General features: G+C 33.2%; 1 protein-coding gene across 1 annotated transcript; it reads left to right on the top strand.

The window, feature by feature from the left end:
• Window positions 1-42,022: 42,022 nt before the first annotated feature.
• Window positions 42,023-141,221, top strand: hh (hedgehog signaling protein). The gene is made up of 3 exons (XM_074129375.1): window positions 42,023-43,068; window positions 128,104-128,365; window positions 138,425-141,221. Exons 1-3 carry the CDS (start codon window positions 42,733-42,735, stop codon window positions 139,108-139,110), a joined length of 1,284 nt encoding a protein of 427 aa, XP_073985476.1. The 5' UTR covers window positions 42,023-42,732; the 3' UTR covers window positions 139,111-141,221.
• The last annotated feature ends 2,958 nt before the right edge of the window (window positions 141,222-144,179 follow it).

Below are 144,179 nucleotides of genomic sequence, written 5' to 3'. Positions count from 1 at the left end.
TTAACTCTAAATATCTCGTTTCCTAGGCGCCAGATTTTTACGTAATTTTATACAATTATAGAATAAAGTTGCCTCCATATATAGGTAAAATATAAACAAAATCTACCGAGTAGTTTTCCTGATATTTGAAGTTTAAGATTTCACTGTTTTAAACGAAACCAAAATTTAACTCTAAATATCTCGTTTCCTAGGCGCCAGATTTTTACGAAATATTATACATTTATAGAATAATGTTGTCTACATATAGAGGTAAAATATAAACAAAATCTATCGAGTAGATATTTGAAGTTTAAGATTACACTGTTTTAAACGAAACCAAAATTTAACTCTAAATATCTCGTTTTCTACTCAACAGATTTTTACGTAATTTTATACAATTATAGAATAAAGTTGCCTCCATATAGAGGTAAAATATGAACAAAATCTAACGAGTAGTTTTCCAAATATTTGAAGTTTAAGATTTCACTGTTTTAAACGAAACCAAAATTTAACTATTAATATCTCGTTTCCTAGTCGCCAGATGTTTACGAAATTTAATACATTTATAGAATAAAGTTGACTACATATAGAGGTATAATATACACAAAATCTATCGAGTAGTTTTCCAGATATTTGAAGTTTAAGATTTCACTGTTTTAAACGAAACCAAAATTTAACTCTAAATATCTCGTTTCCTACTCTACAGATTTTTACGTAATTTTATACAATTATAGAATAAAGTTGCCTCCATATATAGGTAAAATATAAACAAAATCTACCGAGTAGTTTTCCTGATATTTGAAGTTTAAGATTTCACTGTTTTAAACGAAACCAAAATTTAACTCTAAATATCTCGTTTCCTAGGCGCCAGATTTTTACGAAATATTATACATTTATAGAATAATGTTGTCTACATATAGAGGTAAAATATAAACAAAATCTATCGAGTAGATATTTGAAGTTTAAGATTACACTGTTTTAAACGAAACCAAAATTTAACTCTAAATATCTCGTTTTCTACTCAACAGATTTTTACGTAATTTTATACAATTATAGAATAAAGTTGCCTCCATATAGAGGTAAAATATGAACAAAATCTAACGAGTAGTTTTCCAAATATTTGAAGTTTAAGATTTCACTGTTTTAAACGAAACCAAAATTTAACTATTAATATCTCGTTTCCTAGTCGCCAGATGTTTACGAAATTTAATACATTTATAGAATAAAGTTGACTACATATAGAGGTATAATATACACAAAATCTATCGAGTAGTTTTCCAGATATTTGAAGTTTAAGATTTCACTGTTTTAAACGAAACCAAAATTTAACTCTATATATCTCGTTTCCTAGTCGCCAGATTTTTACGAAATTTTATACATTTATAGAATAAAGTTGTCTACATATAGAGGTAAAATATAAACAAAATCTATCGAGTAGTTTTCCAGATATTTGAAGTTTAAGATTACACTGTTTTAAACGAAACCAAAATTTAACTCTAAATATCTCGTTTCCTACTCTACAGATTTTTACGTAATTTTATACAATTATAGAATAAAGTTGCCTCCATATATAGGTAAAATATAAACAAAATCTATCGAGTAGTTTTCCAGATATTTGAAGTTTAAGATTTCACTGTTTTAAACGAAACCAAAATTTAACTCTATATATCTCGTTTCCTAGTCACCAGATTTTTACGAAATTTTATACATTTATAGAATAAAGTAGTTTACATATAGAGGTAAAATATAAACAAAATCTATAGAGTAGTTTTCCAGATATTTGAAGTTTAAGATTACACTGTTTTAAACGAAACCAAAATTTAACTCTATATATCTCGTATCCTAGTCACCAGATTTTTACGAAATTTTATACATTTATAGAATAAAGTAGTTTACATATAGGGGTAAAATATAAACAAAATCTATAGAGTAGTTTTCCAGATATTTGAAGTTTAAGATTTCACTGTTTTAAACGAAACCAAAATTTAACTCTATATATCTCGTATCCTAGTCACCAGATTTTTACGAAATTTTATACATTTATAGAATAAAGTAGTTTACATATAGAGGTAAAATATAAACAAAATCTATAGAGTAGTTTTCCAGATATTTGATGTTTAAGATTTCACTGTTTTAAACGAAACCAAAATTTAACTCTAAATATCTCGTTTCTTACTCTACAGATTTTTACGAAATTTTGTACAATTATAGAATAATGTTGTCTCCATATAGAGGTAAAATATAAACAAAATCTATTGAGTAGTTTTCCAGATATTCGAAGTTTAAGATTTCACTGTTTTAAACGAAACCAAAATTTAACTCTATATATCTCGTTTCTTACTCAACAGATTTTTACGAAATTTTGTACAATTATAGAATAATGTTGTCTCCATATAGAGGTAAAATATAAACAAAATCTATCGAGTAGTTTTCCAGATATTTGAAGTTTAAGATTACACTGTTTTAAACGAAACCAAAATTTAACTCTAAATATCTCGTTTCCTACTCTACAGATTTTTACGTAATTTTATACAATTATAGAATAAAGTTGCCTCCATATATAGGTAAAATATAAACAAAATCTACCGAGTAGTTTTCCTGATATTTGAAGTTTAAGATTTCACTGTTTTAAACGAAACCAAAATTTAACTCTAAATATCTCGTTTCCTAGGCGCCAGATTTTTGCGAAATATTATACATTTATAGAATAATGTTGTCTACATATAGAGGTAAAATATAAACAAAATCTATCGAGTAGTTTTCCAGATATTTGAAGTTTAAGATTTCACTGTTTTAAACGAAACCAAAATTTAACTCTATATATCTCGTTTCCTAGTCACCAGATTTTTACGAAATTTTATACATTTATAAAATAAAGTAGTTTACATATAGAGGTAAAATATAAACAAAATCTATAGAGTAGTTTTCCAGATATTTGTAGTTTAAGATTACACTGTTTTAAACGAAACCAAAATTTAACTCTATATATCTCGTATCCTAGTCACCAGATTTTTACGAAATTTTATACATTTATAGAATAAAGTAGTTTACATATAGGGGTAAAATATAAACAAAATCTATAGAGTAGTTTTCCAGATATTTGAAGTTTAAGATTTCACTGTTTTAAACGAAACCAAAATTTAACTCTATATATCTCGTATCCTAGTCACCAGATTTTTACGAAATTTTATACATTTATAGAATAAAGTAGTTTACATATAGAGGTAAAATATAAACAAAATCTATAGAGTAGTTTTCCAGATATTTGAAGTTTAAGATTACACTGTTTTAAACGAAACCAAAATTTAACTCTATATATCTCGTATCATAGTCACCAGATTTTTACGAAATTTTATACATTTATAGAATAAAGTAGTTTACATATAGGGGTAAAATATAAACAAAATCTATAGAGTAGTTTTCCAGATATTTGAAGTTTAAGATTTCACTGTTTTAAACGAAACCAAAATTTAACTCTATATATCTCGTATCCTAGTCACCAGATTTTTACGAAATTTTATACATTTATAGAATAAAGTAGTTTACATATAGAGGTAAAATATAAACAAAATCTATAGAGTAGTTTTCCAGATATTTGAAGTTTAAGATTACACTGTTTTAAACGAAACCAAAATTTAACTCTAAATATCTCGTTTCCTAGTCGCCAGATGTTTACGAAATTTAATACATTTATAGAATAAAGTTGACTACATATGGAGGTATAATATACACAAAATCTATCGAGTAGTTTTCCAGATATTTGAAGTTTAAGATTTCACTGTTTTAAACGAAACCAAAATTTAACTCTATATATCTCGTTTCCTAGTCGCCAGATTTTTACGTAATTTTATACAATTATAGAATAAAGTTGCCTCCATATATAGGTAAAATATAAACAAAATCTACCGAGTAGTTTTCCTGATATTTGAAGTTTAAGATTTCACTGTTTTAAACGAAACCAAAATTTAACTCTAAATATCTCGTTTCCTAGGCGCCAGATTTTTGCGAAATATTATACATTTATAGAATAATGTTGTCTACATATAGAGGTAAAATATAAACAAAATCTATCGAGTAGTTTTCCAGATATTTGAAGTTTAAGATTTCACTGTTTTAAACGAAACCAAAATTTAACTCTATATATCTCGTTTCCTAGTCACCAGATTTTTACGAAATTTTATACATTTATAAAATAAAGTAGTTTACATATAGAGGTAAAATATAAACAAAATCTATAGAGTAGTTTTCCAGATATTTGTAGTTTAAGATTACACTGTTTTAAACGAAACCAAAATTTAACTCTATATATCTCGTATCCTACTCTACAGATTTTTACGTAATTTTATACAATTATAGAATAAAGTTGCCTCCATATATAGGTAAAATATAAACAAAATCTATCGAGTAGTTTTCCAGATATTTGAAGTTTAAGATTTCACTGTTTTAAACGAAACCAAAATTTAACTCTATATATCTCGTTTCCTAGTCACCAGATTTTTACGAAATTTTATACATTTATAGAATAAAGTAGTTTACATATAGAGGTAAAATATAAACAAAATCTATAGAGTAGTTTTCCAGATATTTGAAGTTTAAGATTACACTGTTTTAAACGAAACCAAAATTTAACTCTATATATCTCGTATCCTAGTCACCAGATTTTTACGAAATTTTATACATTTATAGAATAAAGTAGTTTACATATAGGGGTAAAATATAAACAAAATCTATAGAGTAGTTTTCCAGATATTTGAAGTTTAAGATTTCACTGTTTTAAACGAAACCAAAATTTAACTCTATATATCTCGTATCCTAGTCACCAGATTTTTACGAAATTTTATACATTTATAGAATAAAGTAGTTTACATATAGGGGTAAAATATAAACAAAATCTATAGAGTAGTTTTCCAGATATTTGAAGTTTAAGATTTCACTGTTTTAAACGAAACCAAAATTTAACTCTATATATCTCGTATCCTAGTCACCAGATTTTTACGAAATTTTATACATTTATAGAATAAAGTAGTTTACATATAGAGGTAAAATATAAACAAAATCTATAGAGTAGTTTTCCAGATATTTGAAGTTTAAGATTTCACTGTTTTAAACGAAACCAAAATTTAACTCTATATATCTCGTTTCCTAGTCGCCAGATTTTTACGTAATTTTATACAATTATAGAATAAAGTTGCCTCCATATAGAGGTAAGATATAAACAAAATCTATCGAGTACTTTTCCAGATATTTGATGTTTAAGATTTCACTGTTTTAAACGAAACCAAAATTTAACTCTAAATATCTCGTTTCTTACTCTACAGATTTTTACGAAATTTTGTACAATTATAGAATAATGTTGTCTCCATATAGAGGTAAAATATAAACAAAATCTATTGAGTAGTTTTCCAGATATTCGAAGTTTAAGATTTCACTGTTTTAAACGAATCCAAAATTTAACTCTAAATATCTTGTTTCTTACTCTACAGATTTTTACGAAATTTTGTACAATTATAGAATAATGTTGTCTCCATATATAGGTAAAATATAAACAAAATCTATCGAGTAGTTTTCCAGATATTTGAAGTTTAAGATTTCACTGTTTTAAACGAAACCAAAATTTAACTCTATATATCTCGTTTCCTAGTCGCCAGATTTTTACGTAATTTTATACAATTATAGAATAAAGTTGCCTCCATATAGAGGTAAGATATAAACAAAATCTATCGAGTACTTTTCCAGATATTTGATGTTTAAGATTTCACTGTTTTAAACGAAACCAAAATTTAACTCTATATATCTCGTTTCCTAGTCGCCAGATTTTTACGTAATTTTATACAATTATAGAATAAAGTTGCCTCCATATAGAGGTAAAATATAAACAAAATCTATTGAGTAGTTTTCCAGATATTCGAAGTTTAAGATTTCACTGTTTTAAACGAAACCAAAATTGAACTCTAAATTTTCGTTTTCTACTCGACAGATTTTTATGAAATGTAATACTATTATTATAGACTGAAGTTTTCTCCATATAGTGGTAAAATATAAACAAAATCTATCGAGTAGTTTTCCAGATATTTGAAGTTTAAGATTTCACTGTTTTAAAAGTAACCAAATTAACTTTAAGGTCAAAGATAACGGATGAGATCGCTTATTGGTTATACGTCATGCCAAGAACATCCATATTTCGTATGTATGGCTAATAAAAAGGCTACAGTCTATCCAGGTAGTGAATTTGGAGCTTGATCATGCTACTGCCAAGCATGGTTTCCATGTTCTTTTTTACACGCAAAGTCAAGATTCTAATTATCATTTTGTTGGTTAAGGTTTCATTTACTACAGAACCCAGGTTACCCACTTAAGTGGTTATTAATTCACAAGAATGTGAAGTAATCAATAAACTGAAAGCTCTTTCTATATTTCCCACAGTTTGACAGCAGAAAGATCTTGTTGGTGCACTACTGATGCACAGTACCGAGTTTACTCAGACTTATTTTTGATTTGGTGTTCTTCAGTCTAAGTTAAATTATTTTTTGGCACTCAGCCTGACATTTCTTAATGTATGCGGTCACACCATTGAACAAAATCATCCTACTTTGAGGAGGTGCTGCCGGAGTTTACATTGGTGTATTTATTGGTGTACAATTGCCCAGTTTTCAACCTAAACAGAATCATCACGCTGTCTAATCGGTGGGCTTTATCTGTTTCTGTCGGTTGTATCTTTATATTGTTCTTCAGTTTAGTTTTTTAAATTTTTCTCGCTTTCTTGAGATGAAGGGTCTAATCCATAGAAGTAGCCTCTTTGGACAATAAGTCCATCTCCCTTTTATACTGTATAGGTACATTTGCTATATAGTGAATCTAATAAAGTTACTTCTACTTTTCTCTTTTATCAGAACCTCTGCATTCAAAAGTAGCCGACCTAAGGGGTACAATGTATGCCTAGCTTAATAATACAATGATAGAAACACAAAATAAGGAAATTCTAGTAAAATTAATCAAAATAACTCTATTTTTCTCTTTATTTCAGAACCTCTACATCATAAACTGGCCGACCTAAGAAGTACAATGTATTAAGCCTGGCGTGGCTTAATAATACTATGCTAGAACCAGAAATTAAAGAAATTCTAGAAAAACCAATGAATATATTTCTATTTTTCTCTTTTTCTCAGAACCTTTACATCCAAAACTATCAGACCTAAGTGTACAATTTACACCTGTCTGAATTATACAATGTTAGAATCAAAAATAATGAAATTCATATAAAACTTCTTCTTTTTTCAATTTACTTGCTATTCACAATCTACAAAAAGAATAAAATGTAATAAGTGAATATGATAAAAGAAGGCTTTATGACTGGATCAACTTGAAGAGAGAAGCTGCCCACCGGCAACACTCTCGCTGGAGTTTCTTGTACTATTGAAGCTGGTCACGAGGCCAACAGCGTTTCAATCGTCGTGGAGGACGATCAGGAATCGTTTTGGTGGCAAGATTTTTTACAAGAGGATTTGTACAGAATGGAAGAGAGTCGAAGAATTTTCTATATTTAGATTTATATTCTTCAGTTACGTATGAGATTTTGAGATCGTTATGGAGGGTAGAGTTAGAGACATAAAATGGAGAATTCGTAATCTGTCGGAGTATTTTGGATTGGAAGGACTGGATCTTTTGTGAATTGGAAAGTTTGGCTGAACCCCACAGTTCGAGTCCGTAAGGCCAGATCGGTTTAAGTACGCTGTTGTATATTAGTCGTTTATGTTTCAGTGGCAGCTTTGATTGTCTGCCAATTAGTCGTAACAGTAATTTGTTTCGTCGGTTGAGTTCAAGTCTTTTTAGTTTAGTGTGCGGATTCCACGTTAATCATGTAAAACTAATGAAGATTATTCTATTTTACACTTTTTTAAGAACCTGTACATCCAAAAAATAGCTGACCTATGGTGTACAATGTATGGCTGGGTATAGAAATAAAATGTTCTGAATCTTGACGGAGAGATGCTCAATAACGCACGTATTGTTGCAATTACGGTCGAATTTTAACATACTATGACTGTTAGGAGTCTGCACTTTTGTTTGTGTTCTTTACCTTTTCCAATTTATTCTTTATTGAGGTTGGCTTTACACAGTGACTTTACAGCCTCAGGTGTTGGCTAACCTAACAAGTAACTGGTTGATCGAAACCAGTTTAGACCAAACTCTGTGGTTGAACCGTGAATGGGCGATTGCAACACTGCTTTCTGGTCTCTTCGTAAACCTCTTTACATTAAAATGACTATGGCAAACTATTATTTGTGGGGGGCAATAAATGTTAATGATATTTCTGAATCACACGCGGCCTATAAGCGGATACCCATTCGACTGACAGCAGTTTATTAGAAAAATTAAAATAAATAATATTTTTGGATATAAAATAAACTCCACCTACCTTTTTTTATTATTATAAATTTTGGGATTTAATTAATTTATTTTATCTATGGTAGGGTTATTGAATTTAATTGGCATCGCCTGCATTGTGTAGATAGTACGATAGTGGCAACAGGTTCTCCAGGTTGTCTGGCAACTACATTAAAAACAATATTAGACCGTTTGCCCTTTCCTAACCTGGAGGCAGAAACATCTTTTGGTAGAACAGAGTTTTAATATAATGCACGCCCATACAAGAGAACCACTGCAGATCTCCTCTCATTCTTTCTCTCTCTCTAGCTTAAGACAAATGCAACCAATCACGCTCAAACTAACCAACATCCAAGGCGTGGTAGGTTCGTGAAATATTGCAAAGTCAATTTTTTTTTTTTTTTCACCCAATGAAGTCTCAAGAATTGCCATTTATTTAATATAAAGGTGAATAAGTTTTTTTGCCTAAAGGCTATTAACATTGTAACCCTGGACCTGTGTAAATGTTACTACAACAACTATCAACGTTGGAGTGGCAATAATACTCGTATGTTCATACTCGTCTCAAAACCCACATGCTGCCATCAAACTTTCGAAGCAATAAAGAGAGTTAAATATATTCTTGCATAGCAAATCAAAACTAACTCAAAACAGATTTTTGTTTTTGTATTGTTAAACGGAATAGATGAATCACTGTCTTTTAAACTGTGATTCCCATTTTATAATAACTGGACAGAATGTATATGTTTCAAATCTGCTATTCTGTATATTTATGTGATAATCTATTTAAAAACATAAGTACAATTGAGATTAATTTCTATTATAGAATCTACAACAATACAAGTCAGGATCTTAGAGGAATTGTCTGCAAACAGAACCACAGATAAATAAATGTATCTGTCAAAAATAACAAATATAATGTTTCAAAAGATGAAAAATATCACCCAATCCATCCTACGATAGTAAACAACATAACGTATGATTATGTTTACGGCATTTTTAATTTTTGTATGTTTCTCTCGAAAAAACAGACGCGGATTTAAAGGTGGGCGTACGGCGGAGGTTTCATTTTCCAAAAGGATTTGTTACGAGTTACTTTTTCTGGGACAGGGTCGCCTGCCCTGCGTCCTCAACCACCGAGGACCGAGAACCTTCAATTAGGAGTGCTCTACTCCTAGAAGAGTTGCCATCAACCTTGGCTGTTTGAGACTCTTCCACTCATTCGCTGTAAGTCTTTGGACTGACTAGACTTTTGGACGTTGCCAACCCAAATGAGTGTGTTCTTTCGCCATCATTCACACTACGTGACCTGCAGCCGTCAGCGTAGGTTGTAAACCTACCGCCTCACATTGCTTTTCCAAAACCAGTTGAGGTAATCACAGCTTCCCAATGTGCAGCGATTTTAAAATATCTAGTGTCACTCGTTTCACATAACAACGATATAAACGCAGAAATCAAGGCGAGAATAGCGGCAGAAAATAGATGCCTCTTTGCTGTTAAAAAAAAGTTTGGCAGTTCAAGGCTTTGTCTCGCAAGGCTAAGATAGTAGCCAAAAAAATCAATAACAGAACCATTGCCACCATATTCCAGCAACACGTGGGTACTTAGCAACAAAGAAAGTGAAAAGATCCTCCAAAAGTGCGTGAATGGCGACTGAAAAATAAGAAAGAATCAAGAAATCATAGAACTGTTTGGAGAACCAGACATAGTTGCCCAAATAAAGAGGGGCGATTGAGATGGTTGGAGCATGCGGAGAGGATACCTGTGGAGAGGATACCCCGAAAAATATTAAATGAAAACTTAAGAGGCAGGAGAATTCTCAGCATAGATGATTGGATGATGTGGAGACCTCCGTCGAGTTGAAGTGAGAAGATGGCGCCTTCAGGCTGCAGACTTGAAAACTTATGAGTCCATTTTAACAGGCAATAATTATGTCTTTTTTTTAAGCATATGTTCGCATTATCAGCACAAATGTGAGATGCTGGAAAAATTGCTGAACTTAAAATCTTTGACGACAGGTAAAAAGAGGCTATTTACTTTTTCAGGCAGAAAGTGAATTTTTTTATCTCAATGGGATATTTCTTAGGCTCCCAGAAAATAAAGGCCCATTAAGATCATCACTTTGATGTGAGTGGTAAAACTTGTTGAAGAGCTCCAAGATCCTACTCTAAGGACTGTTATAAGGACTGCAGTAAGTAAGTAATTGTTTAAAGAGAATCGTTGAATCCAATTCTAAAGAGAATCGATTTTTTTTGAAAAATATATTCTGTAAAATTAAAGGACTATCATATACCATTTAGTAGAATTTCATGAACACGGGTTATGTTAAAACGGATATTTCTAAAGATTATTCGAAATAGAAAATTTAATCGATTAAAATATTTGCGTTACCTAATAGGGATAAGTATAAGGGCTTGCCTTATCTTTATATTACTATTTATTTTATTTTTTTAAGCGTTGCATCCTTTGTTTTGAAATATTATTCAAATGATCGCAGCGTTTAGCGATTTCTACGAGTAATCTAATGAAATATCGATGTTGAACTTCCATTAGAGCTCGGAGCCTCTATTTTCTCAAACCAAAATTCTTGAATACTTTAATCAGTGATGAAATAGTAAAGCCTATGGCACGGATTAATATTAGATTTTGTTATTAAAACAGGACAATTAATGCATTTTCAAGGATAATTAAATAATCAATCTTTTATATTACAGGATGATCGTACTTAACTAATAAGACAAGTGTAATTTAATAATGCATCTATGTACGATAATTTTTATTTACGTTTAATGACTAATAAAGCGAATAAAGTGGCTGCGATAAAAATAACGTTTTATTGATGTTTGGTAACAGTATGATAAAAACATTAATAAATCACTTAAGGTGAAGGTCATGGAAGAAGAAGGATGATTGTCTGTAATAAAATATTCAAATTGATTGTAGATGCAAAATAGATTTATAAAGATACGGATGACATCTAAATTATGCGTAAAATTTAAGTGTAAACTTTGGCATTTGTTGTTACGTTTTTTTTCTTGACTGCATGGGTGATTGCATTGTGAAGTTGGTGGATTGATGATTCAAAGCTTTCGGAAAATTGATTTTTTTAAATTGGTTTTCAGGGAAATTCAATCAAGTATCTCTCAACTTTTTATTGAACTTTTTGCCATTTTGCTCCTTGCAGACCAATAAACGTTTATCTGCCTCAATTCTTCCAAACGCTGTGCATTTAATACCATAGATTTTCAACCAATACTATTCGGTGAATAATTATGGCATACCATTAGCCGAAAACAAGTTAACAGCAGCGTTAGTCCGGAATTTGGAGTCCTAAAGCTTTGATCAGACTTTTACTGGACTCAAGACCACCTCAACTTCCTAACATGTCCTTTAAATAGCAGTCTTCATCATTTTCTTGGAGATAGTCAATTATATTCACTCTAGCGTTCAGTCAAATTAAAAGAAAACTAGATAAGGTGGGATCCAGATGGATTTTGAATCAGGATATCCAGACAATATTAAGGGAAACCTCGAACGTAATTGAACGGTATGTGAACCACCATAAGTCGTTAGATACTGAAGCGGTTATAAATTCAAATTATAATATTTATTATAGAAATCTAACAACTTTTGGTTTTGGGAGTACGATATTTACATTTTGTTCAAAATATAGTCAAAAGGAGATTGATTAGTCAATTAAGGGTAAATAATTATAAATATTTTAAACTATATTGGAATGGGCTACTACATAAATTTGAAGGGTCAGAGAACTGTTCTCTAGAAATAAATAATAAAAAATTATTATTATTATTATTTATGTATATAATTATTAAACCAAATTCTTTTGTATGAGATATGTATCTTAAAACAAATAAATTATGTCTAATCACTCTAGCAGGTTAGTGCTAAACTAGACTTTTTGCCTCCTTATTGCCAGAACTTTCACAGAATGGTGGTTATCCACTATAATACAACCAGCTGGCTCGCCTTTGCAAGGAGTTCAAGTTTATCTCTAGATTTAAGGGCGCTATAATCAGTCGTAGGTCGGTGAGTAGTGACGACTTCGAGGACAGCGTTAGATTCAGAAAAAGGTATTATCTTGTCTTCTGTTTTTTTTTTTTTTTGTGGCAATGGTTGAACCAGCGCCAGTTTTCGGCACGAATAGGCAGCTATTTTCTCATTGAAATTGCTGGTCTACCTTAGAGCTCTGCCTGATTATGTCCGTATTTTCCACTGATGATAGCGGCAAGATCCCAGACTTTTTGTTGTTCCAGTAACCAGAGTAATAATATATTCTCTGAATTAATTTAAGTATGACAACCTTAAAGCTATATCCACTTGGTACCAATGGGCAAATCAGCATGTACTATCAGTGCAAGCAAGCAAGTATGTACAAAATTATAATACAAAGCAATCCTGAGGGACGATCGGCTATTTGGAAGTTTTACCACTCACATCCTTTATTTTCTGGGAGCCTAAGAAATTTTCCATTGAGATAAATAATTCAGTTACTGCCTGAAAAAGTAAATAGCCTCTTTTTACCTTTTGTCAAAGTTTTTAAGTTCAGCAATTTTTTCCAGCATTTCAAAACATTTGTGCTGATAAAGCGAACGAACGCTAAAAAGTCATAATTCATTGCATCTCAAAGTAAACTCATCAGTTTTTCGTAGCGAATTCTGTAGAGGAAGTGGTGGATATATGGAAGTCTTCTTCGTTTTTGACTTACCTAAGCTAGAAATTCCAAAAAATTGTATTGCTTTCTCTGGTAATTATTAGCTTTATATCTTAATCTTTCTATATTGTTTTCAAATTTACTCTCTTCCAACCACCAGATGAGCAACCTTCAATTTTATGGAAAAAGTGAAAGTGGTGCCTCTGACTTGAGGTGCGGGTAATATGGAACACCTTAGTATTTTTGTTGCAAGTCGCCGTAGAGTGGTTTTTGGTACAATGAATATTTTTGCAGCTTCCTTTTTTATCCCCATTTTAGATTCTTCTCCTTTTTACCCCTGAAAAATAAGTGATTTGCTTGTAATGCTTGTAATATGAAACCCCATGCAATTTTTCTTCTGCGAGTGTAGAACAGGTACCATATTACCAGCACCCATGGGGTTCCATATTGCAAGCATCGCTATCTTGGATTTGATATGTCACCACCAAAAATTGGGAGACATAAGAACTGATTCACAAACGAAAATCGCTGCAATACATCCCTTTGAACCAATATATAGTGCGGATAACTACCACTATTTTGATAACAAGACAAAAATAACAGTTTGAACTTGCCTTCTTAAAGTTTTCAAGAATCGATACAAAATAAAATTGAAAATTTCAGAATGAACATACAGTAGCAACTGAACCAACCACCCGCTTTGCACAGTACCGCTATCTAGCTACAGTTTGGAGCCAGATACTGTTAACACACGATCACTTGCTGCCAAAATATGTATTATAGGGTTCCATAATACCAGCAGGGATCCAGTTACCATCATTTCCTCTACCTCCAAACATGTTTCTGCAACCATCACTTAAGTTCTCTTAGCAACATTAATATCGTCTTAAGCATTGTATCTTGAATCATTTTTAGTTCCCGTATATCAAGAAACTTCTCAGCATTATGAATTTTTATTTGCCTATCTTGATGAGATTGAAGAGACCTTTTAAAAGTAAATAAATCACTTGCCCTTATCAAAAAAGCTTTTGTTACTCAGGTTACCTGAAAGACAGCGTATTCTTTATTTAAAGAAAAACTTCGTACATTATCGTTTTCTTGACCATCATTGAGTGAAACATTGTAATTCCTAATTAAAAAGCGTAAACAGAAAATTTTAAAACCACAATGTTATTCACTGTATTAAAAGTTATATTTTTTTTCTCACAACGAATATTTCTCTAGCGTCCCTCCTCTTCCCAAAAAGGAAAAACGCAATCACCTAAAATGAAAAATTACCGGCTTAAACGAAGTGATAAAAGGGCTATGACTCTGAATGCAAATTATTCTGCGTTTGGAAGCAGATAAAACCACCGGCTACTTTGCGTATAAGCAAACAAAATTTTTGTATCCAAATGAAACTTTAGTTTGGTAAGAAACTAAGGGAAATTAAAAAAGATTAGCCGACTTTTATTTGAGAAAAAGTTACCCACTCTGTCTAAGTTACTGCGAACTCTCAAAAAAATAACCTAACCTCTCTAACTGACACGAGCTTAAATCTCGTCACCGAAAAATATAAAAAATAGTCACTTAAATTAAAAGTTAATAAAATAGAAATAAGCTCCTTTCACTTAAAAAATATTAGTATAAAATATTTTCTGTCAGTACCTAATTAACTAATTAGCATTTTTTAATAATAAAACGCTGTCATCAAATCTAACTGTTGAGTTTTAATTTTAGGAAGTGATTAAACGTTGTAGACATTTCTCTTCAATTACTCCTTAATTACTAAGTGATTATTAAAAGGTTTTATGAATGGGAAACTATTTTTAATAACAGCTACACCATTTTATAGTTGGCAAACGTTTAACCAAAGCACATTTAAGTTAGATATGAACCATTCACTCCACTTTTTGAAATAACTTAAATTTAACTGTCAAAGCACTTGGCTCATATCTTTCTATACTCCTTAACAAAAACTTGACAGTTTTAATAGTTAAGTAAGTATAAGGGTTGGATTAAACGCCAAAAGGTACACAAATCAGCATGTACCCATGTACCTAACATTTCATTCATACTTCTAGTATCATATTTTTGAGACATAAGAATTATATTTTACAAAAAATTAAATAACTATTTAACCCTCCATCGGGCGCATTTAATCTGTGAGATGAAGAGGTCATTTTCTTATTGATAGCAACTCAGGTATTTCTTAGAATGGAGCCATGGCCCTCAGTAGCTTCCTCTTTTACCTTCTTCTAACCAAACGGCCTGTCGGTGTTTTACTCTGAGTTATGTGGTGTGTTACTTAGCGTCCGCGTGATCTGTCAGATTAGCCAATGGTCTTATTCTTTGGGTATTGAAATTTTTCAAGTTTTTCTTATCAAAAACTCTTACAAAGTACATATTATTTAAAAGACAGTTTTCTACTTATTGACTATTTTTGCAACGAGTGTCTTTTGTTGAATAATATTGATTAGAAGAAAGAGAAGGGGATTCGGGCACTAAACTAGCTTTTTTTAAATTAATTTTTAGAAGATCTTGATGCGGATGATTTTGGGTGCGTATGTACAGGATAAAGTAACCAAATTGTCGGATAAAAAAACCTACTTCTAGTGTTAGGACGAGGGAGCCATAACCATTTTATGGCGTTTGCCTGGAATAGTTGGGTGACAACGTCGACTGAAACGTTCGGAGATGGTTCATGGTCATTCTTTCGCTCTTCTGAACACATAATAAACCATCTCACACATTCATTCATAAATGTGCACCTCAAAATTAGGGATGACTGGATTTTTCTATTCACATTAATGTTCTGTTCCACTTTACGAGTTTTTTTTTTTTAAGAAAAACTTAAACTGAAATTTTTCATAAGTTTCCAAAACATTTTTGATGACATTAACAGCTATTGGGTCATTAATCTCACAGATTAGTTGCGCCCTTTGGTGTTACAAAACATATTGCACCCGATGGAGGGTTCATTAGTTTTGGCGATGGAAAAGAAATGAATTCAAAACGCTGAAGCATAGGCAATATGTTATCCACAAAATAAGATTTACTGTTCAGATTAAACTTTCAAACAAAACATTTTTCTGCAAATCAATTACAAAGGCGTTAGGTTATTGCTTAATGCAACATTTACAACATGAAAATGAAGAATTAAACCATTTTCTTTCTGTAGCCGCCCTCATATAAGTAAGAAAGAAATACGGAATTTTGAAGTACGAGGGTCGTTTAAAAAGTCCGTGCAAAAATAAAAACTACGTAATTTTTTGGGGTAAACCTTTTTTATTTTTCAACATAGTCTCCTTTTAGGCTTATACACTTCGTCCAACGCTGCTCTAGTTTGTTGATCCCTTCCGAATAATAGGATTTGTCCAAGTCTGAAAAATAGCCATTCGTTTCTGCAATCGCCTCCTCGTTTGAATAAAATCTTTTTCCTGCCAGCCATTTCTTCATATTGGGGAACAAATAGTAGTCCGAGGGAGCCAAGTCTGGTGAATAGGGGGGATGTGAAACGAGTTGGAACCCTATTTCCATTAATTTTGCGACCACAACTGCTGAGGTGTGAGCTGGTGCGTTGTCGTGATGGAAAAGGACTTTTTTGTGGGCCAATCGTGGGCGTTTTTCTTGCAGCTCGGTTTTCAAACGGTCCAATAACGATGAATAATATGCACCTGTAATAGTTTTACCCTTTTCCAGATAGTCGATGAGGATTATTCCTTGCGAATCCCAAAAGACAGTCGCCATAATCTTTCCGGCCGAAGGAACGGTCTTCGCCTTTTTTTTTTGGCGCAGATTCCCCCTTGGTAACCCATTGTTTAGATTGTTCTTTGGTCTCAGGAGTGTAGTGATGTATCCATGTTTCATCCACAGTGACGAAACGACGCTTTAAAGTCCTGCGGATTCTTCTGGAACAGCTGCAAACCGTCCTTGCAACACTTCACACGAATTCGTTTTTGGTCAAGCGTGAGCAATCGCGGCACCCATCTTACGGATAGCTTTGTCATGTCCAAATGTTGATGCAAAATATTATGTACCCGTTCATTCGAGATGCCCACAGCACTAGCAATCTCACGCACCTTCACTCTTCTGTCATCCATCACCATATCATGGATTTTATCAATGATTTCTGGAGTAGTAACCTCAATAGGGCGTCCAGAACGTTCAGCGTCACTTGTACCCATATGGCCACTCCGAAAATTTTGAAACCACTTATAAACTGTTCTAATCGAAGGTGCAGAGTAACCATAATGTTTATCAAGCTTCTCTTTAGTCTTCTGAGGCGTTTTGCCTTTCATAAAGTAGTGTTTAATCAACACACGAAATTCTTTTTTGTCCATTTTTTGAAAATCACTCGACTTCCTCGATTCAAACGAATGCCAAACACAAAGAAATAGACGGATCTGGCTGAAACTTGGTGTGTGTTCTTCCAAGAGATGCTACTAACTAAACATAACCTCGATACGCGCCAGTGGTGCTATCTCTCTGACTTTGCACGGACTTTTCAAACGACCCTCGTATCAAACTTGAAAAAGTCCTTCTATAAAATAGCATTTTAATTCAAATTTTAGTGAAATTGGGGGAAGACGTACCGAGATTGAGGAAAATACTTTGAAAATCTAAAGCATGTTTCAGAAGTTGAAATTAAACTTTGAACATTTTAGCCTGTTATGTAAATAATAGCAAAATTATTTAAGAGTAAGTTAACAAATCCACAAACTTTGTTTCTCATTTTGCTTATTTATTGTTAACAAATATAACAAAAACATTTTTGGTTCAAACATAATAGGAAAATAAAGCTGACAGACACATTCCAAGTGGCCAGAGCCATTTGAACAATGTTAAGTCAACTGAGCAGGCTTTAGGATCAGCCAAAGCTTTGTTAAAGTTACCAATGGAAACATTAACTTTTCGTATAAACCTTTTTATTGAATAGGTAGATAATCCCTGGTTTTAACCATGGATTTCAACGTTAACCACAAAACTAGCGCGCATGGTGGTTATTAATGTTTTCAAAGAATTGAAACCGCTTTTTTGTTGCAACCTTCCTCTCCCAAAAAAGATTGACCATCAAAAGTATTTATGTTTGTGCATGACTTTGATTCCAAGTATTTAAGGCTGGTATTGCACTCAAATGACTAAATAATGCATCTGTCCGGATGTGCGTGGTGATAATGTGGTCTTCTGCATAATATGGTTCACACGAACAAACATAATTTAGCACCTACACTAAAACAAATCATATAACATAATGTTACGCATATAAATATTATAACTGCAAGTAAGAACTCCATTGGCCACCACCGTAGTGCACCATAAAGAATGCAATTGTTTACCCACACGTTTCCCTCTTTATTATTCCAGATAATGCAGAATATCATTGTTTACAAATTTGGTTTCCACAATTTATTCTCGGTAAGTTTATTTACAAACTGGGAGACCGGAAATGTAGTGAAGGTTTGGCTGCTCTCATGAAAGCATTCAACTTGAAAGGTTTCATTCATACTAACTTTCTCTAAACCGATGTAGAGCGGAGTCATTCCCGCATTACATTCTTGCTTCTCTTCCAATATTATACTATAGTATATTATCTAATGTCATCTGCCCCGACGTATGACGTGCGTCCATCTTATTCCACTCAATCTGCACTCTTGAAAATTATTCATGTTCTACAGACGGTTATTGACGATCAAAAACTTACAATCCTTATGCTCCTCGACTTCTCCAAAGCCTTTGATACCGTTGACCACTATATCCTGCTATCTAAACTGTCTAATCGTTCCCAATTCGTTGTCACTCCTGTTAGTAATTCTTCTTCACTCCTTCCTTGGAGTCACTTGGTGTACCTCAAGGTTCTTCCCTATCTCCCACCCTCTTCTCCACTTACATTAATGACCTACTTCTCTTTCACATTTCTCATTCCCAGTACCACCTCTACGAGGGGGTACCCAAAAATAACCGGAATTGCGTTGCCGCGCATGGAGCTTATGTAGTACGCATTTCTGCCGCTAGGCGTGTATAGCGCAATTCCTTGCCAGTTCAGTCCTGCCTGTGTTGTCTGCCTGGCTTGTTCTGTTCATCTGCAGTGATTGTTTTTACCAGCGCTGTTTTGTTCTTTTTTCGTTTTTTATGATGGCAAGTTTAAGTGAACAACGTGCAGCTCTGAAATTTTGTTTTCTACTCGGCAAAAATGCTGCTGAAAGTGTTTTAATGTTGAAAACAGCTTACAAAGATGACGCTATGGGAAAAACTCAAATATACGAGTGGTTTACTCGGTTTAAAAATGGCGACATGTCGATTGATGACAAACCTCGTTCTGGACGTCCATCAACTGCCCGAATCGACGAAAATGTTGAAAAAAATTCGAGAGCTGGTGTTCACAGACCGTCGACAGACAATTGATCAACTGTCAGAGAGTAGTGGGTTATCTTGGAGCTCGGTTCAGCGAATTTTAACGGAAGATTTGGGGATGAAAAGGGTTGCTGCCAAGTTTGTTCCTCGAGTTCTGACTGACAATCAAAAAGAACATCGAGTTGAAACATGTCGTGCTTTGAAACAACAGTTTGAAACTGATCCAGACTTTCTGTCAAAGGTCATTACTGGTTATGACCCAGAAACAAAGCAACAGTCGAGCCAATGGAAGACGTCATCTTCACCCCGACCAAAAAAATGTCGTCAAGTCAAGTCAAACATCAAAACAATGCTGATTTGCTTTTTTGATGCCAAAGGCGTAGTCCATTCAGAGTTTGTCCCCCCAGGTCAGACCGTCAATCAAACCTTGTATTTGGAAATTTTGAAAAGATTGCGCAATAGTGTTCGCCAAAAAAGACCCGATTTGTGGCAAACAGGAGACTGGTTCTACCACCACGACAATGCACCTGCACACTCAGCCATCTCTGTTACACAGTTTTTTGCTAAAAATGGCATGGTTCCGCTGCCCCATGCACCTTACTCGCCTGACCTGGCTCCGTGCGACTTTTTCTTATTTCCACGCATGAAAAATGACATGAAAGGTCACCGATTTGACAATATTGAAGAGGTCAAGAAAAAAACGAAGAAGGAGCTGTCAGCCATTTCTAAAGATGACTACAAAAAATGTTTCGAACAGTGGAAGCACCGGTGGGACAAATGTATTAGTTGTAATGGAGAGTATTTTGAAGGGGATAAGGTTGTTCTGTAAAAAATTTGTAAATAAATAGCTTTTAAAAAATAATTCCGGTTTTTTTTGGGTACCCCCTCGTATGCTGATGATTTCCAGATTTACCTATCCTTTTCCCCGTCGGATCTGTTTGAAGCTGTGTTTAAACTTCAAGAAGACATCAATAATATCTCAGCATGGGTCACGAACAATAATCTTACACTGAATGTCACCAATTAAGACCCGGCAACTCCTAGTTTCCTCTCTTATTTTCCCCCAATTAGGACTATGATTGTTCAGGCCACATTATGAGTTTTGGAGTGGACTGTACCCAAAGTTAAATTATAACTTAAAATGTTAAAATAAATTCTAGAAGGGTTACAGTCAATGCTGTTTGCTGCCTAACAGCAAACAATAAAAGTTAAACTTTGCACCTTGTTGCTGGGCCCAGCAACAAGAGTCAGTACTCAGCTAGTAGTAGTACAGTACTAGTCAGATGCGAGCAGACATCAGGGCTTAGTCGGCGTATTATTCACCTCGCCTATCCCTTGCTCAATTTCTCTACATTGTTTTATAATTACGTTTGTACAATTAAAACGTTTATAATTATATTTGTACAATTACAACGTTTATAATTACATTTACTGCAAGTACAACGTTTTGTTAATAATTTGCAAATCAAGAATAAAAATAGTGAGTATAAGTGCGGTAGTGAAAATCTCGAACGTTTCCGCCTACGATAACGCTTCGTACATGTACGGGAGCAGTTCCGGTGTCCAGCAGGCGCATACGTACGGTTATCATCAGTCGAGAAGCACAACTACATAGCCAGCGGCTTAGCTCAGTGGTAGCGTGAGCGACTGCTGACACTAACAGTACGCACCGCAGGTTGGATTCTCACCAGCAGCAAATCGGCATATAGCCTTTTTATTTTACTTTTTTATTCTATAAAATAATTATTTTTACATATTATAGTTGGGCATCCATTCCAATTTCATGATTTAATTTTAATTATAATTATACATGTTAAGTGGCAATTGTGGTTATTTTCTCCGCGTTTAAGGACCCTCCAATCCCCATTGGGCATACCTTCTCTACACAGGGTGCGGAAATAGTAAGGTTCAGCACGGAACCCTATCACGCCCCGACAATGATTGCTTAGTGCATGGCGGCCTTTCCGGTGATCTCGAAACTAAGCTCAAGCGCCTCCATGAACTGCTTCAAAAGATTTATTTTCAGCATTTCCAGAGACTCTTGCATTTTGCACTACTACGATGAGTTGAAATGGCTTTTTTCTGTCTACCGCCGACAGTATTTTTTGGCTTCATTCCTTTTCCAAGTCATCCAATTTCAAAGGCCATCTTATATTTTCCAACTCCTCAAGTTGAAATCCTCGATCCATTCCCGTAATACTAGATCTCGTTCCTCCGATCTCTATATTCCTTCACACCGTTCTTCATCCTTTGACAAATCCTTCCTAATACGCGCTACCTCTTACTGGAACTCCTCACCTTCATCTGTCAGTCATGCTCCTACCCTTACCATCTTTAAGTCCCTTGTGTTCAACTATCTCCTTTCTAACCAGCTATCTCCTAAACTATAATTGTATCCCTTAATTTTATTAATTTTCATTTTTCATTTTTGTAAATACTTATTTTATTTATAAATATTTAAAAGTTAGGCCTCAAACTAATAGGGCCTCCAACTGCACATGTATTTATTCTCAGAGGACAACAGTCCCAGGATAATAAATTTATATTCTTCTTCTTCTTCTATGCCTGCCCGGGTCTAATGTACTTCGTCCCCAGAGCCATTGCCATCAGCTTTTCTTGATGGCAATCCTCAACTCCCATCATTTCTCATCACACCTTCATTTCTCACGCTTCATCTTTTTAACCTTTTGAACTTTTAAATTGTTCAACCTTTACATGTTTGAGCCTTACTTACTTTTAACTTTCTACACTTGGCGATGGTTTGTATGGGGTACATTTGGTTTTGCCATAACTCATTTCCAAATTCACTATGCCATACTGTAAAATTTATTATTTAAATCTGGAAAGAGATTAGTTTTCATTTTGCAATTTTATTAGTTTCATTAATTTCATCAGAAGCGCACGTTTGAGTTTTTATCAATACTTATAAAACTTAGGATTGAAGACTGGCGAGGAATCGGTCAAATAAAACAACTCGTCTTTTTGCCAACGTTTCGACAAATATATTGTCCTCTTCAGGGCCTGGATATTATAAATACAAAACAATTTACAGAGTCAGTAACATAGAAAAAACAGTAAAATCAGTAATACAAAAATAAACAGTAAAATACAATAAATTCTTAATAATTATTGAAACTTACGTGGCTATGCGGGTTGGTTGAGTTTCAATAATTATAAAGAATTTATTGTATTTTACTGTTTATTTTTGTATTACTGATTTTCTATGTTACTAACTCTGTAAATTTGTCGAAACGTTGGCAAAAAAGATGAGTTGTTTTATTTGACCGATTCCTCGCCAGTCTTCAATCCTTTTTTTTTTTTTTTTAAATTTATTTACTTTCACAACTGCAGAATAATTCTGCATCAAGTGAAGCTGATACAACATGATAATGGAATAGATACATGAATACATGAGGGGAGAATTCACCCATTGGTGAAACTCCCAAAGTGGTACAGTTCACTATTGTACATTGGCTCTTACTTCATTTAGAAGATCGCGTGGCCACCTGCGCTTCAACCGCCTGGGAGGATTTCCTGGTAGAGTGGTAAGTTGAGCTACTAGAGGATTGGGTTGTGAGGTGATTGATGTGTGGAATTTAAAGTAACGGGATCTTACAGCTTCTGAAACATAAGGAACAAGTAAATCTCGGAGCAAGGTATGATTCGAAACAAAGTAAGGAGCATTAGCGATTCGACGGTGAGTTTTTGACTGGAAGGATTGGATTCTGTAGATATTGGAAGCTTTGGCTGAGCCCCAAAGTTCCATTCCGTAAGTCCAGGCAGGTTTCAGTATCATAGTGTAGATAAGTCGTTTATTCTGTAGAGAGAGTTTAGATCGCTTGTCGAGAAGTCTAGAGAGAAGTTTGTATCGTCTGTTCAGTTTTTTCCGTTTGAGTCTAGTATGTGGATTCCAGGTTAGGCGTTTGTCCATGAAGAGTCCTAGGTACTTAACACAATCTGTTGTGGGAAGAGGAGTAAGGTTTAGGTAACGGGTGGAAGGATAGTTCGCCTTAGGGAGAATGTAATGTAATTACATTTATTTTCATTAATTTTAATTCTCCATTTCTTTAGCCAAGGCTCAAGAGATTCTATATGGAATTGGAGGAAGCGGTAGGCAAGGACCGGGTCTTTATGAGGAGAGAGGATGGCCGTATCATCGGCATAAGTAAAAAGGAAGGTACGAGGATTGGTGGGAAATCTTGAATCCTAAGTTTAACAATTTACGGTCACGAAACCTATATATTCAATACTTATAAAGAAAAACTTTTACTAAATTTAGGTCAGAATGTATAGTTTAGTGGCAAAATTGAAGTTTGACAATAGTAATGGTAACTTTTAGTTCAAAATTCATAAATACCAAGAGCGACTTTATCATTATTTTTACTTTTTTGTTTGGTTATTCGTATTTTCCTCGAAATTAGTACCCAATATACTTGCATCAAGGTCTAAAAATTCTATTTAACCGGAAACTGTGATTATGATATATTTATAATAAAACAAAAACTAGTTTTTCTTTTACAATGAACTTAGAAACAAGAATTTCCTGTCAAAATCTATTAGAAAACTATTGACTGGATCGCATCTTTTCCCCAGAAAAGTAACTAGAAATAGTGAAAACTATATTTCCCAGTTTCTCAGTTCTGCTAGTGAGATTTTTTTTTTGACTCCGCCCTATAACCAATCCTTGGCATGATATACTTTAAAGATAAAAATAAAATAAAAAATAGAAAAACGACGGCTATTATAAACATACCGTACTACAAATTACAGGGATAGTAGTGCCAAGGGGGCGTAACACTTACCTGTATCCTTGCCAAGGACTCCTTTACCTGCACACCACAAACTAGATAATAATTTCTACGCTATCTGGTCCTATCTTATTCCATTTCTACACTACCAAACAATGGCAGGAATCTGTTGACGTGAACTATAGACGGCAAATGGCCGACATTGATTACACAAACATTGTTGTCATTTTAAATATCTTCTTTTAAATTAAAAAATTAATATATTCAAAGGAGAAAAACTTTTAAGACCTAAATTTTAGGATAATATTTTATTTTTAATTAACAATTAATTTAATTTATTGAATTAATAGGGAGTAAACAATAAAGCACGCAGTTTGGGAGGCTGTGGCAGGAACTATGACTCATTTAGTAAAAACAGGGACACCTTTCGTAGTTGACTAATGTTAGAGCCTAGAGTAAAGGAAACTGTTAAACGGCTTGGTAACTTGATGCTTCTTACATGTATCTGTACAAATATTTGAACAAATAATGGGTAAATATATTGTTTACGATAATGATCGATCTTGGTGTAATATAATACTGAACTTTCTGATTCTGTAAACAGTGGTGAGAGGAATCCTGTAAGAGCAATTACAGCTGCTGGGCATTTTTAGTTTTATTATTGTCTATTCTAAAAACCTCTGCTGAAACCATTGTATAAATAATATTTCCAACTGGATTAAAACCTAGTAACCTAGTTAAATTAAAATTCAAGTTTAAGTTATCAATTGACTCAAACGAACTGACCTCAATCTGAGGTGTAAAATGTTGAAAATGCTACTCGACAAACGATCAAAACTAACCCTGACGAACTAACGAACACTATGTACCGCTCTACTTGCCCCAATATGGACGTACGGAATACAGCTCCACGGAAGTGCCAAAAAATCGAACATCAACCGACTTCAAACCTTACAGTCTAAAATTCTAAGAACAATAGTTAAGGCACCCTTCTACGTCTCCAATCACACAATACACTTTGATCTAAATATTCCTCTCGTCTCTGAAATAGCCCAATCTCGTTACACAAAACTCCACTCAAATCTACACAGTCATTACAACCCTCTGATCCACAACATGTCTACCACAACACTTCCTTCTAATCCTCAACGCAGACTAAAGCGGCAGTGGCCACGCGACCATCTCAACACAACGCCGACCTCCTAGGATGGTTGCTGTGTAAGCTTGCCAATCTGGCGAACTATCGGCTTCCAACACTGGATGGTCGTCGTTCACTCATCTCACGCGAGTATGTATGGATATATAAATAAGCATATACAAGCGTGCATGTGTATTTGTGCCATCCCTTATCACTCATCTCTTTTGCTCGTTGTACTGCATACAGTTGTAAAATAAATTAACAAATAAAAAAAAAGTTATCAATTAGCTAATCCAAACCAATCAGCCCAAAATCCTTTGCATCAATGTTAGCGTTCCATAATCTGTAACTAACCTCACTATCCACAGCTTCTTCATTTCCAACATTGTTTCAATTGCTTTGTGGTCTTCTTTTAACCAGAACCAGAGAATGTGTAAGAGATATACTTTTGCCCACTAGACGTTGTTAATTTTAAAATACATTTAAGATGTATTTAAAGTATGGAATTAAGAGAAGTTCCTTTACAAAACAATAAATCTTTTAGATTCAAATAAACATTATCAAATGCTTATTTAGTTTGCATTGAACGGTTAACTAGATCTATTCTAATGTATATTTAGATTTAAAATTAAGTTCAAATTGAAAGAAAACAGAAAGACGTAGTAATTTCCCGTTTATAAATAGACGATGTAAAAGTGAAGTTGGTGACCCGCAGTATTATTGTATACAAGCTCGTGGGAGGAGAGTGTATGGTGCGCATGGTGTATCGAAGCGGCACACTGGCTGGTGATAATTCTCCAAATGTTAGTAAACATATGTAGTTTGGTGCCTTGCTATCACCAGCAGTCTCTGGGAGTGAGGCAGTGATGTGGACTTTACTTGTTTATTAGTTTTGGGTCTCTAAACGTTAATGAGTATATAAATTATTAGGGTGGTTTGTTGGCGACCAGGTCCCTTCCGGTAACTTATACAGAACTATTTAATAGTAATATTACAAACTACTTTAACCTACTATAACGAAATGGTTACAAATTCTTTAGTTATCGCGGCGATATCTCAAAATGAGCATCGCAAATCAGAATCTGAAAATGCAACAATTTCATCAATCAGTGCTTTTTGAAAATTTTTTTTAAGCACTTTGAAGTTTTAAATTTAGTATATAGATCTTAACATAGATAGATTATACATTTCTTTTATCAACCAAAGTCGCCAAAACCCAGTACAGAAAACTCCACTTTCACCTCAATTCATTCGCAAAACTTATACCTCAAACTCTTTCTTATAGAACTCTTCCTGACAACCCATCTAGTTTTATTACAAGACAGTGGGTCTTATGATCTTTCCTCGACTGAAAAAATTGTGTTGAGTGTTCAATGTTTTTTTGAGTAGATATTACCCATAATACCCTGTCCATTCTTCTCCACTCTAAAAGAAGATATAAGACCGTTAGATAGGAATCCATATATTCAGGAGAAGTTGGAGGATTTTAATATGATCGATTAATACATGAAGATTCTATTTACCATTGCTTAGATTTAATTTAACAGAAAGAAGATCTTCAACTTCTTGAAGGCATGGAATCTGGTTCTGGTATAATGGATGACAATCCTCTACCAAGTTACGCGTAGTTCATTAGACTCACCACGAATTGGTGACTGGATAAGTCCAAAGTTAGTATTAAGCAGCGTGTCCATTCAACACTTAGATTAGTTGGCAGATCCGAATCCTGTTGAAATTCAGAAGAGCTTTGCAAGGCAGCCAGCCCAAGGACCATCCTGATGATAATCGGCATGGAGCTTCCACTTTTTCCTGTTTTTAAACTCCGTTTAACAGACGCTGGTAAGATACAGTGGTTTGATGAGTCAATATAGCCAACAAAACCCCTTTCTTTGCTACCTCTTCAGCATAACCAGGGTGCTTGGAAAACCAGGAAACCTAGGTAGTATTCATTGCTCCCATTAGGTAGGTAACTTCTTCTGTTTATCTATTTCTATTTAAAATTAATTCTTATCATTGTCAGCTCTACCGTGCTGATAGATGCACAAATAAACGAGAAAAAAAACTGCATAATTCGTGTCCAAAACTACATTATGTTGCAGCAATTATTTTTCTTGTTATCCCAAGAATTAAGATCTTCGTAAAAATAACAGTCAATTTTTTTATTTTGATTTCTTCTTAATCTAAAAAAGTATGTTTTCTTAACGTGGCATTATAATGCTTATTTACATAATATAATTTCCAAATAATTTTTACGATCAATAAATATAAAGATTAGGATGATGTATGACTAAAATTATTTCTCCATCTGTTTACTACCTCTCAAAACATTTACGTACAATACAAACCAATACACAGATACAAACTTTAGAAATGTTGGTTTCACTCACGTTTCTTGTTGTGTTCCCATGTCGTGCCTACATCCTAACAACAATCACCTCCGCCATAATACATCGTCTTCATCTCCTTATGCAAGCAACCATGGACATACCATTAGAGCTTACAAATTATGTATCAGTGCTCTTTGAAGTTACACTGTCCATTTTTACCTACTGCTGCACACCTCACTTCGCTGAAGTGTATTCCTATCTTGCAACTCTTGTTGACCTTTTGGGTATATCCACTTATTTTGCACCATAACCGCATCCCTAAACACATGAATGCTTAGTTTTTGTATGTAAATATAATTTCTACAACGTTAAATTAAAAAGGAAATAACATGAATCTATTTTTAAGATAGAAGCAGCATTTTTAGAGATTCAAGTGTGGTTACTATTTATTCTTATGCTTAGTAATTCAGATATTGCTTACAGCATATGGAGACTAGATTTAGAATCTTTAATAGAAATAAATTGAAGATGTAGGAGTTTAGGCAGTTGTTCCACAAAGTTTTTGTTCGATTGATTCGGACAGAGAAGCTAATATATTGGCTTTACGACTAGCTTAATATGGATGGCTTCCCGTAAACTTTGTGTACCCATTCGTAACCTACCCATTCGAAGACCTCAAGATTCCATTTGTGTCTAAACACCAAACAAATTCCACCAAAACTTGCCAATCAGCTTATGTTCTATGACACACTAGAGTAGTTGAAAATGTTCAATTAAAGAAAATATAAAATATTTTACACGGATTAACAGAAATATTATAGATTTTTATAAAATTTGTTAATAGCTTAACAATTTATTTGACTCATATCATTACAATTCTTCAAATTAATTTGAAGAGATAGTTTCTTAAAATTCCGAAAATTAATCAAATTATAAAAAAAAAAGTGTGGGCAAACTCAGTTTTTTATATAATTTACCTGAAACACAGTATTGATTTAATGATTACATCAACACTACAACAAAGTAATTTATTAGATAATTAAAAAAATATATCGCTCATTTTATCATACATTACGAGTATAAACTATCGAACATATTACAGACGGAAATAATCTGTAATAAAAAAAAAATCATGATTGGCTCGTTGCGCGCCTTGTAATATCGAGAGATAAGTTAAACATTTGATTAACAGTAACCGATAAAAATTGTTATCTTGCCAATTGTTTTAACAATATTTAAATGTTCTTTAGTATGCCATTTAGACAAGTGAAAAACTTAAGTGTGAAAAAAAACGTTGATATGGAACGTAATAAAAAACAAAGGTATTTTTCATTATCTATCATTTTTTTTTTATAATTGATCTTAATTTCATTTTTTATCCTTTCCAGGAAATAAATTAATGCAATATGTGTAAACAAATACAATTACTGAATGTAGGTTAAAGATATTAAAGAAAGGATAGTTTGTTAAAGACCTAAGGCGCAACTAGGTTTCAATCCTACTGCGGACATAGAGGGTCGTTTGAAAAGTCCGTGCAAAGTCAGAGAGATAGCACCACTGGCGCGTATCGAGGTTATGTTTAGTTAGTAGCATCTCTTGGAAGAACACACACCAAGTTTCAGCCAGATCGGTCTATTTCTTTGTGTTTGGCATTCGTTTGAATCGAGGAAGTCGAGTGATTTTCAAAAAATGGACGAAAAAGAATTTCGTGTGTTGATTAAACACTACTTTATGAAAGGCAAAACGCCTGAGGAGACTAAAGAGAAGCTTGATAAACATTATGGTGACTCAGCACCTTCGATTAGAACAGTTTATAAGTGGTTTCAAAATTTTCGGAGTGGCCATATGGGCACAAGTGACGCTGAATGTTCTGGACGCCCTGTTGCGGTTACTACTCCAGAAATCATTGATAAAATCCATATGGTGATGGATGACAGAAGAGTGAAGGTGCGTGAGATTGCTAGTGCTGTGGGCATCTCGAATGAACGGGTACATAATATTTTGCATCAACATTTGGACATGACAAAGCTATCCGCAATATGGGTGCCGCGATTGCTCACGCTTGACCAAAAACGAAATCGTGTGAAGTGTTGCAAGGACGGTATGCAGCTGTTCCAGAAGAATCCGCAGGACGTTAAGCGTCGTTTCGTCACTGTGGATGAAACATGGATACATCACTACACTCCTGAGACCAAAGAACAATCTAAACAATGGGTTACCAAGGGGGAATCTGCGCCAAAAAAGGCGAAGACCGTTCCTTCGTCCGGAAAGATTATGGCGACTGTCTTTTCGGATTCGCAAGGAATAATCCTCATCGACTATCTGGAAAAGGGTAAAACTATTACAGGTGCATATTATTCATCGTTATTGGACCGTTTGAAAACCGAGCTGCAAGATAAACGCCCACGATTGGCCCACAAAAAAGTCCTTTTCCATCACGACAACGCACCAGCTCACACCTCAGCAGTTGTGGTCGCAAAATTAATGGAAATAGGGTTCCAACTCGTTTCACATCCCCCCTATTCTCCAGACTTGGCTCCCTCGGACTACTATTTGTTCCCCAATATGAAGAAATGGCTGGCGGGATAAAGATTTTATTCAAACGAGGAGGTGATTGCAGAAACGAATGGCTATTTTTCAGACTTGGACAAATCCTATTATTCGGAAGGGATCAACAAACTAGAGCAGCGTTGGACGAAGTGTATAAGCCTAAAAGGAGACTATGTTGAAAAATAAAAAAGGTTTACCCCAAAAAATTTTTGTGACGAGATACACACATGTCGGTGACTTGTTCAAACATGCAATACGGACGTTTCGTAAATTATTAATAAGAGTTAATCTATGTGCGGCCCGCCAAAAAAAATTTAAATTTAAATTGGCCCATTGATTAAAAAGGTTGCTCACCCCTGCTGTAGACAGACATATAGTAAGATATAATGTTATATTATTTCCAAAATCGCCCAGAAACTTACGAATAACTGGTAGAATCAGGTGATAATCCGTGGAAGCAAGATGATAAATAATGTTGACTTGATGAGTTTTATGAACATTTTTGTCTGCTCTGCTTACAAACAATTATATCTTTAGGCCATTATGGTAATTTTAGTGTAAAGGAACTAAAACATTAGAATATTTTGCTCATCTAACCAAATTAAAGCATGGGAACGCAGGGCAAAACAACCAAAAGTTTACAACGTCCGTAATAGTCACTGCAAGCGACTTTTTCTGCAATCTCTGGGGCTTGAGATTACAGAACATTCTGTGCTCATTCAAAATCTTGCACCGCTTAACGTAACTAGGGACGCAAGAGCTTTTACAAGGAAGAAAAAAGAGCTTTGAATTCTGTGCTCGTACTGAGGTCTGTACCTCTATCTAAGGTAAAAATGGCATTGCACAAGGGTTGAGAGCTTCTATTTGTGTGCGTAATTCCCAATCTCTAATGCGGAGACCGAACATGTACCAACCACTTATCATTTGGCTGACTCCCTCCACTCCCCTTCGTACAAAATACTTGGCAGTTCTGTTGGTAAGATAAAGGAAACATCCCACCAAATAATATTCTTATTGTATTTTATTAAAATTTCGAGTTTTTATAGTCAATAGCAATTTTATATTTATCACAACGAGTAAATAGGTCAAACGCATCGTAATAGAGATTTGGTTTGAGGTGTATACACGTCTTAACACACTTAACAGGTCCCAAAAAGTTGCGTGGGTTAATTGAACCCAGATATATATGAAATATGTCCTCTTTGTTCCCAAAGTGTCCAAGAAGACCTTTTTCACTCTTTTGATTGATTGTCCTATATTAACGGAGCTTCGATCTCAGTGTTCAGCAAAATCTAGTATTATTATTTATTATTATTATTATTATTTATTTGCTTGAGACCGTGGTCTATACAAAGAGGTTTGTACATTATTATTATTAAATACTTAAATCAGACAGAGAGACAATTAAAAAACAACACACATAAAAAGAAGTACAAAATAAATAAAGCACTTAATAGCAAATAATTAAGAAAGAAATTATAATGAGCCTAGTAATTTGAACTGGAAAAAAATTCTTAACGGAAATATAATATATTCTAGGTTCTAAATATAACTAAACAAAAATTATTATTTTTCTTTTATATATATATTAATAAATGTGTGTGAATATTAACAGATGTGCTCCTTGTTAATCTAAAACTAAATTTCTCACTTTAAATGCCCCATCCACGAAATAATAAATATCGTTTAATTGCTTTAAACTCGATACTTGTAGCAAATCCACAAGGGGTTCGCTACAATTTTGAATATAATCTCGCAGAAATCTTTCTCTCAGGTTTGCCAACAAGGGACAACCTATAAAGAAGTGATTTAAGTCATCACTTTCACCTGAATTACATATCGGGCAACTTTTTGAGCTATCCAGCACATAACTAAACCCTTTGTGAAATAATCTTATTAATTTAATACAGGAAATTCGCAACTGACATATAATTCTTGTTTTGATGATAGAGCATTTAAAGTTGCTATAGGGCTCAACAAAGTCCAGAGAAGATATTTTCCTGTAAAAAGGGTTATAGTTGGAATTCAATATCCGGACAACATCCTGTGAGAAAGAGTGGTTGGTTAACTTAGAAACCAAATCCGTTTTCAGTTTCTTGAATTCATAGTTATTTTGGTTTTCCCATATATTCTGTTCCCCTATCACTATAAAAAGCTGTTTTACCTGAGAGGCCCAATTAAGTTCTACGGAATTATGAGGAGAACAATCTAATTCCAGCAATTTTTCAAAGCAAATTTTGGGAAGACGATCTGGTGACATTTTCTGTATCTTGTCTAACCAATTAATTATTCTGGAAAATATTTTAATTTTTAACTCTCTTATACTCAACTCAGTTCGGAGTAGATAATTTGGGGTATTTCGAGGGAGTAGAAAGATGGATTTCAAAAATTTGGATTGACATTGCTCAACCACATCAAAATATCTGAGAGCCCAAACCTCCGATAAATATAATAAGGTAGCTTCGGCTATTGCTGAGAACAGTTTTAAGCGGCCCTCATTGGATTCCACTCTGCCCTTTCTAAGTATTCCCTTAATCTTACTGAAAGCCATTAAGCCCTTATTTTTGAAGTGATTGGCAGCTATTAAAAACCTACCAGACGTAGAAAGGGGGACACCCAAGTATGTATAGTTTTGAACTATTTCAATCTTTTGTTCTTCATAATATAAATCCCTCATTACCTTTCGTTTTCCTCTTTTTTGGAAGCACATCATCTTAGTCTTAGATATGTTCAACTGAAGACAATGACATTTACAGTATTCTGCCAAAAGTCTAATTTTCTTTTGCATATCTGACCAACAATCTCCTAGTATTACAAGATCGTCTGCGTATAATAACATTAACAGATCAATGTTATTATTAATTTTAATACCAGAAACTCCATGATCTCTGAAATATTCCTCTACATTAGAAATAAATAGATTGAAGAGGAGAGGACTCAAGGATTCACCCTGCAATACTCCCTTGTTAATCGCTATTTCCTCACTTACAGCTCCATTTAAATCCAGTTTTATTTTGGCTTCATTGTAAAAATTGATCATTATGCGTAAAAATTTGGCGCTCACCCCCAAGGTCCTTAGCTTGTCCCACAATTTAACATGACTCAAAGAGTCAAAAGCTTTTTGAAAATCAATAAAAAGACCCAACACAGGAGTTTTTTTCATGATAAAATTGGAATTAATTGTGGAAATCAACACAAACACATTATCTAAACAACTGCGCGTCTTTCTAAACCCATTTTGTATTTCGGGGATTTTACTATATGTTTCTGCCCAATTTGAAAGTCTTAACCTTAATATATTAGTAAATAATTTAGAGATTGTATTGAAGAGTGCTATGCCCCTATAATTTCCGGGATCAGTATCATTTCCTTTTTTAAATAATAATTTAATGATAGCTAAAGACCAAATTTTAGGAGGCTCTTCACTATCTAAAATTTTGTTCAGCAGCCGAAGCAAATATTCCATCAAACAGGGGGTTAAATTTTTATACATCTCATAAGGAATATTGTCCGTCCCCGTAGCTTTATTACGCTTGGACAACAAAATTACTTGTTTAAGTTCATTTAGCGTTATTTTGTCATCAAGGATTGGGATTGTTGTTTCGAAAACTATGGATGAAGGACTAATATACGAGGTACCATCGTGTAATTTATTATAATATTCAGTCCATCTTTCAATACTAATAGGGTTTATCTTACGCGTTGCATATCCTATCGCTTTAACTGTTTTCCAAAAGTCACCAGAATTAGTTACATTGGACAATATTTCAGTTATTTGATTCAAATATTCTTTTTTACTCTTTTTAATAAGCCTTCTATAATCGGTCCTTTCAGACAAAAACAGCCGTACAATTTGATCATCAGAATAATTTCCCTTAATTTTCATCTTTAGTTTCCTTAACTCTTTTTTCTTAGCAAAATCTAGTATTACAGGTTATCTCAGTTAATCTTCTTTCTTCTTCAGATTGTAGATTCCATCTTTACCTTTGCTAAACTGACCTGGAACTGTAGATTAAAGCATCTCAAGAATTCATTTTATTTAGTATGTATATTTAGTTTATTTTGTTTGTCAGAGAAGAATTGAAAATCTTTTAGTATAACTTACTTTTTATTTTTACTTTCAAGTACCTTTTATTTTTCCATTGTATAATTGTGTATTATCTCTTTTTTTCCTATCTTTTCGTTCTCAATGGTGTATTAATAACATCCTTATAAATATCTTATTAATTCATTTATCTGAATGTATTTATCTTTTATTTTCTATAAGCAGCTACTCCAGCAGACGGCATTGGCCATCCAGTATACCTTTTGCACTTGTCACTTTTTTATTATTGTATTTATTTAAATAAAGTTATAATAATAATACTCGTACTTACGAAATAGAAGTTGGATGATGTGGATAAACGAATGACAGATGACTTAGGGATGTTAAAACTTCAATCTTACAAAGTTTTAGAAATGATGAAAGTAACAACCAATTTCTAAACAAAATATTATAAAAATGAATATAAATATGACATAAATGTTGAAAGAAAGAAACAAAAAAACCTTATAATAAAAGTAAATAAGTGGAATAAATGTTTAGAAAATAAAGACATGTCCTAGCAAGCAGGTAGTATCTGGTTAAACTTATATGATGTTTGTAAAATAATAAACCTCGGAAATACCATTATCAGGTTTGGTTTAAGGGGTTGAACATACAGGACGGCTATCTCCTCAGTACCATTGTTTGCAGAGGACCTTTTACCAAAAGAGAAAACAAAAAGCAGAGAAAAGGAAATATTGTGTGACGTCTAAAGAAAGACCTTCAGGAAATGCCTAGTTTGTACACTTGATTATAAGCTAAAAGTTACCAAAAAAATATTTACTCTAAAGTATATATATATATTCATTAAATTAGGCATATTTAAACAATGTAACCTTCTTTTTGAAATTTACAGGAAATAATAAATGACAATTATTTCTAAATGTTGAACATGCCAAACACTAAATGTTTTTCTAGTAGCAACATCAAGAAACTCCAGGGCTACACAGAACAAATTTCTCAGACTTAGCGGCAGACTCTCCACGATGCACTAAAATTGACTGACTCTTCGAGACTGCATCTATTATTCCCGTGCACTCCTTTATCCAAATTCGTCTACTGAAACTCCTTTCCATCCTAGACTGACAGCCTAATCCACTCTGCCGCGATATTACCTCCTACAGATCCTTCTATACCCTACAGACACAAAACAATAAAAGAGATCCTTCTCTAACTTTCTAGACAAGCTGCAGGTTTTTCCTCTTTTTCCTAGCATTCTATATCCTTCTCAAGCTTTGTTATGAAGGTTATAATGTATTTTACATTGCCACTTCATGTCTGTATTTATAGTACATAAATAATCAATACATAATAATCAAGATTTATTTATCTATTTATCTACACTAAATGTTCCCAGTTTAAACTGCACCAGCAATATGTTTTAAAATGTACGCAGCTAATCAAAATAGTTGAGGAAATTAATCCAGTAAGAGGAATTAAAAACGTCTTGGTAATTGTAAAAAATCTTGCTTAGAGCCAATAACTTAGGTAGGACGAATAGAGAGGTGTGTCAGAGGACCAAAAGGGAATACTGTTATTATACTCTTAGATAGGAGCCACAATGGAAATTATATTTTATAAAATAGATCAAGCAATCTCCCTAATCGTATAAAACTAAATAAAATTCTTACTTGCTTACACTATAAATTTATTGCATATATCCAACAAATAGAATTTAAATAATAAAAATAATAATAATCAAATTCTACTTCTTTCTAAACTAAATTGTTTTCTATCACATTTTTTAAAAACATAATTACAAAATTATGAAAGTATACAAAACAGCTAAAAAGTGTTCTCTCACTTGTGATGTCAGTAAATAAATTATTGCACTATTTACGAGTACTAGCGGTAACGAATAAAGAACAACTTGGTAAGTTGCAAGTTTTTTGAGCTTGTAAGTAGAGTCTGGAGTTCAATAAAGCTTGCAGTTTGTAAGTCTAGTGTGGCTTCTACCGGTAGTAGATATGTTGATCTGATAATTCGCAGATTTAGGTTTAAACATGTGATAAGTAATGTTTTTTAGCAAAGTAAGTTCTTCGTTGATCAACTAGTTTGAACTCTATTATATGGTGAAATGATGTGTTCGTTATTTTCTGATGATTAAAGATGTACCTGGATGATACAGGAATTAAATGATTTTTGTAATTTTACCCTTTGTAATTTAGGTTAGATAAGCATCACAAGTTTCAGGGAGTTATTAGGGTAACATTTTGTGAATAATATTCAAGATATTGCTGCCATTAACTTGCCAAAATAAAGGTATTAATGATTGTCTGCAGAGGTGAGATATATTTAACATTATAAAAGGGATTTAATGTAAATAAATTTTAATAAAAGTGAATCTCCATTTTGTTATTAAATAAATGAAAAAATAGTTTCTGGTTTTTTAAATTATTAAAAAACATATTCAGCAGTTACTATTGCGATGAGATGTTAAGTTGACTTTTCAGGTTGTCGTTTGTTGACACCTTAAAATTGCAGAGTATAATGAATGGTAATAAGATTGGAAATTAAAGAAACATTCTATCATGGAGATACCAGAAAGAAGCTCAGTGATTCGATCTACCCAACTAGGAATCGCAGAACGATTAGAAAGGGAATTTAAAGATCAGTTAGCTTAGATTCAACTTCTCATTAAGAGTTTTAGCTACTTATCAAATTACTGCAGAATTAATCCAAGCACGATATCGCGCGATGAATTTAGGCAAGCTTGGACTTGAAAATTGAGCGTTTTAGGCAAATCTGGAAGTCTCAGCGTCTTTCAAAAGTTGAAATCTATCATTATTTTTCCCCTAGTTATTTCTGTACTTTTTATTTCTATTATTACCATCTAGGTTTTAACCCTAAATATTCTTTTCACTTCGCATGTTTGAATCATATCGGATCCTTTAGTGGAGCCTATTCCAGCCCCTACATGACATTCTGATTTGAATTTTTCTGAAAAAGGTTGAAGTATACGACAGGATCAAACATTACTTATGTAACTTATTAAGAAGAGTTTAAATTTGTTTTTTAAATTCAAAATTTCCAAAATAATAATGATTCCTAAACCTAAAAAGCCAGTAAACAGCGTTTCGTCCTATCGTCCTATAAGTCTTCTTCCAATCTTAGGAAAACTCCTTGAGAAACTGCTCCTAAAACGAATTTATCCTCTCCTAGAATCACAGGAAATACTTCCGTCCCATCAATTTGGTTTCCGCGTTCATCACTCTACAGTCCAACAATGTCATCGTGTTGTGGATGTAATCTCAACCTCTCTTGAGAATGGACAGTATTGTCCGGGAGTTTTTCTCGACGTTGCTCAAGCTTTCGATCGCGTCTGGCACCGGGGATTGCTTGCCAAACTCAAGAGCATCCTACCAACTACATATTTTCTCATCCTTCAATCTTACCTTACTGGACGCTTATTTAGTGTCGTCTGTGGAAATTCCTACTCTCCTTGTTACCCAGTTCGAGCAGGTGTTCCCCAGGGAAGTGTCCTTGGGCCTGTACTCTACACCATATACACTGCTGATATTCCTACCAATCCTCGACCCTTCCTTTTTACTTATGCCGATGATACGGCCATCCTCTCTCCTCATAAAGACCCGGTCCTTGCCTACCGCTTCCTCTAATCCCATATAGAATCTCTTGAGCCTTGGCTAAAGAAATGGAGAATTAAAATTAATGAAAATAAATGTAATTACATTACATTCTCCCTAAGGCGAACTATCCTTCCACCCGTTTACCTAAACCTCACTCCTCTTCCCACAACAGATTGTGTTAAGTACCTAGGACTCTTCATGGACAAACGCCTAACCTGGAATCCACATACTAGACTCAAACGGAAAGAACTGAACAGACGATACAAACTTCTCTCTAGACTTCTTGACAAGCGATCTAAACTCTCTCTACAGAATAAACGACTTATCTATACTATGATACTAAAACCTGCCTGGACTTACGGAATGGAACTTTGGGGCTCAGCCAAAGCTTCCAATATCTACAGAATCCAATCCTTCCAGTCAAAAACTCTCCGTAGAATCGCTAATGCTCCTTACTTTGTTTCCAATCATACCTTGCACCGAGATTTTCTTGTTCCCTATGTTTCTGAAGCTGTAAGATCCCGTTACTTTAAATTCCACCCATCAATCACCTCACATCCCAATCCTCTAGTAGCTCAACTTACCACTCTACCAGGAAATCCTCCCAGGCGGTTGAAGCGCAGGTGGCCACGCGATCTTCTAAATGAAGTAAGAGCCAATGTACAATAGTGAACTGTACCACTTTGGGAGTTTCACCAATGGGTGAATTCTCCCCTCATGTATTCATGTATCTATTCCATTATCATGTTGTATCAGCTTCACTTGATGCAGAATTATTCTGCAGTTGTGAAAATAAATAAATTAAAAAAAAAAAAAAATCAAAATTTGATAAAAAGTCCTTAACATGAAGTATTACTTTCCTTTCAGAGAATTTAACACATTTCTGAGATATTTTTTTTTAAAAAAATTGGCACCCCTGATTTTTCTCCAATCTGTGAGTGTACATTATTTACACTTTATCATCCCTGTTTTTTTGTGAAAAGTGTGGAGAAAATAATATTTCCTACTTTTCATAATAATTTTAATTCTAACTTAAACAGGTGAAAATTACACGCAGTAATCATACGTGTTGAATGTGAATTTCGCCGTAGTAAAAGCAAATTATTTGCACTGCGGGAACCGGAAACAGTTCACACATTTAGTTATTTTCGCCCACCTTTTTTCACGCTTTCTCTTCGTTTAACTTCGACCACTTAGAGGAATGCAAACTGAAATTGCATAGTTTTTATAAGCATATAATCACTCGTAAATGTGTCGTGTATTTTGTTATACTTTTGAGAACTGTTTTTGATTTTTTACATCCATTTAAAGTTTATTATGTTTTGATAAATGACTAAATGTGAATAAAGTGATTACTTATAGATACAAAAATATTTTAATTATCGCATTTATTTATTTCTATTGTCACTACTACTATTAAATATCACATAATCACGACTGTGTACTAGTGATCTCCTCTCAAGTAAACAGAGAGTGACTAACAGTCTAATGTTTTGGAAGGTTATCTATCACTGGGTAACTTCTCCACTCGTTTGCTTCATTTGTTACTCGGTTATCACCGTTACTTATAGCGCTAACGCGCTGATTGTAGCATAAATAAACGCTAATACAAAAATTTTAAATTTTTTTTTTTTCTCTTTGTTATTTGTCTCTTATGCTAGCAAATCAGCCATTTACATTCTTCTTTCGAAGCTTCTTTAGTAGGTATATTGAATATTTACAGAGTTATCTTGTTGTTTGTTATGAACTCAAAGAGCTCTGCGTAAATGCTGCCATCATCAGCTGCTAGAAGATTTAAATTGGCAAGTAACGGACGTCCAGTCGCTAACACAGCCCTCCACAATCATTCTCTTCCTTTAGTGTTGTTAACATATTCCAGGATTAAATGGTTGGCGTCTGCTATTATTCCAGAAGTACTCGAACATTTTTGAATTGTTTCATTACACCAATCCTGGCTTGATGGTGCGGCGAATAATAATTGTGATTAAACCTCATTCTAATGATTGTGCTAACAAACTTCCTATTGTAGTTCTTATATCTGAAAAACCAAGGACTTTTGGAGACAATGGCTGTGTAAAATTAGCCTTTTCTCGCCTTTGATAATTCGTATATCCGCTGCCATTCCGGTATAACACTCCGCTTTTGCCTAATTTTTAATATCGGAGACTAACATTGAGTATGGAGATGTATGCTGTAAGGAGATCGCTTCCTTGGCTTTACCATCCACAATTTCATTTCCTCTCAGACCTGTATGGCTCTCAATCCAGATTAAATGTAACCGATTTGCCTTTTCTTAGAATATTATTTAATAATTGGGAAGTTTCTAAGATTAAAGTGGGTGCATTATTTCCAGAATTTTATAGTTTTTGGAGAACACTTTTGCTGTCAGTGAGAATTAAAACAAGGGATTGGATCTATTGAATCTACATACTTTAAACAATGATTATACTGCGAATAATTCGGCTGTGAATATGGAAGCGAACTTATTTAATTTGAATTGTAAGGTGACGTCAACGGACAGATTATTACAGACAAAATTATCACATTAAAATTACACTTAAACAAAATAAAAATCTTTTTAAAGAATGATTATAGTTGCGTTCCCATCCATCCTCAATAAAAATCTTTTTGAAAAAGCGTTTTGAATAACATAGGAAGGTATTTGTACGTAAATAGCAAAATTAAACTGCGATTTCAGTACTTCCTTTTAAGAGGAGTAAGAAAAATAAACTACGATTGCAGTACTTCTCCCTAAAAGGCAAAGAGGCAAAGATTTTTTAATCGAACGTCAATTCATTGATTTAAATCGGTTCACTCATTGATAATTTAAACGATTGCAGTACTTCATCTTAGTAGGTACAAGAGCATCAGCAACGTAGAGGAGCCTTAACCACTTATTCTAGCTGAATTTTATCAAAATCGGACTAAGCGTTATAGAAATATTGGTAATAATAGTTTTAGAAAGGGCCTTATTTGGGTGGGGCAAACTCCCCTCCTTATGAGGCACGGCATCGAGACTTTTAAAGTGCAAATCTGTACAAAATTTCGATTCGAATGACACTTCATTCATGAAAATCGGTTCACGTGTCGATAATTTGCAACGATCGCTATACTTCCCCTTAACAAGTGTAAGAGCTGATCGCCGCTTTAATGTTACGTAGGGGAGCCCTAACCCTATCATCCTACCAAATTTTATCAAAATCGGGCCAAGATTTACAGAGTAATTAGTAATAATAATTTTGGAGGAGGCCTTACATAAAGGGGGCTATCTCCTCTCCCATTTGATTTACAGGGTCGAGACCCCCAAAAGGCACATCTACATAAAATTCTGAATCGGACGATACCTCATTCATGAAAATCGGTTCGCGCGTTTAGGCGCTACGTTGTTTACAAAAAAGGTAACAAGAACAACAAGAACAAGAACAAGAACAAGAACATTTTTTGAAAAAGTCGTTTTTGCTCATTTTTAGCAACTTTTTTCTCGAAACCGATTAGATCTGGGTTGTTGCAAAAAAAATTACAGTTATAAAGGAGGGTTTGCCCTTTATTTTAAAGAAAATTTGGGAATTTATATCTTTTATAGAAAAAGAGAAAAAAATTGTCAAAGTTGGGTGTTTTTCAACGTTATGCTTTTTCGTGCAGTTTTTGACGATCAACCCTTATACAACTGTCCTACCGGACAGTTTTAATGTAAGAAATGTTTCACGCCAAAACATTTAGTTTTTAAAAAAATTTGGTTAATTGCCTAATTGTAGAACTCCAAAATTGGAGATCTCTTAGCACTGAAGTATGCTCTTCTCACCAATAACTTGAAGGATTGATTTTTCTCTTAATCAGCCCATTTATTCTGCTTTTTTGATCACATCAATGGCTTTTTTGGACTTAGTCAGACAGTCCACTGTTGGATCTGATCTTCATCACAAGTTTGTTGTCTCGTTTTTGTTAACAGCAATACTCAACTTTATTTTTGCATAACTTGACCACAATGAAAAGTTTATTGCAACTAATCTCTGGTATACTTGCACCATTCTTATAAAAAACTCATTTTTTGCTATTAAAAACAAAACACAATAGACTTACAAGTTCAAAGTTCCCTAAATTAAGCGCCTCTTTATCATTTAAGAACATAATTTCTAGCTAATCTTGCATTTTGGTTGCAAAATAAAATATTATAGTATATTTTTTTGTTATTTCTGTTGTTGGGTCAAATTATTCTGAAATTACGGCAGTTAATGTGGCCGTGAAGTTGTAGGTGCATTGTGAATGAATTTTTTACTTGAAGGGAAATGAATTTAGGGTCTTGCAATTATTATAAAGGTTCTTTTTTATCCTTTTTTTATTTATAGAAAAACTCCTGAACGAAAAACAAAAGCAAAAAAAAATTGATGATTGAAATAGGGGAGGTGTCATTTAGGGGTGAGAATTTGGCTAACAAGGGGTTGGAGGGGGTGTAAGGAAAAAAAAAATAGTTGGAGGGGTAGAGTGAAGAGGTGGTAGGAGTAGATTTGATACAGTGTAGAGTGGGGATGTTCTCGAGTGGTGTGTCGGTCTGTAGAAGAGTAAGCAGTGAGAACTGTTGACGTTAAGGTCGCTGAACATTGGTCCCGTGTTCTTCTTCCGGTGTGTGCACAATCTCGTCCTGCTCTCGGAGAATTTAGTATCATACTCGGAGAAGTAGTGTCATACTCGGAGAAGTAGTGTACGTGCGGTGGGTTGTGCGTGTGTGACATCGCCGTTTATTTTTTTAAAAAAAAAAATAAAAATAAATAAATAAATAAAAAAATATAAAACAAAAAAAAAAATGTCATGATATAATCTAGAAATTACATGTTCTTGAGAAGAGGTTATAGTTTATATTTTTTCTTTAAAAATCCAATGTTATGTTAGGGCGACTATTTAGCGGGCACTATAGCGCCATCAACGGCCGTTATGAGGAAAAGAATAAATGGCCGCAGGAGATCGTGGCTATACGTAGCTACAATATTCCTAATATTAATTGATTGTTTTACTAGAACAATTATTGTTGAAGCTTGCGGCCCTGGCAGAGGCGCCTCAAGACGTAGAGGCTCACATGCAAAACTAACACCTCTAGTATTTAAACAACATGTGCCGAATGTATCTGAAAATACGCTAGGTGCTAGTGGACTAACTGAAGGACGTATTAAAAGGGATGATCCAAGATTTAAAGATCTTGTACCAAATTATAATCAGGACATCACTTTTAAAGATGAAGAAGGCACTGGCGCTGATAGACTTATGACGCAGGTATTTATTTTATTTTTAATTTTTTTTTTTTGATAGTCAATAAACTTTTTATTGCATGCCATATATCGGGGTCCTTTTACTATTATTAATTCTTGTGCTATATCCATTTAAACCGAAGAAGATACACAATCATTCCCTTCTCTACCTGAAAGAGTGCGTATTTCCTCAATTTAAGTAAACATTAGCTGACTAAAATTACTTGCCAACAATTTAGACACGAACACACATTATCAATATTTTGCTAAGTAAACAATTGTCATTACTTATCAGATTTTACGATATAATAAATTCTCGGGAATTCCCGATGAATTAAAAATTTAAAATAATACATTTTTTATGATTAATAAAATATAAACTGATTCTGCGTGACAAAGGTTTTTTTTATCATTTGCCGATTTGTCAAAATTGTTATTTTTCTTTGTCAAGTCCTTAATATTACTACATTTTCTTTGAATTTGGGGGAAAAAAACTGTTATAAGTATTTGTAATTTTGAATTCTACACCCTTAGCCGGTTCACTTCTGCTAAAATATTCTCTCATCGAAACCTAATATCAAAGTACGTTCTACGACAGAAGTGCAGACTATTTTAAAATGCACTTCTTCCTTCTTTTTTTTTTGTAGTCAAAAACTGGATTTCGGTTTAAAACAAATCCCGAAATTTAAGCTGCAATAATCGCACTTAAGCTCAATGAACGAGTTAATCAAATGAAATAATAAATTTTAATAGTTTTAAATAGTTTTTATAATTATTATTCGAAATTCAGAAACTAAACACTGAAAACTTCACAGCCAGACTTCTTAAATCCACCTCTGCGAAATCTTCTAAAAATAAAGATCCTCCCTTGACTAATTTTTCAATTTTATTAGAATCCACCAACTAGTTTTAGGTCAATGAAACTCTCATTCGTAGAATATACAATTTTACGAGTTAACTCTCCGAACCCACCCAAAAAAAGTTTCAAAGTGTTAAAAATAAGTTGAATGAATATCTTAAAATTTGAAAGTCAAATTTTGTATACAGTTTTTGATCTATCGTTGATGTTTACAATAAGTAAAGTTTATAACACAACATGCGTCAAATAGTTTTGAGAATTCACTTATGCGTTTTTATCAATTTTTTAACGATTTTTTTAACGATTTATCTTTAAAAACATTATTTAATTTATTTCTATGCATTTAAGTGCAGCTTTTAAATGCCATTTCATAGTGTGAAATGTTTTGCCGTTTAAACTTGTGTTTAGGTACGTTAAAAGTATAGTTAAAAGTTTTAATTACAAAAAATAAATTAGTTAAGCGAAATTTAACTTAACAGAAAAAGTTTCTCTGGTTTTGGATATATTATATGTAAGGTCTTAATGACTCCAATAAAACTTGGCTAGTAATTTGTGCAATACGAGTAAAAATTCATTTTTACGCGAAGTAGTTTTTTTTTTAATTTGAGATTTTTAGATGTATTTTCTCAGCGGTAGAACTAATAACAGACTTCAGAAGTTTTTTCGAGGTATCTTTACACTTTTAGCTAAATACGAAGGTCGTTTGAAAAGTCCGTGCAAAGTCAGAGAGATAGCACCACTGGCGCGTATCGAGGTTATGTTTAGTTAGTAGCATCTCTTGGAAGAACACACACCAAGTTTCAGCCAGATCGGTCTATTTCTTTGTGTTTGGCATTCGTTTGAATCGAGGAAGTCGAGTGATTTTCAAAAAATGGACGAAAAAGAATTTCGCGTGTTGATTAAACACTATTTATGAAAGGCAAAACGCCTCAGGAGACTAAAGAGAAGCTTGATAAACATTATGGTTACTCTGCACCTTCGATTAGAACAGTTTATAAGTGGTTTCAAAATTTTCGTAGTGGCCATATGGGTACAAGTGACGCTGAACGTTCTGGACGCCCTATTGAGGTTACTACTCCAGAAATCATTGATAAAATCCATGATATGGTGATGGATGACAGAAGAGTGAAGGTGCGTGAGATTGCTAGTGCTGTGGGCATCTCGAATGAACGGGTACATAATATTTTGCATCAACATTTGGACATGACAAAGCTATCCGAAAGATGGGTGCCGCGATTGCTCACGCTTGACCAAAAACGAAATCGTGTGAAGTGTTGCAAGGACGGTTTGCAGCTGTTCCAGAAGAATCCGCAGGACTTTAAAGCGTCGTTTCGTCACTGTGGATGAAACATGGATACATCACTACACTCCTGAGACCAAAGAACAATCTAAACAATGGGTTACCAAGGGGGAATCTGCGCCAAAAAAAGGAGAAGACCGTTCCTTCGGCCGGAAAGATTATGGCGACTGTCTTTTGGGATTCGCAAGGAATAATCCTCATCGACTATCTGGAAAAGGGTAAAACTATTACAGGTGCATATTATTCATCGTTATTGGACCGTTTGAAAACCGAGCTGCAAGAAAAACGCCCACGATTGGCCCACAAAAAAGTCCTTTTCCATCACGACAACGCACCAGCTCACACCTCAGCAGTTGTGGTCGCAAAATTAATGGAAATAGGGTTCCAACTCGTTTCACATCCCCCCTATTCTCCAGACTTGGCTCCCTCGGACTACTATTTGTTCCCCAATATGAAGAAATGGCTGGCGGGATAAAGATTTTATTCAAACGAGGAGGTGATTGCAGAAACGAATGGCTATTTTTCAGACTTGGACAAATCCTATTATTCGGAAGGGATCAACAAACTAGAGCAGCGTTGGACGAAGTGTATAAGCCTAAAAGGAGACTATGTTGAAAAATAAAAAAGGTTTACCCCAAAAAATTAAGTAGTTTTTATTTTTGCACGCACTTTTCAAACGACCCTTGTAAATTGTAAATTTTTTGCAGGCTTAACAAAAAACATTATCAATAAAAGTAAAATTGTAAGAGTATCCACTTTTTGCAAATTATTGAGATTATTTCGGCACCATTTTTACGCTATAGTACATTGAAGTTCGTTTATCAGTTCCTACTGCAACTATTATAACGTGCCTCAAGTGATCAGCTGTCCAAAATTGCTCACTATAAATTGCAAAGAAACTATAAAACTTAATTAAATTCTAAGTTACGTTCAATTCACAAAGGAATTCATGGTAGAATTTTAAGCTCAAAATTATTCCATTTATCTATTTCTAAGACCACTTCATCCTCTAAAGTTTCTTTCATCATTATGATTGTCAGAGTGATGTTTCATTCTTCAACTGTTTATGTGTGTACATTATAAGCGCCATCAGATAATAAATTACTAATCATTCATAAAAAGCTATAAAACTTTAAAACAAGCTGTAAAAATTAATTAAGAAAACAAAAGACATTTTAAAGAGTCATTTCAATTCATTTTTTTTGTTTTTCTTACTTTAACCATTATCTTATTAAATAACGATTAATTTATAAGTAAAGAGAAACATTTAATTATAATTACATTAAACAGATTCACAATCCGCCAATAAAATAACACAAGTGTTAAATATTTTTATAGTTTTCTTTGCAATTAAACAAGAAATAAATACTAATAAAGGAATATATAATAAATCAATCAGTTAATAAAGGTAAGAAAAACAAAAAATCTCTTTATTTCTAAAACTTCTCAATTTATTCGTAATATTAGAATCATGCAGTTTCATTTTATTATTATTAACATTTTTTTACTCCCAGAATAATTTTATTAACTTCCTAGTAATGAAATATTTTAATAGATAAAAATAATGACTATAATTTTATTTTTTATTGGCATTCTGTTTGTTTCATTCTACAGATATTTATTATCCTCTTTGGAAGTTAAAGACTGCGGACAAACAATTTTTAAAGACAAAAAAAATCACCAAAATCAATTCGATAATGTACAGAATTGCTCGCTTTGTATTTCGTTATCTGTTCGATATTGATAAGCATTTTAATTGAGATCTTATTATAATCATTTTTTTGTTTGTAGTTGAAAACTTATAATAAAATATTTTATTTATTTACATATTTTTACGCTTAGGCCTTGGGGAATTCACAATTTCTGTTTAACTAGTAAAGACTGCGTATTTCTCACCGTTTTCTACGACTCTGACGATGAACTGGCGCCACGTTAAGCACTTGGGACTTTATATAAATTCTTATGAATAAACTCTAATATTTCTTCTTATTTAATAAATTATTACTACAAATTTTTTTGTTTTTGCTATTTTACAACTTTGAATATTGCCATTCTATGCTCCATTTTTACTCCAGGCATCCTTACAATACCCTAATACAGCGGTTCCCAATCTTTTTTCATTAGTGTACCCCTAACATACAGGGTGACCAAAGTTATATGCTCCACCCACTTTTTTTTTTAACGGCGGGAAATTTCGAAAAAATAAAAAACACGTATTTAATCATTTTTAGTCTAGTTTATTTTCAGTGATTGACCCATTGTTTTAAACCCCTGTATCTCGAGATACAGCATCCAACTTTTGTTTTTCAAATGGAACGTTATATTTTTTGTTGCATATTTTTAGAGTATTTGAGCTTCTAAAAAAAACAAAGCAAAAATTTTTTGAAATCAGTTAGGTTTTTCAAAAGTTATGGTAATTTAAAATATGAAAAACAAATTTCAGTTTATTGTCAAAATTACGTTATTTTTTTTAAAGAATCTGTTCAAACTGGGCACAATCAACGGATAGGCAAGCCAAAACTCTGGGCTCCAATGGGCTATTTTTTTGTGGGGATACCTAAAAAATAAAGTGTAAAGTATCCTTATTCCCGTGGCTTCAATCGATGATCTGAAACTTCATTGGGGTTAAGTCCAGAGATCGAGGTGGCCATTGGATGGGACAATGAGTCCTTAAGCACTTTTCATGGAAATTTCGGTCCCGGAAACCTCGAACCACTCTCGCATTATGTGCCGGGCAACCATCTTGGTGAAAATACATATCTAGCCGACGTTGTAGATGAACATCTTCAAGCAGAACTGGCAAAATGTCTCTTAAAAAAAAGTTGGATACCTTTCACCAGTTAAGTTCTCTCTGTAGAAGTATGGGCCGATTAGTTGATTTCCTAAAACTCCACACTAAACGTTTTGTAGAAAAAACAACCTGAACGTCGAATAACTCTAGCCTGCCCAGATCATGACTTCGCCACCATAAGTGCTACTACAAGCAAAGCGTGGGAGCCCAGAGTTTTGGCTTGCCTATCCGTTGATGGTGCCCATTTTGAACGGATTTTTTTTTAAAAAAATGACGTAATTTTGACAGTAAACTGAAATTTGTTTTTCATATTTTAAACCACCATAACTTTTGAAAAACTTAACCGATTTCAATATTTTTTTTTGTTTTTTTTAGAAGCTCAAATACTATAAAAATATGCAACAAAAAATATAACGTTCCATTTGAAAAACAAAAGTTGGATGCTGTATCTCGAGATACAGGGGTTTAAAAAAATGGGTCAATAACTGAAAATAAACTAGACTAAAAATGATTAAATACGTGTTTTTTATTTTTTCGAAATTTCCCGCCGTTAAAAAAAAAGTGGGTGGAGCATATAACTCTGGTCACCCTGTATATATATATATATATATATATTATATATATGTATATAATAAATAATCGTATTCTTGATTTTACGTATTGTAACTTTAAATTAACAGCAAAACAATCTGAATATAATGTGTCTTGTAAAGAACATATACATACGATATGTTCCTATTAAAAAAAATCATCTATGAATAGGTAAACATTTCAAACCAATAACTATTGCAGGGGTCGTAAATTGAAACAGCAAAGCGTTAATAAAGGAGAAGTAAATTATATGCGGGCCATGTGTAATATTAGTCAAAACTAAAGCAGCATTTTTTCGCAATTTTTACATTTTCAAGAAATCATTTAATAATTTTTGATATACAAATATATTTACTTTTAAAAAAAATACTGCAGTATCGAATGAGTACTTAAATTCTTGTCAATTTATATGTTATTCAGTTTTATTATAATAATTTTGTAATTAAGTTGTAGGAATCATTTATTATATAATTTCTTTCTCATTAATAATATATCTGTATAATTTTTATATCTTCCGCCATAATAACTTTTTTTTGCGCACCCCAGGTTGAGAACCTCTGCCCTAATACTAAGTTCACATTTATTTAAGCTATACTTTCCTCGTAAATGCCTAAAAGTCTTATGAAAAGCAGCAGCATCTTTTGATTGGTGCTCGTAATGGCGAATTAAAGTTAAATGTCAACAAAATACTAGACGATAAACCTGCCCTACCGTACCCTACCAATAAGATGTGTTTACAGTGTGGATTACAGTACAAGTAGCGTATCAATTGTATAAGTATAAGTATGTAAAAAATACTTCAATTTATTATTAGATCTAATCTGCGACTGCATTTAGTTTATTCTTATCAGGAATTAAAATAAAAAAACTGACGAAAAGACGAGACTACTGATAACCTACTTCATTGTGATAATTTTAATTAAATATTAAAAATTACGTACTGCTATGGCAATTATCTGCAGTATGTAAGAATACCGTAAACCCAAAACAAAGATCAGCCATCTCCTTTTAACTACTCATTAGTCTTCTTTACTGTCCTACTCCTCCTTCTTCTACGGGTGAGGTACTACACTATCAAAACTGTTCTTGATATCAGTTCGAATTTTGGAGTTCGTAGTCGGATATCCTGCAGACTTAACGCACAGTAGAGACCATAGCAATAGCTCTCGAGCTCATAAAAAATGTTGCTCCGGCTGATTCTTGTGAATGTTGAAAGCTTTAGTGCTGAATATGGCACGAAGAGTATATTTAGAAATAGAAAACTCTTCTACCCAGCATAGACCATCCTCATTCAGAAATCTTAACAAATTGATTCTAAATATTCTTAGTTACTTGTGAATGTTCTATTCATCTCATAGATATAGGAGTAACGCTAGCGAATCTTTAAGTTCCACTTCTCTACACTGCCAACTTACCACCATTTTTGCCTTCGCTGACGACACTGCTATTCTCTCCAAACAAACTGTTCCTGAAGTCGCTGACCGCTCTCTCCAGTCTCATCTTTACTCTTCAGTTCCTTGGCTACAACAAATTACGTATTACGATTAATATTTTAAAAACTAAATACACATCATCTTTACCCTCAAACGAAATATATTTACCCTTCTTCTTGCTAAATAGTGGTAATTTACAACACCTGACCTTTTGCGCGGAATTTTGGACTCTATCTAATCAAGGAACTCCAAAATTCATTGAACTCAATTTATATGGGATAGCTAAAAGATCTTGGAACCAAGTAACCAAACGACCATTTTGCTATAATAATCTCTCAACTCGGAGTACTGCTTTATTGCAATAATAGATAAATTTCCACTTTTATTGAGTGTTACTCTTAGCTCTAGCAACTTTGCTTAACACTGCATAGCCAATCCGAAGTCAATTTGACTCCCCCCCCCCCCAAAAAAAGAAATGGTCTCTGTTTCCCAACATCACATAGCTATCCCAAAATGCTCTTAGATATGCTATCCCCACTCTCTCACTATTTGATAGACACGAGCTGAAGACCGTGGAATTCTTAGTTTCTTTTTGCGGATTAGTTTACTTGAATCATAGGAGTCATTTTGACTCCAGATTGGCATTACACGTAAATATATCGGGGTCATTTCGACTTCCGATTGGTAATATAAGTAGATTTTCTGTTATTAACTTGACTCCAGATTATTGCCTAAATGCTTATTTGATAAATTTACATAATTTTCATAGAAAGTATCAAGGCACAAAAAAAGCGCCTCTTTCTAGAATTGATTTTCTGTCCGAATTGCAGCAAAAACTTGTAGCGAATTGGGTAATTTCCGATCCGTGTCAACAGCGTACTGTAATTGAAAAAATAGTGAATGTAATTAAAAAAAATGAAAAAGTCCCTAATCAGAAGGCAGTCAATCAGGATTCTAGAAATTACTGCGATCCTAAGTTGAAGTTAATTTCTTCTGCGTGAAATGTTAAAGCCGATTTGTGGACAAAATTTGTTTTTTTAGTTCTTAATTCCTATTCTTTATCATCCTTTAATGCAAATTTTATTATTAAAATTGAAATCAAGATAAAAATAAATTATGGAGTCAATATGACTCCACAATGGCAATAACTGTCTAAGTTCGAGCACTGGCAATGCGGTGTTAAACGATGTTCACTCATAACACTCAATTTCGTTTATAACTTTCGTTTTAGATTAATGTCGGTCGTAAGATTCGCCAACAAAATTAACATTTTCATACGCAAAATAAGTTTGATATTTTAAAAATAAGTTTTATTATGCATTACGGAGTAATTCTATTAAAAGAAAACGTATTCAGTCATGATAGTTAACAATTTTATTTCATTAGACATTTTATTTAAAAGTTTCATTAAATATTACGTAATGATTCTTTTTGACATAAATATGGAAATTTTGAATAATTCTTGAATGGTAATTGAAAATAAAACGTCATCTTTTTATAACTTATACCTTTAACATTTTTTAACATTCTTTAGCATGTTGACTTGTTTTTCAGTGTACAGTTAATCTTTCCAAAAAATGAATGAGACATTCAATGCATCAATTATTTATTTTATTCGTCAATACTGATAAGGTGACTATTAATAATGTACAATAAGGAAAATATCTTGTTTTTCCTGGCAATAATTTACAAAATGTGTCACAAAGTATACTTTTAACAAATTAAGGGCATTTTTATGAGAATGTTTAGCTTCTTTCTACACTAATGTATCAATTCAATATAGTGTTTGGTTCCGTCTCTAGAATAATACTGATTGAAGTTAGTGCTAAATAGATTCCGAGTATGAAGAAAACGTCACCACTAGAGCTACCATTATGCAGAATAGATTTGTTCAATTTTCTAGTGCTTTTTTTTAAGAATTCGGCTCCTACCATAACATTTATTATTTTAAAATTAGAGCATTTTGAGATGGGATGAATTAGATATTTTTTTTTAAATTCCGAGTTTGGTAATTTTGTATTATTATTATTATTATTATTCACCAGTTTGAAAGTCATGTAAACACGCTGCAACCGTTTTTAGTTTTGCATATTTTAAATTTTAATATCAAATAAAATTAATGGCTCTTCTTTTGTATGTGTGTGTGTTTAATGACTATCTGCATTATTTTGTGAATCATTGTGAGTAATAATTAATGATTACGACTCACAATTTATGATAATAAGGTTTACCAAAAAAAATTTTGAACAAACCTTGCATTACGCTGCAGAATCTGTTTACCTATAATGAATCACTTTGTAGAATGATTTCATAAATAAGTATACAGTTTTACTGCATTTTTTCTTATTTTTATTTTGTTTTATTTCCTTTAAAACTGGAATGATCGAGAAGAAAGACGCAGAGATATTAAAGTCTCTAACGATTTTAATACTTTAATTAATTTTTAATTAACGAATTTAATACAAAAGCGAGTAACCGTACAATAAATTAGTTACAGTTAATGATTCTAATAATTACTTTAATACCTAATTAACACTTGTACACATTTCGTCCATGTAACATAGTTGTCCAACCGAAAATAATTTTAATTCAAATTTCCTGTTTATATATAATATCTGTTGATATTATTAATATTATATCTGTTGATATTATTAATATTATATCTGTTGATATTATTAATATTATATCTGTTGATATTATTAATATTATATCTGTTGATATTATTAATATTATATCTGTTGATATTATTAATGTTATATCTGTTGATATTATTAATATTATATCTGTTGATATTATTAATATTATATCTGTTGATATTATTAATATTATATCTGTTGATATTATTAATATTATATCTGTTGATATTATTAATATTATATCTGTTGATATTATTAATATTATATCTGAGTAGCTCTGCATTAAACTACACAAACTTTTTTTTATAATACCCTGAAGGAGGTAATAAAAAATTACCGAAACGTTGGTATAAAGCAAAAAAGTTGTTTTTATTTAAGACCGCACCTCGATATTCCCCAAAAATCATTAATTTTTTTTTTTTTGTGATTTAAGGCGCGTCAACATCTAAGGTTATTGGCGCCCGGAGCTTTTTCCAGTGCACTGCCGGCCTCCGGACAGTGTTCTCTCGTTACAGACAACACTGTCCATCACCGGACAGTGAGCTGTAAGAAGCTCCTAGGAAGAAAAAATCTAAGGGTCAGCAGCTGGATTCAAACCCGGGACCTCCGCGTGGGAGTCCAGTATGCTAACCTCATAGCTAATCCCCTCCCTATCATTGTTAATATTGCTTTTTTTTTGTTTTTTCATGCAAACCTCATAGTAATTACATTATGTGTAAACATTTTCTCAAAAAAGTGATTCAGGCATAAATAATAAAAAAAGCAAATGAAATAAAACTACGCATGCGCTTATTAATTAGTAAATCTAGTCACAATTTACCACTCAGTAAACCCATTATGTAGTTAGCCATGAATATAAAGGAATGTATTTAACTGCTCCAGAATAATTAAAAATAATAATAATAAATCCTGTTTATCTCCATTTGTTAAATATGTACAACAAGTGTTAATTAGGTATTAAAGTAATTATTAGAATCATTAACTGTAACTAATTTATTGTACGGTTACTCGTTTTTGTATTAAATAGTGCTGGTTAGAGACTTTAATATTTCCCCGTCTTTCTTCAGTTTTAAAGAAAATAAAATTATTTTTGAGTTGGTCTTTTCAGGTTATTATTTTTAAAGCAGTCAGTTATTTGAGGTTATATACGCCAGTAGCTTCTCGTTAAAGACAAAAAAACTGTCCATTTCCGGACATTGAGCTGTAAAAAGCTTCTCAAAAGAGCAAAATTCTACAATTCGAAAGAATAAATGACTAGCTAAAAGTTGTGATTTAAAAATTTAGCAAAGAATGGTTGTTAAATGTAGATAACGTGGTACATATAAGTGGCGAAAAAAGATTTATGCGATGTTTACATGGGCTCTTTAATTAGCATAAAACGGAGCATTATATCTTGCGGAAACACTGTGCAGTATAAACGTAAGTAGTATAAAAGAAAGAAAGAAAAAAAAAAAGCAAGGAAAAGCCTGGACAAGCGACTACAGACAGACACACAAGTGTTGGTAGACAATACGGACAGGTTTAGATGGGGTCCACCAGATCGTTAGTCACAGGATTCATTAGTGTTTAGAGAAACTTGGACAGCTAACATTGATTAACTTCCAATTAGCGTGTTGTGTGCCTTTAAACTGTTATTTTTATTTTTTATTTTATTATACTTAACATTCCCGGCGCACAGGATGGGACTGTAAGAAAGATAGAGGGAATGAGGAGCTAAACTCTACACAAATTAGACATTCCAGGATACCGGGGCACATTGCCATCCCAGCTCCGTTCATCTGGGATCTTAGCTCTTTGAAGGTAACAGGTGGTTTCATCGCCTTGCTTCACTTATCGCACTAGTTATCTGTTCTCCTCACTTGTATCACTCGTTCTTTTATCGGCTGGATTTTGTTACAAGTATTAAACCTACACCTTAGATTAGGGAACAAAGAATGAGTTCCAATCTTTTCTGTTTTTAACTAAAAACAAGAGAAGTTTGGAAATTCTTGAGCTAGTGTGGAGGATAGAGTGTTAAATCAAGCGGGTTTATCATAAATGCTTGGGTTTTGAGAGTTTTACGAGCCAGATAACCCAGCCAACTGGCCTACCCATAAACAGTGTGGTTCTTTTGTCACAATGTGTGGTTTGATAAACGATTTCTATGCAGGAAGTATAGACTCTAAAGAGAATCGCAGAATCTAGCGATCCAATATTTTAGTTAACAGGAGTAAAATACCTCATTACTTTTGTATTAAATCAAGTTTTTAACAAAAAGATTTCGCCCATATTTTATAACCTTATTTTTATTAGATCTAATCCATTTTATTAACATAATTGGTTAAAAATTTAAGGATACCCTTAATAATTCTTGGCCCTTGCAGCCCTTTTAACATTTTCCTGCGGCCCGCGACATAAAACGGGCAAATAATAAAAATTTAAATCATTATATATTTCAAATTTGATGTTAATAAAGTTAAGTAATTACCACACACACCGATATCAAGTGTACAATTGCAAAAGCAGCACTACAAAAATGGCAGATCAGTTACCAAGACAACCGTGGTTTAAGGGAACTGTCATTAATAAATGGTTTGTTACCGACAATAAGCAGGCTGAGAGCGAACCACGCGGTATGCGGATCGTATCTTCACAGGATCAACAAAAAGGTCCTCTCTCCTCTTTGCGTAGATTGCAATGAGGAGGAGGATTTCAAACATATAATAATGATATGTCCACGTTATGTGGTAGAAAGGAAACGAATGTTTGACGACTTATACAGGTATTTAGATGCACCATTTCGCTACGAAGACATAATATTCTCCACCAACATCTATGTGCTTAAATCTATAGCAGAGCTAGCAATGAAATATGAAAGTATTTAAAAGTTATAGAATGAATGCAAGAAAATGATTAGAGAAGGATTACGTGATTTTAATTTCGGTTAAGCTATAGGGATGGCAGAAGCACAGAGTACTGATCCATCCATTAGTTGTAAGGTTTATGTAAATAGTTGTATATAGTAGAGGGATGAATGAGTGAAGCGAATGGATTTATAAGTAAGAATGGAGAGTGAGTGATATTCTAGTGATAAGCACCTAGACGATGATACTGGCTGTATGGCGAAAGCCAATGCCAAATAAAAGGCAAAAAAAAAAGTAATTTTCGCTTGTACAATTATTGTCTCAGCGTTCAAATCTCAAAATTTGTAATCCGGGCTCTATGTACGTATGATCACTGGACTTTTAGTACGCCACTTTGACACCAAGCAGAGCGTCGAAGCTACGGATTTTTGCTTCTTCTCTAGTTATTTATTTTGTGGTGCAACAGTTGATGTGTAAATATGAATGCAATAGCATTATTTTTATTTCATCTGGCTTTTTAATTTTTAATATAAAAAAATGATGAAAGGAGATATGAAGCAATTTCATTAAAGTCACTAATGCCGTTTTTATGTTGATTTGGTAATAAATTTCATTTTAATTAATAATATATATTATAAATAAACATTTAATAAATAAGAACCCAAAATAAATATAAATTATTTCATAAAAAAAATATATATATACCGCGGTCCTCGGTAATAAACCTTTTGTGGCCCTTTACAGAAAAAGTTTGCCCACCTCCGATATAAATAATTATATTTCATTTAAAGAATCTATTTTAAGAATGTTCAACTTTCGGTAAATTGACCGAATTCGGAACGCAATTAATTCTGTAAAAAAAACAAGTGTATGAGCTAAATATAACGAACCGACGGCCATTTTTTAATGTTTTTAACACTCCCGCCCATCGGCCATAGGTTCTGGTTCTTCCTTGGCTGGTGTATGGCAGAATCCATGGGTTCTTCATGGGTATTTTTTATACTCAAGCCTAAGTCCGAGTTGCCACTTAATCTCTTTATGGTTCCAGTAGGTTCTAGCATAGGCACCATTTTTAACCTGCTTCTTCTTTCTCAACAATTATTTGGATTTTGTCTTCATCATGGTTACATTGACTCCTTCTTCCATTGACTTTTCATTTTCAGTATTATTTTGCCATGATTTTGGTCATTCTTTCTTTGCACTCGATGGTACAGCCATCTTCTTTGCGTACTCTGTTTCTGCATCTCTACTGTTTGTATTCTGAAGATTTATTCTTCCCGTTTCTTGGTTGTTTTCATGCAAAGAGGTGGGGGGGGGGGTTAAATTGATGATACCCATAAATATTTGGAACACACATATTACAAATTTGTAATTTACATCGTTTACAAAGCAACAAAAACAGCAAGACATGTTTTAGAAATTCCCATACAAAAGTTCAGTAAACTAAATTTAAACTCCAATGTTAATGATTGACGTCAACCTTATTAAAAAAAAGAGGATTTTTAAAGAACTACAGACGTGGCAAATGGAAAATTTCACTGGTAATGAAACAATAATAGAAAACCTGCAGTCTGTAAACCTACACATGAGATCAGTTGGTTAGCAATTCAAAGTTTGATATCAGAAACCCTCTGTGTAATTAAACATTGTAATTTTAGGTGAGCTGTATTATTTTTTAATTGTTCCCCTAACGTTTAATAAATCACTATTAATTTATGGCCGAAGTCTTCTCTACTAAATCTTTGTATCCAATCAAAAAAAAAAGAAAGAAAAAGTCCTACGCTCTCAACTCGTTCACTTGTGTAAACCTACGCTACTTAAAATACCACCAACAATATTATCCAAACTCAGTTTCAATCTCAGCCAGACTATTAGTGCCAACAAACTTGACAACCTGAAATTTTGCTTTTATTTATTATATTAGAGTGGTCCTCCCTCTATAGGTAGTCACTACCTACCCAAACTAAGATCAGCCCATCCTACTGAATACTCTAAAATTTATCCATCAAATAATATGACATTTTTCTTTTATCTTTATTATTAACTATTAATATATTAAAATCACTGTTTGTTCGAAGAATTCAATTTAAATAGTAGTCAATCTTAGTGTGTTACAAAGAGGTAGGTTAAAATTGATGATACCCGTAAATATTTGGAAGTGAATGTCCTAAGGGTGCATCTTATTAACACAAACCAGCTCACACGTTACACATAGTCGTAATTTACGACGTTTTATACAAAGCAACAAATTGCCTTTAAACTATGATTGCTTTGTTGGTAAAAACTGAACAAAAAATAATAATTTGTTATTAAAATCTGCTATTTAAACTCCTCTATTAGCTTCAATTAATACACATTTAGAATTCAATTAAAATGTAATTTATCTTGTGCAAATAATTAAACCCTTTGTACAGAATATAAATCAGCCCTTAAATTTCTGACGCCCGGAAATTCCTTACATTTTTCTGGTAAAAAAAGACGTACTTACAACAATGAGTTAGTAGCTATTGCTGAATTAGAGATATTCCTGATTACAATGCAAATTATCTGGGCCTCCTTTATTGAAAAATTGGATTCAAATTCACTCAGATGAGTTGGCAAGACTCTTTATAGATGTAATGTTAAGATCAAGTTTTCAGCTGTGCAGAAAGTGTACAGATTTAGAAGTGATTTGATTCATTTGTGGATGGATTAGAGAGTGATATTCAAAAGAAAATACTACCATTAAAGAAGATATTTTGCAACTCGGTGAAAACTGCATCAGTGAGGTAACAGAGATGGCTGAATACAAAGAATAAGTAAATAGCAAAAAGATTTTTGATATTTTAATAAATAAATAATCTAAATTTATATTTTAGATAGTAAATCCGCTACCTTGGACTGCACCTAGACAAACGGTTGGCATGGAATCCCCATATTAGACTGAAAAGACAAGAAACTAACCAACGCTACAAACTTCTCGCCAGACTACTTGACAAACGATCGAAACTTAACCTACAAAACAAAAGACTCTTATATCTACTGTTACTGCGACCTATTTGGTCATACGGCATCGAAGTATGGGGATCGACTAAACGTTCCAACATACTACGCCTCCAGACATTACAGTCAAAAATACTTCGAAAACTTCTTAACGCTCCCGTTCTATGTATCTAACCTCACTATCCATAATGACCTCAAAATTCCTTTTATTACAGATCTTGCTAACACTCGTTTCTTCAAATTTCATTCCTCTACAGCAGCTCATTCTAACCCTCTCATAGAACACCTATCTTCCTCCACATTACCGGGTAATCCTCTAAGGAGATTGAAGAGGAGATGGCCTTGTGATCTTCTCTTATCGTGAGAGCAAAGCACGTTACTGGAGTGGCACCACTGGATGATGATTTTCTTTTATTTTAATTTTTTTAACCATATTTGCTTTTTGCAACTGTTGCAGTGGTAAATTCCAAAAGATTTTAAAAAAAAGATAGTAAATTCGTTTTGGGAAGGAGTACATTTAAACAATTTGTTTATTTAAAGATCATAATTTTAACAAATACAATTTTAGTATATCAGTAATGTAGCCGAGAGGTTAGAGGCGAGAAACGCAAAGCTAATATGTCCGTTGTGGTACTGGGGTTCGATTCCCCGAACTAAGCATTGGATTTTATTTAATGGAAACTCAACAGGAGCGTAAAAGAATAGAAAGGATGGTATCAGCATGTCAGCAATTCTCTTCCTTCCGTCGAATGGAATCGATGGCCAAAGGGCTGATGAGGGGCGATATACTCCAAGCATTCTTCGGCTTCATTTAACTTCCTAGTGAAAGGTGTAAAGGAAGTAGCGTGGGGAAGAGGTGGTGCCTGCCTAGCGGAGAGGTTTTAGATTACGGAGAAGGCGCTAATGACCAAGTTGTCGATGCGCTAAAAAGAAAGAAAAATGAAAAAAGTACGATAAATTAAGTTTGTAGTTAGCTAGACGTAAAACCAACCGAAAAACTAGCCATAACCTTACTTTTTCTATCAAATTCTACTAGTTTTCTTAAACATCTACAGCTTAGAAGTTTTTTAAGCTTTACTTATCTTCTATTTAGTTTTCAGAAGTTTTATAAATCAATACTTAAAAAGAAAAGAACTTTGAAGTAAGTTGAAGAAAAATATTTAAATGGAAATTCCTTCACAGAAGAATATTTGCCAGTTAGAACCTTGAGCATTGTTATAAGATAAAATTCGTTTCAATAAATCCCATTTTTATTGTTATTATTAATATAGCAAATAATCTAAAACCAATTTTTAATTTTGAGAAAACATAAAATAACCACAATATTCGAACTTTGAACCTAGGTATATATACATCATTAACTTTACAGAATGAAACTAATATGGCGTATCGTTTCTCTGGCCATACTAACCGGTTTCGTTCACCATTCATAGCGGCTTATTTGCAAAAAAAAAACTAAAAATAAAAAGTAAAAAGTGTTTCCCAGCCGTGGCGAACATTACTTACAGGTTAAAGCGTGGTCAATAGGAGGTCGTAAATAAATAGAGGTTTGGATCAGTGGTCTGTAACTTTACAGTCGCCTCTCTGCTATTACATTACCTGTTTAATACGTATCTTCTTATATAAATAAGTAAATGATAAGTTGTTCACTAAAACGGTGTGGTAAAGGTTATGCAGTTAGCAAAATCATTTTAATGAATACAAAGGTTCAATAGAAAAGATTTCCCCATCTGTATTTACTTTACTAAGAATTAAAACAATCTGAATTGCTATTTCGAACATGAAGACTCTTAATTCTGATCATCAGTAGGTCTGTGAGGGACTTAATGGGAATAGTTGCTGGTTGATTTTCAGGAATCCAAGTCCTCTCCTTTGGCTCTTGTAATACTCGAAAATCACTTTATTTTACAAATTACCCATAAAAATAAAAACGCTTCTTACCGATTCTCAAATTTTTGATAAATTCCTAGATTTTGGAGAGGAAGGGACTAACCTATCTTCTTTTTTACCCCTTGTTAGGGGCAGTGCTTCAATTGTGCAAGTTCTCGATTTTGAGTCACGATTGAAAAGACAAGTTTCAATGACTAAGCTACATATTCCAGTTAAGTGGTCTTAGTCTTACAATCCAGTTTCTAGAGTCGGACTCTTATTGTCAACATAATTCCCAAACTAAAATTGGCAGAGTGCTCAAATTTGATAATTTTTCATTTTGACACCCTCTAGGGTAGTGATGGCGAACCTATGACCCGCGCAAGCTTTTTTACTGACCCACAATTGTTAGGCAACCATTTGTTTGTTTACGCGGGTTGATTTAGATTTTCTAAATTTGATTTGTGTGGATAATTTATATTCTATCTGTATTTTTTTCAATCACGCATTGACACAAAAGCAATTTAAATGTGCTATCTATAACCTTTAGTTTGATCATTACAGTTTTAAAATGCAAATGACGACAAATGCTTTTGTAGTATTTGAAATAAAGCAAAAGTGTTTACAAAATATCAAATAAAATGTATAATTTTACTCATATTTTGTTTGTTAAAAAAAAAATCGAAAACCCAAAGCAAATAACCATATTTAGATTTTTCTTCAGATAAAACACTCTTTTTTAAGGTTTTGTTCAGTTATGTTTGTAAAAAGAGACTTCCATAGCCACTTGTTTCGTCCCGTTTTACCCGTTAAGCCAACTGAATTTTAAAGATGTTTAGTTTTGAAATATATTCAGTTTAAAATTTTTAAACTTAACTCTTGTGCAAATGGGCATTAGTGACCCAAGTGCTAGTACTAAAAAAAAAATTTAACAAAATTTGACCCACGTCTCAAAAAGGTTCGCCATCACTGCTCTAGGGTATATTGCAAGGAAATTAGTATCTCTCCAGTGCCACTTTAGCGCATTGTACAGTTCTACCACTTCACATACATTAACAATCTTTAAATGTTTTCCGAAATTCTAACTTCATTGGAATGGCTTCACCCTTGTTGGACGAATTTACCGAAATAGTTTTTCTAGTTTTCTACGCATTTCTCGAAAAACAATTGTGGCAGATTTCTTTAAAAGAGTTCATACAGGAGGCACTTTCATAAAATATAATTGTTTTGTTCAAACACTTTTTAACATGAAATAAATTGGAAACCTTAAGACTTGAAACGACTGGCCCGAAGTAGAACTAAAACGTTCACTGATAACTTTCACTTCAGCCGAAATAACTTCCACCCAGATAATTAAGATTAATATAATCACTATTAGCGTTTTGGAGGTCATCACCTAAAGAATTAGCCAGGACCTTGTAACAAACCTGTAATTATGATGGGTACGTAATCTGTAACTAAACAGCTGGGCTTGAAAGAATTAGCTTTTCAAACCCACTAGACAAAGATAGATGTAAATTAATTCAATAAATAGTAGATCACAAGATACGATAAATATTAAAATGAATCTAGGAACCTTCCGCAGTAAAAATTAAAAATGGAAAAATTTGAAGGTCTTCCTGTTGCTCAGCAAAACCAAAAAAATAAACAAGAAGAACAATCTATTGTGTCCCAACTTTAGGAGAGTAACCCCGTGAACAATGAAGGGTGGCATAGTTTAAGGATTATTTCCTAATGATTCGAAGCTTTTGTTCTGCCTCGTTTTATCCTTTATTCTCTAACATAATTTCATCGAAAGAAAGATGATTAATGAATTTAAATCAATTAATGACCGCTGAATTCTGAATCAGGAGGAAAAAAAGGCAGCCATCTTCATTTTTTCCCATAATTCCTTTTACCTAATTGCTGAGGTTGTTTAACTATATATTCCACACGCAAAATCAAGCCAGGAATCATTTTCAATTTAGATTTCAAACTTTTTTTTTGGACTAGCACTTGCTCAAGGCCGTTGTTCCATCAAGGTCATTCTTTACCTCGAATAAGCGAGAAAAGTTGCACGTTACGTACTTCCGCTCGCATAACTTAACTTGCTCTCTGGGTTATTAGGTTCTAACTAAAGTACAGAGCACGAACTCCTCCACAAAAAAACTATAAATTTACGTTTAAAGTTACAAAATTTGTTTTTACCTAACTTTTAAGTTAGTATTTTGCAAATATCACGGTTCGCCTAAAACGATTTTAATTGAAAAGTTCACCAACATGAAAATTTTTTCTTTCTCTTTATTATTTGGGTCAAAACTAACCAAAATCCACTGAAAACCAAATCGGTTTACGTTGCGTTTTTTTTTTTTAATTTTTGAGATCAAAAAACGGGAAAAGCGGATTTTTTTTGCATTGTTAAGCCTAATAAATGGAAAAACAATACAGTTTTTTTGCAAAACCAATGCATGCATTTTGAAGCTGAGGGAATTTCCGACAGATTGATGTATTTTATAAATGATAAAAATGAAATTTCGACATTCAAAATCAATAAAAAAGACATTTTTGAGTAAAATAAGGCTAAAACAAGGGTTTCTCGCATTTCAAAGCTTACTTAACAAATAAATCATCGTTTTTTTGTGGAAGGGAATGGGACTTTTCAAAAATGAGAAAAATTCCTGCAAAATACAATATTTATACACTGGAAATAGTGAAATTTTCCAATTCAAATTCATTTAATGAAACTTTTTGGATTAAAAGAGCCCAAATAATTTTTCTGTCGGGAATTCCCTCAGATTCAAAATGCATGCATTGGTTTTGCAAAAAACTGTATTGTTTTTCCATTCATTAGGCTTAACAATGCAAAAAAAAGCCGTTTTTCCCGTTTTTTGACCTGAAAAATTTAAAAAAAATCCACAACGCAAACCGATTTGGTTTTCAGTGGATTTTGGTTAGTTTCGACCCAAATAATAAGGAGAGAGAAAAATTTTTCATGTTGGTGAACTTTTCAATTAAAATCGTTCTAGGCGAACCGTGATATACAAAATCAGAAAGGGTTAGCATTTGATCAACTCGTACACTTTAAGTAAGTTAAAGTTCGGCGAAAAAATAACTGCAAAAAAACCTCAACAGAACTTGCAACAGTTCTACCAACTTATTCTTGTTTTTATTTTATAATGATTACATCTATTCCTGGTTGTGCAACTTTCTGTGCGAGATATTAAATTCCTACAAGCCGGAAATGTGGTAGGGTTCGCAGTGATGGAACATAACTTTCATTTTTGGACGAACAATTAGCCACTCCATGCCTAAGACATTAAATTAGAATGTTAGAATGAGAAAATGAAGAATTTATGGTAAAACTACCAAAGATTATCAATTTTGCCCCTTTTTTTCTGATCTTCATTCTAAAAAACAGATCGACCTAATATTTATGACCCAGTCCTGGTCTAAGAATAGAACTCGGGAAGCAGAAAATTTTTAGTAAAAACCAGCATGTATTTAGGGTGAAGGGACCAGTAATTGACTGGGCACCAGTAATTGACATACCAGATATAAACTGGTATTATAAGGGGTATGAGCCGTTTTTAGTGGTGATTCTTTCAATTTCGTTATTGAGAAGCCTTTGGGCAGCAGTTCCAGAAAAATATTAATTATTGGAATGTTCCTTGGTATCAGTGGAAGGTTATTTGTGTTAAAAGTTCAAAATCAAGGAAAAAACAAGCCGTTGCTAAGGAGGATTGATAAGAAAATAATTTTTCTTTTTTCTTATTTTTCGTTTATTTGTTCATATATTCGTGTGGTTATCAATGTTCTGTTATAATTAGTATTACTTGTAGATTTCATTTATGTAGTTTTTTTTTTAATTATAAGAAGCATTGAGGATTAAAATAGGGCTGTCAATCACTGGTCCTTGAAACGGCAATTTGCCCAGTAATTGACATGTATGTCAATCACTGATCCTACAGCTTTTTTGTTTGAGACCAGTGATTGACTTCCTGGGAAAATGATAAGATGGGTTGATAGATTTTATTATAATTAAAAATTCAATACATTGTAAAATAAAATCATTGATAAAAATCGGCAACATAAAATATGTTTAAATTAATGAATTAGCAAATGTACGCCTTATTTCAAAAGGGCATGCAGAATGATTATTCTGTAGAGAACAACAATGTATGAACAACAAACTGGAATAATCGTGATCGCCGAACAGCTTCCGAGGCCTACGTGATTGATAAAAACGACGCCCACTTATCGGAGTTTGAAAATCTCTCATTCTCCCTCAGTTTTGGGTCCTTGCCACATGCCAAAGAAGAAAGGGAGGAAATGGCTGAACCATAGAATTCCATCAAATAAAACGGCCAGGGGAAAAATGAAGCTCCCTCAAGAGAAGTACCAGGTGCGAAATTAAACATAAGTGGAGAAGTTGGTGACTTAGTGATGTTACACATTACTTACTTTTTAATCTAGTTTTTTTTTCATTGATGTTTCATTTATTTATTACTGTTGTAAGTGCGAATGCTTACAACCTGAGGCGGGACGCGATTAACGTGCACACAGTGTATATATAAATGAGCCCAAGAGGTAACTCAGTAATAATAAACAATCAAATACTGTTTAGATGCAGAAAATAAGAATGAATTACATTCAGATAGTTTGGTTTCGAAGCAAATGATACTGGCAGCACAGATTGTGGAAAATATTAGCGAAGCGCTCCAAAAGAAGGGAAGCGTAGGAGAAATTTTGTTCATTAGAAAGCACCAACTCGAACCCAAAGACGCGTAGATGCCATCAGTAGCAACGTTATAGGCGGAATGGATAAAACAAGGATGTGACCACATAGTCTAATCGGAAGTAGAGAGTTTGGTAAAGTGAGAACCAAAAAAAAATTCCCAAAAAAAGGTTTAAGTAACAAAATATTTAGCGGAAACTTGGAAGGATAAGAGAGCGGAAGAGTTGAGAGAAAAAGATAAAAGCGAGCCGACAGACATTCTGTACGATCTAACAAGTATGTTAGCTAATATCTCCTTGGTACTATTGAAAGTAAGGGCTGTTATTCAAATTACCTGTCTTGGCTTGGGGACTTAATTAAAACTGTCCAGTAGGAGAGTTGTGTTAGGGTTGATCGTCAAAAACTGCATAAAAAAGCGTAATGTTGAAAAATATTAGATTATTTAGGTTTGCCTATTTAAAAACTGACTGTAATTAATTATGAATAAGACCGATTTTTGTTATAAATCCAATTGAAAAAGTGATTTGGGTGATTTAAGTGATTTATTTAGATTTAAAAGTGATTTTGAATGCATATCTTATGTCGTTTCATGAATATATTTGTATGTCAATTACTGGTCCCACCCCATGTCAAACACTGGTTCCACCGAAAATTCGGTATGTCAATTACCGGGTCATTGACATACTTACAAAAAAAAATCATTTTTGGTTGACATAAAGATCGAATTTACTGCTTTTAAAATATTAATAAAATAAAATACATCCTACTGGAGCGGTACAATTTTACAACCTACACCTGGAGCCAAAATAACGGAAGTTATTCTACCTTAAACTCGAATTTTTTCTTAAGCAGTCAATTACTGGTCCCTTCACCCTACCTCTCTTACATTTTTCTGAAACTCTACATCCAAAACTAGCCAACTAACAGTGCAAACTCGAACCAAGGCAATAAAATAGAATGTTAGAATGAAAAAATGAAGGATTTTTAGTAAAACTACCAAAAATTTGCTATTTTTTTTATCAGACTGTATTTTCTTGCACAGATACTGAATGCGCATTTACAATTACTACTTAGAATCTGTAATGACAAATGGCTAACATGGAATCTCCATATACAAGACTTAGAAATTACTAATTTATTAAACGTTACCACATGCTAGCCGATGATGAAAACTGACGCTAAACAGTAAGATAATGTGGTTTAGCGTCGCACTCCTGGATATCGGATTGGGAGTCAATCATTTTAAATAAATGTATATTTACCGGCTTCAATCTTGACAGCTAAAATTTCACGTTTAATACCCATAAACCACTCTATGTGTCCAATAGAACCATTATTTGCAATGGTCTAAACATACCATTCAACAAAAACCTCACCATGTTACGAAAAACTTCATTCTTTCTTCTCTAATCATCTTATTTCACCGGCTATCTCTTCTTTAGCCTACATTCCTCCATTCTATATCGTTCTTTACTCTTTTGACATTCATATTCCAAGTCTGAAACCGTGTTGTCCAATCGATTTCTTTTCTTTTGGCAATGGAAATGAGCAAATAAATACTGTATTTAGAGAGTCACTATTGGAAGGTTATTTCTCTTATGTCATTGTAGTTTGCCACATTATTTACTTGTTGCTGAAGTCCTACTTTTGTTGTTACAATTTAGAGTTGAAAACTTAAAAAAGAGAGAATTAATAATCAATCTACATACATACCTACTAACGTAATTTAGTGAGCATAATTTAAGAGCAAAACTAACTTCATATATCACTAGAATCATCCTAAAATTATACGATTGAGATTTAAACCATCCTGCACAGTACCTTAAAAATTCGTAGAAAGCTATTATTTTTATCCCGTTTTTTTAAAAGCTCTGGTGAAGGCTACAATTATTATATGAAATGTTTTGTTTGATAAATTGGTACATTTGTCTTGAAAAAGATATCGATCTCCCAGAAAACACTGTATGTAGATAATAAATAAGCAACTTTTAAATAAATCTACAATTAGTGATTACTTGACGATGAATTTTGACATCAATGTAATAAATATTTCACCAAAATTCCTTCCAATTCATGGACTTCATATCCATGGTCATTAATTCCATGAAATTAATATATCTACTGGATAAATTATATTAAGAAAGTGCAAAACAATATGTAGGTGAAGCAGATCTATGATTCAGAGGTAAAACTAGCGGCAGAGACGTCTTGAAAGAGTTGTGCCCTTCTCTTATGTAGAAGTACCTCAGCTCTCAGTCGTTTCTATAGTCTTTATAATTACTGGTTAGCCGTTCTAAGCTTAAATCATCCAGTAATGGAGTTTATGTGCGTTAGCGAGGGATGCTATACAACATGGCCGTGGGAATAGCTTATATATATATATATATATATATATATATATATATATATATATATATAATACGGTATGCCCTGGTCAGAGACCCAGGTACTTACATTTCTCTATTGGTCTGCCACTAAGAAGCAAGCTAATATTCTTTGTTTCAAAAACTTACTTGCAGCTTCTTCTTTTGCTTACATTTTAAGATGCTACTAAACTAGTACGAAGAGTTTATTAAAAATTTCTTTATTGATTTGCTAGTATCAAATACATCGAGTTCATTTTTATAATTAATAACTGAGAATTATTAATCGAAAAGAATATTACAGAATAGTTATACAAAATAGCAGCTTACAAAATAGTTATATTATTATTTCCCTTTATTCTGTGGAAGATTATCATCCTTGCCGAACGATATTAAGAAAAGATTCTCTAAAAAAGATCGATTAAAATGCCATGTAAGATAAATTTCTAAAATAATATGTAAAAGTTTTAATCATGTTACTGTTTGCGTGTCTGAAGTTTTATATTTGTGGCACATTTCAAGGTTTTTTTCTTTTTAATAATTGCGTGAAGATTGATATTAATATTAATTAAAAAGTGTAGCGGTTACAGAAATGTGAAAGCGGTTAGTGCTTCGAGTAACACAAGTAGTGTGTGAAACGAATATATGTAGTGACAGAATTGACCTCATCAGTGCAGGATTACATTTCTTAAGTGTTTATAAAGAATAAATTAATAAGAGCTTTAATTTTCTTCACTATGGGCAATTAAGTTTCGAAAACAAAGAGTATTAATAGTTTTTTCTAGTAAATTTTTCGATACGAATTCGAAAATTGCGATCGAAAAAAATTCAAGGGAATGTTCTATTTTATTATTATTTATTTACTTACCATTTTAACTAATTTCAGAATTGAACATTATTTTAGTTAAAAATATTCATTTAGGGAAACACTAGGATTGGCCAGAAGATCCTGAGTATTTATTGTGTTGTTCTCTTCCAGTTCTGTCGGTTTAATTAGAATTTGGAGTTGCGTGAGAGGTTACTGGTCAATATTTGGAGGTGTTGGTTTTTCTTTTAAGAGGAGCCGAACTTTTTACCATTCAACACCTGCCTAGAGTAATATGCAGATCATAAAAAAGAACAAAACAAATGAAGCAGACAGTGGTAAATCACAGTAACAGACGTCGATTAGATATTTGTTTTTTCGTCGTCATTGTACTACAATAAACAATCTATTTACTTTAAGAATATCTATCTAAGAATAATATTTAAGAAAAATTCTATCGCAAACAATCTCCTTTCTGAGAGATATTTTGTAGTTTTGGCGAGCTTCACAGTAATCTGCATGGTTAGTAACTAAATATTTACTTAGCTTAGTCCTTGGAATAATGCCTTTGATTCAAGCAATATGCAAAAAGCCCTTTATTAGTCCTTAAATTAATAAATTCTAATGGATGATCATCTATCCTCCAAAAGAAATTGATGATGTGCACTTCTGTAGGAATCTAGAACGTAAAATATTGTACTAACCTAACCAAAGGAAGTTTTTACCAGCAGGTCCAATGTTTAATGAGATTTAATTTTACATTTTTATTGTTTCAAAATATCATTAAAAAAAAATTTGTTGTTTAGGAAAAGTAAATGAATTTTTATGCACCATCCTTACAATTCATTTTTACTTTCAATTTATTCTTTTACTAAATTTTAATATTGGCGTCTACAATAAAAGACACTTCATGGACAGGACAATTTCTGCAATATTTCTGGAAAACCTTTGCACTTCAAACTACAAAACTGCCAAGTCTTAAAAAAAAAAAAAAAAAACAGACCGACAACAGTCTGAAACCTAAACCACGACAGGATTGCAAACTTAACAATCAGCCAGTGATAGTTTTATATGTACGAGGTGTGTTCAAAAAATAAGGTGAATTTTCATTTTTCTTAAAAAATATTTATTTATTCATCGATTTTTATTTTGTCTCCTTCAAAGTAGTCCCCCTCAGATATAATACACATGTGCCAGCATTTTTTCCAATCCTCGGAACAGTTCTGATATGCACTTTTTGGTATGTCCTTGAGCTCTCTCAGCGATTCGGTTTTTATCTCCTCAATCGTCGCAAAACGCCGTCCTTTCATGGGTCTCTTCAATCATGGGAACAGGAAAAAGTCGCAGGGCGCCAAATCTGGTGAATACGGTGACTGAGACATGATAATGTCATTCAACAATTCCTGAGCGATGCTCATGCGACGGTTTTTTTGATCAAAATTCAGCAATTTTGGAACGAACTTCGCTACTACACGCTTCATGCCCAAAATTTCCGAAAAAAATTGCAGGACATGTGCCAACCCATATGCCGACAACCTCAGCAACTTCTCTAATTGTGATTCGACGATTCTTCTCAACATTTTCATCGGTTGTTGATGTGCTGGAGCGTCCAGGGCGAGCGTCGTCATTCACATCTTCTCGACCTTCTGTGAAAAGCTTGTACCACTTGTAAACATTTTTTTGACACAGAGTACTCTCACCGTACGCCACTCTCAACATTTCAAGTGTTTTTTAACACTTAATTCCATTTTTTACACAAAATTTGATGCAAATTCGTTGATCCATTTTTTTCGACAGAAGAAAATCGCCGAACTCGCAAAACACTTGTCTTATTTATGCCTCTAACATACAAACTAAACATGCTATATAGCTACAACTTTGAAAATATGTTCGAGACAAGTGTACCAACATGAAAAAAAAAAAGACAATCGAAATTCGAATGTACGTAGCCTGCGAAATTTGAAAATTCACCTTATTTATTGAACACACCTCGTACACTTTAGGTATCATTTTGTTTGCGTTGTATGTTGTAAATAAAATGAAGATAATAGCTTCTTTTTAAATAATTGTAACGAACGGTTTTAAAAAAAACTGATATGAATTCCTTTAAAGCCTGCTAAATGCCTTTTAATTCTCTCTAGTATTTCCATGGTCAGGTATAAAAAACAGTTTAGATCTTATTTTTATCTAACCAAAATGGGCGAAACATTGCATATTTTATTTATTTTCTTCTTGTACCAAATACTTGTGAGTGAGTTGTGTAGAGGGAGTTAAATTCATTACCTTTAACAGTCGTCTGTACACATGGACGTATCTTACATGGTTTCAATGACTGTTTTTTATGTAAAAAGTATAAATTGTAAAAAAAAACAAATAGAATAATGTGTACACTTATGGAGAGGCTTGTCAACAGTAAAGTAGTGCGCATGAGCTAATAAATAAATAAGAAAAGAATGAAACAGAGCATCCAGTTCGGTATGTAAGATACATTATGTATGCTGTATGTCCCTGGATGTCGCGGTCCGTCACAAAGCAAGGCGAGACCAACTTCTTCTTGTTGTGAACTACAACACGAGCACTCTTGACAGAAGTGGCGATTGGCCTTCTTTACTGATTTACATTAAAATACCTGACCGAGTGGTTAGCAGACAAAGGCGGCCAATTAAAATAACACGTGTTTCTGTTCGCCGGTAAGGGACGGCGCTTGTTGCGTCCAGCTAAACGGGTTGAACTTTAAAAAAAAAATAAAAAGAAGCGTACACTCACACAGATAAAACATCACAGAAAGAAAGAAAGGATAGTGCCCGGGTTCAGCGGACAATGGTTTTTAAGAGAGGAGATGCCAACGGGCAGATAAGGTAGCCAAAGGGGGAGGCCATCTCTCGCGCCCAGCTCAAGAAAGGGAAACGCATCAAGCATAGCTAATTCAAAGAGTGGCAAAAGTCCCTCTACTGTGGCTAAGGCGGCAGCCTGCATGCCTAAGAAGCTATAAGAAGGACAAGAACAAGAATACAAGCCAAAAGAAGCTGCGCTTTGAGAAGGAGTGGTAAAGAATTGTACAGTGGGTGGGGGATTTCTCCTATGACGTTGGAACATGGCGGACCAAGCGTGCAATTATCCCTACCTGGGTTCTGGCTGGACAGCCGCAGGTGATTCATGGATTCCCTCAGGCACTTTTTGGATTTAGGTCACTCCATAATATTATGTATTTATTTTATTTATTTTGTTATAATAGCGACAATTTATTAAATACAGTAAAAGTTATTATTTAATTCGATATAAACAATGTACAAAATCAGGAAGAATGTTAACTTAAAGGAATGTAACTCAATGGAGAAACCTCAGTATTATAAATATGAATATCTAGGTTTCGCGACCGTAAATTATTCAAGTAAAGATTCAAAATTGGCGAGGAATCAGTCCAATAAAAACAACAACTCGTCTTTTTTGCCAACGTTTCGACAAATGTATTGTCTTCTTCAGAGCCTGAACATTACAAATAATTATAAAGAATTTATTGTATTTTACTTTTTTATATTTATATTACGTACTGACTTTTTACTGATTTTCTATTTTACTGATTCTCTAAATTGTTTGTATTTTTGTATTTGTAATGTCCAGGCCCTGAAGAAGATAATATATTTGTCGAAACTTTGGCAAAAAGACGAGTTGTTGTTTTTATTTGACCGATTCCTCGCCAATTTTGAATCCTTACTTTAATGAAGAAAAATATATATACTTATATAGTTCACAATATGCAATCTGCAGTTGAAAGACTTGAAAAACTGTAATTTTTATAAAAGTAAAAAAAAGTAAAGTAAAGTAATCGCCTATTTTTTTTCAGGCGGGGCTTAACGTCCAACTACCATTTACTAGGTGTCGTGGACGGAGGCGAATAGCAAACGTACTTTACTATTTCTCATTTAACCATTAAATAAAATCCAAGGCCAAGACCAGGAATCGAACCCAGTACCACAATGCATATTAGCTTTGCAGGTCTCGCCTCTTAACCCGCTCGGCTACCGTGGCGCCTAAGGGTCCGGTATGTTCACGTACACCTTAATTTGCTTCAATACGAGTACGTCTTCCTGAAAAATAGACGATAGTTATGAAAAAAATAAGTGTTCAAATGATGCAGACCTTACATGATCGTTAATTTTTATAAATTTACTCAGTATTAATTAATTGTTCATTTGTTATTAGGCCATTCTTATTCAAAATTCACTTTTTCGAATCTAGTCATGCAGTCAAAGGCAAATTTTTGATGGATTTTTTTTCTAAAAGGCTACCAAATACTTCAGAGAAAAATCAATTTGTTAGTAGATGATGCAACCAATTAGCCATCTTCTTTTTCTTCTTCTGATGCTACAGACCAAATTGTTTCTTGGTCTGCTCAATCCCGGATAAACCCTGAACTATATCGGTGATAAAAATAATAGGCTCTGATAATCCTGCAATTCGCATATTCACCCTGAAACTGTCCAGCCATCTTGTTTCAGGACAATCTATTGAAAGCAAGATGGCCAACAATCCAAAAATGCATTTACTATTCCATCTTCTAGCATCCAGCAGACAGACTCATACCATTTCAATTCAGCGAATTCGTCTCAATACGTTCTCAAAAGTTTAAGAACTTGAGCATGGGATTTACTTCTTAAGCAATTATAAGTTTGAACTTCCTGAATCTAAAAAAAAAAGCTATCAATTCTCTTAAGCTTAAGATAAAATAATTGTTTTCAGCCTTCTCGGATTGTGTAAAGTCCTTCCTTGTGAGGAATCAATGACGATTTGCTGAAAGAAGATCAGAGAACAAAAGGCTAGAAAGTTTTTTTTCCAATATTCATTCTAATTTTTTCTTGCTCATTTATTTATATTCTTCAAGGAACATTACAGGTAATTGTTGCCAGTCATTCTGATCCTGTTATTTCAATTCTCTTTCAAAGAACCGAATCCTTCCACAGAAAAGTCAATTTCAAACTTAGAAAGATGGTTGATAATCCTTTTGACACATAACAAAACGCTTGATATTCAACACATAATTATTTATTTCCGCTTTATAATTAAATGAATCTAAAGCTGCAACAACCAATTCAGTTATAGATGTTTTTGAGAAAACATGAACGCCAAAAATCTGATAAATCCACACCATTCCGTGAATATAATTATAACAATAAATGCCGAATTTGTGGTAAATGAAATATAAATGAAGAATACATTTAACAAACAAAATCAATTAAGTTCACTTCACATACCATCGTAACAGCTGTTCTTTCAATAATAAAAGTGACCAACAATACCCGCGGAATAATGAAAATGCATAATTAAGTTATGATAATATTATATTACATCACTTTTTTCATTTTAACAACGCAATCGAATTGCTTTAGGTATTTAAATATTCCACTTAAATTATACAATACGAGGACATTTACTTATTCCTTTCAACGCATTTAACAATGTTCCCCATTATATACTCTTTGTACTTTTGCCATTTTATTATTGTTTACATAATCGTGTTATTTCATAAAACAATTTATTTATGTAAAAATGTTTTGTTTAAGATTCGTAGCGTTGTAGTTGAATATTAGTGCTTATCTTCTGTCAAACAATATTTTGTTCATTTTTACGGCGGAAGTAATCATTTATTGTACGAGGGTCGTTTGAAAAGTCCGTGCAAAGTCAGAGAGATAGCACCACTGGCGCGTATCGAGGTTATGTTTAGTTAGTAGCATCTCTTGGAAGAACACACACCAAGTTTCAGCCAGATCGGTCTATTTCTTTGTGTTTGGCATTCGTTTGAATCGAGGAAGTCGAGTGATTTTCAAAAAATGGACGAAAAAGAATTTCGTGTGTTGATTAAACACTACTTTATGAAAGGCAAAACGCCTCAGGAGACTAAAGAGAAGCTTGATAAACATTATGGTGACTCTGCACCTTCGATTAGAACAGTTTATAAGTGGTTTCAAAATTTTCGGAGTGGCCATATGGACACAAGTGACGCTGAACGTTCTGGACGCCCTGTTGAGGTTACTACTCCAGAAATCATTGATAAAATCCATGATATGGTGATGGATGACAGAAGAGTGAAGGTGCGTGAGATTGCTAGTGCTGTGGGCATCTCGAATGAAGGGTACATAATATTTTGCATCAACATTTGGACATGACAAAGCTATCCGCAAGATGGGTGCCGCGATTGCTCACGCTTGACCAAAAACGAAATCGTGTGAAGTGTTGCAAGGAAGGTTTGCAGCTGTTCCAGAAAAATCCGCAGGACTTTAAGCGTCGTTTCGTCACTGTGGATGAAACATGGATACTTCACTACACTCCTGAGACCAAAGAACAATCTAAACAATGGGTTACCAAGGGGGAATCTGCGCCAAAAAAGGCGAAGACCGTTCCTTCGGCCGGAAAGATTATGGCGACTGTCTTTTGGGATTCACAAGGAATAATCTTCATCGACTATCTGGAAAAGGGTAAAACTATTACAGGTGCATATTATTCATCGTTATTGGACCGTTTGAAAACCGAGCTGCAAGAAAAACGCCCACGATTGGCCCACAAAAAAGTCCTTTTCCATTACGACAACGCACCAGCTCACACCTCAGCAGTTGTGGTCGCAAAATTAATGGAAATAGGGTTCCAACTCGTTTCACATCCCCCCTATTCTCCAGACTTGGCTCCCTCGGACTACTATTTGTTCCCCAATATGAAGAAATGGCTGGCGGGAAAAAGATTTTATTCAAACGAGGAGGTAATTGCAGAAACGAATGGCTATTTTTCAGACTTGGACAAATCCTATTGTTCGGAAGGGATCAACAAACTAGAGCAGCGTTGGACGAAGTGTATAAGCCTAAAAGGAGACTATGTTGAAAAATAAAAAAGGTTTACCCCAAAAAATTAAGTAGTTTTTATTTTTGCACGGACTTTTCAAACGACCCTCGTCAGAGCAAAATGACTAAATGTTCATTTCACTCTTTTTTCCACATTATTAACTAATAATTCGTGAGTCATGTTAATAATTTTACAATAACTTAATCAAGGAAGGGACTAAAGTTATTGATTTTATCACTCGCTGAAGAGGAAGACGCTGTTCTTTATTTAACAATTGAATTTCAGCCACTGTTTACAGTATCACTAATCCAACAAGAAGTAAGGATATCTTGATTTCTGAAATGATTATTATATACATTATATTAAGTTTAAAAACATATTTAATACACAAAAGAAATAACTAAAGAATTAATAAATAGTGTCTTAAAGACAATTAATAATAATTAGTAATACAATTACATAAAGGATGCCCTTTTAATTAAAAATTTTTAACTATTTTTGTAACTAGCAGAGGAGCAGGTTATGGAAAAAATTATCTATAACTTCATATTATGTTATAGAAAGAATTATTTGACGTTAAATCAATTTTAAAAAAAGTAAAGGTATTCATTAATTATTAGTAAATTTCTGTTCAAACGATAAATTTAATTTGAAACTAATCGATACAGAAAGAGAAGAAATTAAAGATGGGTGTGAAAAATCTGATATTTAACCTGTGTTAGGTATTTTTATTGGGAAGATTAAAATAAGCAGCGATGTTTTTTGCTAATGTATTTTTATAATCACTTATCTACTTAATCTCAATCGAAATTTACTTTGAACAGTAGTCAATAATCTCAACTATTTTATACTTTAAATTTCGGAACATTAAACTAATCAAAACTACTTATAAAAAGTGATTAATTCAAGCGAGGCGTAAATTTAGCGACAAATATATTAAAAAAGTAGTTTTTATTGAATTTTAAGGACAAAGAAAATGATGATTGATCAATGTTTGAAAGGACAACTAATCTAATGTTTTTAATAAAATAATCAATAAATAAATGTTAACTAACATTGGCTATGTATTTATTAACACCTTTTAAAGTGAAACTATCAACTAATGTTTATAGTTAAGAAAGAGAAGAGTCAACAAAGTTTACAAAAAAGAATGAAATCTAGGGATGAAGGCAGCCTATATGTTTGCTAGATGCTGGTAAGTAAGTAGCTGTTGAAGTGTAACACTGTTGGACGGTTGATGAACCGCGATAAAATGGGATATCCTGGGACTTGTCTTAGTTCTTTTTGGCCCGCAGGGCTTAACTTTCGTGTGCAGCTGAATTACAAGTCGGTCTGATTAAACAACAACAACTACAACAATCTACAGCACCGATTCAGATCACTTAACACTGGACTCACAGCCGCCAGTTATTCCTTCCTATACTATGATCATTTCGACGCCTTACTTCTACTTTTTTTTTTCTTTTTCTTTTTTAAATGGCAATCTACTTATTTCATCGAGCGGAAATTAAACAAACGAATCGCGCCATTTTTGCTCTCCATCTTTTTACTACGTATTAGTTACTCGTGGTGATGGTGTTGCAATGATGCAGTTCTTCAATTTTGTTTTTTTTTTTTTTTTTTTTAAAAAAAAAGGAAATATCCGGATAAAGCGTGGGTGCCATTTCATTGGAAATTTTGAGAACGACTTTTCTTTTTCATCAACTAGTTTCAAAAGTATTTCCTTCTAGAAAGATTTTGGGAAAAGAAACAAGTCATGCGAGTCTTTGCACTAGTTTTCTTTAAAGTAAATTATATTACTGTTGTAAATTGATTGATTAATAGTAAATTAATTTCAAATTATAACAATAAATGCAAAATATTCCCTAATTTAGACGTTTCAGTATCCAAAATTATTTGTTTTTTAAATTCTGTCCAAACACATAAAAAACGAAGTGATTTTAACGTTAATTAATCGAAATTTTTCAAAAATGTATATTTTTCTTAATATTTTTTTTTTTTAAATACAGCTTCTTTAATTATTCATAACTTTGAAAATAAAAAGGCCATCAAAATGATTCGAACTGCATTGTCTTTATAGCAAATTATATTTAAATTAACTTTGTACAATTACACGTTTTGCTAATAATTTTTAAAAAATACAAAACATTTAATAAGGATTTTTTATATACAGGGTGTCCCAAGCTATATGGATAACGACTTTTTCTCGGAAACTAAGGTAGCTAGAAAAAAACTAAAAAATACGTGATCCCTTAGTTTTTTGTTAGGAATCCAAATTTAATTTGTAAATTTTTTTCGGTGCTTCCAGAAGCGAGATACAGGCACCAACTTCATTTTCTCAAATGGGAAGGTGCGGTTTTTATTTCAGAAATAGATTCCTCTATTTTTTTTAAAGAAAAATTTACTTGAACGATTTTTTTCTGTGAGCGATATTTTAGAAGTTATGAATGAAAACATGATTCTTATAAGAAATTTCAAAATGATAATATTATAACGGTTTTTTGATAGAATAAGAAGAAAAGTACTATTTTATTATAAATTTTACTCCTCATTAATATTACAGATCATGCTCGAACTGGCCTCCACCATTAGAGATGCATAGACATGCTCTTTCCTGCCAATTGCCCCTTACTGCCAAAGAAATAGATTCAGCTTTAACCGACTTACAGGCATCTATTATTCTCTGCTTTAGTTCATCTACAGATGCAATTCCGGTTTGATTCTGATGCACCTAGATTTAGAAATGCTTCTAGGTAAGCAGAAATAAGGAAAGAAAGAAAAAAGTTATGAATAATCACCTTGTTTTTCAGGTATCCCTAAAGGAAATAGTCCATAGGTGTCAAATCCGGTGAACGAGGTGGCCACTGAATCGCCCCCCGAGTTGATATAACACGCCAATCAAATAGCCTGTCGAGATATCTCTTTACATGCCTGATGGTGTTATATCAACTCGGGGGGCGATTCAGTGGCCACCTCGTTCACCGGATTTGACACCTATGGACTATTTCCTTTAGGGATACCTGAAAAACAAGGTGATTATTCATAACTTTTTTCTTTCTTTCCTTATTTCTGCTTACCTAGAAGCATTTCTAAATGTAGGTGCATCAGAATCAAGCTGGGTTGGCATCTGTAGATGAGCTAAAGCGAAGAATAATAGATGCCTGTAACTCGGTTAAAGCCGAATCTATTTCTTTGGCAGTAAGGGGCAATTGGCAGGAAAGAGCATGTCTATGCATCTCTAATGGTGGAGGCCAGTTCGAGCATGATCTGTAATATTAATGAGGAGTAAAATTTATAATAAAATAGTACTTTTCTTCTTATTCTATCAAAAAACCGTTATAATATTATCTTTTTGGCATTTCTTATAAGAATCATGTTTTCATTCATAACTTGTAAAATATCGCTCACAGAAAAAAACCGTTCAAGTAAATTTTTCTTTAAAAAAATAGAGGAATCTATTTCTGAAATAAAAACCGCACCTTCCCATTTGAAAAAATAAAGTTGGTGCCTGTATCTCGCTTCTGGAAGCACCGAAAAAAATTTACGAAGTAAATTTGGATTCCTAACAAAAAACTAAGGGAACACGTATTTTTTAGTTTTTTTCTAGCTATCTTAGTTTCCGAGAAAAAGTCGTTATCCATATAGCTTGGGACACCCTGTATATATATATATAAAAAAAAGCAATATAAAATTTTTTTGATCAATGGTAGCGACCTCTAAATATTAATCGATTTTGCTCTAATACGGACGAAACTTTTTGTTTTTAAATGAACTTTGATTTTCCACCCGGCGCTCTTTAAAATTTAAAAGTCATCATTTTTTGAAACACCCTAATGGACAACCTCCCAAGATCTCAAGAGAAAGGTAAAAACAGTTTAAATAGAGTATTGTAAGAAGGTGTGTAAGAAAAACAAGCGCTGATCTGGTTAGAAATGAAGAAATTGAAGAAAAAAAAATGAGCATAATGAGAAAAACGATCGATTAAAGAGTAACAGAATGGATGCTGTGAGAAGATTCAGAGTTGGATCCCCCCCCCCCAGAAAGAAGACGAAGAGGAAGACCAACGCTTCAATGGCAGGAAGAGATCGAGAATGAGATGATGGGCAGGCATTTGAAAGATGGAGATTGGAAAAATAGGAAATTATGGAAAGAACAGCTCACTTACGGCGAACTCATTGAGGGAGACGCCATAAAAGTAACTAGTCCTCTTGTCCTTTGTCACTAAAAGTAAAATTAAAAATTAACACCCGCACAGTCTAAAACTCTTTAAAAATTCCCTGCACTTAGCCCCCCAAAATAGAGTAAACATAGAAGACTAAGTGGTACTTTTGTTCGAGTAATTTCTTTAAAAAAAAAAACATACATTTAACGCTCCTTAATAGTAAACGAGAAAACATTTCACAGAAATGGCGACACTTTAGAGCTAAGTCTGACCACTAACTGAAGCACAATACAATCCTATTGAAGTATCCTTAAACGAATTTTACCGAAAAATTAAATCCTTCGAGCCATTTTCTCGATTAACAATCTTTTTTTTAAAAAAAAGCACTCGATGTATTGGATTTGGATCTCGCTAAGTTACTGTCCGGGTCACAATCCAAATTTAATAATAATAAGCGCTAATGACCTCAGCAGTCGATGCGCAAATAATAATAATAATAATAATAATAATAATAATAATGTATTTATTGCATATAAGGTTGCAAGGAGTTTGCGTTTGAAAATATTGCTATAAACAGAAATATTTGTAAATTAAATATCAACTTTAGGACAAAAGAAATAAACAGACGTAACTACCTGTACCATTAAAAAATAATAACAAATCCAAAAATAAAGAGCCAAACTACTGAAATACCAAATCTAGTAATAAATTGAAATAAACTTATAAATATAACTGAAATATAGACTTTACAAATATAAAATTACTGAATAAATACTGCTGGACAAGAGAGCTAAGAGATGTGTAATTGCTGTATTATAAAACATATTCAGCGCATTTATTATATTAAATATAGAACAATCAAAATTTAAAGTTTTGAAATTCTCATTTCTTCACCTTCAGATATTTTGTACAATTCGTACAAACCATTTTCTGCAAGACGCTTTTCTTTAGACTTTACATCAATATTTCCGGATAAAATTGAATTATTGAGTTATGTTTAACTTGTTCGCAAAACTTGTTCCTAAGTAAAAGAGAATTTAAAACAGAAGAACTGCAAGTGATTTAAAAAAGGAAGAAGTAAATAAATAGATAAAATAAATAAAGGATGAAGAATCCAATGACGAGATGTATCATTTCACCGCAGTTAATTATAACAAACAATATATATATTTGGAGCAGGAGAATTGGACAGGAGAAAAAGCGAAGAATTGGAGAGGAAGGTTTGATAGATCGAAGTGTTGTTATATGTTTCTTTAGTTATGTATATAGAGGACAATAGAACAATTGAACAGGCCGAGGCGGCAAATCTCCTGCAGAAGAGACTAATTCAATAAGGGAGAGTTGAAAGGGATGTCAATGGCGATGTTGGATGATTGATGAAGGAACGCGAACAGCCATTATTACATGTGTTGTGTATATCTTTCACTTTGAACTGTTATACTCGTAAGAGATGTGGAGGTTACCTTCTTCACGGCCAGCTTGATGGATGCTGGCTTGTTAGGATGATCTTTCTCTCCATTCATTGCCTCTCCTAGGCCAGTCCTACCTGTTGCTACATATTGTCAATAAATCTCCACTACTTCAACACAATGAATCTTCACAATTCTTATAGTCTCTTCACTACTTATTTACCTAAAGAATTTTACTAATTAGATCTACCTGGAGGTTATTTATGTTCAACAAACTCATGTTTACAAATTATAAAAGAATGAGTGCTTGCCAGAAGTAGCAGAAATGATAGATTTTGTATGAACGACTCTTTGGGAAAAGCCTGGATAACCACGCAGCCTCCATGAAAGCAAGGCTAGCTCTCTACCTTTTCACATTCTAATTGTATTTATTAATTTTAGGCTATATCAGCGTGTATTGTTTTCGCCGACACAATTCATTTCAATTTTTGAAAATATCTTCTATATTCTTGGTTTGAAACCTTTCATTTAACCAAAACTAAAAGTACCAAATTCAATAGAAGGCAAATACAAAGACTAATGCGCAAATCAAAGCTCGGTTATTTTATGTAGGATAGATGCAGGTTACAGTAACTTTCCAAACCAGCGTTTCCCAACCTGTGGTACGCGAGTTGGTGATACGCGAAAAATAATCTATAATGGTGGACATAAAAAATTAAAAAAAAAAAAATTAAAGCTTAAAAATATCATAGAAACATTTTTTTCCCATAATACATAAAAATTATTTTAATTAATAATATTATACAGTAAAGTTGTTAATATGTACAGTAATAAGGTTGTTCTGTATCAAGATATACGGGAAAATATAATAGCACATTTAACAGGATTAAAATTGTCTTTCATGGAGTATTTTCCAAAACCCGAAAACACAAATGGTAATTGGATTTCAAACCCCTTCTATAAAGAAAATTTATGAAAAGCTACATCATTATCGATAAAAGATAAAGAAAATTTAATAGAATTATCATGTGACAGAACTTAAATGATAACTATGTAAAAAATTTGCTTAAAGAGACTGATTGTAATGTGTAAGCTCTATCCAAGCAACATTTAATTAAATTGGTTTAATTTAATGCTTAAAAGAAATTAATTTAGAAGATTTGGGCACAAATACTATAATCCTAAAGAAGAACCTTGTAAATTAATTAATAATTTTACAAAGAAAACTACGTACGCAATTTTAAAGATTTTAAAGCTAAGATCTTACACTTTATAAAGTTTTTAAAGTGAACATGAACATGAACTCCTTAGTAACAGATAAATTGTATCTCCATACAAATAAAGATAATAAAATAATACACTCGGAATAACAAATTTCACGAAATACAATCATTTTTACGAAGTGGTACAATTTAGCATGATGTATTATCGAGTGGCGCCACGGTAGCTGAGCGGGTTAAGAGGCGAGACCTGCAAAGCTAATATGCATTGTGGTACTGGGTTCGATTCCCGGTCTTTAGGCCTTGGATTTTATTTAATGGTTAAATGAGAAATAGTAAAGTACGTTTGCTATTCGCCTCCGTCCACGACACCTAGTAAATGGTAGTTGGACGTTAAGCCCCGCCTGAAAAAATAGGCGATTACTTTACTTGACTTTTATCGAGTGGTACGTGAAAAAAGGTTGGGAAACGCTGTTCCAAACAATGTACATTAAACCTCATACAGCGAACATATCTAAATAATATTTTCCAATATTTCTGGCAGAAATATTATGAGAAACTGTATCTGAACATGAATAAGATTTTAATAATTAATAATTAATAATTAATTTTTCATTTTTAAACGATCATTTCATTTAATTTTTAATTCTGTCACAGTAATGGATGTCGAATAAAATAACTAAAATTTACTGTTCTTTAATGCGAAATAAGAGCCGTATTATTTTGCTTTAATTTATTACAGCTTCTTGATGTGATGTACGGCAGATCTATCTTTATATATAGTATTTTATAAGGTGAACATTTGGTAGTAGTGGTTAGATAAGAGATATAAGTGGAATCCTTAAACCAATGTTAAGGATGTATCTCCAGCTGTGAAGAAGTATAATATACCTTATCCTTGTCACTTATAAATCTGTCACTTAGTACAGAATGCGCTTTAAATGCGTCTATCAGTAAACTAACAAACATAATGCACAAACAAATAGATGTCACCACATACTTGTTCTTATACCTCCATACAATAATAAATAACTATAACATAAAAACCTTCCTGTATTTACTTTATTTCTTCTCTAGTAAATACTTTTCAGATATGCATTCAGAATTTTTTAATTTATGATATTCTGTTTTTTGTATTCTACGAAGTAAATAAGGCTATCAATATTTATTAATACCAAAGTGTTGAAATCAAGGATGTGAAAGCTTCTAAAATCTTGCTCTAACGCTATCATTAAAAAAGTAATTGGCAAGATTTCATTCAAGATGGATGTTTTTAAACTAACTAATGAAATATTTGGACTCTCTAATAAGTTAGGGATTAGCTATAATTTAGATACTGTAAGTTTTTATGGCATCCTATTTAACTGAATATGGATTTACAACAAATCAATCAAAAGTTAGTCAAATGAATGTTAGTTCTTAATTAAAATGAAGTTACATTTCATTTTCAGATCCACGTAGATGATTAGTAATTACAATTTCTTATTAAAAACCTTTTTTTAAATTATTATTTTCTTATTAAGAAATAAATATAGTGCATTACCAGAACCGCAACTTTTGTACTTATCTCTATAAATTGACCAAATGTTCATGTGTTAAATAACACTAAATTCTTATTGTAAATGTAGTTGGGTACGCAGTTCTGGACAATATCACTAACTTTAACCATGTTTATTGGTATCCCTGACCAGTTCCGGACTGACATAATCATCAGAAGTTAATTAATCAGTATGTTGTAGAGATTTCAACTTCGTGCGTGTATCCGCCACTGCACTTGCGCCAAGTATAACTTTTGGCAATAGAAATGATATAGATATACAATAATTAATTATTAATATTTCCATTGTAGATGATAGAAACTAACATATATTTAAAATGTCGTAGAAACATAATTTAAACTTCTAGAATTTCTTTCTAGTAAAAATTAATGATAACACGTGTGGACTGTTCAGGATTGTTTAGAACAAATATACAAATATATAATTATATGTATTTTAAAATTGGAAGGTTATAATATATTACAGTGTATAAATAATACTTATTTATAAATATGCGATTGAGTTACTTTTTTGGTTCTTAATTGCATTAATAATTTAATAAAATGTTATTATAATAAATTAAATAATTATATATCATTTAGCTTGTTCACTAAATTTATAGTTAAAAGCCTTACTATTCTTAATATTAAATTATTTCTAGCCCACAAAGACTGATTTTTTGTCTAACAGAAGTGAAACAGAAGAATAGGGCGTGAATTGTTCTTCTAATTTCGGTCCAAGTTCCCGCAGAACTCTTTACTAGTTATTGTAGAATAAATAAATAATTGAGCTTATGTTAATTTATATATCACAAATTAATTAAAGAAGAATGTAACGCAAGTACATATACGATTTAAAAACAAAAAAAAAATAGTTCTAGGGAACATAAAAGAAATAGAAAGAACTTAAATCAGTTTTATTGAGAACTTGAACACTTAACCAATAATCTGTTCGAAGAATCTAAAGAGCTAACAAGAGCAATAAGGAAGCGAACCAATGAGAGCAATAAGTCTTCCAACTTGGACGGGAGAAAGAGTAAAATAAATACCAAGTTGCAATAAATGGCTAACTGATTTTACATTTAGCGTGCATTATTGCACGACCAGCTGTGCACGAAGGTTAATTTGGCTTAATGCTTACTGGAACCATTTTAAGAATGTAGAAGATCAATAATTTACTTTTAAAGAGAAAATAGTCAGAAGTTTCAACATCTTGGGTTTTATAAGGCTCAACTCGGTTTAAAATAAATTTTGATTCCCTTCTTTTACATAATCTCCGATAATAGCATTTAACTGAAGTCTCTACGACTCAGGAGGCTAACGTCCGTGGTCTTATCAAATGTTCGCGATTTATTTTCAACTGGAATAAATATCCATCCTGCGTGCAGGAGGACATCATTAGAGCAATGTGAGCTCTAATTAGGAAATTTGTGACTCCTTGGAAGTCGAGAAGAAAACTAAGATTTCGTGAATGATTCATGCCAAATTGGTTTATTTACTTGAGCGTAAAATGTTTCTAAAATTATTTAAATATTTTTCTAAAAGTAGAAAAAAGAGGCACAATGAAGATTTCATTTTTTTTTTTTGTTCGCAGTAAAAACACCACCTTGTCATTCTTGTACAGGACATTGGAGCACATATCCTTCAATGAGTTGTTTATAAGTGTGACCAAATAGGATGTCACCTGTCCACACAAGTTTGGTTACCATTGTTTGTATATTACCTCTGTTTGATGCTCCAATTGTGACTGCATTAAACACTAGAGTAGAGTTTTTCTCACGGTCAGGTAACTTTTCTAGCATCCTTTTGTGAACATCGCAGTGATCAACCGTTCCCAATCAGTGAGTGTTGGTTTCTGTATCACGTAAGTGGTATATCGTAGAACATTCATTTTATTCAACAAATAGAAACTTGAATTCATGATAATGAGCCAGTCAGATAATGCAATTAATCAGCTTTTTTCAAAATTAACTTCTTATTGATATTTTCTTAATACCTAAACATACAAAGTTAGAGCTCTCTACAGCAGGACTAAGTATAGGTTATTCGGGTAAGTTTCTTTTGCAACTTCCACACCAATTTACTCAATTGAGAACATCTAGTTTAACTCGAAATAAGCTCTCGTACCAAGAAGATTGTAATTTAAACCTTTAGGCAAGCCGCTATCTCAATTAATTTCAAAAAAACTTCAGTCCAAGTATAAAAATACTGTTTTATAAAAGCTCAGTTTCAAAGCACTTTAAAATTATACTGAGTAATTATTGTACAAATCAAAAAACTTTTCTGAGAATGAATCATGAATCTAGGCACATCATCCTATTCCAGGGAAGGCGAACCTTTTTGAGACGTGGGTCAAATTTTGTTCATTTTTTTTTGTTTTAGTACTAGCTCTTGGGTCACTAATGCCCATTTTTGCACAAGAGTTAAGTTTAAAAATTTCAAACTGAATATTTTCAGAACTAAACATCTTTAAAATTCAGTTAACGAGTAAAACGGGACGAAACAAGTGGCTATGGAAGTCTCTTTTTACAAACATAACTGAACAAAACCTTAAAAAAGTGTGTTTTAACTGAAGAAAAATCTAAATATGGTTATTTGTGCTTTGGGTTGTCAATTTTTGTTTAACAAACAAAATATGAGTAAAATTATACATTTTATTTGGTATTTTGTTAACAATTTTGCATTATTTCAAATACTACAAAAGCATTTGTCGTCATTTGCGTTTTAGAACTGTAATGATCAAACGAAAGGTTTATAGATAGCATTTAAATTGCTTTTGTGTCAATGCGTGATTGAAAAAAATACAGATAGAATATAAATTATCCACAGAATTAGAAAATCTAAATCAATCCGCGTAAACAAACAAATGGTTGCCTAGCAATTATGGGTCAGTGTCTGACCCGCGGGTTCGCCATCACTTTCCTAGTCTATCCAATCGTAGTTGGAACGCGGAATGATATCGGACGTGGGATAACAGCTCAGTAAATGCTAAAAGGTTGCTGATTAATGCTAGTCTAAATTCTTCATTTAGATAAGATTTTATAGCCTGGTAGAAAGGTTAGACGGTCAACATCATAAATTACTTTGGGTGGTAAATTACGTTAATTTAGTTTCCTCCCGAATTCTCTTACAGAAGTGATAGAAACGCAAAAGAAAGAAGGGGAAACCATAAGTAGTTTTACGATAAAATGAAATGGATTTATGGTAGGCAAGATGAAAGTTACCTTAATTTATAACTAAATAGTTTCCATGGAGATATAGAAAAAAAAAACAGTATATCAGTTACCTATGCGACCTGCCAACTTGATACTGTATAACCGTAGAATGTGTGTGAGTGTTCTTTTTTGTAAACGGTCCATTATATCTATTCTAGTCAAACACCCATCATCTACTTATCTATAACTCTAGTAACCAATGTTAACCTCTCTACCACTTCACATCAGTTGAAATCAATCAAACCACACGACTAGATCATTATAATGTAATGGTCCTATCTGGTCACTCCCAACTTCATGTTAGTCCAATTCATACTATTTATATTCAAATTAATAGAGTCCTTATTAGGTGAAGACTTTCTCTTTTTTTTCTTCGCACTGTATAGAAACAATACTCACAAATGGGTGTCCCGTTTCACCGAGTCTGGTACGCCATGTTGCAGCGTCTTAATTTTTCTTTTAAACCTCCAGGACAACGTTGAGTTAAAGCTGTTTGGGTCAAAAGGAATCGGTTCTTTTGCAAAAATAAAAGCGCGTGTGAGCAAACAAAAATAACAGAAATTGTTTTAATCAAAATTTAATTAATTTCTACAAATTTATGATTAAAAAACTGTGACTGTGTCATGGACACGGCCGAGTGTTGTACGTGAATACGTTTACGTAACGGGTTATATTTTTTATATAAAATATTTTTATTTATGTATTTAGGATGAAATCAAATTTGTCATTATTTATCGACGTTGATGAAATTAAACTCATTGAGTCGCAATTTAGAACCCAACAGTGGTGCGATACTGTCCGTTGTCGATGTAGAAGCGATTTCATCATCCACTTAACATAATTTCAACCGCCCCAGCTGCAGTTGTACCGACACCGTCTTTGATCTGCTCGGCTGCATTCATTCTTTTACGTTCCCGGCACTGCTTTACTCGGTCATATGGTGTTTTATTATTACCATTCGATTGTTCTTGGGAAGCCCTTTCCAACCGTATACGATCTCTGTATTTGGTTTTGGCTTTTCGACGCGTATAGGCCGACATTATATATTTTTGATAATATTATTTTATTCTAACAACTTATTCTATTGACTGTCACTATTTTACACTAATGTTTTATATACAATCGATAGATTGTGACGATATCTGACGATTAAAACTTAAACGAACATCGTAGCTTCTCTGCGTCAAAAGTTATACTAATTGCAAATCTCGATACGCAGCAAAATGATCTCAAAATGGCGGCGCTTCCCGCTCCACCGCGCGCGATGCGTCACAATCCTCACTTATCTTAATGAATTCTTTGATCCTTTAGCTATCCAGTGGTGTAATTTAATTTTGGATGTTGATGATAGATTCGAAACTATAATGCCAAACTGTATCCCCCGATTTTGTTATCATTAGGTTTTTTGGATTGCCTCCATATGATAGCAAATTTAAAGACGTATTCACGTCAAAAAATAATAATAATAATAATTTTCTCTTGCTCCATTTTATTAATAATATTTAAATTAAAAAATTAAATAATTTTTTTCAAAATGAATTTGCATATTAATTTGAAAAAAAGGAAAATGTAATAAGTAATATAAAACATGCTTATAAAAATGCAGATAACAATCATTAATTTAAATCCAAAATAGATTAAATAGATTAAAAAATAAATTAGTTTGATATGGAAAGTTAATTAATTTGAAAAAGATAAAAACATAATAAATTTTAATTTGCTTGTACAACTCTAATAGTAACTGATTTAGATAAAGCAACAGACATTTAAGGTAAAAAACAAGAAGTAGTTTTTGTATTAGATTTCTGATCGTTGAGAAATGAAGTGTTTACGAAAGATTAAAAGTTTCCTTTGCAACCGAAACAGATAATCTAACTATAAGTACAGATTAGAGTTCACCTCTTGTAGTTAATTAATCTTTGGTCCTGGTTTAATAGTTGAATTTACATAAAACAGTGCTATTAATTTTAGAGCAGTGCCCCCTTTTATTGGGGCTTAAGATTTTGGAATCTAGTTTGGTGATTAGTTTGCACAGTAGGGAATGATTTAATTTCTGATTGTGAAACAGATAAGGAATAATCAGATATTCTGATAAAATTTGGATGATTATGCAGTAATCAAATTGTTAATTAGTTCTCTTAAAAATGTTTCGAATAGAAGTGTCTAGTGAGGAAAATGTAGAATTGTAAATAAACTGCTCCACAAAAAAAGTGGCGCACTTTGAAAAAAGCGTTAATTTTTTGTTTTATCACATTTTGGGGAAAGATTATTAGTTTTAATTATTTTCATAACCTGTCAGGGAACAATTAATCGAATCAAGGTCCAAAGTTTCTTGTAAATAGAGAAGAAATTGCTCGTTTAATCCCCTTCGGTCTTTGTGTAAACAACAACATGAACTTCACCTCAACAGTAAATAAATTTATTGACCTCTTCAGTTGCGTTTCTACTTTTTTCAAGCTGAAAGCATTGCAAACTCTCAATTACAGCAGAGCAAGTGGCCCGTATTATTGCATTAGTTGAGGATGGACGGAGTCAGCGGTACGCAGCACGAACGTTAGGGTTGCCTGAGACCACCGCCCGTAGAGCCATCCATCGTTACTGGGAGACAGGCCTCTGCACTCGCAGGCAAGGTTCGGGTCGACCAAGAGCCACAGAAGCACTTCATGACCGATTTATTAGAATTCACACTCTAAGAAATCGTACATCAACTGCTTCTGAAACAGTTCAAACACTGCTTACTGTTCGTGGAGTTTCAGTCAGTGCCGAAACCGTACGAAGAAGGTTCGCTGAAATGAATTTACGCTCTAGGAAGCAAGCCACAGGACCATTGCTCACCGTAGATTCTCGGAGAGCCCGTCTAGAGTTCGCTAGGAAACACCGCAACTGGTCTGAGGACGATTGGAGAAACGTTCTCTCTTCAGACGAGTCCCGTTTTGCTCTCTATGCATCTTATGGGTTTACCCAGTTTACCGAAGGCCTGGGGAGCGCTACGCTCCGTGCAATATTTCTGGTAGACTACCATTCGGAGGTGGTTCAGAGATGGTGTGGGCTGGGATTTCTATAGGGGCTTAGACTGAGCTCCACGTGTTCAACAGGGCAACCTTGAATGCAGATTTGTATGTAAGGGAAATTTTGCAGCAATATGTGATACCCTATCACCATTTATTGGGGAGAATTTTATTTTTATGCAAGATAATGCCTGACCACACACTGCCGCCTGTGTTGTTCAATATCTCCACGTTACTGGCTTTCGTGTTCTGAGATGACCAGCACGCAGCCCGGATTTAAACCCTATTGAACATCTTTGGGATGAGCTGGGTAGGCGATTAAGATGGAGAAATAATCCTCCCAGGAGCTTAGAATTTGCGAGGTGCTCTGGTGGAGATATGGCAGGAATTAACACAAGATTTCGTGAGAAATTTAATAAGGAGTATGCCGAGGAGATTGGATGCAGTAATGCGAGCAATACACGTTACTAAAATTCTTTTTCTCTTTTTTTAATCGGAAGAAATACTTTTTTTTTTCAAACTCATTTTTTGCTGAGAAGTACTTTTTTGTTAAATTAAAGGTTTTCATTTCTTTTAGATCATTTTTTATTTTAGCCTTCCCGTAACTTTATACTTCTTATATTTGCTAACTAAAATGAAATGTAGAACAAAAAAGTTACATTGAAGAAAAAATAACGCATTTTTAAAGTGCGCCACTTTTTTTTGTGGAGCAGTGTATTTCAAATAATTTCTATTCATTAAAGGCACCATACAGTAGATTTCACTATGAAAAAATATTCTTTAAACGTGTTGTTTGGAACTATTCTATTAAAAATTGGAATATTTGCTTTTTATAAGAAGTAGTTAAAAATCTGAATTGTTCGAGCATTTATTTAATGTACATTTAATGTTTGTTACAAGGGCGTTAAACATTCTAAAGTTTACTAAGACTTCAATTGTATAATTTTTTTACAAACAGTATTAAAATACAAATCAATCGCCGAAAATGAAGTCATAAAGATAATAGCCGTGGTCTTGTTGACATTTACTCATTATTTATTAGGAAAAACATAAAGAGAGATTTTTCTTTATTTAATATTCCAAGGTTGGCGCAACTGAATGAATATTCTAAAAGTAATGCAAGTATTGTTGTTAAAATATTGACTTTTTATTTGTCATAAAACTATTACAAAAGTTAGGTTTAAAATATTCACAAAATTAATAAATTTATTTGGATTAAATTCTAAATAAACTGTTCAATTAGGGTTTTTATTAATTTTTATTAGGTTCTTGCAATTGGTAAGTTGTAGACCGGCGAAATATTCCTAACTTAATATTGAACTTTTGTCTTAGAATAAAACCTCTGATTTTGCAAACGATAGCTCACATTTCTTGTCAGAAAGGGATCTAATTAACTTTGATGACAAATTTTTGTACATACTCACCTGAAGAAAGTAGACCACAAGAAGAAATTGCATAATTGTGCTGCATTCGCGAAATCAAGTGCAATAATCACTTGCTCGCACACAGTTTTTCTACCTCAAAAAAAAACAATTAAGTGAGCAATTCGTTCTTGTTAACGCATATTCCTCGTCCCTGGCACCTGGATTATTCACCTTTGATTTTCTTCTAAAGTTTATTATCAGAAAAAGAATTGCAAATACGATAGACAAAGTTGTACAGACAAAGCTCTATCCAAAAGTGATTATAGTGAATGTTTAATGGAGATTTGATTCTTAAGTCCAATCTTTGGTTGAATTACCTAAAGAAAACTAAAATTATAGACTTTACTTGAAATTTCGTGCAGAAAAATTCGCTGTTTAATGCCACCCATATGCAGAATACTAAGCTGACATTCTTTGGCCTACAATGAATTAGAATCAACTTAGGGAATTCATTTGCTCGTATCCATCAAGTCAGTTTCTACATTAAAATTTAGAAGCTCATTTCTAAAATAATTTAATAATCGAAGACCATGTTTTTTCAAGGATGAAATTGGGTATAGATGAGAGCCTGCTTTAACACCTTTGACAGCAGTAGATCGCATGTTCTGATCGTCTGTGTTTGATAGGATATGATCTTTTTTTCCCAAACAACTAACCGAAGACACCTATCCTTCTAGATCGATTCAAGGCAACGAATGAATGAAGTTGGAATCAACAAACGGAAAAAGTATCATATTTCAGCAAGGCAGCTCCTTACCCCAGGGGCTGGGGTAAAAACCTCTGAACTTTGTATGTCCCGTAAAACATCAGCATCATTCTTTCGGCTTACCATTTCCAATTCTGTTTGCTTCGTAATTTTTTAAAGAAATATTGTTTTGACACAGAAGTGATGGGTCTTAAAACAAATTAGGTGATATTATTGTGCTCAAAGAAGATTTTCATTCACGAAAAAAGGCATTAAGGATTTGCCAATAAAATGGACAAAAATTTATCAATTAAAATCAATAAAAATTTGAAAGTAAAGTCGTGCTTAATTATATTCCTACAAAAAAGTATTGATTATTTTGATTACGTACTTTGTAATTATCTGAAAAATCAGTTTTCTGAAAAAAGGTAAGAATTGTAAAATTTGTGAGTTCATTTAAGCCAACAAACTATCTCAAGAACCAGAAGAAAACTCTCAAGAAGTTGTAATATTACATTTCTACCCTACCACAAAACCCAATGTTTGCTTTTGAGTTATCCATTCGAAAGAATCTTTTATTCAATGGATTTCTACTGCTTTGTGAGAGTATCACATGTTTAGTCTGAATAATGTTAGTAACAATTAAATAAGTTTTAAAATTATGAATTTGAATAAAATGTAAGAGGCAGAATCTCGAAAATTTTATTAAATGAAAATTGTGCCATTTTTCACTACCCGATTTTTTTTTTAACAATTACAATCAATCTAGAAGTTCTTCTACTGCAATTATTTGCAATTTAAATTTAATCAATACGAAATGCAGTAAAACAAAAAACATTAAAAGCTTTAATTTTTATGTTTTAACGATATTTATTAACCACATCCAATTTATCTTTCTTTCTGTTACATTCAATTAACTAGAAATAATGAACAAGAATCAGCAGTAAATTTTACAGTTACTGCTACTTTAATGCATTCTGAACCACAATGGCTCTTATAAACTATTGTTTTAACAAAAATTCCGTGGTAATTGTTGGCTTATTTTATTTTTAATCTATTTAAAAAACATCTTCTCTGATTTCAGTTTCTGATTTCAAAAGAATTGGCTGTTTTTTCTTTATTTATATTCATAGTACAGTCGAACCTCGCTTAACGAGCATAATTCGTTCCAGAACCTTACTCGTTAAGCGAAATACTCGTTAAGCGAAACAATTTTTTTCATTTAAATTAAAATAAAAGGGGATAATTGGTTCCATGCAAAAAAAATATTGATAAAATTTTTTTTTATAACATTTATTTCGAAAAAATTATATACATATGTACATATGATGTAATATAATATAAATTACATATATTAATTGAGATAAATATGTACATTCATAATTAATCCTTTTTAATTATAAATTTGTCCAATGTTCCTTGTTTCTGCCGTCGCTTCAAAATGTCTTCAAAATGTGACACAGCATTATCATTAAATAAATTTATAGATCGCATAGCCACAGCCTTAATCGGGTGATAGTTTTCTACGTGTGTTGCAACAGTTTCCCATGCTTTCAACATTTCTCTTATTGCGCTGGAAGATTGTTGTTCCTCTGATATTTTCTCCTCTTTGTCTAATAAATTCTCTTCCACCAATTCTTGTTGTGAAATGTGTTGCAACTCAACAAGTTCCTCTGTGGATAGCTCTTGACTATGATCGTTCAACCCCTAGAACAATCTAAGCCTTTCTTCTCTGCCCAGGTCAACTTCGTTACAATATTTAAACACAAATGTCACTATATGGACTTTCCCTATACACCACTCATTCGGTGAAGTTCGGTTTCGACTGTATCAGTGCATTAGATACGTGGAGAATATGAAACGCATATGCGTAACCAGGAATGACTAATCGAAGAATGTGCAGTTTTCGATGAGTCAGCGAAAACTGCGCAGTCAGCGAAATGTCATTAGAAAACTATCGTTATGCGAAACATCGCTCGCTATAAGAATCAATTTGTTTTACTCGTTATGCGAATTACTCGTTAAGCGAGGTGCTCGTTATGCGAGGTTCCACTGTATTTACTTAGAAAGGATATGAATTCTATAGTATTGGTTTTAAAGGATTCTTTTGCTATAGTTTGTAATAATCACTGATTTAGTTGTAAATTCAAACCTTGAATGACTTCAACTGGCGGCAGAAATCATTTTGAACTTGAGCAGCGCACTGCAATTCGGTTATTGTTAATTTTTATCAGACGAATCAATTTCACTAGAATGTACATTTCGTTTATAGCTTTGTACAATTATTGTTCCCGGACAACAATACAACATGCTGATTCGAATATCTTCATTATTCATTGAAATAATGTGTTTACAGTACGAGGTGTGGCTATTAAATAACGATACTGATGCTGCTACAGAAGAACTATGCATTCGCCAAATCCTAACTACAGACAGCTGTGCAGTGTAAAGCGTTCTCTTTCGATTGCAGCGTCTCACTTGCTTGTAGAAAAATCTGTCTGACCGGAACCGCCGTTTGTGTAAGAGCTGTTAGTTTCGTTTTGCCGTGTAATTTCACGAGTTGTAGTAGAGCTTTCGAATTGCCGTGAAATTTCACATCACAAAACTTGATAAAACCGCTACTGAAACTTATCTTTTATTAAAAGAAGTTTATGGCGATGAACGTTTATCACGTGCGCGAGTTTTTAAGTGGTTCAAGCGTTTCCAAGATGGCCGAGAAGACGTCGGAGATGATAACCATCCGGGTCGCCCTTTCACGTCCAAAACGGATGAAAATATCGATTAAAATTATTCAACATTACTACCGTGAGGTGCTTGCTTAACTCCGTGAAAGACTAAAGGAATAAAACGACCCGAATTGTGGAAGAACAAGTCATGGGTTCTCTCCATCAAGACAACGCGCCGGCTCACACTGCATTGTCTATCAAGACGTTTCCAGTCAAGTACAACATTCCAGTTTTAGGCCATCCGCCTTATTCGCCTGACCTGGCCCCACGTGACTTTTATCTGTTCCCCCAAAGTCAAATCTGCATTAAAAGGAACACGATTTCAGTCCATAGAAGCTGTGAAAGAAAAAGCGGCACGCGTCATGCAGGAGCTCACAGAAAAAGACTTCCAGCGTTGTATCGAACAATGGTAAATTCGCATGGAGCGTTGTAGCGATAGGGGAGGGGTGTATATTGAAGGTGATAATAACTAAATATGTATAAATTTAAAATAAAATGTTTTACAGCAATAGTCTCGTTATTTAATAGCCACACCTTGTATAGTTAACCTTGTATAGTCTTAATAAAATCTTCAAAACGGATAGATATTAATTATGAATAATTTGCAAAATATTCACCCTGATACACAAAATAAATGCGCAAAGATACACACATCGCGTAAAAAGATAACTGGCACTTAATAAAACATATAGTGGGAAAGACAAAATCCAAAAATAAATAGATGAATGAAAACATTATACAGAATGAAGTAGAATGAATGAGTTCAAAACTACGTAATTTTACCTGACGTTTTTTACAAATATTGTAAGAGGGCGTCAAACTTTGACACCTATATTTTCTGTTTTGGCTTTATTATACCTAAATTGTTTGTTTGTTGAACGCTTTGACACGTTTTCTTGCTGGTTGATGTAAGATGGGCGCCTGGCGCTATATTAATGTATATTATATTACAACATCCGGGACAATATTTCAAAAATGTATTGTTATTTCCTGTGAGAAAAGGGATAGTTTATAATGTGTGAAAAGGTAGAGTTGTATTTTGTAGGGAATTTAATTTAGTGTTGTTTTTTTGACGATATTGGAGGTTGGGCTCTTCAGAATGAAGCGAAAAATCTTGAGATATTTATGTTCGAATTGTCACCATTGTTTATTGATCCATAGTTTCCGCTTTGAAATAGTATTTATATTTTTTCCTCCAGCAATTTTCAAAATTAGGTTAATTAGATTAATTTTGAATCATTTAGTTGCCCATATCTCCAACTAGGTGAAACCATTATTGAAATTTTACCACACATGGAACAGCCATACTTCTCATTTTCATAGGCATTTATTTAAATAACTATATTTCAATCCCACATAGAATCTCTGGCTAAAGAAATGAAGAGTTTAAATAAATGAAAGCAAATGTAATGAGTAAGGAACGGATTTTTATGTATTTAAAAATGCCAAATATTTAATTAAAATATGCATTTATTTTCGTCAATTATGTGGAAAATATGTGATTTTCTTAAAATATTTTCTGGAATATTTAAGTAAAATGAACATTTTTTTTTATGAAAATGGAATTTTTTTTGGGGGGGGGCAAGTTATAATTATTTATACAAGAAAAGAACATTTTTACAATTTATAATAATTTATTAGGAACAAAATAATTTGTTTTTACAAGTTATAATGATTTATACAACAAAGAATATTTTTACTATTTATAAAAAGATGTGTTAAATTTTCAATTTTGAAAACTTCACTCTTCGAAATTGTTTGCAACCACATGAAATTTCAAATGTTGGAACGTAAAGTGACGACGATCTGGGCGTAAGATGGACTTGTAACGACTAAAATCCTTTGAAATGAGGATTTTTAAGTTTGTGGAAAGGGATATCTGCTCAAACCAAAGCCCGATCTGTACTCAGAGTAGACTTACTTGATGATGGAGATGTAAGGAAGGCTTGATAGGACGTCCTCTCTTTCTTTCTGTTTTTATTCTCTATGTGCGATCCGGTGGCAATATGTTGGGTGACTTGGGAACGTTGAGAGCAAGAAACGCGCTTGTCACAAGCTGTGCAGTACAAAATGTCTCCATCACTTCGAAAAAGTTCTGCTGGAAACTCGCGAAGATATTTAGCAACCAGTTGTTTGTTTGAGGCCGATGTTCGTGGCATTTCACCCAAAAAAGAATACACTAACGAAATGAATTGGACACTTCAACGAACGAGCTGAAAGAACAGACAACGTCAGACAACTTCAAAGAACTAACAAGTGCCCGTCACTGTTTAGCAGCATTCTGTGTAAATTACAATAACCATTGTACCCACTCTCTGTGGTTCACAGTTCCTGTCAACCACCTCCCAATTATGAAAATATGCCCAAAATGAAAAATAAGAAAAAATATGTACATATTTTGATTAAATATGTAGAAATATTTATTTATTTTAATCAAATATGTATAAATATGCGATAACATCCAAATATGTGGAAATATGTGAAATAAAAGTAGACTCAAACGGCTTAAAAAGTTCAGTATGAATACTTCTAGTTGAAAAACGTCTGTAAATTGCCTAGAAAAAAATATGTAAATACATACGAATCCGTTCCCTAGTAATTACATTATCGTACATTCTCCTTAAGGCGAACTATTCTTCCATCCGTTTACTTAACCTCACTCTTCTTCCCACAACAGATTGTGTGAAGTACCTAGGACTTTTCATGGACAAACGCCTAACCTGGAATCCACATACGAGATTCAAACGGAAAGAACTGAACTGACGATTCAAACTTCTCTCTAGACTTCTCGGCAAACGATCTAAACTCTCACTACAGAATAAATGACTTATCTACGCCATGATTCTCAATCCAGTCTGGACATACGGAATGGAACTTTGGGGCTCAGCCAAAGCTTTTAATATCTACAGAAAGAACTAAATAGGCGATTCAAACTTCTCTCTAGACTTCTTGGCAAACGATCTAAACTTTCATTAAAGAACAAACGATTTATCTACACCATGATACTCAAATCTCAAAGGAATACTCAAAGAAATGGCACTTTGGGACTCAGTCAAACCTTTCAGTATCTATAAAAATCCAATCCTTCCAGTCAAAAACACTCCGACGAATCGCTAATGCTCCCGGCAGTGGTGCTGAGCTAGTTCGGTGACATAACTTGCCTTATACATCCTGTGTACACGCACAATTGCTAAAGTATGTAATTCACTGTTGCAAATAAACGAAATAAAACAAAGCATTTATTTGATAACAACTATTCAAAACCTTTCAAAACTAATAATTGTAGTCGAAAGTGAAAATAATAAAGATTGAGTAGCAATTGGCTCAATGGTTAATCACTAGAAGACTCATATTTTGATGATACCAAGCGCGATTCCAGTGCGCTGGAACTAGCATTCCTCTTGTTAAGAGCCTCTTTTAGGGCATTGTCTGTCTTTGGATAGTGTTCTCTCGCCAGAGAGACAAGGTAGCTGTAAGAATCATTTAGTAAGAGAAAATTTTAAAGCCGAGCAAGTTATTTTTTACTGCTGCAGTCAAATTGCTGATATTTTACATAAATCTGTTACATACAGGGTGTCCCAAGCTATATGGATAACGACTTTTTCTCGGAAACTAAGGTAGCTAGAAAAAAACTAAAAAATACGTGATCCCTTAGTTTTTTTGTTAGGAATCCAAATTTACTTTGTAAATTTTTTTCGGTGCTTTCAGAAGCGAGATACAGGCACCAACTTCATTTTTTCAAATGGGGAGGTGGGGTTTTTATTTCAGAAATTGATTCCTCTATTTTTTTAAAGAAACTTTTACTCGAAAGGTTATTTTCTGTGAGCGATATTTTAGAAGTTATGAATGAAAACATGATTCTTATAAGAAATGTCAAAATGATAATATTATAACGGTTTTTTGATTGAATAAGAAGAAAAGTACTATTTTATCATAAATTTTACTCCTCATTAATATTGCAGATCATGCTCGAAATGGCCTCCACCATTAGAGATGCATAGACATGCACTTTCCTGCCCTTTACTGCCAAAGAAATAGATTCAGCTTTAACCGACTTACAGGCATCTATTATTCTCTGCTTTAGTTCATCTACAGATGCAATTCCGGCTTGATTCTGATGCACCTAGATTTAGAAATGCTTTTAGGTAAGCAGAAATAAGGAAAGAAAGAAAAAAGTTATGAATAATCACCTTGTTTTTCAGGTATCCCCAAAGGAAATAGTCCATAGGTGTCAAATCCGGTGAGAGAGGTGGCTACTGAATAGCCCCCGTGTCGATATAACATGCCCATCAAATTGCCTATCGAGATATCTCTTTACATGCCTCATGGTATTATATCGACATGGGGGACGATTCAGTGGCCATCCCGTTTACCGGATTTGACACCTACGGACTATTTCCTTTGGGGATACCTGAAAAACAAGGTGATTATTCATAACTTTTTTCTTTCTTTCCTTATTTCTGCTTATCTAAAAGCATTTCTAAATCTAGGTATCAGAATCAAGCAGGGATTGCATCTGTAGATGAACTAAAGCAGAGAATAATAGATGCCTGTAACTCGGTTAAAGCCGAATGTACTTCTTTGGCAGTAAGGGGCAATTGGCAGGAAAGTGCATGTCTATGCATCTCTAATTGTGGAGGCCATTTCGAGCATGATCTGCAATATTAATGAGGAGTAAAATTTATGATAAAATAGTACTTTTCTTCTTATTCCATCAAAAAACCGTTAAAATATTATCATTTTGACGTTTATTATAAGAATCATGTTTTCATTCATAACTTCTAAAATATCGCTCACAGAAAAAAACCGTTCCAGTAAATTTTTCTTTAAAAAAATAGAGAAATCTATTTCTGAAATAAAAACCGCACCTTCCTATTTGAAAAAATGAAGTTGGTGCCTGTACCTCGCTTCTGGAAGCACCGAAAAAAATTTACGAAGTAAATTTGGATTCCTAACAAAAAACTAAGGGAACACGTATTTTTTAGTTTTTTTCTAGCTATCTTAGTTTCCGAGAAAAAGTCGTTATCCATATAGCTTGGGACACCCTGTATATCTGATTGAATATTTGGATTAATGATCACTTAAGGCGTTGAATTTATGAGTGTGTATGGCATTCACCCTTTTTATCTCATTACAGCAATCATGCAGATAAGGAAATCATTTTGAAATACATTTTGAAAATAAAACTTTTAACTTTTGTTTGTACAGATACGCAGTTTTTTTGCTTCTGAAATGTAAGACACGTCTAATATGACAACATTCCACTTGTTTACCTTACCACTTAGTTAAACTAGTTTTTTTTCCTCTCTCCTCAGAATAAAATCAACAGAAACAAACTGAGAAGTAACGCCCATTCATATGCAAATGAGTAATTAAAAGTGTTGTTTTTAAGACTAAGTATCAAATCCTAGTAATGAAATATGATATAGTAAATAGAAGGTGATATTGCATTTATAAAAAAAAAAAAAACTAGCAACTTAAGGCGTCTAATAACCATTAGTGAAGTAGAGTTGAGCCTGCTTGCTGTCGTATAAAATTACCTGCACAACTTTCTGGATGTGCTGTCAATTGCAATGACAGCCTAATGTTTTAGATATTTCCATCGTTGATCTCCTTTTTTAAATCTTGTCAAAACAAGATTTAAAGTCTAAACACGTTTAGTGTCTAAAGACTGGTAGAAATAGCAGGCATATGGACACAAAAAAAGGACCATAACTTGATCTAGTTTTATCCTTACAGTATAAAAAAGGGAAGCTTACTTTTTGGATGTTTACCAGGTGATCAATTGTCAATTAAGCTTAAATGGTTTTTCAAAGAAAACGTTCTAGTATTAACCATAAAACTAATTGTTCCTTTTTCTTATTACTAGAAGAGAATGTTAATAATGCCACGTTTTAGCGATCTGCTGTATCCTTTTTGAGATCTTCTGCGTGAGAAAAAAGGGTTTTCACCTGATTTCATTCTCTCCTCTCTTGTAAAAAATATATCGTAGAAAATTAAAATTTGATTTTTACTTTAGGTACCAACAGAATTCGCCAAAATAACGTTTTGGTCAAAATTAGTCAACCCGTAGTAACACAGTCTTTTTAATGGTTTTTAAAGAAAAAGGTTCTTAAGAATTAATTTAAATTTCTTTTAGGTATTAAAACCGTATAATTTTTTTTTTTTTTAAATTTATTTTGTAATTTACAATCTGTATACATTGTATACAATAAGTAAATACGAGTATGTAGAGAGTGATGAACTGGTGCAGGAGGATAGAAACTACCCAGCGGTAGCACTCTCTATAGGAGAGAGGCGAATGTGAGGAGGAGAATACGAGGAGGAGAGAGGAGAGATAGGAGAGTAATAATTTAGGTCTTCAGCCTACAAGGAAGTCGCGGGCCCTTTGGCGATTCAGTCGGGGAAGAGGATTGTTAGGAATGTCAGAGGAAGCGAGAGACAGTACAAGAGGATTAGAGCTAGTCGAGAGAGTAGTATGGAATTTTTGGTATTTAGTCTTAGCGAGTTGGTCTACGAAGGGAATGTTGAGGTCGTTGTGAAGAGTGAGATTAGTCACGTAGAAAGGAGCGTCATCTATCTGTCGGAGGAGTTTTGACTGAAATGTCTGTCCTGTTCGTATGTTTGTTGGTTTGGCTGAACCCCCACAGCTCTAGTCCGTAAGTCCACATAGGTTTGAGGATAGTACTGTATAGTAATCGTTTGAGTTCTATGGGCAATTTGGAGCGTCGTCCAAAGAAGTCTGTAAAGCAGTTTCGCACGTTTTGTCATTGCTTGACTTTTAAGTCTAGTGTGTGGGTTCCACGTGATTCGTTTGTCTACCAGATTTGTACAAGGAAGAGGATTGCTTTTGAAGAGGACAGGTAGACAGGAGCCCCGCCGGAGAGTAAACGTGGCATGCTGGCATTTCTGTGGGTTCATTTTAATCCGCCACTTCTTGGCCCAGGATTCTATTTTATGTAAGTGTGTCTGTAACTTGTATGAAGCTGATGAAGGATGTGTACTTGTAGCTAGTATGGCTGTGTCGTCTGCCGTATATATCTAAAACTTTTATTCGAAACATTTTTCCTTTGAAAGTTAGATTTAAGAGTACTTCTCAGATAGAAGTTGTAATTCCCTTTTAAATAGTATAACGTGAGGTAATAACTATTGTGAACACTAAGAAGGGTTTTAATAAGTTGCCACAATCGATTTTAAATGGAAATTCTTCTACTGAAAATGAGTCTGTAACTTAATGGGTAGTTCATTTTTTGAAATTCTCTTGAATCGTCTTAGAATTATCTGCAAACTTCGCGTATGCACATGCTTTTGTTTATACATTTTAGAAAAATTAGTTTTTGGGAAGTAAATTTAGATTTCAGAATTAAAATCAGTATTTTATTTCTTTTATTGCTTATAAGAAATGATATTTCTATAGCGAGAGTTTGGCCTCTGCTGGTAAAAACAATTATAAAAAGAAGTAGCCACTACCCATTACTTCCACTTGTGAAAGATAAATACAAAATAAAATGAAAGTATAATATACAAAAACACCCTCGTACAATTACTTCTTAAAAACAAAGAAAAATAATGAAAACTGCTATATTTACAAAAAAAATAACAAATTTGATGCTGATAGGAGTTTAATTATTATTCGGCGGCGGAATTTCTTTATAGCTGTTGAATATAATTCTTACAAATCTGTACCTCTCATCTGGAGCACCAGAAATGAAATTAAACGAACTGTTTAATTTTTCTTTGATGTCAATATCGAGTAAATTAGTGTAAACCTCAGTGTTATTGGAGCTTATGTAACTATTTAACAATCTTTTCCTTAGTGAATTATAGAAAGAACATTCCAGCATGAAGTGATTAAAAACAGTATATTGTATATGACCCAAATTTTTTTGAACTTCAGAGAATATTTGTTAGTTAGATCTTTGGTTATTGTAGATAGAGTAAGTTTTGAGGGTTTTCACAACAGGTATTCTTATCAGATTTCGTATCTGACAATGACAGTAGATCATCTAACCCTTATGTTTCTTGAAAGAAATTACCAAAGTCGTATCGGCGGAACTGCCACATTTTGTTAGGGTACCTCAGATTATTACAAACAAAGTGGACTAATAAACTAACCTTCAAAAAACGGTTTCAAAAAAATGTTTAAAAGCATCTCCACCACCAACTCACGATATTTAATTGAAGAAATAATTAAGAAATAAATGAATACATTATTATCTCATTCATAAAGTTGTTTATCACATAATATATGCAAGCAGCAATTTATTATTTCAAAATTTATTTTTTAAAAAACAAAACCTTTAACCGCAATCCATTATTTATAAAAGATAAATTAATATTTTATTAATTCTTTACTATATTTTATTATACTTTTATGTTTTGCATTAATATAAAACAAAAAAAAAACAATAACACATATTGTTATCGGGGATAAAGTGAAGTGAGATTTTAATAAAAATATCAAAAGTGACATTAATGAGTCCAGACAATTGTGTGTACGTATTTGAAGTATTAGTGTGAGGTGGTGAGGTGCCCTTGGCATTTTTGTATAAATAATTATGTTTGTTTGTATATATATGTAATTTTATAAATGTCTTAATTAATATATAATTTATTTAAGGAATTTATCAATGATCAAACAAATGAAATATTTAATTATAATTTTGCTATTTTATTTATTGCTTATACATTTTTTATTACATCATGCGTAGAACATTTTTTGAAGGCTTTTTTGAAAAATTGACACATTACTTTATAAAGTCCAAACAAACAGTTATACCAACAACTTTAGTCAAATATTTACACAAATTTAGATTAAAAGTTGAATTAATTTTTGTATTTACTTTCTCTTACTGTACCTTGATTTCGCTAGAAGTAAAGTAAAGTAATCGCCTATTTTTCAGGCAGGGCTTAACGTCCAACTACCAATTAGGTGTCGTGGACGGAGGCGACTAGCAAACATACTTTACTGTAAATTTCTTTTATCAACCATTAAATAAAATCCAAGGCCTAAAGACCGGGAATCGAACCCAGTACCACAATACATATTAGCTTTGCTTGTCTCGCCTCTAACCGCTCGGCTACCGTGGCGCCTAGGGAAGAATTGATATTAAATTCTTTTTTAAGGCATTATTAGTGTATAATGTACGGTTCTGACAGACGTATAATGTCTGGAAACGTCTAATTTGTGCACTAAAATAATAAATTTTATTAAAATTAGTTCACTGGGTGGTGCGCAACTTTTTCAATACTCAAAAACTGTTGCGAGGATGTTTTTAAAAGTTTAGTGTACTCGCTAAATACTTATGAGGCTGTCGTTTTAGTACTTATCTTAGATAGACATTTTTGAGGGATACAGCCTAGAAGTATTTTCTATACCAGTGGTTACCAAACTTTTTTGGACAGTAGGCCGGATAACTGACAAAATGACGAGTGTGATGATGTCATAACAATTATTATGTACAATAGTTGCAAGCCAGAACGAAAGCTCTGAGAAAAATACGAAAAAAGCAAGTTCAAAAAAACAAGGACAAACAACATATTTATTTACTAAGAGAAAAAAGCAAATTTAAACACCTTCGGTGGGCCTGATAAAATGGCGTCGCTGGCCGGATCCTGTTCGTGGGCCATAGTTTGGTGACCCCTGTTTGTAAAAATGGGGTTTATTTGAACCTAGACATGAGCAGCTAGACCCCATGGCTTAGGTTAGTTCACTGAAAACATTGATATTAGTAAAGGTCCGCGGTAGCTTTCAATACCAGTGTGGTTTCTTCAACAGTATCATGAGGCGAACTCCTACAATGGTTGAAGTAATTTATATTTACAATATAAACTTTAATTCTAAAAAATTAATGCTATAACAGCCTTAAGAAAAATCGTGTAAATAACTTGCGCTATAAGTAACAATGATACAATAGAGTAGTAAATGATAAGGTAACGAGTGGAGAAGTTACCCCAGTGGTAACACTCCAAAACATTCTATGGTTAGTCACTCTCTTCACTTGAAAGGAGTTTACGAGGCCAGACTGTCTTTTAAGACGTCTTGTCCGGGTTGTCAGGAAGAGTTCTAGAAGAAAGATTTTGAGCTATAGGATTTATATGAGATTGCAGGCTGAAGTGGAGTTTTCTGTATCGTGTTTTCAGCGACTTGGGTGACAAAAGGAATGTTAAGGTCAGTGTGTATAGTCCAAGTTGGAAACATAAAATGGAGCGTGTACTATAGTTCGAAGTATTTTAGATTGTAGCGATTGAATCCTTTGGAGATTGGAGCGTTTGGTTGAACCCCACAACTCTATTCCATACGCCCAGATGGGTTTCAAAATAGAAGTATAAATCAGTCTTTAGTTGTCCAGAGAGAGTTTTGATCTATCGTCTGAGTCTTTTAAGTAGTCGATAGCGTCCTATTTAGTTCTGTTCTTTTAAGTCTAGTGTGGGGGTCATACTAAATTAAAATTAAAATATGATTACGTAATACCTATTTAAACATTCTTTATAAACTATTAAACGTGATTCATAAAAAGTGGAATTTCCCTCGTTCATAATAAAATAAAAAAAAGGAAACTGCATGGCCTAGCTATGCTGAGGAGATGATACAAAGCAGTAAAAGAGAAGAAGTACGTGCAGCATGCTAAGTGAGGGTGCACCACAAGCTGTTTAGGTAAATGGATACCGGTAGGGCACGACAATGTGGCTAGCCACCAAACCGGATTTCCACCTGATTCTCCGGAATGTGATGACCCCGCCACCACGCCAACGAAGGACCATCTTTCTTTCTTTCTCACTAGTTTTTAAAGACTGTCTGCTTCTGGACAGGATCCAGAATATTTACAGCCGATACTTAGCGATCTGGAAATTATCAGCTTGTTAAAATGATCTGATAAATATGCTAATGATATGTGTGGTTTTATATTTTTTTTATTTTGTTATTCTTCTTTTCTTTTTTGTAAGAACTTGGGCAAACAGAAGTTTCGTGGCTGATACAATGCCTTCTTTATTAAATCTATAAGTAGTTCCATTGGAATATATTTACGATTGATTACTACAGTGGAAGTAATATTTACTTTCAATTTGGGGAAAACTGGTCTTAAATTTAATGAAAAATAAATCTGTTGTGAAAACCCACACTTGAAACTATTTTCCAACATTCAATTTAGTTGCTGCACTATTATCAACTAGCTTGATTATCAACTGAAAAAGTTGCGCACCACTCAGTGAACTACTTTTCATAAAATTTATTATTTCAGTGCAAAAATTAAACATTTACAAACATTATACATCTTTCAGAACCGTATATTACACTAATAATGCCTTAAAAAGGTACTTAATGTCAATTCTACCCTAGGAAAAAACTAAAATGAATATTGTTACAAATAAACATTTTTAAGACTGGTGTTTGGTAATTTCAGAGAAAACTACACTTATAGCATCATTTTGAGTTACTAAATTATAAGGTTAGTTTAAAAAAAATATTGTGTACGAAGCAATACGAATTTATTTTTAAGTGTCCAGATCTACAAAAGCTGAGAAATTGGAATTAAAAGTTGTCAACAGCACACTTTTAATTTGTAATAATAATTCATAAATTCATTCATAAATTGAGTCCCCTTTAATTGAAGACTTTGCAAAGAATTTTTATAAAGAAATAAATTAGTAAGAATATTAATTTATTGGCTGATCTAAAAATATAAATATCTTTCATTATCTATTTTATACCACATTAAGGAGATAATTTTTGTGGGTAAATGATTTTACAAATATTGCATCAGAATCAATAATTATTAATTATTTATGTTTGTTAATAATATTAGATTTATGATTTAAAAAAACAAAATAATGGTGAAAAATATGTTAACAAATAAGTAAATTTGGGAAAACTGAAAAAGACAAATAAGAATAACAAGAAAAAAAAATATCCTTACCATAATATAAATATTTCCAAAGAATTTGCTGCAGTCATCCTTACTTTGATAATCTTAAAGCAGACAAAAATTATTTCTAGTTTATTTATTACTTACATAAATATTGGAATACCAAATTTGCTCAAGTAATTATTGCATTCCTAGCTTCGCTATTTGAACAACAGATGTACCTAGTACTGCAACATTGAAAATAATTTTGTTAGTACAAGGTGTTCATAGTAAGTTCATATCTAACGGAATAAGATATAAAATAAACTTTACAGATAATAGTGAAGTGTAGAATATTGGCATAAATAAAATTGGAGTTTATGAATCAAGTAACTGAAGTAAGTAACTAAAGCAATTGCATCGCAGAGAGGAATGCAGTGAAGTTTGTGGTAATACCGTAAAATATATTTTAACAATTAGTACAGCTTAGCTAAGTAATTCAAGTTGGCTTCTGTTCCTAGAAAACTTTTCAACGGTAAAAGTTAAAAGAAAAAATAAGACAAACAAACACCGTCAGTAAACTTACTTAAAAATGAAAGTGTTAAAAAAAAAGAAAAAAGTAAATCCAGAAAGAAGTACTAATAATTCCAGATGACTTTCATAAGGTAAAATACTTTCACATTTCTGAACTTACCATTAATCCATCCATGAAACTGTGATGAGATTATAGAGGTACATTGAAAAGAAATATAAGAACAAATGAATTCGTTTAGAAATTATTAAAAGACTGACGGAGCTTCAGGACCAAATCCGAAACTACGCTGATACCTTCTCTTCCTTTATTTTTGGAGAGGTCTCTATTACCTCTTTGTAAGCAGCGAAAGTAGAACTTTGTGATTCTAGAAGCTTCGTTAAGTATTGAGGTGTAATGTAAAGTGTTAATTTAATCTGAAAAGACTTAAATGCTTTTTTGAAATTCGATCCAATTTTATCTGATACTATATACAGATGGTAATCTGATATTAAAGTCGCAATGGTAGAAGCTTCTATCTATCGGTCATTTGCTGCACTAACAAATTCTGACAATTTCACTGATACTGTCTTTTTAATTAGACGCTACTCAATATAATTTAATGCGTTTCAATGGGATCTAAAAACAAAATAACACTTGAGACATACACTGGCTCCTCTATTTTTCAATTACATTTTTATCAAAAAAAAATTTGATAAAGTAATTTGGCACAGTCAAAAACAATTATTGTTATTTGTTTTTCAAGTTTTGTATTTTTTGCCAAGTAATTCAAGTATTATGTGTCAATTGAGTTTTTTGACTTCCTTAAAGAAAACTTTTTTACATAGAAAATTAACTAGACTTTCGTTTTTAATAACATGGTAAAATATGGAGCAGTTTATATTCTAAAATTATTTATTTCTAAAAAAAAACTTGGATCTTCTCTAATCTTCTGGTTCAGCAAATTTAGTTTTGTCCAGTCCTGTCAAAGTAGATTCTAAATACTTCTAGAAACAGATTCACGAGTCTAAGCTTATGATTATCTTTAAACAAATAATTATGGAAAAGCAAAATTTTTGAGTCAATCAGGATTTGGCACAACTTATACGAGGGTCGTTTGAAAAGTCCGTGCAAAGTCAGAGAGATAGCACTACTGGCGCGTATCGAGGTTATGTTTAGTTAGTAGCATCTCTTGGAAGAACACACACCAAGTTTCAGCCAGATCGTTCTATTTCTTTGTGTTTGGCATTCGTTTGAATCGAGGAAGTCGAGTGATTTTCAAAAAATGGACGAAAAAGAATTTCGTGTGTTGATTAAACACTACTTTATGAAAGGCAAAACGCCTCAGGAGACTAAAGAGAAGCTTGATAAACATTATGGTGACTCTGCACCTTCGATTAGAACAGTTTATAAGTGGTTTCAAAATTTTCGGAGTGGCCATATGGGCAGAAGTGACGCTGAACGTTCTGGACGCCCTGTTGAGGTTACTACTCCAGAAATCATTGATAAAATCCATGATATGGTGATGGATGACAGAAGAGTGAAGGTGCGTGAGATTGCTAGTGCTGTGGGCATCTCGAATGAACGGGTACATAATATTTTGCATCAACATTTGGACATGACAAAGCTATCCGCAAGATGGGTGCCGCGATTGCTTACGCTTGACCAAAAACGAAATCGTGTGAAGTGTTGCAAGGACGGTTTGCAGCTGTTCCAGAAAAATCCGCAGGACTTTAAGCGTCGTTTCGTCACTGTGGATGAAACATGGATACATCACTACACTCCTGAGACCAAAGAACAATCTAAACAATGGGTTACCAAGGGGGAATCTGCGCCAAAAAAGGCGAAGACCGTTCCTTCGGCCGGAAAGATTATGGCGACTGTCTTTTGGGATTCGCAAGGAATAATCCTCATCGACTATCTGGAAAAGGGTAAAACTATTACAGGTGCATATTATTCATCGTTATTGGACCGTTTGAAAACCGAGCTGCAAGAAAAACGCCCACGATTGGCCCACAAAAAAGTCCTTTTCCATCACGACAACGCACCAGCTCACACCTCAGCAGTTGTGGTCGCAAAATTAATGGAAATAGGGTTCCAACTCGTTTCACATCCCCCCTATTCTCCAGACTTGGCTCCCTCGGACTACTATTTGTTCCCCAATATGAAGAAATGGCTGGCGGGAAAAAGATTTTATTCAAACGAGGAGGTGATTGGAGAAACGAATGGCTATTTTTCAGACTTGGACAAATCCTATTATTCGGAAGGGATCAACAAACTAGAGCAGCGTTGGACGAAGTGTATAAGCCTAAAAGGAGACTATGTTGAAAAATAAAAAAGGTTTACCCCAAAAAATTAAGTAGTTTTTATTTTTGCACGGACTTTTCAAACGACCCTCGTAATTTTAAACCGTAAGCCAGAATTTGCAATTAAATTTTACGATCAATAAAACAAAAAGTTAATCGCACAAACAATTACATATCAATTCATATTCTATTTTCATTCATAAATCTTTTTATTTTTTATTTTTACGATGTAAGTGTAAATAAAGATAACAAGTTCTTACTGTAGTCAATCTTTTTTGTAACTGCATTCATTGTATGCATATGTGATGGGAATCTCGTGTTCAGAATAATGACATAATGAACATCATTAATCTTACTAATTTAATGTTTTTTTTTCTTTTTCATGCCATCACTGTAAGCAATTTGACTTAACCACAACATTGTTGTGATACAAAATTGTAATGAATTGCTTGCAATTTTAAATTCACAATGAATAACTTGAAAGAACAAAATGAATAAATTTTGTAATGAAACATTTTACAGAATACTGTGTTCGTTCATTTCTTCTTATTATTTATTATCTAAACTTCTATCCTTTCGATATTTATTCGCCCCTATCGGGTCGTAAAGAGTGGCTTTTATACTGTGAACTGGTGCCCATTCAGAAGATAATTTGAAGATGGATCCTGATAGATAGATACCTAACCTTCTTCAAACTTAGTGTCACAAACGGTGACGTTTCTTGTAATTCAACCCCTGTGTAACGTTAAAATTCATTTTGGTAACTATCCGCTAGGTAATAGCAGTAGAATCAAACAAAAAGTTGGGAATTTGGAAATAGAAATTGAAAATTATTTAAACATTACAAAAAGTTATGAGTTTTGGTGCGGTTGGACATGAAATTGAAGTCAAAAAGTAATTATATTTATCCAATTACAGTGTTTATTTTTCCAGAAGGTAAACCAAACCAAATAAAGAAGGCAATGAACTAGCTTGTATATTTATAATACCAGGACTTCCACAACAAATATAAGACTAAAAGAGCTAAAGGCGCCGCGAATTAACTGTGACAGAATATCTAGCGGGATTTATTTATAAAAACGTTCCTTAATTAATTATTAATATTATTTTCTAGAAACATTTTATAAAAAAAGTTTTTAAAAACCGTATGAACTGAACAGACGCTTCCGACAACTGAAAAGACTATTAGACAACAGATCAAAACTCACTCTGGACAACAAAAGACTTATATATGTAAGAATATTAAAGCCAGTCCGGGCTTATGGGAGGTTCAACCAAACGCTCAAATCAGCAAAGGATCCAGTCCTTGCAGTCTAAAATTCTTCGCTCCATAGTAAACGCTCCTTTCTACGTCACCAATCAAACCATTCACACAGACTTTGAACATTCCTTTCGTCATACAAGTTGCTGAAAACACGATACAGAAAATTCCATCTTAACATTCAATCACATCACAATCCACTGGTACAACATCTATCTCCAAGAACATTTCCAGACTACACTTCCAGACGTCTTAAAAGACAGTGGGCCTCGCGATCTCCTCTCTGACGAAGAGAGTCAGTAGAATTTAGAATGTTTTTGGAGTGTTACCGCTGGGTAACTTCTCCACTCTGATATATGTGTACGTTATTTGTTGTTATCATTGTTGCTTATAACGCAAAATGCGTTGATTTTAACTAAATAAATGATTAAAAAAATAACGTTTATTTTTTAGTGAACGTAAAAAACGTTCATTGATACAGTTCTTTAAACAAAGATTTTCAAATACTTTTCAAAAAGTTGCAGCAACGAGAGACTTCCAGTTTTTTTAATATTAACCATCTAATGCAGAAACAGCAGCATTAAAATGAAATTAAGACACTATTTCTACTTTTTCCATTGGTTTTACTTCTTCTTTTTCAAAATAGATCAACCCAAGTTGTAGAATCTAGCATTGCCCTTATTATTATCTATCAAATGCTAAAACAGCCGAAATGCCGGGAAATTAGGTAACTATTTCTACTTTTTCTATTAGTTCTTCCTTCTTTCTTTTCAAAATAGATGGACTCAAGATGTACAATCTAGAATTGCCTTTAATATTATCTTTCAAATACACATGCAGAAGATATCTTTTGAAATTAGGTGACCATTTCAACTTTTTCTAACAGTTTTTACTTCTTCCTTTCCAAAATAGATCGACCAAGGCTGTACTATCTAGCACTGTTATTAATATTATCTTTCAAATATACAAACAGAAGATATCTATTGAAATTAGGTGCCCATATTAACTTTTTCTAATAGTTTTTACTTCTTATTTATCAAATTAGATAGACGTAACATGTACAATCTAGCATCGGCCTTAATATTAACATTATAATGCAGAAACAGCAGAAATGCCGGGAAATTAGGTGACTATTTCCACTTTTTCTATTGTAAAATTTCAGTAAGGTTAAAATAAAAAGTTCAAATTGAGCCCAAGTATTTTCGAATTTTGATCCCTGCTTTTAAAAAATTGCTTAGCTGAAGCCCAGTTACAGGAAATAGGAGTATTTCCCTCTTTATCACAGTGCGGGATTTGTTCCATCTATTATTAGAGAGAAACTAGCACAGAAAATGGAAGAAGGTGTTAGTTTCAGGTATACCTGAATGTGTGTAATACAAATTAAAGAGGTCCAAAAGATGAAAACAAAAGTAGATAACTAAAACAGAAAGATGAAGGTGGGGAACACAAAAAAAAGATCAGTTATTTATACCGCCCTCTAATATATCTAAAGTCAATCGATGTAGCGGCGGCCATGCTCCAATGAGATTGTATTTATAGTTAGTGGTGTGGCCAATGCTAGTTTAGTTGTCGCTCATTAAATATAACGATTGTAATAAGAAGGCGAAGTTGCTAGGCGGCCGGGCTGGTTGTAATTCTCTTCAATGGTTCTGTCTGAGGTTATCTTCTCCTCCAAGACACCTCTCTTACATGACCGACATCACCACACACACACACATACCTTGCTACAGTTTCTACACTAGGAAATCCCACTTACAAAAAAGAAAAAGGTTATTTTAACCTTCCTTTGCTGTTGAGTTCGGCCAATTACATTCATTCTAACAATTATAATAGCTATTTAATTATACAACTGTGTAAACGTAAAAGCAATTCAGTTTGAAACACTCGTACGACATTATTTTCAAGCCAAAAAAAGACAATGTGAAGATTCTTTGGAAGAGGTCAAATAAAATAAAATAAAACTCCTAAAGGAAAGGGAAGGGTGGGGACGCCACCGACACTCAGAATACCTTAAATGATTGAGACAAATACAATCAAATTTTATATATTTACCAAGTAAGATACAAATTATACAAGGTCCCCTAGAGTCTAAATAATATATCATGGTCATGACCAGAGTAGACTTTAGAGGCACAAAATCTCACTAGACACATGCGCCTGCCGACGTGCCACAAGACAAAAGATGGCTGAACTGCAGACAAGACTGATATGCGTATACGTCCCTATACTCTCCTGAGAAGCCCAAGGGCAACTGGCTCGAGCTCCCCAGGCACACACTGGAGCCCCCTCTCCGTTGTCTTCTCCAGTGCTGCCAACCGGACAACACTGTGCCAAAAGATAAATTCTAGGCCGAGGGGCCGCACATCCCTTCGAGGATCGAACACAATGCTTATTTTTCTGTAATAAGTCATTGCCACAAAAGTAACATTTCGTTTCAGGTTCATATAGATCAGTGGTTCTTAACCGGTGTTCCGCGAATATGGTCCAAGTGTTCCGCGAAATTTCAATTTTAAACGTATTGAAAATTAGAAACTTAAGAAAGATAGGAAAACAAAAAATCGTTCCTTTTTTTTAAATTTGAATTTCCTACTACCAAAGCTGGCCTATCTTTTTAAGTCATCGTCTTTTACAGCATTTGTTATGTGTAGCAACGTACTTTTATGTTCATTATTTGATTAATTTCATTTTCAGAATTTATTTTTTAAAACTAAGTAATAATTTATCCTTTTTAATTTTAATTAATACATATATCTTTTTTGAAAATTATATTAGATTTTTTATTATTCATTAATTTTAAGTTCTTGCTAAATACCGAATTTCAAATTTTTTAATGTTAGTATTCCGCGAGAAAAATATATACACAATTGTGTTCCGCGTCTTTGAAAAGGTTAAGAACCACTGGTATAGATTATAGAAAATACCCAAATTTCATCTAAAATTTAATTATAACAAAGCAGAAGCTGCTGTGAAATTTCAGTAAGCTGGGAATCAACGAGAAAAACCTTTAGTACGTATAAGCAAGCCAACAGATTAAATTCCCAACTAGCTCATGTTAAATAATTCTTTTAAAGTTTTTGACAATTGGTAAGACTGTCTTACAGCGTTTAAGTGTTCGCATGATCGCAGAACAGCTAGGAATGGATAAAATGGTTGTGCACAAAATCATCTGTGAGGATCTTGGGATGAGAAAGATTTGCGCCAAACTCGTGCCGAAAGTTTTAACGGACGTTCAAAAGCAAAACCGTGAGGCCGTTTCAAAAGATCTTTTGGAACGCATTGAAGAAGACTCTCATTTTTTTTTAACAACGTCATTACTGGGGATGAAAGTTTCAGTACGACCCCGAGACAAAACGTCAGATCAACGAATGGCACACTCCGCAATCGCCTCGACAGAAGAAAGCTCGCATGTCCAAGTCGAGAATGAAAGCAATGTTGATTGTCTTCTTTGACAAGAACGGTGTTGTCCACTCGGAATTTGTGCCCGAAGGACAGACAGTCAATGGTGCCTTCTACGTGGAAGTATTAAAAAGATTGAAGCGACCAGAAATTTCCGCCAATTGGAAGCTTCACCACGACAATGCGCCATCTCATACCTGCTTCGTGGTTACCGAGCACTTGACAAAAAAATGGCATCGTAACAATTCCACAGCCTTCCTACAGCCCCGACCTTGCCCCAGCAGACTTTTTCCTCTTCCCCAAAGTGAAAACCGCCCTCAAAGGGCGCCACCACGGGACCCTGGATGATGTCAAAAGGGCTTGCACGCATGCTCTGAAGGATGTTTCGGTTGGTGACTTCCAGGGAGCGTACGAAGCGTGGAAACGTCGCCTGCAGAAGTGTGTTCATGCTCAAGGAGCATATTTTGAAGACTACTAAAGTTTTGTAGCGATATCTCTAACAAATTATTTTTTGTGGACTTATTCTCATTACTTAAAATACACACCCTGTATATTCGGTGGAAGAATGGTGTTTTCTGATACATATAATGCGGTGAAAGAATTATCTGTTAATTTAATGAAATTATAGTTAGTATAGTGATGCAATTTTGTGAGTTCACGTGTTTGAAATCAACTTTACTAAGAGCCGTTATATTTAATAGAGCTAAAGGCATAATCTTTACCATACTAAATACTACTTCAAGTTGAAGAAAAATTGAACTTGAGAATTATTTAAGAATTAAGAGAAATTATAATTTAAAAATTTGGCCTTACTACTTTCAAAAATTCATTCAATTTAAATAAATAAATAAGAAAAAACTTTTTTTAAAAAAAAAGTCAAGATTGCTTATTAAGGTGACTTTGTGTACACAAACAGGTGACATGGATAGGGACCCAGTATGAAATCAATTCAGTCACGCATATCTTGCTTCAGGTGCACTAATGGTCTACAAAAGGCTTTACTCTTCTAGTGAGATGTGCGTGAATGTCTAATTGAAAAGCCCATAGCACTTGGCAAGAAGGTTTGCCTGTTTACCACCTAAATACAACATACATCAGACACGGCCCGGTGATACTATTTCTTTCTTCTTCTATTCTTTCACTTGTTGTCCAACAACTCCGTTCCGCCTTTTTATCCCTTGTCCTCTTTTTCCATACACCACCAGAAATATTTCCCTACCCTCTCATATTTTTCAAACAAAACAAACATCCACAAATATTTTTGAATAAACCATAAAAATGTCAAAGAAATATTTCTTTATTATTATTATTATTATTTGCTTGAAATATTATTTCCTTTATCAATAGAGAGCTACCGAACTGTAACAAAATGTTTGGAGTATGGCCCGGAAGGAAGGTAATTTTAAGCAGAATTTGACTAAGTAGGAACCTGGAATTTTCTTAACATCTCTAAATCAATTTTAGACTATTTCGCTTAAGCATGAAGTCATAGTGATTGATGTTAATTACAATTTATTATTTAAAAGTTTATTATTTCTTTCCTCTACTGTAGATTACAAAACATTCTTAGTATTTTCGGTCAGAGTCTTCTGATTTAACTGCTGGTCTCCGACCAGTATTCTGTCATTGCAAACAGTAAGACTATCACCAGATAGTGAGGATGCTGGAATAAAACAAAAAAAAAATCCAAGATCAGCCAGCTGGACGCGTTCTTGGGAGCTCCACGAACAGAGTTCGGTTCTCTAACAACTGTGCTTCCCACTTATCTCCTGTTATAAGTTTTCATTTTTGGAAAAGGTGCCTTAAGGCATCTACCAGATAGAAAACTCTAAATCTTGCCCAGCTTTTACAATCAATCTTCACATTGATTGCTTTTAAACATACCTGTCTTGTTACAATACCTTTACATCCATTCCAAAGGCCCACAATCTCTAATGCACAAAGGTGAGCATTCCCCAACATAGTGTAACACCTTCACGCTAGACTTCTGAATCTTATACTCCTTCACACTCTACTCGCCGAATTACCTTCATAGTAAACCAGAGGAAAGCCACTGATACTTAGTAATCAGTGCCAAAATGTTCCTTAAATCTTTTCTACACCATTTGATAATCTCTAACGAATCTTTTAACTTAAAATTTTGTGTAAATCTCTTCGACTGGGCGCAAGATCTTCTAATTCCCACTCTTTGAGCTCAATAGCTGCCAATTGTTTGGGAACCCAGACTCTGGACATTCCGAGGTTTGAGAAGAACCCATCATTAGCCTTTTCGTTCCTATGGCTTTCTTGATGCCTTGGAAAACCCAGAATAGGCTCATTACTATCTTCTGAACCTGATTCATTAACTATTCTTCTTAATTCCTTTATAAGTTTTGATAAACATTCTAGTTTACCCAGGGCTTTCAAAGCAACATGACTGTAAGTGAAAATTCTTATTGCTTTAATCTGTTCTTCTCTAGCTATTTCCTTCATTACTAAGCTTGAAATAACAATATTCAGCAGCTTCAGAGTTCCACATCCTTTTACTATCTAAGTCAGTCTTAGATAAAAGAATAGAATCTATTTTTGCGATTAATTTATGAGTCTCCATGTTCATGTCCCAAAAACCTTTTACCAACTCACCCTTGCAATTCATCCTCAAATTTTACTTCATAGCTTCACCCTGAAGTTGAACCTGTGAATAGCTGCCGTTGGTGGTACTCATGGCATTTGAGTTGGATAAACTTGTAATCTTACCGAGGAGTTTATTGATTCCTCTTTACAAACACTCTAGGCCACCAAATAAGAGCTGCCTAGACAATCTTAGAACTAGTTAGCTGGTGAATCCTCTATCTTGTCCTTCTAGTTGTTTATTAACTGAGTGTGATCGGTTTTATAGGTTCGCTTTGATAAAAACTTTATAATAACAAAGTAAAAATATTACATCATCAATAAGGTAAATCATTTTTGTAAACTACATAACTTTTTACACAATTATTAAAACTAAACTATAAAATATGTTCCACAACCCTGATGATGACCTAGTCCCTAGGTCGAAAGCTCGGCAAAATAATATAAAAAAATCATTACTGAAATTGGCATTATTCTTTTTTCTTTGAAAAAAACTAGTTCATTTCTCTTGAAGATTGTTCATTAAATAGTATTTTTGTTAAATCTTTGACCACTAGTTATTTCTTAACTGTTCCTGCTGTAATTTATTTTTTATTTACAATAAGTTCAACTGTAAATAAAAGTGGCTGACCGTTACAACGAAATACTTGCTTAGTAAATGGACACAATAAGTTGTTATACCATGGAAAGGCTAAAGTTGGTGGAGCCATTTTGTATCTTTTTATCTCATTTATATATTAACTCCCTCTTTTCTGTTTTATGTGAGAGAATTGTACAGTTTGATCTCCTATATATATATATATATATATATATTTGAGCGGTTGGAGTCGATTTGGGATTCTCTCCCGAAGTGTGGTGTATAAAGGCAAGTTTTTGTGGACGCTCCGGCTGAGACAAACGCCCCATCTTCCCCCACCATTTTTACAAAGGTCTTCTTACCTGTACCATGCCAAAGAGTGTGTGCCTATATCTACATATATATAAAGTGTGAGTTGGTGAAGAGCACGACTAGAAGATACTGGTATATATTGCTCGCTTCCAGCATCCTTCTAGCTGCCATTACAACCTGTTAAATAATTTTTATCCTGCTACATTCCTGTACACTACGCATCAGGTACAATAGTAGAATTTATCAATATTTTCCAAATATAACTAAGACAAATTTTTCATATTGAAATTGCACCTTTATCCATCGTTATGTGAGACAATATAAGAATTTTGGAAATTTATTTTTTTCACTAAGTTATTCTTTCTTTTACTCCTAAGTGAAAATATTGTAATCAGGAACATTTTTTAAACATTTTATTTTCGCTGGAAATACGTGGCATCTTTGCAACGAATCTGCAGTTTAAAGTCAAAAAAATTAATACATATTTTTTTGGTTATTTTAATTCCTTAATAAATAAATTTATAATTACATCGTAACGCTTCTGATTTGATTACAGTTAAAATACTTGTAGCGACTCAATAAATCGTATTTGAACAGTTTTACAGAAAGTTATAGAACTATTTGTTACGATTTCTCTATACATTTATAATCCCAATTTTGGTTGAATTCAAAGAAAATGAACGACATCTTTACTCTAATTAAGGGCTGAATTCAAAGAAAATGAACGACATCTTTACTCTAATTAAGGGCTGAATTCAAAGACAATGAACGACGTCTTTATCTACTCTAATTAAGGGCTGAATTCAAAGAAAATGAACATCTTTATCTACTCTAATTAAGGGCTGAATTCAAAGAAAATTAACGACATCTTTATCTACTATGATAAAAGGCTATCTATTACAGTGGAACCTCGCATAACGAGCACCTCGCTTAACGAGTAATTCGCATAACGAGTAAAACAAATTGATTCTTATAGCGAGCGATGTTTCGCATAACGATAGTTTTCTAATGACATTTCGCTGACTGCGCAGTTTTCGCTGACTCATCGAAAACTGCGCATTCTTCGATTAGTCATTCCTGTTTACGCATATGCGTTTCATATTCTCCACGTATCTAATGCACTGATACAGTCGAAACCGAACTTCACCGAATGAGTGGTGTATAGGGAAAGTCCATATAGTGACATTTGTGTTTAAATATTGTAACGAAGTTGACCTCACATTTCACATTTCACAACAAGAATTGGTGGAAGAGAATTTATTAGACAAAGAGCAGAAAATATCAGAGGAACAACAATCTTCCAGCGCAATAAGAGAAATGTTGAAAGCATGGGAAACTGTTGCAACACACGTAGAAAACTATCACCCGAATAAGGCTGTGGCTATGCGATCTATAAATTTATTTAATGATAATGCTGTGTCACATTTTGAAGACATTTTGAAGCGACGGCAGAAACAAGGAACATTGGACAAATTTATAATTAAAAAGGATTAATTATGAATGTACATATTTATCTCAATTAATATATGTAATTTATATTATATTACATCATATGTACATATGTATATAATTTTTTCGAAATAAATGTTATAAAAAAAATTTTTATCAATATTTTTTTTGCATGGAACCAATTATCCCCTTTTATTTTAATTTAAATGAAAAAAATTGTTTCGCTTAACGAGTATTTCGCTTAACGAGTAAGGTTCTGGAACGAATTATGCTCGTTAAGCGAGGTTCGACTGTATTTCCTTAACAAAAACTTACAGTTTAAAAAGTTAAGAATAAAGGTTGATTAAACGACAAAATTTCACAAATCAACAAGTTACCCATCATTTCATTAATTTCGGTCATTTTTGAAACGTTTGTAAATGTTTTATTCAAATTTTATAACAATAATATCATTTAAGTAATTTTACTGCATTAAATTTTCATTAATACTGTCTAGAGTTTATTAGATTTCACAGAGCTTCATGCTGCCCATTTTCAAATACAAAATATTTGTTCAGTAGTATGTAGCACCCATTTAACTTAGATTGACTAGTGCACATTTAACATAGACTTATAAATCAATTAAAGGAACTATATTAAATTATTATTTAGAAATGAATTGTTGTTATAAGTAGTTATTTATTTGTTATTAACTGTGTAATTCGTCCTCGTATTCTTATGTAGCAAAAAATGCTTTATTTATATATAATTGGTTAATACTTCTGTCTTTTAAAAGTAATAGAAAGCCGAAAATAAAAAATACAGATCTTCCATTTTAATAAACCCAAAAGAGGGCGTGGTACGCCATACATGGTAGGGTAGGCGTGGTTTAATATATAGTTCTCGCTTCTGATTGGCTCTTCAACCAACCTACTTTTCACACTTCCATTTTTCACTGTGATTCGCCATTTCTTTATTGTTAATTATTTCTATGTAAAATAAAAGTTTAATTTTTTTTACTAATTTTCCCTCCGTAGGTATTTAATGAAGTTTCAAATTATGTAATAAAAAATTTTCTCAATAAAAACTCAAAAAATAAAAGATTTTTCTTGCTTAATTTCTTGTTTTCTACTCTAATAATGTAATGGTAAATAGAAAATTGGGAATAATGGTTATTTTCTTGTGAATTTGGTAAAAGGAAATTGTGGGTCATGTTTCACCTACTTTTCTCTACCATTTAGTAAGTTTGTTTGCATGGGGCTGTTACTTAACGATTTTTAAAGATTTAATCATTAATAGTTTGATAGCTCTTATTAAAATCAATGTAAGTTAAATGGTGTGTTACACTTAAATGAACAATTAATTTGTCCATGAAAATGGCCAGCATAAGGGACTGTGACATCTAATAAATCCTAAACAATATTAATGAAACATTTAATGTAGTAAAATTACTGCCGTTCTCCGTTTTATAAGTAAGAGCAGGATGACACTTTAATTTCACGTAGGGAAGCGCTAACCACTCCTTTCTGCCAAACTTTATAGTGTTATTAGTAATACATGCGTACAGCCTTTAGCTTTATATCTGACATTTGTTACTTTTCGGCATTTTTCAAATTACCGGGACAAAATGATACAATATCCAGGGCGCCGGAACCTTACCTTCAAAATGAGAGTTCTGATCAAATTGGGACTTATTATAAGTCCAGCCAAAGATCTTACTCTTGAACCTAAATGTTATTGATTAATCTAAAGTTACTGATCCTGCCGAAGGTGGTACAAGGCTGTATAAGGAGGTACAATCATTTACAAATTGGATATACCGAGAACTGAGCCATCTAAAGGAAGTAGTTGCGGTGGAAGAATAACAAAACATTATAATTAAGTAAAGGAAAGTGAATTATTAGGAAATTCAGAATGCACTTCTTCGTATCGTTCTTAGCGGCCATGCTGCCTCAAGGACAGTGGTCCATCCGCCAGACTGCGCCACTGCCGAAAGCAGTCCGTTACATAAAACTTCCGTACAGGCCCCCCCCCTCTCACTCCCAAAACAGTAAAAGTCCCCCACCGACAGAGTAACCTCTCCCACCTTAACAATGCACACTTAAAAGTTTCATGCAACACAAACACACATCGTGCATGTTTTGACAGTAACCTCAGCTTTTTCTGGCCCCCTGTGGTGGTTGGAAAAAGATTTATCGAGATGTGTACAGTCTTGTATCTTGTGTTCACTGTTTTGTGTAGTTATGTACATCGTTCTGAAAAAGCTCTTTTCATAAATGCCGAAACTTTAAAGTTATATTGTTGAAAGAGCAAAAAAGGCAGATGCCATTTCTATTCTTGTCTGACTGTACCTTCTTCCAACCTCCCTTGGGGTAGTGTGGAAGACAATTACCTCTAACACACAAAACAGGACTGTAGCAACTCGTCAAAATTGTAACAAATAGCCTTTGACTTTTACAAGAAAATAGAAGGCCACAATAATACTCAAAATTACTGTGATATATTGTCCGCAAATACGAGTATATCCTACAATAGAGAATCTACCACAAGCAAAGCGGTTGTACTTTGTACTGCCCATCAAGTAAAATTACAAACAATTTATAAAAAGCAACATATGTATGGCCAACAAATCAGTGTAAGTGTCATTTTTGATTAAGAACATGGCTAATTTGAAACAACTAATACCAATGTACACAATAATTTTCATACCTGCAAACAGAAATCTTTCTAAATGATGTCTATTGTGAATTTAAGAAAAATTAGTTTGGGCTTCACAGAAAAAAAAGAAAAGAAAAAACTTTGTATCCATCCATCCATTGATTGTAACTGTTCGCTTCAGTTCATTTGGAACTATTTTCCGTCAGATATGACTGAATGTCAGGGAGCAATATTATTCAGGGCTGAACTATGCAGATGATGCAGGGAAAGAAAATTCTCTAGGTCATGTGAACAATAATGATCATTTTCCTTAATTTTTTTATTTGCATTATTATTTTATATTTTTTATATTTTTCTTTTGCGCATCAACAGCTGAGGTTATTCATCAGCTCACTGGACAGTGAGCTGTAAGAAGCTCCTAGGAAGAGAAAATCTAAGGGTCAGCTGCTGGATTCGAACCCGGGACTTCCGCGTGGGAGTCCAGTATGCTAACCTCATAGCTAATCCCTTCCCTATAAATTATCATTATTATTATTGTTGTTATTATTATTATTATTTTATTTTATTATTATTTTATTATTATTATTTTATTTTATTATTATTATTTTATTTTATTATTTTATTTTATTATTATTATTATTATTATTAATAATAACTAACGGCATTAAGCCGGCTAATGGCTAACTGCAATGGGCCGCAACCTTGCAAAAGGAAGCTGCTAATGTCAGTGGTGCACTCCATTATGCTATATGGGGCAGAAGTGTGGGCAGACAGGTTAAGCACTGCATATTACCGGAAGAGACTGACTGCAGTGCAACGAAGAGGAGTTTCGGAAGAAGCAATTATGGTAGTGGCCGGGGTTATCCCGATCTACCTCCTCGCTCAGGAGCGAAAGGCCATATATGAAAGAATAGGAGAAAACCGATGGCTAATTAAAATGGAGGCAAGACGAGACACTCTGAAGAAGTGGCAAGAAGAATGGGAATTCTGTAACAAAGCAGCATGGACAAGACTGTTGATTCCCAGGATTGCGGGATGGTATGTTAGGAGACACGGTCAAGTAAATTTCTACTTGACTCAGTTTCTAACAGGTCATGGCTGCTTCAGGAAGTATCTGAACACCATGAGAAAAGTGGAAAGCCCTTGCTGCGTTTATTGTAAGGATGTTCAGGACGATGCACGGCACACTTTTTTCGAGTGTAAGAGATGGGACCAACAAAGAATGGAACTGGAGTTGGAGATAGGGAGCATTACCCCAGAGAATATCGTGGGCAAAATGTTAGCCGCGAAGTCCAACTGGACTAAGGTGGACAAGACCGTCAGCGATATTTTAAAAAAGAAGAAAGCTGAAGAGGAACACTTCAGCTGAAATGAGGGGAAAATGACGGAGTGCATAGTGTTCCTGGTCCAGCCCGAAGTAATGTGATAAACGGTCCCGGGCTGGTTCCATCCAGGAAAACGAGGAAGTGAGGTTTTTTAGTGGGTAGGAATCCCACATAACCGAGCGTATGGTACCTTTATGAAGGTTTTCCTCACTTATAAAAAAAAAAAATTATTATTATTATTATTATTATTTAGACGAACAACAAATTAAGATCTTTGGAGTTAAAATAGCTACCATCTGGAAAAACGCAGGTCTCTGATTCTGTTGATATGATCGCGGATTTAAAGAAGAAGTTTTGAATAATTTTGGTTTAAGTTTGAAATCTGATAAGTGAAATAAAATATAGCTTTAACCTCCAATGGAGAGGATGAAGCTGTCCTTTTTTGCTTTTAAAATGCAGCAAATATACGAAATGCAGTAAATCTAGTGGTATAACTATTAAATTTGTGCAGTAAATTCAAGCATGAATTGTCTCCCAAAATTGGGTCAAATTTATAAATGACGTCTCCCTATTCTCAACGTACTATTGATGGAATTGAAATCACATTAACGGTAAATCTACTCATCGTTCCTCGAAAAGAAAAGACCAGTATGTTTGCAAAAGAATTATTATTGTAGTTTTAATCAAACCGACTAAACCGAAAGCGTTTGATAAAAAAAAAAATGAACTATATTGAAGTGCAAAGCAAAAGAAGTTGTAGGCGAGGGTTTATGATTACATCTAAATCCAAGCTGTTCCTTAAACCCAATGTTATTTAGTCACTCCCTTAGTAAGGAGCATAAAGAAATTTATCCTTAACGCTGATTGAAAAGTCTCAATTTTTAAATCCTTACTTTAAATTTAAATAAAATCAATACTTTATAATTTTTACTTTGTTCCATGAAGAAGCTACTGGTTTTGTCGCACAGTACTCTGAAGCAGAGAATTTCTCTTGTTTTACCTTCTTAGATGATTGATTTGACAGAAAGACAATGGCCAAAGATTGACTACTGAAATATTTAAATTCATAAGAAATTGATAATAAAAACCGTACCTTTGGAATTATCTTGTTTTATTACCTTTTTCACACCATTATAGGTATAAAAACGATTTATAAATTAAACTTGTCAGAATTGCGGTTTTCCTTTAAACTGTGCATAACTATGAAAGCATTTCCGCCCAGTAAATTAATTCTTATAGTCTTTTTTTGCGGTTTTTGTGTAAAGAATAACCTCATTACATCAGAACTGGAAATTACCAATTTACTGACATTAAAAAACCTCCTACTGTCGACTTCAGTTTCTTTTATATTCCAAAATATATTTAAGAAAAAAACCAGCACTACCTCTTCAAATGTTTTATAGATCCCGTTTTTTTTTTTTTCTTTTCTTTTGTAAATAAGGTGGTAAACATCTTGCGACATTGACAAACTTAGGCGTGGTTGACAGCTTCAATCTCCAATTAAGGCTGTCTATGGCATTTTGTCTGAAACAGCTCCTATGAAGAGAAGACCTGGAGCTAGCCAGTCGCTTTCTTGAGAGAAATAAATCTACCACTTCGTTTAAAGAGTTTAAACGAGATTTACCTTTCAAAGTAGGCTACGAGGTCTTTAAATTAAGTAATGAGACTGATTTTTTTTAAAAAAATTTTAATTCAAAAAGAATTACAATTCTATATTGTCACCTTCAAAATAACTTCCTTTTGAAGCCACAAAGCGCTGGAGACGTTTCTTCCACTTCTCATAGCAGTGCTCGAACTCCTATACTGGAATAGCCTTCAGATGGTCGGTTACAGCCGTTTGAATGTTTTTGACTATCCAAAAATGAGTTCCCTTGAGGTGATTTTTCAACTTCGGGAAGAGAAAAAAGTCACAAGGAATCAAGTCAGGTGGGTTTGAGTGCGACCCAGAAACCAAGCGCCAGAGCATGGAGTTGGCATACTTCAACCTCTCCAAGGCTCAAAAAAGCAAGGATGGCGAAGTCGAAGATCAAATGCACGCTGATTTGTTTTTTCCGATATCCAAAGAATCGTCCACAAAGAGTTTCTACCTCAAGGTCAAACGGTCAATCAACACTTTTACCGAGTGGTTCTTGCGAAAAACTTTGAAAAAGGGTCATTCGTGTGAGACTAAACATTAAGAACAAGTGGGTGTTGCATCACGATAATGCTCCTTGTCACACAGCAATTTCAATAAACCAGAGTTTTTGGCCAGTAAAAACATTCCTGTATGTCGGTCTTGACTGACTGATCTAAGATCGATCTTCTTATATTACCTTATATTGTTAGAATTTCTCACTAACTTTTTCCCTTCTTTCTACGATTGTTATGACATCGGCATATCTAATTTTCTAATATCTAATCTGATATGTTCACATTTCATTAATAATAATAATAATAATAATATTGTCTTTATTTTGGATAATATTTACATATATCAGGATATAATAGAAAAGCGACAGACAGTTCTCTTGGTCTTTTGACCGTCAGAGGGTTGCTGTGTTTTGCTGCATATACAATAAATAAATAAACAAATAAAGATCTAATTTAAATACAGAAGTAACTTTAAAAAATTTAAATTATATCTTGATTTATTAGCAATTTCATCGTAATCAAGATTAGAAAGCAAAGTAGAAGAGAGAAAAGAGAAAATATAAAAATAAAGTAGCACAAAATAAAATATAATAAAATAAAACAGAAAATTAAACTATTATCTTGGGCGCCAATAAGACATTAGACGGTTTGGATTAATAATTAAATTCTTGGATTAAAGTGAATCTATAACACCAAGCTTGCTTACAGTAAGACACCAAACTAGGCCATCTGTTTTCATTGGTTAGCAGGTCTGTAAATTCATCGCAATTCAATTCATATTTCTTAAAATGTACATGTCTCAGACCTTTTAAAACAGGGCACACACAGACAAAATGAAAAACATCCTCACATCTCTGTAAATTACACAAGGAGCATAATTTAATATCGTTATTAAATTTATAATTATTTAAGTACAATAGTTCCCCTCTACACTTAATAACCCAACTGATAGCCACTGAATCTAAATTACCATACACAGGAATTCTACCACAACATAATACACTTTTATACAATTTGTGATAACAGCTTTTTTGTGCGTTCAACCTATACTGAATAATTAATTTTTCTTTTACTTTTTCTGTAATTGCATTAACACTATAGTTTTTATTTAGTAATTGTTCTAAGGGAACGTCATAATTAATGCAGAATTTTTCCCAATCCTTATACAAATAAATCTTTTTTCTTATAATTTCGTTAATTACGATATGAGGATATCTTTCACTCGGCAAATCAATACATCTACGTACATAGTTAATGTGTAGCCTAATAGTGTACTAATAGGTGGGCATCAGATTGGTTTCCAAATATACAATGTAATCGGGGGCATTAACAGACAATTTGAAAACTTTTTTAATAAAATATTTCACATTTCATTATAATCATTATGAAATTAAATTACGATCGTAAGAAATGAAATGAAATTCGTTTTGAAGAGAGGCAACGAGTTAAAATCAGAACCAAAAAGATTTCTCTGTTTATTTACTCCCATGAAAGCCCACTGCCATTTTCATTTGAAGCTACTATTAAAGTTTTATTAGAACATTCAAATTATTTATAGGGTAGTCTATAAATATTTTTTTGCAAATAGTTTTTTTAACAACTATGGAAAAGTGTAAAATCAAATCATAATCCTGTCAATATAGAAGCATTTTCTAAAGTACGAATATGTATTTATTGAATTGAATATGTAAATCTCCGATCTTTCTCACAAAAAAAGACATATTTCTTGTTAAACCATGATGTATTTAAAAGCAAAGGATTCAGGCCTTTCAAAGTCTAAACTGTCATTTTAATAAATCTATCAAGATTTGCAGAAAAAAAAAACAAATCCGACTAACTTTTAGACTGTCACATAGAGTGGAGATTTGAATTTAAAAAGCTAAAGCACATATCTCTTTCTGTGCAATGTATTTTCTTTTTAGCTTTACTCAAAAAATTAAATAGCTTTAAATACTAATCACTGGAGCTTTGAAAGAGAGAAGTCCGTTTCCTCTACTTAACTGGCTTAACAAAACTGTTCCCTAACACTCTTAAACATCGAAATTTAAACTGCTTAAAATTCTGGTAACTTTTAGGTTGAACCGTTTTTTTCTTTCTGCCTTTAAGCGAAGCGATCTTACCAAAGTAAGATTATGGAGAACATTATTGTTAACTATGACAAAAGAAATGCCCATTATAAGCGATTAGCCAAAAAGCGTTTACCTGTACGGGTCAAAGCTAGGCTGAAACGGTTTACTGTGGATTATAAAGTGTAGTAAGTGATGTGGAATGGTGACTTTTTAAACTAAATAGAGATCATGAGGTAGAAAATTTTCATTTCTGAATTTTTGTGAGAAAATAGCTCAAATTCTCAGTGAAAACTTTTAAAATAAGTATTCAAGGTATCTCTAGATAAATAAGTAATCATACCGAGTACATAAATAAGTTATTTAAACAAATATTTTTAGGAATTGACTAAAAGCATTTCATAATTAGATGTTAATTTTTTCTGTAATACATTTTTCTAAGACCTTAGCTTGTTGATGTGTTAAGCGACATAGTGCGGTAACAGTTTGATTTTGCAGAAGTGGAGAAGGGGCACATTTGAACAGAATTTACATTTTCTGTTACAGAGTGCGCACAAAATCGTATTATTGAACCATTTTTATCTTGTTTTCTACAACTTTCAAGTCTTCTTAACAGATCTATATCAATAAACAGTTGGTACTTTACATACATATCTAGATTTTTTTAATTTAAAAATGTGTCAAATGTTAATATCTGCCCCACTGGCGGGGTAGCTTTGAACACAATATAAAATAGAAAGAAATGATATTACTTTACTCTGAATCTACCTTCTATCAGTTATTTCTCTCACTACTACATTACTTTCTCTTTTAAACCACTGAAATCTAGTTCAAAAATCAAGAATGACTCAGTTCAGAATGTTGTACCCGAAGTGTGATGGGTTTAGGAAGTTTGAACAAAATATTCGGTTTGTTGCGCTTCTTAATGTAGGTTCGGACCACTTTCCCCTTCTCTGCGATTAAACAAAAAAAAAGTCACAAACTTGCAGGTCGGTAGGGCACATTTTAACTGTGATGTTGAAATGTGCTCCTCTCTCCACTATATTAATGCATAAGAGAGCACTAATTTGAGAAATATTAAATTTTTGCAGCAGGCTAATTAACTCCAAGATTTATAATGCGCAAATAAATCTTATTTGCAAAGTTCAAATCCGATACACTGGACTGAAATACAATTTTTTGTTAGCATTTTAATAAATAAAATATCATACTTCTTCTCTTTTTTTTCCAGAGATGTATGGAGAAACTGAACACCTTAGCAATATCAGTGATGAACCAATGGCCGGGCGTTAAGCTGAGGGTGACAGAGGGTTGGGATGAGGAAGGTTACCACGCATCAGACTCTTTGCATTACGAAGGTAGAGCTGTGGACATCACGACCTCGGACAGAGATAGATCTAAATATGGTATGCTGGCCAGACTGGCTGTGGAAGCTGGATTCGATTGGGTTTATTACGAATCAAGAGCCCATATACATTGTTCTGTTAAATCAGGTAAATATTCTGATTTTTATGATATTGGCTTCATGTTCTGTTACATTTAGACAACATTTCGCTTAAAAGAATAAAAAGAATTCCTTTGATATTTCTTTATTTTATGAATACGTTCCAGTTACTTGTTTAAATTAGAAGAATATTTCTTTAAAAGAGTGTGCCATACACATAACCACTGATTCTCATTAATACTTTTTTGACAAATTTTCTTTGGGCACGTTTTTTTCACATTTCTAGAAGATGCAGTAGCGGAGACTGCGATTAGAGAAATGCGCGTGAGATTTTTATCTAAGAAGTGGGCAATGAAACGGAAAAGGAAGTAATAAGAGGTTATAGTTCGAGCTGTAAATCAATGAATTACAGGGCCTTCTGTAATTACTAAATAGTTTTTAGAAGGCAGTTTGTGGTATAGCCTTTGTTAAACAAATATTTTTGTTTTCCTCTAGGCCATTTTTTTAAAAACCGCATAGATCTTTTTATAAGCTAATAAAAGCATAATCTGAACCTTGAAGAACCTAATTCGAAACTTTTAATGAAGTCGGAAACAACTCCTGTTGAAGTTTAACTGAAAAAAGAACGCTTTACTCCTTTTCTTCGTTCTTTTTTTGGCACCAGAGATCTGGATGACCTACGCCATCATTCTGCATCTCGTTCTTTACTTCGACTGCACTCTCTATCCTCAAACTTTTAACATTCTGCAATACTCCTCCACTCCATTCATCCCGCTCGGTTTACGCATTTCCATTCTTACTTTATTATGGATGATCTTGGTACTGACAGAACTTTGTTACCACACATTTTATTTTTTACTTAAAAGCCTAGATCTCTGATCAGGCTGAAGCTGTCTTTGTCTTTACCCTGTTTTTCTAGAAACCGAAATCCGCTTAGTTTTGATCACAAATCCATGATCTTGAACCAGAGTACTCCTACTTATTCTTTCCGATTCCAACTTAAAGAACACTTTCTACTTCAGCTTAAAGAGCCATACTCCTAGTTAATCCTTAATCTAAGGTTGCATCTTGCTCTCCCATCGTTCTTTTACTGATGTACACCAATTGATCTTTAAATAAAGCTGCAATGAAACATTCAGTAATTGCTATTCCATTTAAAAGAAAACATGCAGCATTCTAGTGAAGCAACGTTTCTGAAGTGAACATTTCCTAGGCCACCTTAATTGGACAGAAGATATTGCCCTAGTAAAAAATACAGATTATATACTCCTAGAACTTAAAAAGAAAACCATAAATTTAATTATTTTTATACCTAAGTTAACCAGTTAAGCGTGGAATTTAGTTTTAAAAAACCCCGCCACTGTGTGCAGAATTAAAATCAGACAATGACGTGTATATAAGTCGAACGCAGGGCAAAACAACTAAAAGTTTACAACGTCATAATAGTCACTGCAAGCGACTTTTTCTGCAATCTCTAGGGGATTGAGATTACAGAGCATTCTGTGCTCATTCAAAATCTTGTACCGCTTCACGTATGCATTGCCTAGTTAACTAGGGGACGCAAGAGCTTTTACAAAGAAGAAAAGAGCTTTGAAGAATTCTGTGCAAAATGAAATCATGCTCGCACTGAGGTCTGAACCACTAAGTAAGGTAAAAAGGGCATTGCACAAGGGTTGAGAGCTTCTATTTGTGTGCCTAATTCCCAATCTCTAATGCGGTGACCAAACATGTACCAACCACTTATCATTTGGCCAGCTCCCTCCATCCCCTCCGTATAAAATACTTGGCAGTTCTGTTGGTAAGATAAAGGAAACATCCCACCAAATAATATTCTAATTGTATTTTATTAAAATTTCTAGTTTTTATAGTTAATGGCAATTTTATATTTTTCACAATGAGTATACACGTCGAACGCACCGAAATAGAGATTTGGTTTGACGAGTATACACGTCAAACGCGCTTTAACTGGTAAGGTGATAACGAAATACAAATCATTTATAATTCTACGCGAAGATATGCCGAAAAATAAAATGCTAATATGAAGTTGCATGAAGTCAGCTACATCTTACGAGGTGTGGCTATTAAATAACGAGACTATTGCTGTAAAACATTTTATTTTAAATTTATACATATTTAGTTATTATCACCTTCAATGTACACCCCTCCCCTATCCCTAAAACGCTCCATGCGAATTTACCATTGTTCGACTTCCAGTGCTGGAAGTCTTTTTCTGTGAGCTCGTGCATGACGCGTGCCGCTTTTTCTTTCACAGATTCAACAGACTGAAATCGTGTTCCTTTTAATGCAGATTTGACTTTAGGGCAAACAGACAAAAGTTATATGGGGTCAGGTCAGGCGAATAAGGCGGATGGCCTAAAACTGGGATGTTGTACTTGGGCTAGTTTTTTCCTTATTCTTTCTCAGGAGTTGTGCAAGCACCTCACGGTAGTAATGTTGATTAATTATAATCGATATTTTCATCCGTTTTGGACGTGGAAAGGCGACCCACCGGGCGGTCATCATCTCCGACGTCTTCTCGGCCATCTTGGAAACGCTTGAACCACTCAAAAACTCGTGCACGTGATTAACATTCATCGCCATAAACTTATTTTAATAAAAGATAAGTTTCAGTAGAGGTTTTACCCAGTTTCATGTGAAATTTTACGACAATTCGTTGCTCTACTACATGTGTAGTATCTTGTTTTCGGCAAAACGAAACTAACACCTCTTACACAAAACGATGGTTCCGGTCAGACAGATTTCTCTACAAACAGTTAGACGCTGCAATCGAAAGAGAAGGCTTTACGCTGCACAGCTGTCGGTCGTTAGAATTGATAAAATATATTTTATCAATAAATATTATATTGCATTTACAAGCAGGATACTTATTAAGAAGAGACTAAAAAAGAGGCTGCTTATGATTGGTCTAAACGAACGTATAAGAAGTAGTTTAAAATAAATCAAGCGCCTCGATATAAATTATTTTGGTGAAGCAAAAGTTAATTATCTTTAGAGGCATTATACATTTTTTTTATTTCTCAGAAATCAATCTAGCCGATAAAGGAACTTAATTAAACTAATGCATTAGTAAATACGTACATCGCATATTTTGATATTATTCCTTGTTCGGTAGGTGATTGGGTTTGCGTAGTGCGTTTTAATTTTTTTTTTTATTAAATATATATTTATATATTCGGCAATTTCAGCCGCTTTAAATTTCTATTAAAGGAGACATGTTGCAAGGCAGGCAATGTATATTACTTCTTCTTCTTTTTTTTTAAAAAAAAATTATAATTGTTATTATTAATAAAAATGAAGTTGCGCTAGGTAGGGGCGTGAAGATTGCCAGGAGAACTGTGAGTTCTTGTTAGGAGAAGGAGATGGTTTAGGAGATGAGCGAGAGAGAATGTGTGAATGTACAGAAGAGCGGCTATAATTTATTCTTTATTAAAATGGCTTTTGGAAAAGTAACGAAGTGGGACGGAGCATGCTTGAGATGAAGAGATGTAAGCTAGACGCCTCTAAGGAGAGCTACACCAGCCGTGGATAATGAGTCTTCACACGTTCCCAGTGTATATACATAGAACATATTTAATTTATTCATGAAAAAACAAAAAAAAATAATAATATTAACGCGGTGTTTGAAATAACGTGAAATCATTAAGAGCAATTATATTTGATCGTGTATTGGTAATACAAAATAGTGGGAGAAGAAATATATTTTAAAAAAAAGAAGAAGTAATATATACGGTGGGGACAACCTTCAAAGAGTGGGGAATGATAATTTTAAAACAAGCTTTTTGGCTAGTTAAGCCACCACCACAGATGAAGATCTTTTTTAACTGTTAACGAAGTGGCTGGAACAACTACGAGTACTAGCTCCAATAGGTGGCAACACGCTCTTGTTAAACTAACTATCGGCCATGCCCCAACACTCTTTTTACTATCGTACAAGCAAGAATCTAAGTAATGAGGTTAGATAAATAATAACGTGATTTCTATTATTTCTTTACAAGTTATAATTAGTAGCATTAAATAGTTAACAAACAAAAAATAAAGAACCTAACACTTCCCTTTTTGGTAAGTCCTGTTGCGTGCCTTCACTTCAAAAAAAAAGATAATGGTCGACCATTGACTTTACCTGATTCTCACTGGAGAAATACACTTTCCCACGACTTTCAACCCCTCAATCCGATAAAAAGAAGAAGTAAACCAAAAACAAAAGAAAGATACCAAAGATAAGCCTATTTAGAGTGCATACATTTTGAGAAAAAAAAAAGCTAAATAAATAAAAATCTATCGAAAACTTTTAAAAGCAACAAATAAGAAATGACCGCCAACGCTAAAAGAGATAGTGAGTGATTTATAAAAGGTGGAAATAGACGCTCTGTTAGGTGCCGTGGGTAGCCGCTTTTGTTATTGCGTTTGGACAAATTGATGTGGCATTATGTTAACGTTTTTGGTCTTCTGCATTTCCAGGAAGGTATCACAAATCTGTCCAGTGAAGAAGTTACACCGTTATTAGCTTTACTTGCAACTGAAATGGGGCCCAACCTATTGTTTTCTTCAAGATGGATTCTTATTCAATTAAATTCTTACAATGCCTGAAAAAAACAAAAAACGGACCTTATAAATTCAAGTCCTTTATTTTGTGTTTGTTTGTTTTGAATTAATGGCTCTTCATTTTCTGTGTACTGATTCTTCAAGGAGTAACATTAGTTAGAACAGTTTTTCATTTTGAATCCGATTCCTTTTCTCCTAACAATTAACTCAAATAAAAATAGATCAGAAATCGCAAAAATATCTCATTTTTTTTTTAAATTTTTCAAGGCATTGCCTTCAATTTTTCCTTCAAAACTTTGGCATTTTCCGGTGTTAATAACTTTCAATATGCTTTAGACCAGCGGTTCCCAATCTTTTTTCATTAGTGTACCCCTTTACCTGATTGTTTCCTCAGTGTGTACCCCTAACATATATACACTGCTCCACAAAAAAAAGTGGCGCACTTTAAAAATGCGTTATTTTTTTTTCTCTGTAACTTTTTTGTTCTACATTTTATTTTAGTTAGCAAATATAAGAAGTATAAAGTTACGGGAGGGCTAAAATAAAATAAAAAATGATCTAAAAGTAATGAAAACCTTTAATTTAACAAAAAAGTACTTCTCAGCAAAATATGAGTTTGAAAAAAAAAAGTATTTCTTCCGATTAAAAAAGAGAAAAAGAATTTTAGTGACGTGTATTGCTCGCATTACTGCATCCTATCTCCTCGGCATACTCCTTATTAAATTTCTCACGAAATCTTGTGTTAATTCCTGCCATATCTCCACCAGAGCACCTCGCAACTCTTCTAAGCTCCTGGGAGGATTATTTCTCCATCTTAATCGCCTACCCAGCTCATCCCAAAGATGTTCGATTGGATTTAAATCCGGGCTGCGTGCTGGCCATCTCAGAACACGAATGCCAGTATCGTGGAGTTATTGAACAACACAGGCGGCAGTGTGTGGTCGGGCATTATCTTGCATAAAAATAAAATTCTCCCCAATAAATGGTGCATAGGGTATCACATATTGCTGCAAAATTTCCCTCACATACAAATCTGCATTCAAGATTGCCCTGTTGAACACGTGGAGCTCAGTCTTAGCCTCCATAGAAATCCCAGCCCACACCAGCACTGAACCACCTCAGAATGGTAGTCTACCAGAAATATTGCACGGAGCGTAGCGCTTTCCAGGCCTTCGGTAAACCCGTCGCCTCCCATCAGGTGCATAGAGAGCAAAACGGGACTCGTCTGAAGAGAGAACGTTTCTCCAATCGTTCTTAGACCAGTTGCGGTGTTCCCTAGCGAACTCTAGACGGGCTCTCCGATGATCTACGGTGAGCAATGGTCCTGTGGCTTGCTTCCTAGAGCGTAAATTCATTTCAGCGAACCTTCTTCGTACGGTTTCGGCACTGACTAAAATTCCACGAACTGTAAGCAGTGTTTGAGCTGTTTCAGAAGCAGTTGATGTACGATTTCTTAGAGTGTGAATTCTAATAAATCGGTCATCTAGTGCTTCTGTGGCTCTTGGTCGACCCGAACCTTGTCTGCGAGTGCAGAGGCCTGTCTCCCGGTAACGATGGATGGCTCTACGGACGGTGGTCTCAGGCAACCCTAACGTTCGTGCTGCGTACCGCTGACTCCGTCCATCCTCAACTAATGCAATAATACGGGCCACTTGCTCTGCTGTAATTGAGAGTTTGCAATGCTTTCAGCTTGAAAAAAGTCGAATCGCAACTGTAGAGGTCAATAAATTTATTTACTGTTGAGGTAAAGTTCACGTTGTTGTTTACACAAAAAGACCGAAGGGGATTAAACGAGGCATTGCTTCTCTATTTCCAAGAAACTTTGGACCTTGATTCGATTAATTGTTCCCTGACAGTTTATGAAAACAATTAAAACTAATACTCTTTCCCCAAAATGTGATAAAACAAAAAATAAACGCTTATTTCAAAGTGCGCCACTTTTTTTGTGGAGCAGTTTATATAATAATATATAAATAAAATAAATAAATAATCGTATTCATGATTTTACGTATTGTACGTAACTTTAAATTAACTGCAAAACAATCTGAATATACTCGTAATGTGCCTTGCAAAGAACATATACATATGATATGTTCCTGTTAAAAAAATCATCTATGAATAGGTAAACATTTCAAACCAATAACTATTGCAGGGGCCGTAAATTGAATCAGCAAAGCGTTAATAAAGGAGAAGTAAATTATATGCGGGCCATGTGTAATATTAGTCAAAACTAAAGCAAAACATTTTTTCGAATTTTTACATTTTCAAGAAATCATTTAATAATTTTTGATATACAAATATATTTACTTTAAAAAAAATACTGCAGTATCGAATGAGTGTACTTAATTCTTGTCAATTTATATGTTATTCAGTTTTATTATAATAATTTTGTAATTAAGTTGTAGGAATCATTTCTTATATATTTTTTTTTCTCATTAATAATATATCTGTATAATTTTTATATCTTCCGCCATAATAACTTTTTTTGCGTACCCCTAAACAATCTTTCGCGTACCCCAGGTTGGGAACCGCTGCTGTAGGTTAATAAACTTGTTATGCTTATCAGTGTAATCAACATAAACAAGTGCATTGTATGAATCGTTTTTGAGAAAATAATCGAAAAAAAATAACGTAAACATTGTTTTAGTAAAATGGCACTTCTCCATCAGTTGTAATCAAAATTTTCAATTTTTGGTCATGAATTTTTTTAAAATATTACTTCCCATAAGCTAAAACAAGGCAAATGTTATACTATTTTACAAAATCAGAGAGCCACAAGACAGTTAACGGCCGAGATCTATTCTCTGAAATGCTTTCTCGGAAATTATAGAAAAAAACAATTTTATAGACAATCAAAATATTTCACTGAATCTGGAGAATCGATTTGGAATTGGATAACTTAAAGAGAATCGCCAAACTAATTGAACAGAAATAGAAAGAGTAGATAAGATACGGCTTTAACTTTATTTCTAGGCCCATCTGCGAAATTTCGCTCAAGTTTTGGTTGCAGTTAGGCGAAAACTTTATGGTTAAAAACAGGAAAAACGAATAATTCCACTTCAATAACCTTAACAACCAAGGATTCAACCAGAAACCAAAAAATGAACTTCAAGAAATTCACCAGTATCTTAAGACCAAACTGCGTCAAACGTATGTCTGACTAAAACGGTTATCCATTCTTTTTTGATCATCACTGTATCTTACTGCTTCTCGAGGTACCATTGATCTCTTCTGTGCACGCTTGCCAACATAGTAATGCATTGAATGGAACGGCTTCAAATTAAAGGTACTCGCAAGTAGCAACAAAAAAAACTTTAAATAACATTGAACTCCTTCATGGCTAACTCAGAACACCAAGAAACTGTGTAAACCAGACTTTAACCCATACATGTTTAAGCATGTGGTGTAAAAAAGAGCGATCTAAAAGATCTACCATGTTCTACCACAAGTGACTGGAATGATAGTGTAGGCTAGATATCAGCAAGGAGGCTAACATCCCTAAAATAGTGGCTAGTCCACTTCTCCTGATGGTAACTAATAACTTCATCCTCTCCTTGACAAATTACCAACACTATTTCACGGTTAAAAATTAAAAAATGAAAAAAAAAAAATCTATTTTTTGCAAGACAAAGTAGGCTGACGTTCTCCTGTCACTATAAGCTGCTTTAAATAGATAATTACGATATGTATGGTAGTTAGAATATGTATTGGGCTAGAATAAGCGCAGTTATGATCTGCCCCGAGCTCCGAAAAAGTTCATTAATCCGAAGTAAAACGAATTAAGCAAACCTTAATAGTATTTGCCAGTTTGTCTTACACAAAATATTCATCTAATTTATGATAAATTCCTTAAAGAGTAAATAGTAAATAGTATTAACCAGTTTTTAGCAGATTTCAAACCTAACTGACGACTAAGTTGGAACTGAGCCGTATTCATTTTTAAGGATATAGAAAGAAAAAAAAAAGTACCGTTATTGAAAAAATAAAGAGTTGGGGAATTTAGTAAAGCTTATAGTTTGACAAGTGTCAGGAGGAGAGTGTGGTTTAGTGACTGACCACACACGGTAGATCTGTTTGTACATAAGTCTGGAACTTTTAGACAGTGGTAGCATCTTCTTTTAGTTAGCACTCACCTTTGAAAACAAGCCGACATTTGGAATATCTATATAGATGTATATAGGAATCCTGTTTAACATAAATTAGAAAACTTTACTTACTCATCGAAAAAATTTTTACAGTCAGTATGCAAATGAATACAATAAATTGTTCAGGGAAAATAAATTGTAAAAACTAAAATGAAAATTTAAATACAGAAGAATTGCAGTTTAATTTTTGTACCATTCAATTCCAAATCCTTCTGCCAATGTTGTACGTCACGTTGGGCTGTATTTAGACAACAGATAGACTTTGAGACCCCGCACTCATGACTTAAATCCACTGAAATTAACAGGCGCTGTCAAAAGACTACTATAGAAACGATCTAATCTTTCACTTAATAACAAACGATTGATTTACAATTCTATACTAAAACCCACCTGGATGTACTGGTATTGAACTGTGGGGTTCAACGAAACGCTCCAATCTTCACAGAATTCAATCTCTTCAGTCAAAAATTCTCCGCACTATCATTAACGCTTCATTTTATGTTTCAAAAATTCCGTTTGCAAATCAAGTTGTGCTCGAACTCGCTGCAAAAGCTTTCAATTTCATTCCAATCCTCTTGTCTGCCATTTATCATCTCAGCACATTCCAGATCATCTTTCTAGGCGATTAAAAACGTCAGTGGTCTCGCAATTTTCTCTGTTTTGAAGAGAGTTGTTAATCTTAGAGATTGCTTAAGGAGTGTTACCGCTGGATAACTTCTCTCCTCAGTTAGTGGGTGCATAGATGTGTCAATATTATTGTCATTGTTACTAATAGTGTTTAGAAATTAAAATAAAAATTCACCATAAACACGTGTTTTAAGTCTAGCAATTAGAAATGGCAGCATACAGAATCAGTGGAGTGGACCAAGAATCAGAAAAATTAATCAGTAATGCTAGAAAAAAAAACCGTCGGTTGGTGAACTCATTTCTACGAAGCGGCATTATTCACATTTAGGCAAGAAACTCATTTGTAATGCCTTAATCTGGAACTTATTGCTTAATAAGGCTTAAGTTGGACCAAGGATAGCTGAGAATTTGAAATCTCTGAGTAAAAAGTTTTAAACTTTTCTTCCAGCAAATATTTTGTAATAATTTATTGAATAAAACTATTACTTTTAAAGGCCCACTTGATATTCACTTTACATTAATAATAAATTCTGTCTGCAAGTATCTCACTGTTATAAATAACAATTTTCAAATTTAATGGCTTGTACTTTTTGCGTTCACTCTTATTGTAATTTCGTTTAAAATTGAAACATTATGCACCCTGAATGTTGATAAATTATTACAATTATTTATATCTATCTATCTAAATGGGATCTTATTATTTATTTGCAATTTATAAATTGATTCATAAATTTAATATAATTAACTAAATAACTGTTTTATCATTGTTTCAGAATCGTCACAAGCAGCAAGAAAAGGCGGCTGTTTCACTGGAAACAGTACGGTGGTCGTAGAAGGTGGCGAAAAGAGGCAACTATCAGATCTGAAAATAGGTGATCGTATATTAACCTACGAACCGAATAGCGGCCGCCAAGAATATTCAGAAGTAATAATGTTCCTAGATCGTGATGCAGAAAGTCGACGGCAATTTATTTCATTGATAACCAAATCAACCCAATTGCGGGTTACACCACAACATCTAGTTATGAGAGCCACCATTGATGGCCAGGTAGAAAGTGTATTCGCAGCTAGAATCTCTAGTGGTGATCAATTGATGATTAGATCCTCAGATGGACAATTGATTCCGGAGAAAGTTTTATCTACTGAATTAGTACTGGATAGAGGTGTTTTTGCACCGTTGACAACTTCTGGTACAATAGTTGTTGATGATGTGTTAGCATCTTGTTACGCAGTCATAGAAAGTCATAGTATAGCTCACGCTGCCTTTTCACCAGTGAGATTTTTTACACATGCTCGGGAAACTTTCTTAAGATTGTATACATTAGTAGCGCACCCAATTTCTGGTTGGAATAGAAGAACGAATATTACTGGTAAACCACAGCAAGGTGTACACTGGTATCCTTCAATGTTGTATAGAATATCATTTTACATTTTACCGGAATCAATTATGTATAATTAGTTGGATAGTTTAGTGGAGCTAAATAATTTTATTAATTTCCTAAAAATAAACTTTAAGGCAGAACATCTATTGTTCCCAGTGATCTAAATAATGTAACTTATTTAACTGTAGATATTTTTGTATAGCAACGCAGTATTTATTTAAAAATATAATACAAAATAAATCGATTGTATATTACATTGTAAATAAAGGCTAAAGCATAAATTTAAAAAAAAAAAAAGATAAAAGAAAACGTTGTAAAATTGCAAATAATGTAAATAAGACTTTAAATTTATATAGTGTAAAGATAATAAAAACTATTGTGATCAAAAATTTAAGAGCTTTACTAAATCAATGTTTAACTAAATAGGTATATTAAACGAAATAGTAGAAATAAATAAATAATCAAAATTAGCCCATTATATTTTGTATTTAAATTTGATTATAATTTGTGCATATTTATTTATTTATATAAAAATTTATGTCGTCATACGTTGTCTTTGATATGTACATATATTGTAAAGCTAATTATTTTTTATTATTTTTTTTCGGTAAAATCCAATATAATCACTAATCAATAAGAAGTACTGACAGAAAGACAAAAACATCAACAAAAATTATTAAATATATTTCGCTGTAATATTGTAAATGTTCACAATTGTGATAATATATATTGGATGATAAAAAAAGAAGTGTTTATTTAATCCAGAAATAGTTATTATTAAAACCATGGCTAGGGCCTGTTATCACAGAGTGTTTTATTCAGTAGTTTTATTTTATTCAGCTAAACTAAGTGATTAAACATCTATCAGGGGCCAATAATTGAAAATAATTCTACCAATTAGTCTATTACAAACAATCTTTCCATTCAAAGAGCCAAGATTCCAAAAACAAAATGATTCTTTTTGGTTATTATGATGAAAATCAAAGCTTTTTTTTTTCTCGTCTGGCAACATTAGTTGAATAGAAATCATTTTTAATTTTGAATAATAGTTTTTATAGATTAATCTAACGTTTGCTAATTTTACTATTCTAAACAGTGTTCTTAACCTTTCTAACCTACAGCATCCAAAATTCTAAGTTTCATTTCGTTTGGTACGCCAAAAGGTGTAATGTTTATTACAGAATATACATTTTCATATATTTATGGACATATTTTTAAGCAAAAATGGAATAATTTTTTGTTGTCATAGAATTCTATTTTTATTTACTAAAGCAGAGGTTTTACAACTGTGTGCTTCGAAATGTCCTCCATCAACCAGATTTACTGCTCTGTGATTAAAATATATCTATTGAGCCCTAATCAAATGAGACCATTCATTCTGTAGTTTCCACAGGTGATGTTCTCACCCCACAAACTCTAGAGATATCACTCTCTAGTTGCTGCTTAACATAAGTTCCTCTCCACTGCTCTTCAAAATATTCTAAAGACGACTCCCAATATGAAAAGTAAACTAAAAAGTTGCTAGAAAAGATATAAATAATCAAAAACTGGTAACTATCCAGCCTCTCCGTTAGGGGATATCCATCCTCACAGTTGGTGATATCCATTCCCTAAATCCTACACATACTCCTAACGAGCCTTCACATGTACTGAGAATGGCTCTTCACTAGATAAAGTGAATAAATCTCATCAGGGAAGAAGCGAGCCTTCAGTCAGAAATCACTTTTGTTCTCCAATATCTTCAAACATATTCTGGAAAACGCACTTCCAAACTAAAGGAAAATGGATAGATACTCGTTCAATTCAAGTTTTTTTTAAATAAAAAATAAGTTTGATGAAGTCTGTTGCACTTGCAGTTGTAAGAACTGCAATAACAGAAAGTCGGTGTATTATTCTGTATTGTTATGTATAACTCGTTTAAAATATTAGCAAATAAATAAAATATAAACATCCCTAAAGAAGTAACTCTGGTACAAAAATATTCTTAGATCCATAAGAATAAATAGTACTAATAGTTTGAAAATAAAATTCATTTCAGAAGCACAAAAACTATGAACATAAACTGGTTAAGAAAAAAAAAGAAAAAAAAAAAAAGAAAACAACTTTTGTTAGAAATAGTTTAACCAACTTGTATTATAAAGTGTGTAAAAAAGAACATTATGCTAAACATGTAATTTGAAATTCTAAAGTCTCTTATATATATACTTATATACAAACAGTTTAGCAAGAAATAATCATTACTCAACATATGTAGTAGACTCATTCATATAGCTAGAGGTTCATTGATAAAAACCTTGTTTAGTAGCCGATGTCTTTATCGTAAATACGTTGTTTATTTAACCGCCGTGTTATGTATGGTGCATGTTAACAGACAAAAACATTGCTTTAACATGCAGTACTTTTATTACTATTACCTTTCACAAGTAGATTATTTTACAACCTTTTTTTTAAAACCCATTTACCTATAAGACTGCAAAGTTAGCAATGGTTTCAAAATTTAATGACATTGTATTTATATAGTTTCAACTTACACACACCTGTAGTGCACTGAGAAAAAAACAATCCATTGGCACCGAAAATAAATATATATGTGATAGCAGGACCATATTTTGACAACTGAACATTTCAAAGTGAAGGAATTTCTATAGAATCGCTACTATTTATAACTGGTGAATTTCTTTTATTTTTTCATGGAAGAATATTTTTTTGAACTTTATTTAATTTCCCTATTTTTTCTAATTAAACCCAAAAATTTGTTTACAACTTTTTTATCGGGACAACAGAGAAAAAGAAAAGAATGTGTTCGTGGCTTTCCAGGTTAAGAACAGAGGAGTATCATCATATTTTATTTAACATTACTTCCAACGGATTTTCGATCCATGCCTAGTGTCCTGCCTAACAATACAAACAACCCTTATAGTGACACACAGGGATAGATCAACCATTTAGTCAAATAAGTACGTGCTTAGTGCACCAAATGAAGTGGGTACCACAAAAATTACCCATAACCGAATTTATTATGGCCCATGTGCCATGTGGAGCTAAACTGCAAATGATGTAGCTGATGTAGGGCCCGCAAAAGGGGCCTCCACATAATTAAAAATAATGAAAGATACATAACACCTTGGAAAAGAACCCTGAAACATTTTCTAGTAGGGATCAATCCTATATTAATTCTAGTTGTTATGATGCTTTTTGAAAACATATCCTGCGCGAAGGAGTGATTCAGTTTTAAAGAATGAGTTGTCATTCAATTCAGAACTCAATGTAGATTTCTTTTGCTGATTTCATGTTTGCATGGGTCATTGGTGGAGGAGCTTTTGGTAGAAGCTAAACAGTAAATGCTGAACTTCATAAAATATTTGTAAAAGACTACATTGGGTGTGTCTTCCAAATTTAGACATTAGCTATCGTATATTTTTAACATTAATGGCCACAAATTACACAGCTAAGAGATCATTTTCTTCCTTTTTATATTAAAAATCCTATCAGAACAACTATGCAACAAGGACGGCTGGGTTATTTAATCTTTTTTTAATTATAGAAGGAAGATGTGTTACATATGATTAGTTTTGGGTATCTGATCAAAGACTTTGCAAAAAGGAAGCGTATGAAGTGTGCACCTATAGGATATCATTCGATTTTGTGGGCAGTCGGTGGATAAATTTGACTTTACAGTCAGGAAACAACAAAACAACTGCCTCATTGTGCCCAAATTTTTACCTGTTGAATAATATGCGCAAGAATTATAATCCTGCTTGATATTGTTACACATCAAGTTTTCTAGATTATAAAACTAAAAAGTAATAATAATACCAAGTTTTTGATGCGCCAGATAAAATACAATAAGCGGCGCTAATGGCACTAGTTGTCGGTGTGACATAATGAATAAATAGTAATAATATGCCGTATGCCGATATATGTTTATTTCTTGGAGCTGACTATTCAGCAATGGTTGGTGTTTTTATAATGAGCAAACTGTACATTGAAAAAGGCTCTAAACGCCGTAGAATACAAAATATAATAAGAATTTTATTGAAATGATACAATAATATTACTCTGCCTTTGTACTGCACCGAATTCTTTTCTTTAATCCCTTCCTTTAAATTTTAACTTGACTGCGCAACTGAACCACTTAAAAGTTTAAAAAAAAGAAAACTTTACTCCTCTAAAAATTGAAACATTTAAAGTCCAGAATAACATTACACTGAATTTTGTTTTAATTTTGATTTTCTTACATTTAAATGATTTGAATTGGTATTTTTTTAAACTTAATGAGGTATTATGTAAGTTTAGTTAAGTAATTTACCATAAAAGTAAAAGTTCATTCTATCTAATGTTAATCTGCATTGTAATTTAAAAAGTGTATTATGTATTTGACGTTTCTTTAAAAAGACAATAATTATTACTTGTGAGAGCTTTAATGTTGGCAGTTTGATTTGGTTTACTTTTTGAACTACTTCAATACTCCATTTGCTTATAATTTTAAATAAAATAACACTAGTAATAATACAAAACTCTCTCTTATCAAATATTGTAAGTAGCACAAGTTACAAAGAAAACTACATGTTCCTGCCATCTAGCGGTCAATAAATGTACCATCTTTGGCATCACAATCTTATTTTAGATTATTTGTAACGCATTGGCAAAAAATAAGGCGGATTAGAGATATAATTGTATTTTGTATTGAACAACCAAGTAATCTGATTGATTTTTTACCTTCTTATAATCATTATTATCTTCTTCTTCTTCTTCTTCTTCTTCTTATTATTATTATTACTATTTTATTATTATTACCGGTGTAACTGGTACTGCTAAACATAAAATCATTCAAGAATTTCTTCCTTAAGTGCAGAAGGTCACTAGGTTTTTAAATAATGGGGAAAGATTTTTAACAATGGAAAATAATTTTAAACTAAAAGAATAATAGATAATCGTGAGGCTTTATAATCATTATTTTTATTGTAGCCGTTGCAGTAGATTACATTGAAGATGATTAAACAAAATAATTTTGTTTTAGCGACTGATGGAAGTAGCAAAACTTAAATGATTATTAAAATCATTAAGTTCGAGATTATATTTATGTGAAGCTTTTGGTATCAAACTCAAATATGATCCGTATTCAATTTTCTGGCTCAAACCAAAC

This window comes from Rhodnius prolixus, unplaced genomic scaffold, assembly GCF_049639745.1.
Source record: "Rhodnius prolixus isolate KJV_2025 unplaced genomic scaffold, Rpr scaffold_9, whole genome shotgun sequence".
Lineage (NCBI taxonomy): Eukaryota > Metazoa > Arthropoda > Insecta > Hemiptera > Reduviidae > Rhodnius > Rhodnius prolixus.
The sequence above is the reverse complement of the archived record's forward strand: the minus strand, read 5'-3'. Positions and strand labels throughout refer to the sequence as shown.

Coding starts and splice junctions, on each gene's coding strand:
- hh (XM_074129375.1), top strand. CDS start 42,733: ATGAGGAAAAGAATAAATGGCCGCAGGAGATCGTGGCTATACGTAGCT. Junction 43,069..128,103: donor CTGATAGACTTATGACGCAG/GTATTTATTTTA, acceptor TTTTTTTTCCAG/AGATGTATGGAGAAACTGAA. Junction 128,366..138,424: donor ACATTGTTCTGTTAAATCAG/GTAAATATTCTG, acceptor TCATTGTTTCAG/AATCGTCACAAGCAGCAAGA.